The 130,276-nt window shown below is 38.8% G+C and overlaps 3 protein-coding genes across 7 annotated transcripts; 1 reads left to right on the top strand and 2 right to left on the bottom strand.

Moving 5' to 3' along the window:
- Positions 1–1,312: 1,312 nt before the first annotated feature.
- Positions 1,313–5,514, bottom strand: CDKN1B (cyclin dependent kinase inhibitor 1B). Of its 2 annotated transcripts, none has more exons than XM_037847293.1 (3): positions 4,383–5,514; positions 3,708–3,837; positions 1,313–1,602 (listed from the first exon to the last, which is right to left on the bottom strand). In XM_037847293.1, exons 1-2 carry the CDS (start codon positions 4,855–4,857, stop codon positions 3,716–3,718), a joined length of 597 nt encoding a protein of 198 aa, XP_037703221.1. In that variant the 5' UTR covers positions 4,858–5,514; the 3' UTR covers positions 1,313–1,602; positions 3,708–3,715. The 2 variants fall into 2 exon arrangements, with proteins under 2 accessions (XP_037703221.1, XP_037703222.1); XM_037847294.1 differs by having other exon boundaries at positions 1,313–1,573; positions 4,383–5,513.
- Positions 5,515–22,931: 17,417 nt separating this feature from the next.
- GPR19 (G protein-coupled receptor 19) lies at positions 22,932–77,185 on the top strand. Of its 4 annotated transcripts, XM_037848157.1 has the most exons (3): positions 22,932–23,428; positions 23,733–23,785; positions 75,882–77,185. In XM_037848157.1, the coding sequence occupies exon 3, from the start codon at positions 75,904–75,906 to the stop codon at positions 77,149–77,151; it is 1,248 nt and encodes a 415-aa protein (XP_037704085.1). In that variant the 5' UTR covers positions 22,932–23,428; positions 23,733–23,785; positions 75,882–75,903; the 3' UTR covers positions 77,152–77,185. The 4 variants fall into 4 exon arrangements, with proteins under 4 accessions (XP_037704085.1, XP_037704088.1, XP_037704086.1 ...); XM_037848160.1 differs by lacking the exons at positions 22,932–23,428; positions 23,733–23,785 and adding an exon at positions 27,099–27,443; XM_037848158.1 differs by lacking the exons at positions 22,932–23,428; positions 23,733–23,785 and adding an exon at positions 34,572–34,777.
- A 19,643-nt stretch (positions 77,186–96,828) lies between these two features.
- On the bottom strand, positions 96,829–121,322 carry CREBL2 (cAMP responsive element binding protein like 2). The gene is made up of 4 exons (XM_037846494.1): positions 121,018–121,322; positions 112,140–112,337; positions 104,689–104,833; positions 96,829–103,871 (listed from the first exon to the last, which is right to left on the bottom strand). The coding sequence occupies exons 1-4, from the start codon at positions 121,030–121,032 to the stop codon at positions 103,867–103,869; spliced, it is 363 nt and encodes a 120-aa protein (XP_037702422.1). The 5' UTR covers positions 121,033–121,322; the 3' UTR covers positions 96,829–103,866.
- Positions 121,323–130,276: the final 8,954 nt, after the last annotated feature.

The raw sequence follows: 130,276 nt of genomic DNA on the forward strand, positions 1-130,276 counted from the left end.
ATGGCTTTTCAACCCTTCAGCTTCAAACCCGAAAGCTTTGTCCAACCATACAGAGCTGAGTGGAAAATAATGACTACCACATTCGGACCCACATAAACATCTTCTGAGTTGTAGGCCTGAATTATCCAGATATTTGCAACTTACACTATACTTGTGTAAATATGACTAGAATGCCAGGTCATACAGCTCAAACTTAGAAAAGCACATTATAGTTTGCTATGGAAGTTTTCTTTATTGATTGCTTGATGTGTAACAATAATTGGCATCTTTTTCACACATTACAAAAAATTATACTTGGCTCAGTATGCAATCTTTTAAGCATAGCCGTATTATTTAACAAAAGAGAGAGAAAGAGAGAGAGAGAGAGAGAGAGAACCTATTCTACCCAATACAGCATTTACAAATGCACAAAACATGCCACTTTGGCTTGTATATTGTCTAGATTAAAAAAAAAAAAAATCTCTTTAACATAAATAAGTTAGTATAATTTTCAGTGTCTTTACAGAGTTATGTACACAGGTACATTTCCAATGGTTCTGTTTCATACACATACACAGGCAATGTAGAAATACTGTTTAAAGATGTAGTATCCATTTCACTTTTCCATTTGTGTGCTTTTCTCTACACACGGTCCTGTCAAAACACCACTTCTCTTGGAGCAAATTAAAAAATAGAATGAGAAGCTTTAAATTACAAATTATTTCATTATTTCTCATGTGAAATTACCTGCAGATTTTTAAAAACATCCGGGGAATGAGGTTTATTTTGACTGTGTCTACACAGCCCAAAGTATAAAGAAAATTAAGAAATTTTCTCAACCACAAATGTGATAAATGTAGATAGTCAATTCTGATCATTCAGAACTGCCCACCCTAAACCCCAGATTTTTGCCCAGAATTACCAGAAATTACTACCTAACTGCTGAATAATTAACTGATAAATTATAACTTTAAGGGGGCTTGGAAGGGCACTGAGGTGGTAGTCTCTTGTTTGGTGGTGGTAGTTTTTTTTTTTTTTTTTCCAAAGAAGACATTTGCTAAATAACGGAATTATCAGAGCTCCCAAATGAGGAAAAGCTTCACATAAAAATAAATAGCAATTATTTGTAGCCAATGTTCAAATTTTTATGATTTTAAAAATGAAGTATCAATTCCCACTGAAAGGGACATTACATCTTTAAAGAAAACAATTCAACCCTTCCCTCAAATTGCTTCTCTTCATGCAAGTCAAATATTTTTCTCCTTGCTCTAAATCAAAGCAAGCTCTTCAACCCCCACCCCATGCCAATTCCTTAGCCCCCCACCCTGCCCTCCCTTCCCCAAGGTTTATGTGCTACATAAAAGATAAAAACTATATACACAGGTAGTACAATGAAGCAAATAAGGAAAAACCTAATTGCACAATGCTACATCCAATGCTTTTAGAGGCAGATCATTTAAGAGTGCCTAAAATTTTAGTGTTATTGTGTTGTTGCTTTTCAGTGCTTATACAGGATGTCCATTCCATGGAGTCAACGATATGTATTTAAAATTTTTCATTTAAATCTTCCTTGCTTCATCAAGCCGTGTTGTATCTGATAAACAAGGAAACATATTCTTAATTCTGTTAAAAAAATAATAATAATAATAATTAAGGGGAAAGCACTTCAGTAACATACCAATAAAGTACAGAAATTATTTTGTCACTATCGTAATTGAGAAATAGCTGAGAGATGGAAAAGAAAAAAGTATGTACTGAAGTTAACTATGATACTCATTCCACCCAACATTCCCTAACACCCAACATTTGCCCTCCTCTGTGTTGTGTACTTTCATCTAGAGCAGTGGTTCTTAACAGTGGGCAATTTTGTCCCCCAGGGGACATTTGGCAATGTCTGGAGATATTTTGGGTTGTAACAACTGGGCAGGGGGAAGGGCACTACTGGCATCTAGTGGGTGGAGGCCAGGGATGCTGCCAAACATCCTACAATGCACAGGACAGCCTCCACAACAAAGAATTACTGGGCCTGAAATGCCAATAGCACAGAGGTTGAAATACCCTCGTATAGAGACTCTGGGTGCAAGATAGTGGGAAAGAAGAGAAAGGAAAATTAAAAATGGTAATACTTGAGAGAAGCAAATTTTTCTAAATTTGCAAAGTAATTAGAAATATAACTTATAAAGGCCCTCCAAAAGAAAATTCTACTAATATCTTTTTCAAAATTGAGGGCAAAATACCCTAATTTTTTACTCATATGCAGAATATGCACACGAATGTTTTTGAATAGGTCCTTCCTAACCATTTGTAGTATTCTTTGAACTGGCGATATTTACTAACAAACAACTCTGTGTGTCAGAGAGGGACCAGATCAAAACCCTGTAGATCTGACTTACTGTGGCTTTGATGAGCTAGGCTACAAGTCACAGACCAGGAAGAGTTTCAAGTATTAAGGAAATATTTTCCCAAATTTCCTCACTTCGTATAGAACTGTAATATAAAGGTTCTATAGTGCTGTTTTGTATAAGCTCTAAAAAATATCAGATGTATACGGGGAAATCATATATATCACATTTAAATGATTAAAAAATACAACAGACCTGATTCTCACTTTAATTCTTGTGTTCTTCAAATTATTTTAAAATTTTTTGAGAATTTAAAACATTAATATTAAAATACATTAAGATATTTTTACATGCTACGCTACAAGTGTGCGTTTTGGGGGAAAAAAACAGCTCAGAGTCCTCGTCCTTAAGAAGTCTGTAAACTGTTAGAATATCTGTAGTTTGATCATTATGGATAGCTATAATCAATGTAAATTTGGGGGCTGAATTATTCAAATTAGCTATCTGCCTCCATCAGATTTTTGTAAAGAGAGAATTCTCCACTTCCCCTGTGCTGGGTAAATCCACCCTCGGGCAGCCCTGGTATCTACTATCTATTTCCCCTACAATTATCCAAATCGTTCTGTTACAGCACGATTAGCATACACATGCTGACCAGGGTTCCTGGATTGCTTCTCTGGTAGAGTAAATTTAACTTCTGCTTTGCAACTTCAGTGTTATTACTGTAGGATACTTCAGTATTTTTTGAGCTTTCCAATTTGGATTTTTAAAAAAATATGCAGGTTCCTTCTCTCTCCATCAGAAAACAGGAAAATGACAAAAGATAAAAAGTGGCAACATACCACTCTATTCATACTTCTAATCACTGATTAACCAAACCATAAAAAATTAGGTGCTATTTGTACCTAACTTTTCCTTTAAAATTTAAATTTAATCGTTTGTTTGCCATTTTTTCCGTGTATGGCTTAGAATCTGCTATTGAACCCTCCTGAACCTCGGAAATGAATTCTCATGAAGTGAGACTGAGACGTACCCCAGTACCCCAGTTCTCATTCAGATAGGGAAAGAACCTATTGTTCTCAGCATGTTTTGGTGGGGCTGCCAGGGAAATGACCTTCCTAGCAGGAGCTGCTACAACTGCTTGCCTGCGACACGTGTTCTACTTTAGTGTATCAAGGGAAACTCTGAAGAATTACAGTATCCCCAGAGTGATTCCAAGCCTTCTCCATTCCTCCTTTTTTGACCTCACAATATTTAAACACAACAAAACCCCACTATCTCCTCATCTGTCAGCAACAAGTGAGATCAAGTATCATGGGGTTTGAAGTCCGTGGGTTCCTGCAGCCCTGTTCGGGTGTCAGTTATTTGTCTTAGTAATCAACCCACCAAATGATTTACGTTTGACGTCTTCTGAGGCCCGGCTTCTTGGGCGTTTGCTCCACTGAACCGGCGTTCGGGGAACCGTCTGAAACGTTTTCTTCTGTTCTGTTGGCTTTTTTGTTTTGAGGAGCAGAATCTAGGGGCAAGGAGGAATTTTATTAAAAACAAAACAAAACAAAACACAAACAATCTTTATTAGAAAAAGCAATGGCTTACAAAAGCTGGCCCTTTAGTCAGGGGATGAAAAACCCACCACCTCTACCCACAATCCTGGATCCATATCACCAGTGGCCTTTTAGTGCACAAAATAAAGTTGTTTTCACATAACAGAAAGTGCTTTCTATGCCCCAAATTTCTCTGCATAGAGAAGAGGGAGACCGTTGATAAACACCCACATAACTACGGCTGCCTAGCGGGGCGGGGGCGGGAACTGCGATGTTAAGTGAGAGAAGTGCTCAGATACTACAATCTCTAGCTTCTGATTTAAAAATCAAAAATAAACAAGCAGTCAGTCAGGTACCATTTAAAATCTAAGATTAATAAAGTTCGCTCTCAAAAGCTAAAACAAAGTACGCAGAAAAGAAAGCTTTTAAGGTTAAGAAGCGCCGCCCCCCCCCCCCGAACCAGGCAAAGCGGTGCCCCAGACAGACAGACATTTTATGTTTTTTAAAGGGTCATTACCGTCTGTTGCAGATCGTTTCCTTATCCCATTGCACTGCTCCGCTAACCCCGTCTGGCTGTCTGCTGTATCAGTTTTTTGGTCAACCAAATGTGTGTCCTCTGAGTTTGCTGGCGACCCAATTAAAGGCACCGCCTGGCGGTTCCCGCTGACATCCTGGCTCTCGGGCGCGGGCACCTTGCAGGCGCCTTTGGGTGGCCGTGGGGGTCTGTAGTAAAACTCGGGCAAGTTGCCCTTTTCCACCTCTTGCCACTCGTATTTCCCCTCCAAGGGCTTGTGATTCTGAAAATCAAAATTCCACTTGCGCTGGCTTGCCTCTTCCATGTCCCTGCAGTGCTTCTCCAAGTCCCGGGTTAACTCGTCGTGGTTCACGGGGCCGAAGAGGTTTCTGCAGGCGGAGGACTTGGGGTACTCTGCCTGCCTGGCGTCCATCCGCTCCAGGCTCGGGCTCCCGTTAGACACTCGCACGTTTGACATTTTCCTCCCGGGTCTTTACTACCGACTCTCTCGCGCTCTCAAAAAAACAAAACTGAACAAAACAAAACGCCCCAATCCAACCCAACCCCCTTTTATAAGCCCTGCGATTGCCCTCGGAGCCAAGAGCAACAAACACCAACAAGCAGCTGCCCGGGCTTCAGGAGCGCACTGGGTCTGGGGGAGGGGGGAAGGGGAAGCCCCGGAGAGGCAGCGCCGACAATCTCCGCAGATCAAGAGTGCGGGCGAGCCGGAGGGTGGGGAGCGGAGGGGAGGAGGCAGGAGGAGGAGATGGAAAAGCCAGTCCAAGTCCCGGCTGGTGCTAGCCCGCAGGTCCCGCGAACCAAGCCGCCTCCAAACCTTGCCGGCGTCAGAATCTCGGAGTGGCGAGAAAGTAGAGAGAGGGGAGGGGAAGAAAAACACCCCGAAAAAGACGAGCCCCCTTTTTTTAGTGGCCCAATATGGCGGTGGAAGGGAGGCTGACGAAGAAGAAAATGATTGACACCGCAAGTCTATTTAAACAGAGGAGGCGATCCATTGGTTGCAGCGCCGGGAGCCGCCCCGCCGAGGCTGGCGAGCGGGGCCTTAAGGTGGCCCGGGTGCGGTGCGCGCGCCTCTCCGCGTTCCCGACCGCGCCGACTCTGAGAGCGCAGCACGGAGATTGGCTGGTCGCGTGATTGCTGGCGGTGCACTGCTGCCAACAAACCTGCTCTGGCTGGCCCCGGAGAAATTAAAAATAAGACAAACAAACTAGCCAAACGGCCGGGAAGTTGGGGAGGGGCCTCGGCGGCGGGGCAGGCGGGGCTTGGGGTTCTGGTCTGGGCGCTGCGCACTCTGGCCCGCGGCCGCTGGTAAGCCCCGACCTCCAGCTCGTGGCTGTGAAGCGAAGGGGCTGGACCCAAATATCTCAGAGTGTTTGCAGCTCGTGTGGAGGCTCGAATGGCGATCTTGTTTTCCCCGCACTCGCCGAGCTGGAGTGCGGGCTGTTGAGGGGTGGAGGCAGAGAGGGGGGAGCGCTGGTCTCTGCTCGGCTGTCACCACTCGGCCCCCACTTGGCGAACTGCGGAGGATGCCGGCAAACATTTGCTGAGGGGCTGGGAGTACCACCCCACCCCCACCCCCTCCTGAATGCTTTAGCTGTGGGGTGGTGGGTGGCCAGTGTTTAGCTCAGCCTTAACTCAGAAGCCTCTGCTATCCGAGGGGAGGCAGGGGGGCTTAGGGTAGAGTCCAGGGCTGACGGCTTTCTATAAATTAGCCGGGAGTAGGGGCAGAGTTTATAATATATTCTGAACTCAAGCTTTCCCGCAATAAAAAAGAATCCCAAGATCAAAAGCTCGGCTGTCCTCCCAAGTCCCTTAATGAACTTTGTAGCCATCTCAGATACGTTTAGAGTTGAAAAGCGAGGTTATACCCCTGACCGAAGTTCTTGTTTCCCAAGTATGGTTAGGGGTACTGACATAAGACTGCGTGTGGGGACTCGTCTCCTTCTCTTCATACTTTTTAATTCTTTCCCGGAATGTAGCAGTTTCCTCTACCTGAGTCCAGCCGCCAAATACAACAGCTTCTTCCTTCCTCCACCTTTCCCACCAGATTCACTGCTCCATCCCACACAGAACATCAGTTAGATGAGAGTGAAGGCTATTAAGGTGTTGCAAGCTATTCAAAGGTGAAAATAATCCCCTAAGGATCAATGTCCATCTTGGGAAGTTATTTATAAAAGTACCACAACCATGTCCTCATGTCTGATGTTATTATTCGGGCATTTATTTCTCTTTTCCCCTTTGAAACTTGAAACTTATCATCAGTTTGGGCTTGAGGAGGTGGGGGAAGTTAAATCAGGATGGGTAGGGCTGTCATATCTTAGACATAATTCAATGGGTCTTTAACTGCCTCCTCCCCACCCCAGCTCCCAATACACACTATCTTGGTTTGGGCCAAAGTTAAGAAATTTACTGGAAATTTGTTCGGTGCTAATATTACACAGCAACAGTGTTTTCTCATGCACTATGCTATAGACGAGTTTCCTTTTTAACTTGCTTTCACAGCCACATATTGTTTGTCAACTTTATATGCCTTCCTCACCATATGCACTCCAGAATGGTGGAGCTAGAAGGGACTGTCAGGACCCCATGGTCTGACTCTTTCTTTTTTGCCAGTGAAGAAACTGAGACTCGGAGAGGTCTCCTGTCCAGGGACACACATGCAGTTGGTAGCAGAATCAGGACTAGATAGGGTCTCCTAACTCTCAGTGTGGTTCATTTTCTGTTCCTTTTCCTTCTTGATGATCCCAACTGGTTCAAGTTTCTGTCTGGATTCCCTTGTGCTGTAGTCTGCAGGTTCTCTTCTAATACAGGTGATTCAAAATGGCTTCTCCCCAGGCCCTGGAATGCCTGCAGATGTTTCCTTGATTGGTTTGTGATCGCTGATCTTTTAATGCAGCAGACACTGGCTTTTGGGAGCACTATCAACTACTTCAACTTAAGTGCCGATTCCAAAAGGACAGGGATACTGTGCAGACAGCAATGAGAAAGGCAGTGCCCAGAAGTGGTTTCAAAGTTAGGGCTTCCTACCTAACCAATAGAAAGAGTTCACCTGGGACCAAAGCAGGCGGTCTCATCCTCTTTGTTTTTCTACGTTTAATGGCCCACTTAATTTACTGGACTGGGGGGGGGGAGAGACAGGAAAGTTAGATATAGGCCTCACTACCATAATTTATATGTTACCCCTGAAGTTAGATCATTCTTGCCAAAATTTATAAATATTTCCCAGACTACACAGGAATTCTATATTATATGTGTGCATGTGTGTAAATATACACAAATACACAAATTACCACATGTATGTAAATGGAGAAATTCTAGAATATTACCTTGCCACAGAAGTTTGATGTTATTCCTGGAATTATACAAAATTCCACTTATATAAAAGTGGAAGAGTAATACTTTTATCCCCTACACACAGTTTTTCTTTGATTAATAGGTAGGAGCAACATTTTGTTGCTTTGTTAATCTTGAAAAATAAACAAATCACAGTCTCACCGCCTTAAGAAGTCTGGCTGCCAGGAGGAACGCCGTGCTTACATCGACCTTGCTACGATCTAAAGTGTTTTGTTTACAGTCAAGGCACCGGAGATCTGTACAGCAAATAATGAGAAGACAGGCGTCTGCTGTAGTAGCGACGAAGCGTGAAAAAAATACTCTGGAGTCCCCGAGGGAAGAGGGAACGTGGAGAGCAGAGCGCCATCCTCCTGCGGAAAGTAAGCGGCTGCAGGCGAGTAAGCCAGGGAGAAAAGGTTCAGATAAACAGTGCAAAGGCGGAGCCTGGGTAGAGGACAGAAAGTTCCACTCTCCGGGCGCTGCTCTAAAATGGGCTCTGCTTCCCCAAGACCCAGAACCTAGTCCTGTTGTTTTCACTCCTGGTGGTTTCGTACTTAGAGCTGAGCAGTGTCACGTAGGCCACCCCAGAGTTCTGTGTCTTTCGCAAGTAGCCAGAGGCAAAGACCAAACAACTTAAAAGCAGCACCTGTGTAGTAGACAAGACGCCGCGTGGTGTGGGCGGGCAGCGCCGGTGTTCGCAGACGCGGTCCCCTCACAGCGAAGCTATGCGGCCCCAAACCGTTCTTCCAAGGAACGCGTTTCCTTGCTCAGTAGCCTCTCCCGCCACAAATACACATTTTTTCACCCTTCCTCGAGGATGTTTTTAATGAGGCATCTTTCACTCAACCTTACCATTCCTCCAAACAGGCTTGTTTTTAAAAAGATTAGAATTTCACAGTCACCTTTTCTGGCATCTTTTGATTCGATTTAACAGATATTTATTAAGTACCTACTATATGCCAGGCATTACCCTGGGCTCTGTGGATACAGGAGTGAACAGATGCAAACTAGAATGAACCTAACCTTCTAGAGGTGGATGGGGAGATGCAAACAATGAGTAAAATACACACTGTGTAAGAAGGTGATACATACTATGAGGAGACATCAAGCAGGGGGCAGGAAAAGAGAGTGCTGTGAGGGTCTCAATGTAAACAGAGAGGTCGGGGAAGGCCTTACTGAGAAAATGTTCTTTGAAGGAAACCCTGAAGGATATGAGAAAACGAGTCATGCAGATTTGTGGGGAAAGAGCGTTCCAATAAAGGGAACAGCAATGTGGTGGGATCCTGTCTGGTGTATTTGAGGAACAGGAAGGAGGCCCATGTAGTGGAGGGGTTGAGCAGGGCAGGAGAGTAACAGGTGCATCAGATCACACAGGACTGTGAGGGCCTCTGTAGGGTTCTTATCACTTATCACTCTGAGCAATGGAATGATGTGATCTTACCATGTGTAAGATCTTTCCCAAGACATTACTCTCAGCAGTGTGGGGAGTGAAGGTGTGACTAAGTCACAATCCCCTGCCTTTAGGGAATATAGACCCTAGATGGGAAGACTGCCATGTGCACAGAAACTACAGAGGTAGAAAGCAATAGCTGGAAGAACCTGGTGCTGTGGAGTACAGAGGGAGAAAAGGGAAGGATTCATGAAGGAGGTGATACATGAGTCAGGTCTTGAAGAAAGAGAATGTTGAGAAGATATAAGGGTGTGTGGTGGGGTGTTGTGTGATGGTAGGGGTGGGATCAGACACCGGCAGGCCATGATGACATGCTAAAAAATCTGCTTTTTTTTTTAGTAAGCTATGTGAAACCGATAGAGCTTTTGGTGAAGAGAATGATATGATCACTGTTCAAACTTGCCTCCTGAACAAGAGCAAGCCTGGGCCCTGGGCCTGGGTTGGAGGCCTGGGGTTTGGATTCATGAGATGGGAGGGTGGTCTGAAGGGAGCAGAGATGAGGGTGAACAAAGAGTGTCTGGAGACAGAGCTAATTGAAAAGCTGGGCAGACAGTTCAACTAGGGTGGCTAATCCAAAGAGAGCTTGGAGATGGGCCAAGTACAGGTGTGAGGCAAGAGAATAGAAAAACAGGCCATGAGACCAGGATGAGGGCACTTGAAAAAGAGAGTAGGAGGCAATCTGGTGAAATCTGCTGGGGTGTAAAGGCAGAGCATCAGATGTTTTGTTTTGTTTTGCATTCAGTTTTATTGAGATATATTCACATACCATACAGTCATCCACAGTATACAATCAGTTGTTCACAGTACCATCATATAGTTGCATATCGATCACCACAATTTTTGAACATTTTCATTACTTCAAAAAATAAAAAATAAAAACAAAAATAAAAAAGAACACCTAAAGCATTCCATCCCCCCATCCCACCCTATTTTTCATTTAATTTTTGTCCCCATTTTTCTACTCATCTGTCCATATACTGGATAAAGGGAGTGTGAGCCACAGGATTTTCACAATCACACAATCATACCATGTAAGCTACATAGTTATACAATCGTCTTCAAGAATCAAGGTTGTTTTGTTTTTGCAGATTGTTTTGTTTGGTGCTTACAGCCCTAACTGTGAGTAGGGAGGTAGCCATTAAGGGGCCCAGGCTGTCTTGGACAACCAGATCTTTGTGATTAGAGTAGCATCTGACAGTAGACTAAAGCATGGATGTGATGAGCCTGGAGAGACTGTCTTAGGGAGGTAATTATGGAGGCTTTTGCTTTTGTTCAAGCAAGAAATATGAGACCACCTTAAGAGAGTACTGTGGAGGAGGGAATGGAAAGCAAGGAATGCATGTGGGATTGCTTAGGTAATTGGAACAGATATGGAGATTGAGGAGCGTTGGGGAAATGAAGCATGACTTTAAGGATACAAGCTGAGTATTTGAGAGAATAATAATGCCCTTAAGTACAGGAATTAACATAGAAGGAGGCTGTAGCAGAGACTTCTAGCTGTCTACCAAAATCCATTCTCACCTTCTTCTTTAGTATCGGAATTATATGCCCAGCTTAGTGTAGTGGGATAGCTTCCCAGCCGCCTTTGCAGCTATTATGGACTTGTGATTACATATTCACCAATGCAATATAAGCAAAAGCAATGTATGTCTTCAAGCCTACTGCATAAAACCTGCCACATGACCCCTCTACTCTCTGTCCTCCTTCCGTGGGTTGTAAAGATGAATGTTAGCATGACCTTGGAAGCCACATGTTGAAGACAGCAGAGCCACCCTAAACATGAGCTCCTTACCTGATCTGAGAGAAAAATAATTGCTATTTTACTGAACCATTTTGGGTACATTTGCTACAACATTTTATGATTAGTCAGAACTAATATGAGGAGAAAGTTTGGGAGATAAGCAGTAGGGAAGACTGAAAATTTGGTTTGACAGTCAGTCTGTGCAATGAAATTAATTGGGTCTCCAGGAAAAAGAAAGAATGAGAGGGGTCCTCCCTTAATAGGGCAACAGAAACAGTATTGGACACCTAAAGGAGAGAGGCCACAGTTGTTGGAGTTCTCTGAAACCCATCCATATTTACATTAATAATATCAACAGGCCAGATCCTGAGTAGGTTTAAGAGATAACGGCATGGGAATAAGGATGTATGTGGTGTTCTCAATTCCTCTACATCACACTTGAGATGGGTGGCACCCATTGTTTTTGCACTGTCCCACACTCCCTTCTCAGAGACTCTGCTTCCTTCACCTCTGCTGAGGAGCAGCAGATAATTTGACCCTGTTTCTACTCCCTTCCTGAAGTTGACTGGATAAGGGGTGTGCTGGTTTGAATGTATTATGTCCCCCAGAAAAAGCCATATTCTTTGATGCAGTCTTGTGGGGCAGACATATTAGTGGGGATTAAGTTGGAACGTTTTGGATTAGGTTGTTTGCATGCAAATATGCCCCACCCAACTGTGGGTGATAACTCTGATGAGATATTTCCATGGGGGTGTGGCCCCACCCATTCAGGGTGGGCCTTGATCAGTGGAGCCATATAAATGAGCTGACAAACAGAAGGAACCCAGTGCAGCTATGAGTGACATGTTGAAGAGGAGCTACAAGCCAAGAGGGACACTTTGAAGAAAGCACAGGGGCTGCAGATGAGAGACATTTGGAAGACGGCCGCTGAAAGCAGACTCTTACGCCAGAGAAGCTAAGAGAGGACAAATATCCCAAGTGCAACTAAGAGTGACATTTTTGAGGAACTGCAGCCTAGAGAGGAACATCCTGGGAGAAAGCCATTTTGAAACCAGAACTTTGGAGCAGACGCCAGCCACGTGCCTTCCCAGCTAACAGAGGTTTTCCAGACACCGGTCGCCATCCTCTAGTGAAGGTACCCGATTGCTGATGTGTTACCTTGGACACTTTATGGCCTTAAGGCTGTAACGTGTGACCAAATAAACCCCCTTTATAAAAGCCAATCCATCTCTGGCGTTTTGCATTCTGGCAGCATTAGCAAACCAGAACAAGGGGAGAGGAGGTGACTGTCTGACCTAAACATGGCCAATCCAAAATTCTCTCTCCTGAAAATTTGGAATCAGATCTCAGAAACTTTGATTAGTAAGTCATAGACTAAGGTAATGTAGACTTGGGATTAAAAGTGCAATTTTAAGAAAGCTATCTTTAGCGCATGTTTAATGGAGATGTAGATAAAGTTTGTAGAGTGTCAGAAGAAAGAAGAGAAGAAAAAGGGACATAGAAGAGAGACCAGGTAGTTTTAGAAAGACAGAGAGAGAGCCCACAGAATTCAATGATTCCCCAGTTCCTGGTCCCCATTTTCTACTCTTAAGTCCTACAAGACAGCCCTATGCCCGTGAAACAATTTCCCCCTCCCCTTTTGCTCCAAGATAGTTTTTTATGGATTTCCATTTGCTAAAACCAAGACATCCCTGATTAACACAATATTTTACATATTTGAAAGACATTTCTCTGGCGTCAGCTCATTTGATCCTCATAAGAACACATTTATAAAGCAAACGCTTTTCTCCTCTCTTGCAGATAGAGAGGCCTGAGAGTTCCAAAGCCACATAAGAAAGTAGAGAAGGCGCTAGGTCTAGTGTGCCTGCTCTTCTGAATCTGAGTGAATGAGGATCCATTCCCATATAGCCTGACAACTCTTGTAGAAGAAGCAATGACTCTGGTGTGTTTGCAAATTGTATTAGGGAGGCTTCACTGGCTTAATTTACTTACAGAGTACAATTCAGAAAACAACAAAGGTCTGGGAAAAATTGGATTCCAATTCCTGGAAAGAAAAAAATGGCATCTTTGAAAGAAACTGGATTCAAGAAGGGTTTAAAATTAATCTGGTGGAGTCAGGATATAAAGAAAAAAAATGCTTTAGACTATTTTATTTAGGGGAAAACCTTAATTTTCAAGTAAAATGTAGTAAGTAAATGCAAGTTTACCAGTATTGCTTGTGTGATAACAATAGGAAGTAAACAGCAAAACCTGGATTCATGACCACAGACATGGTTTAATTTCCATGACTGAAACATAAGTGGACAGCTTCTGTGACTAGAATGCAGAATTTGGAAAACTAAACATATTCACCACCAAGTCCCCATTTTTTAACTACATTCTATTGTTTTCATTTGAGAAGGCACAAAGGAGAAAACCTCTCTCTGTTCTGATTTTAGTCTTCAGTTTATGCAAACTTGCACCTAATAAAAACTGGAAGTTGTCCACTTTCTGCTTTTGACCACTCTCTGAACAATTGTTCAGATGAATATTTGTTAATTAGTTCATTTTTTTCCAACTCTTTAAATTGTAGTAACATATATACAGCTCAAAACTTTCTGTTTTAACCATTTTCAAGTGTACAATCAGTGCATTCTTTTAATTTTTGATGAGTACCTACCAGGTGCTAGACTCTCTGGGGACACAGCAAGGAAAAAAGATGCCAAAGTTCCTGCTTTCATGAAATGGAGCTTCCACTCAAGTGGGAAAGGCAGACAATACACAAATAAATGAGTCTAATATGTAGCATTGTTATATGTGCTAAGACAAATAAACTAGTTAAGGGTACAGAGAGTAATGAAAGCAGATTCTATATTAAGAGGGAAGGCCTCTTTGCTAAAGTAACATTTATGTAGAGACTTGAATGAAATGAGGCCATGGCTCATGTAATTTTCTGTGTTCCAGGCAAAGGAAAGAGTAAATTCAGACTCTGAGATAGGAAAGTACTTGGGATGCTTGAGGGGCAATGAGGGAGCTAGTGAGGCTGAAATAGAGTGAGGAAGGGGACGAGGGAGTGGTAGGAGACGAAATCAGAAAGGAAGTGTGAGCCCAGATCATGTAAACATTATAAGTCATGATAAAGATTTTGGATTTTATTCCAGTTGAGGTAAGCCATCTTTGAGCAGAGAGTTTTGATCTGACTTTGGCTAAATTTGATCTCTTTGACTGCTGACTGCTGAGTGGAAATAATTCAAGGAATCAAGAGAGAAGTAGGGAGATCAATTAGCAGGCTATTGCAATAATTCAGATAAGAGATGATAGTGGGTCAGACCAGAGTGGTTGATGGGAAGAAAGATAGAATTGATAAATTTGTTTTAAAAATACAACCATCAGGATTTGCTGAAGGACTATATTGAGTGTGTATGTGAGAGAGAGGAGTCCACAACGTCTCCAAGGCTTATTGGCCTAAGCAAATAAGGGTGTGGCCATTTCCTGACATGGGGTTGGCTGAGGGATGAACAAATTTTTCTTTGGACATGTTAAGTTTGAGATACCCATAGACATCCAAATGAAGATTTTGAGTAAGAAGTTGGATATATAAGCATAGCATTCAGCAGGGAGAGGTCTGTGCTGGAGATACAAATTTGGAAAGTTTCGGCGTTTAGATAATATTAAAGCCAAGCGACTGAGTAAGATCACCAAGTTTAGACAGAGAAAAGAAAAGGCCTGAGCAGTAAGCCTTAGGGCACTACAACTTTCAAAAGTCAAGAAGACAGGAAGCATCTTGCAAAGAAGACTGGAAAGGAGCAGCTGGTGGAGTGGAGGAAAGCTAAGAGAAAGGCAATCCAGAGAACAAGTAAAGAGAGTTTCAAGGAGGCAAGAGAAATGAAATGATTCAAATGCTGCCGGTAAGTCATGTAAGACGAGAACTGAAAATTGATCATTGGATTTGGTCATGGAGTTCATTGGAGATTTTCGTAAGAGTTATTTTGATAGAGTGGGGGATGTGAAAGCGCAACTGGACTGCACGAATAAAATATGCACACACATACCTAGTCTAAGCAGAGGGTAGGTTCTGAAACCAGGAAAGCAATCACAAAAGCAAGCAGACAGGGTCCAGAAAAGAGATCTGGGCAATGGTTGTTGGGAAGTAACCACATTAAAAAGGTGGCACACTTTGACTACCTTCCCCATCTGTTTCATTGTTGACTTTCACACTGCCTTTAACACTTCCTTCAGTATCTTTTAACTGTCAAAAAAATTGTCATGCTGACACATTACCTTAATCTTCTTTGAAAAGAATCACTTTTGGGGAATGCCCTGAAACAGGTATACTTCCTTCTTAGCTTTGCTTGAGCAAAGTCAGTTTCAACTGGCTAATATTCTACTTAGAAAGTCACTGTAGAAAACCCTCTTCTGTTCTCACTATAATAAACTGCCTTATTTGTCAAATAAACAGTGGAAGGTTTTATTATTGATTCTTAACATATTAAAAGGGCAGTAAGTTACATTTCTATTTATTCTTGATAAAAAGCCTTTGCCTACTCTGTAATGATGGTATTCTTTTCCAAACCTCAGTAATCTGCTTAGAATCTTCCTACATCACTACACTGATTATATCTCCAATATCAAGAATAATCAGAAATGTAATTTATTGCCTTTTTCCTTAACTCAGGATTAGATTTCCTGACCTAGAATATTTCAGAGCAGCTTCCTTCCCTTCCTTTTCTGTAGAAACAAACATTCCAGGATAGGTAGGCCCTCAGTGACCATATGAGGACAGAAGAGGTTTGCTAATAAGAAAGAAATCCCAGAGAATATTCATGAAGCAGGAATGTAATTGACCTGCTACACTTTTTAAACAGCACTGGAGGGCAGCACAAGGCCAGAACTGTCAGAGCTTTCTGCAAATATTCCAAACTGCAACCATAGCTATAATCTACTTTTCTAAATGCAATCACAAGAATTTTAATTTCCACTACAGTGAACTCTAAATTTGCATAGATTCTATCTATTAAACATTTTCAGATCATTTTCACACATTACCCACATAATAATCTGAATTTTAACATTTATTTTAACATCAGAATATTTTAACAATTGTCTGATTCCGTCAAGGTAAGTTTTATAACCCTTAAGTGAGGGTGTAGAAATAAAGATAAAAGGTGATTTATCTATGGTCACACACAATTAGTTGCAAAGTCAAGATAACAACCTAACCTTAATCCTTTTCCACTATACTTAGCTCTTTCAGAATGACACCTACCCACCCACAAATACACAAATAAACACATATACTGTCTCCCTGACATATTCACCTTGACTTCAGATGTAAATCCATAGCTTTTAACCTTTTTTCTATGCTCCAGTGAGGCCAATTCTGATTCTCTAAATAAAATAAATGCCAAGTAAGTAGCACTCAGTAGACATTGGCAAATACACATGATTCCAGTGAAGATCCCCGAGAAAACCCCCAGTGCATTCTACTAGGGTCCTAGACATGGGGTCAAGTCTACAGACCCTTTCTAGAGAAAGTTCCCCACCGCCAGGCCATGACATGGGCTTTCCAAGATGACCTGGTACAGACAGCTCTGCCGTAAAGAAGGAAGATGTTTATTAGCTAGCCAATGTTACACCCTTTCTCAAGGATTAGAACTTGGAAGTGCAGGAAGAATCAGAAGATCATAATGAGAAGGAAACAGATAGATGCAGATAGGTGACATGTTGGGACTGGCAGTTATATGCCCAGGGTGATGGGTCATGGACTTTCTTGACTAAGGTATCTACAGCTTCCAAGATTCCAAATGAACCTTTGATTCCTGTTTACATGTGGTCCTGTCAAGGCTCCATAGATTAGCTAACTCCTTAAGGACTTGGCAGTGTGCTAGGATTTCTGTCACACACATGCACACACACGCCACACATTACTTGAGGTAATGAGTGAGGCTGTTCCTTATAACCAAAAGACCTTCCCCAGCCACCTCCCACAGACATAGTGACAGGTTCCAATTATGCAACAGATAGTCTCTATATACAATATAAAGATATGTTTAACCTCCACTGAGCTCACATGGAACATGTGGTAGTTTGATCAAAGGTGTATCATGCATCTTTTGGGTGCCTACAATGTGTCAGGCTTTATGCTGGGTGCCAGAGTTACAGAGACAAAAAAAAACAAGCTCTCTGTGGTTGAGAGGTTCCCAGCTCAGTGGGAAAGTTGTAGGAACATCATATAAGAATGGAACAGATCATAAAAACTGTATGACACTATTACAAGGAGTTAATAATAGAGGGGTGTATGGGAAAAAATGTACCTATTGCAAACTATGGACTATAGTTAACACTAAGCATCCCTTACTAATTTCTTGTTTTGAGGTTTTAGCACGATGGAGAAGTAAAACAAAACATAAGGAGTTTAAAATAGAGAAGGAAAGGGAGAGGGCACTGAAGAGAGGGAGAAGAAGGAAGACCCAGAAAACCAGTCTTTTAAAATATGATTCATCACTATATGGATCCAGATTTATCACAGGTCCATCTTTACCACTGATTCAGTTAGTCACTTAAAATAATTTTTAAAAAAACCTACCGGTACATACTCTAACATGTTTGGTCTGGTTTTCTAACATTATTCTATGCAGAGAGTTCTGTTGTACTTTTTTAAAAGCATTAGAAATGTAAGTCAAATACCAACTTGTATTTGAAATTTTAGAAATATTCTACTATTTAAAGTCACTTTAGATTACAGGACGATTAAATGCAACAAATAATTATGTCTAATTTGTATGATTATAAGGTCATTCATCAAAGGAATTTTAAAAAGTGAATAAAACACAGTCACTGTTTTCAATGAGGGGAACTTTATTCTCTATATAAAGATTAAACAAACAGACAACAACATGACTACAAGGCCAAATATGTGTGCTATGAAAAGAAGGTTCAAGCAAAGTGCTATGAAAGTTCTACAGGAGAGATCAGGAAAGGCTTCACTAAGGAAGTGGCTTTTGAAATGAGTCTCAAGAACTCAGTGATTTTAGCTGGGAGAAGAGGTAATTACATAAATCAAATGGGATGATTTACTAAATGTTAACATGATGAGGGTCATCTTATTCCTTTGTTATTGTTCACTGACAATGTCCAAGAGACCCCCAAATTTATATCAATTCCTTCAATATATAGAATTGTAATTATCTCTCCCTTTTCCCTACTGGCAGTTCCATCTTCCACAATAAACGCTTTATATGCCAGAGGTAGTGATTAGTAGCTCATATACAATTGGTAAATGGGGAATTAATGCCAATATAATTCAGAATTACATTGGTTCATTCATGATTTTTTCCAGCACATTAATATTTTGAAGATATCAAAGGCAAGCTGTCTCACAATTAAATAGAAAACCCTAGCCATATAAGTATGTATGTATGTATGTATATATGTGTGTGTATGTATATATATGTGTATCTGTGTGTGTGTGTGTTTGTGTATTTATGACTTTAAGAAAAACCAGGAAACTCTGCAGGAATTCCTTCCTTTAGTGTGAACAAAGGCTTGTTTGGTGGCTTCAAGAATCTTTCAGCTTTTCACAACATTATGTGCTGAAACCACAAAGTGCAAATAAAGGTGCGGAAACATTTCCCCCTGAGAGGGGAGAACTGATTGATAAAGAGGCTAGATCAGATTTTTAATTTTTATGAAACTGATTTTAATTGGTAGCAAATGTCCTCAAGGACCTATATATCCAAGGTAGAAGCACAAACCCCAGGGTTAAAGGTTTTAAAGGAGCGCTGTCCTATAGAAATATAATGTGAGGCACATTCAATTTTTTTAATTAAATTCAGTTTTATTGAGATATGTTCATATACCATACAATCAACCATGGTGTACAATCAACTGTTCATAGTACCATCATATACAAAAGTACAAAAGAACATCCAAGTCATCCCCCTCATCCCACCCTATTTTTTATTTAGTTTTTGTCCCCATCTTTCTACTCATCCATCCATATACTGGATAAAGGGAGTGTGATCCACAAGGTTTTCACAATCACACTGCCACCTCTTGTAAACTACATTGCTATACAATCATCTTCAAGGCTACTGGTTGGAGTTTGATGATTTCAGATATTTACTTCTAGCTATCCCAATACATTAAAACCTAAAAAGGGTTATCTATATGGTGAGTAAGGATGTCTACCAGAGTGATCTCTCGGCTCCATTTGAAATCTCTCAGCCAGTGAAACTTTATTTTGTTTCATTTCGCATCCCTCTTTTGGTCTAGAAGATGTTTTCAATTCCACGATGCCAGGTCCAGATTCATCCCCAGGAGTCATATCCTGCGTTGCCAGGGAGATTTACACCCGTGGGAGTCAGATCCCATGTAGGTGGGAAGAGAAGTGAGTTCACCTGCCAAGTTGGCTTAGCTAGAGAGAGAGAGAAGGGTCACATCTGAGCAACAAAAAGGTACTCGGGGAGACTCTTAGGCACAATTATGTGCAGGTTTAGCCTCTCCTTTGCAGTAATGAGCTTCATAAGGGCGAGCTCCAAGATAGAGTGCTTGGCATACCAAACCGTCAGTCCTCAATGTCTGGAGGCACATTAAATGTTAAGTTTTCTAGTAGCCACAAAGTGAATGTACAAAGAAATAGGTGAAATTAATTTTAATAATACATTTTATTTAATCTATCTAAAATGTTTCAACATGCAATCAACATAAAATTATTAACAAGATATTTTACATTCTGTATTTTATGAAAAGTCTTTGTAATCTGGTGTATGTTTTATACTTACAGTACATATCAATTTTGGTTAGCCATGTTTCAAGTGCTCAGTAGGCACTTGTGGCTAGTGGCTACCATATTGGACAGCGCAGCTCTAAAGGACTGATTGTGATGTTAAGTACAAATGCCAGTGAAGATCTGTATTTTTTATTAGCATCGTAATTTTTATGGTTCTCAAGTAACAAAGCTTCATAGATTTTCAATGGTCAGCTCCTAACTCTATATTTTCCACAAGTCCTGTTATTTTTAGAGTGTCATTTTACAGACCATACTTGTTTTCCCTGTAATATGTTCCCAGCCACCCTTACTGCAAGGGATATTCATATGATATAGTTCTGGGTAATGAGATGTAAAGGGAAGTCTGCTGAAGTCATATGGGAAAGATTTTTCTTCCTCACAAGAAGAGGGAGGCTACAAGGAGAAAGCTTTTTTTGCCTGTACCCCTTCCTTTCCATTTGGCACATTTCATATGAAAACATGATGTTGGAGCTGTGGCAGCCATCTTGTGACAATAATAGAAGACTGTTCAGTACTCCTATGTGAGTCATTTGGCAGACCGAACGGGTAACCAATCCACCAGGATTTTCCTTTCAGTGAAGACAGATGATGTTTTATTTGACCAGTTATCAGTCTTACACTTCCATTTTCATCACAGGCAAATAAACTAGGAGCCTCAAAGGATTTGCAGTTCTTTATCAACTCTGAGGAAGACAGAACAGAAAGATAAATTTCTTTCCTCCTCAGTGGTGTGAATGGAGTGAGGAAGCCAGCTATGAGTTCCCTAGCAGATGAAAGAGTGCTTCCAAAGACGTTCCAAAGACGATGGGCATTGCTGGGATAGTCACACTCAAAGTTTACCCTCCTCTCTTTCTTCCATTTTTTCTTCCCTGCTGTCTACTGAAACATTCTTTAGATATGACAAGAATGCTGGAATTACCCCCAACACTTAAGAGAGTGCAGAACTAGAAGCAATAGGAACATTTCTTTGAAGTTTCTTTTTAATATTAAGGATTAATGCAAACAGTGCAATTTGGCTCAGTTTAACAATTTTTAAAAATGTATAACTATCTATCATGAAAAAAAATCTACCTCAACACTCAGTTAATAAAGATTCTTCAGTGTTGCTTCATCCCATTTTGGGTAATTAGGAATGCATACCAGATTCATTGTTTAGCAATTTCTTTTATTTGTCTTGAGGTCACATTTCAAGAATCCAGATTCACATAATATGTGGACACAAATGGAAGCAGTCTTTTCTCTGCTTTAGAATGTCAGGGTAGTCACAGGGGAGCATGTCTGAATGCTGCTAAAGAAATATATGATTAACTTTTTCAGCTACTGATTATGGAAATTTTGGTAAGTGTATTTCCTGAATCATCTGGCAGACCAAACAGGTAACCAATCCATGAAGATTTTTCTTTCAGCAAAGAAAGATGATGTTTTATCTGACCACTTAATAGTCTTACACTACCAATTTCATCACATGTAAATAAACTAGGAGTCTCAAAGGATTCGCAGTTCTTTATCAACCCTCTTTATCCAACTCCCATACTTAATTTTCTTTAGAGATATCTCACCATGTGCAATAAAAGTATTCAGTTTTGTTTTACAGTTGTTGATTGCCTTCACAAGTAAGCCATCTTTGTGAGTCAGTCCTTAATCGTTAAGGTGAACAAGGAATTCATTCCCCTTATCTACATTTCTTTCATTCATGAAGAAAATGTCACTTAACCCTGGCCTGGAAAACTGGTCATTGCTTCACCTCAACCAATCAGTGTACCTTTGTCTAATGGAGCGGGATTTAAAAGTCACTCCCCCTTTGTTACAAATTTGTCTGAACAGGTAAGTATCCAAGCTCCTAGATTTACTAAAATTTACTATCATATGGAACACAATAAGAAAATCCAGAAGGTAATATTTTTGAGATGAAGACTTCTCTGTGAATGATGCTGGAAGTTAGCAGAGTCTTCAAATTTGGGCCCCATCTGTGCACATTCCATATTATTTTCTCTACTTTATCTTCCTTGAAGAAAAATTTCTTCTGTTACAAATTAAGGTCTTCAAATTCATCATTTTAAGCATAACAAATGGAGTCCAATGAAAGAGCCACATTGTTATATCTATGCTTTCATCCAACGCTAAGACAAACATCCAGCTTTACCTCAATCTCCCAGTTGTTTTTGAGAACATTAAAATGCATCACTAGAAATCTTTCCCTAAAAAATCCCTTTTTTAAAATCAAATTGCCTACCTCGTTTTGTTTTCAAAACTGATCCAGTCATATTTGGACCACAAAGTTTCATCAGATCTCATTTTACAAGCATCGTGGCTTTCTAAAGCCATCTGAAACTGACTTTCAAGGGACCTTTAAACTATTTTTAAAATTCGCTCGTTGGCATGTGCTTTTCCGGCTATTGCTTCTAGAGCCATCTCTCTTTTTAGTTTCAAAATTTGCATGACTGCCTTTTTTACTTTGCTTCAAGAAACAGTTTTAATCACGCAGATATTGCTTGAGGTCTGCTTGAAACAAGATGGCCTTAGGTTAGGTTTACACAATAACAACAGTCCGTATTTTAAATAGGTTTCTAAGTACTACCTATGGTTTTGGTTTATTGTTGCTGCTTACCACCGCTTAGTTAGGATTACAGTGGTGCTATCACCTTCTTCATTAAGTTCCTTATAAAGGGATTCCATGACAGATGTGACGTGGCAACGATTTCTGAGTGTTCGGAGTTCTCAGCGTTCGCAGTTTCACCGGTTTCAAGCTTACACTTAAACTGTCCTGTTTTTAGCCCCGGTTCCTGGCTGAAAACATGATTTTCATTACGAATCACACTTGAAGGCCGAAAGTTAAGAAGCTGCGCACGGAGATAAGCAGGACCCAGCGGGTCGCCCTAGTTAGTAAACAAACCACCGCGCAGGCGCAATGGCCACAAGAGGTTAACAGGTTTGTTGCTAGCCAATGGGATTTTTTTTATATAGTTAAAAGAGGAAATACAAAACAAAACTGGGGTCCTAAGGTGATAAGCTGACTGGCTATTTTCTATTTTTACATTTGTTTTATTTTCGTTTCCGAAGAACTAGTTGTGCAGCCTCCGGGTCTGGCAAAGAAGTACTTCGTATTAAGTCCTCGGCCCTCAGAGAACTGCCGCTAGCGTGTCGTCTAGTTTTATTAGACTAATTTGTTCTCGCTGCAGAGTCTTGACCTTTTTTATTCTATTGCAGCAGTATTCCACTGCGGTCGCAACGAAAGAGAAAGTATCACAACACCACGTAAAACAGTTCTACGGTCTGATTTCTCCAAACAACGCGAGAGCTGCCTGAGCGAAAATCAGATTCACACCATCACGCCCCGCCCCCGCCAAATGTGCGTTTGCGCATGCGTTTGACTAATTTTTTTTTAGCGCGCAAAAATTTAGAAACTTTCTGCCGGGTACCAAATTTGACCCCCATGGAAGGTGCAGCACATTAGTTCGGTGGCTTCGAAGACACAACGCCACATTCCTCGAGATTTTGCAGTCAGAAAACTCCACATGCTTTTATCGTGGTCCCTTCGTTCCATTATTATTGGCCGTGAACTTTTATGTGTGAGAGGAGGAAGTTTCAACGAGTCAAGTAGTAAAAAGTGGGAGAGAGGGCGATGAGTTTTGTGTGTCTGGGCCGAGAACTCTGGGAGCGACTTAAAGGAATACATCTCAGGAGCCAAGGGAATTTCTTTTGCTGCAGACTAAAAGAGGATGTGAGTGTGAACTGAGGTAATGCATAGAGGAAAGTTTTCCTTAAAATAGTGTGAAGTAGTATAGAGGAAAGTTTTCCTTAAAATAGTGTGAACCTATGTGTGCTTGTAAACAGAAAGACAGAAATGCCACATGTTTAGTCTAAGATATATAAGGTGAAAATTGGGATGTGTCTCTGTGAGTGGAACAAGGAAAGGTCTAACAGCCATAAGCCTGAGCAAGGACCGAGGATTGGGATTGGGAAAATAGTCAAGAGAACATGAATCAGGAATTTGGGAGCTGTCTTGAGGGATCTGACTAATCTGAACTCTCTCTCCCTCAGGATACATGGGACACCTGCACAAGCATTGGCTTTTGCCCTGCAACATCTTAAAGGTACCACCCAACACCTAAAGAGTCCTCCTCCTTCCGTTGGAATTCCCTGGTCCCTACTACGTCCCACCAACCTCACCCCTTAGCCAGAATGAAATGCAGATTTCATGGAGTGAAGTGGTGAAATTGAGCCATCAACATGCTCAGGTGTGCCACGCACATACCTAAGTGTATACTTCTAGCTGCTATCCTTCCAGTTTACTAGGTATCGGAGTCCTTGCTGTTATTAGCAGCAGTCCTACATAGCTTAGCAGGTGTATTTAGATTCTTTGTGTACCACGTTGAGTACAAAGCAGAGGAATACTGATGGAATACAGAATTTTATTAGGCCCAGCAAAAGAAGGCTGATATGTAAACAGTGTTGCTTCATCTGTAAGAAGAGCTAAATATGGAAAGCCTGATGATTACTGTGATGGAGAAGGGATAAGGTATTAATATACAGAATGGAAGTACTTCAATAAAGAGCCAGACATGGTAGTCCCCTACCAAGAACTTCTCCCTGGGTCTCTTTGCTTCATTTTGGCAACCTAAGTGTATCCTGGCTGCTGAGCTGTATGTCTAGAGTTCATGGGAAATGCTGCAGAAAAAATCAATGGATGTCATAGAATAGGTTGTTGTGGGTTGAAGCCTGGGTATCTTGTTTTAGGGATTGGGATCATCCAGCTGTAAGAGGTGTGACATCTGAGTATGGTGTCATAGAAAGTGTGTGGACTTGGGAATCTGACCTGGGGTTTGACTCTTGGATCTGCTGATCACTCTATCTGATGTCTCTGAACCTCAGTTTCTCTATTTGTAAAATAAGGATAAGATAATCCTCCCAGGATTATTGTAAAGACTAAATGAGGTGCTGTTGAAAAGATTATGTAAATTACTAGCAAGGAATTTGGCATACAATTTTGATCAACAAATGAAAGTTTCTTCCCTGAGCCTTCCACCATGCATGCCACTTACCCATTGAATTGCGGGTGCTCAGTGGAGCACAGGACCATCTATACTTAGCCTTAAGACAGGTTCTCAACCTTGTCTGCACATTAAAATCACCTGAGGAGCTTTAAAAAATCCTAATGCCCAGTCGGCATCCTAAACCAATTAAATTTGAATCTCTGGGGGTGGAAATGGACATCAGTATATTCTGCAGTTGAGGTTGAGAAATGCTGCTTTATTTGTTCTCTCCAGAAGAAGGATAAAATAAATTAGAACTGTGGTTTAAGACTACCAGATCTGGATTTTAAAAATGTCTGGAGGAATAAACACTAGAGCTTGAGATGACAGATGAGTAGGGCATGGTGAGTCCTACTCCTGTAGACTGCCCATTATGATGAGAATGGGGTAAGCATCCTGTTGTGGGAAAGGTTAGTAATGAGGTCATTAATGTAAATCCCAGGTATATAGAGGATTTGCTGTAGAGATGGAGGACTTTGAATCTCCCAGGCTGGTCCTTCAATCTCGATAGGCAACACAGATGATGATGTCTTTATTGCTTTACCACATGATAAATCTTGAGCCATTAACAATGCTGACGGCAATGACGGGGAGGGGAAATCTTTTACAATCTGCTTTTCTTCCTTGGTTGGGAAGAGGTATCAAGGCATGACTGAAGGGTATCCATTTGGGTGTTCTCCAGTGTGTGTGTGGCGGCAGGAGGGTGGGGGTTGCTGGTGGGAATGCATGTGCAACATGCCTCTAATAATGAAGCCTTCTGCAAAGTCCTGTCAGAATTATTGTGGCTGCTCTGACCACACAAGTGGTTTTGTTGGCACTGACAGATGTGATAGGTGAGGTTCAAGCCCATCTTTGTATCCTTTAAGTGAATAGAGAATCACTTGGAATGGGAGGAATGGCATGTCTGGTCCAGGAATTTGAACTGTAAGAGACAGGGCACTTTCTAGTAGGACAACTCTAGTTTCTAGAGATATAAATAATTCAGAAGTTGAAACCACCATGATACTTTGGACACTGGTTGCCAAGACCCAATATAGTGGTAATGAACAGGAATATCTTTTGCCACATGGGTTAACCTGTCTTAAATTGGGTCTCATTTCTTGAGAAGCAGCGCACATGTGAGAGACTACATCACATAGCCCTTCTGGGAAAGGAAGATTCGATGATTGGTCTCTGTCTCAGGTGATTCTTATGAGTTAGGGTAAGCCAGGACTGTGGCCAATGACAAGTAATGCTTCAGGTTTGTGAAGGCTTTTTCAGCCACTGGAGGCCACTGGAACTTGTGCACAGAAAGCAAATCAAGAGGAGCTTGGGCCCAGCTGGAAAAAAACTCTAGTTAGGTTTTTTAACCCTTTGTGGGATGTCAAGTGATTGTTGAACCTCATTTAAAAACTTACATGTTGTACTGATATGGGGTTCTGTGCCTACATATAAGAATGTCCAGTCCATCTTCTTCCTGCTTTTTTTGGGGGGGATGTCAGAAATATAACTCTATATAATTGATATGAATTCAGTAATGAGACTGGCTTCCCTGGACCTCAGTGGTGTTCTCTTTTGTATGCAGTGTATATGACAGGTGTTTGGGGACAGGTGCTAGGAAGCTGGATGATACAGTATATCTTACAAAACTGTATCTGCCATTACTGTATTGCAGCCTTTTGAATACTGAATGGAGTATCAACCTGGGGGATGTGGTAAGTAGTCACAAAAAGTGAATAAAAGACTTTCCCAAGCTAGAGATATGGCTCAATTGAGATTAGATAATATGAATCTGTGGTAGATCCAATCAATGTAGGTTTGTGAGTTTCTCAAACAACATTCATAAGTCCAAGAACAGAAGTAGAGAGGGAGGTTATAAGAGTTACCAGGATTGGGGGTTGCTAAAGTGGGTACAGAGGAAGGACAAAGATATTAGTTTGTCTAGTCCATAGCAAGTGCACCAGTCAAATGGCTAAACATTATTGGCTAGTTAATGAGACAGAGGATTCAGACATTCTGCAGAGTTCAGGTAACTTGAGGTTTTGAAGTGCATGAGAGCAGATTATGTAGAAGTAAGGTGTGGAATGGGGTAGAAGGATAAGAGATTCAGGGAGTGAGGAGGGAAGCAGGTGAAAAGTTAGAAGTAGAAAAACCCAAAGTGGTAACAGTTTAGTTAAACAATTATAAAAGGATGTTAAGATAGGAGTACTGTCTGAGGTCCTCTAACAAGAGAGATGACTCTTTAGGACTTGTGAAAAATATAGCAGGGTAAGAAGTATTTAGACTACTCTTGAACTCTCACACAAATGAAAGGCATAAAAGAGTAAGAGTGAAGACTGGGAAAGTCAAGAGTGAAGTGTGGGAAAGGTTGAAGAACATATTTCAATAGAGTTATTGAAGTGCTGTGTGTATTTCAGTTACTAAGGTGAAAGAGAAGGAGCCTTGCCCTTCACCTAAAGACTAGGGAAATGAGTCTAGTTTGGGGGGACAAAATGCTCTATTGTCTGTCTTCCTCCTGAAAAACCTAAAAGGTTGATGCGAGGTTGCTGCTTTGTTGGGATGGGCCTATATTCCTGGAGTTTGCCAGGGCAAAGAAGGCAAGAATGTTTTCTGCAAGCCAGATGTGGATCACTCAGAAGAGAGCCAGGAAGAGGTCATCCTGGACCTGAGCAAGATGACCACCAAAATGGATAAACAGACTTCAGCAAAGAAAAGCTAAAGGTCTTGCTGGATTGCTATGGTAAGTGACCAGCTGGACTAGAGATGCAATGGTGAAAGTTACTCTGTTGAGAAATTGCCAGGAATGGAGATTTGTGCAGAAAACCCTACAAAAGTGCCCATGAGAGGAGTCAGCTTTTAGTACCTGTGAGGTGCAGAGAATGTGATGACAGCTCGTAACAGGACCAATGAAAGATCTATTCCTCATCCCATTCTCTATCCTTGGAGAGGCCAGAAACAGGTTAGCAAGATCCGAGTGTTCCACATACAAGGAAGGGAATGAGAGAAGTGAACATACTCTTTCCCTAAATACAGGCTTCCCTATCTACAGTAGGCACAAACTGAGAGGAGGGAGAAAAGCCTTAACTTTAAGTCAGGTTCCAAATTTCAACTATTATGCATGACTAAGATATTTTAATTCCTAACTGGAGGACCTTCTCTTAACTAAGAGTGACCAGAAATAAGATGAAATTGTCCAAGTTTTCATCCAGGGACAGGAGAAGAACCAGCCTCTACAGAGTGTTTCAAAGGACAGTGGAAAAATAAAAATTAAGGAGCTTTGGGTAATGCCAAAAGGAATGCTTGTTCAACATGCTGGGACACTATCACTGAGCACCTACTTTGCACAAAGGTGAACTTGATGACGTTCCTCCCTACAAGTATCTACAAACACAATGCAGTATGATATATGCAATAATAGAAGTAATACATGTAAAAATTAAAGAACTACTATAGTAAAAAGAAAGATGTGAGTAACTTTTTTTTCGAGGAGTGGGGGAGGACATAGACTCTCAGGGAAGGTGAAACCCAGCAGAATTTGAAAGAAGGATAGATGTTCACTAGGTGGACAAGGCAGAGGAAACTGTGTCAAATCTAAGCCATGTAGGCATGAAACAACATGGTGTACATGTGGGAGAACTATATGCAATGTGCAGGGCCGCAGATTCAGCTGGGTGATTAAAATGGAGGTGAAGTAGAGGTCATAGGTATTTAGAAGGTTGGACTGGGGCTCTAAGCAGGCTCATCAGTATAGCATTAAAGACATTTAAAAATTGGATATACACACTAAGATGCCAGTTATTTCCCCCATCAATCATTTTCTCCCTCTCCTTATCCTTCCCTTTTGTGAAATTTGCCAGCAGCCCCTTTTTGTAGAGTCCTGTGATGTAGTAAGGGAACACTTCTCCACCCCAGTGCCCATAGCTGATGGGACCAGGCTCTACATCTATTGTGAGCTGGGTCAAACAGACTTTCTCTCCTGAGAATTTAGAATTGGAACATTGAGGGACCAGGTCATTTAGATAGGAGTGTTGAACTTTAAAGGACAGGTACATTTCACAGGCAAGGCTACCATTTGGACGTGGCCACTTTGGAGCCTGTAAGGCAATGGAGGCAAAGCAGAACTAGCTGATCTTTAAAGAGAATCAGGGGAATGTAGCTAATACACAGAGAGAGAATTGAGAACAATAGGTCATGTGACTGGGTTGGCTCTGACAGCTTTTTGGTCCCCTTAGGTCTGGTTGCCACTTTCTCATTCTTGAGTTCCCTCATTTCCTTTGAGTCTTTGTAATAAATTCATCTCCATTTAAGTGCTTTCTTTTTATCCTTAGACAATATTGTAATGTGCCTACATGTGTTCTTTCCTTCTTGATGTTCTTGTCCTAATAAAACCCCAAACCTTCCACATCAGGAACACACACATGTGTAGCAAGAACACTTACTTAAATCTCCTTTGGATAAAAATGTTTCATCTTTCATATTGCCTCCCAAGAAGGCCCTGTCCTCTTCTCTCTCTGTGTAGGGGGAGGGATAACTTATTCATCCTTAAGGCATTGGTGTGAGAGAGGGTGGCCCCTGGCTTCATTACGGACCTAGAGGAACTGGCTGGTGCCTTCAGTTATCTGCCTGATTGCTGGGTAACTGGCTGGCCTGTGATGCTGAAGCCCTCAGTGGTGAACTCATGATCCATTCTTTGGCTCCTGGCAAATCTCCCAGAGAGTATTGGCCCCCTTCCCCTTGCAAACTCTGTTGCCCTTTGGTCCCTGCTATGGATTCTCCTTGCCTGTCCGTGGCTGGCCTACTGGCTGTCAGTTCAGCATCAGTGCTTCAATGGAAAGGAAGAAGGCTTGGGATTGTCAACCGCTCGCTCTCTGACCATGCTACTAGGGGCTTGCCAGTGGCCCAAACAGCCACCGAAAGTGTAGGGAATGAGGTAAGCACAGTGGTCCTAAAGGGGGAGCAAAGGCACAGCTCCCTTGTCCTGAGTGCTCCTCATTGTGGAGGTAACTCATTGTGGTAGACAGAAGAATGGCCCTCCAAAGATGTCCACATCCTAATCCCTGGAACCTGTGGATATGTTAATCTTAACATGGTATTCTGGTTTGCTAATGCTGCTGGAATGCAAAACACCAGAAATGGATTGGCTTTAATAAAAGGGGGTTTATTTGGTTACACAGTTACAGTCTTAAGACCATAAAGTAATGCATCAATAATCAGGTACCTTCACTGGAGGATGGCCATTGGCGTCCAGAAAACCTCTGTTAGGTGGGAAGGCACATGGCTGGCATCTGCTCCGGAGTTCTGTTTTCAAAATGGCTTTCTCCCAGGATGTTCCTCTCTAGGCTTCAGCTTCTTTCCAAAATGTCACTCTCAGTTGCTCTTGGGGCATTTGTCCTCTCTTAGCTTCTCCGGAGCAAAAGTCTGTTTTCAATGGCTGTCTTCAAACTGTCTTTCATCTGCAGCCAGCAGTGAGCTCCTTCTGTCTGAGCTTATATAGTGCTCTAGTAAACTAATCAAGGCCCACACCGAATGGGCAGGGCCACACCTTCATGGAAATTATCCAATCAGAGTTATCACCTACAGTTGGGTGGGTCACATCTCCATGGAAACAATCAAAGAATTACAATCTAATCAACACTAATACGTCTGCCCACACAAGACTGCATCAAAGATAATGGCATTTGGGAGACATACTACATTCAAACTAGCAGCACACATGGCAAAATGGACTTTGCAGATATGATTAAATTAAGGACCTTGAAACGGGGAGATTATCCCAGATTATTCAGATGTCCCACTCTAATCACAGGGTTCTTTAAAAGAAATTTTGCAAGCTAAGTCAGAGGGAGATGTGAATAGGGAAGAATGATCACAGGGATGCAAGTTATTGGTTTTGAAGATGGAGGGTCTCTATTGAAAAGGAAAACGTTTCCCTTTGCAGTTTGCAAATAATCTACCAACATCCTGCGCCCCAACAGATTTTCATCTAATGATTTGAATACTCACTGTGATCTTTGTCTGATACAACTAGTTCATTGAGGGCTGCAAAAATGGTGGTTTTTAACTATAATAGTCTGCATTTATTAGCTGGCACTCTTCTGTAAAGAAGAGCTTTCTTTTAAGAAAGTTATTTTAATGAATCTCTCAGAGGAAAGTTTGATGGTGGTTTGCTTTCAGTTTTACTTAAAACAATTAGAAAGCTCCTGATTTTTAAAAGGATTTGTTACCCAATTATTAGAGCCATTCACTTTCCCAGTACCATCACTAATATTTCCAGTTGTCCCTTTGTTTGGCCCCCAGAAAGTTTTTAAATCCAGGCATTGAACCACTGTAGGATTTGACGTAAAGGTGGGTGAGAGGTCTACCATTCTGTGGTAAAATGGGAGAAAAATTACTAATTGGAAACTGAGAAGTAGTATATTGACATCTCGAGTACACCAATTCTTAGGAAGATTAGTTTTAAGAAACATGCTTATGGACGGTGAGGATCTAGAAATCAGTTCCCATAAAATTGTCTTCATGTTCTGGGATGCCTTGGAAAGTTTTTGCGTGCCCCAGTCTGTAAATGTTTCACAGCACAGAACACTCTGAGCAAAGTGGGGTTGCTTTATGGCAAGCTTACAGGCAGGAATAAAGGACATTAGAGAATGGCTTTCAAACCAATAGCCTGGTTTTCAAGCTGTCTTGCTGTACAATCTTATTTTCAATTTCAGAAGCTGAATATTCTTTTTCTTGTCCCATTCCTTTTATGACTTTAAAGACAGTGCCACACATCCCATCCCCAGGGCAAATGGAACCCCCAGGCAGAGAAGAAAAAATACCACAGTAATCATTTTCAAAATATTACCTCAGTTACACAAGTGTTATGGGGGTTTATGGGATTAGATAGAAGACACCTGTCTATTTATCTTCTTCCAAATGGCCAGGAATAAGTTTAGTGACAATATACTTAAACTTAACATTTTTTAAAGAACAGAATTAGTATATTATATGTTTCATAGCCTTCCTTAATAATATTCTAGGTTATGACTCCCTGTAAATTTATTTTATCATTAAGCCATGATGTATACATTCAGTCATCATAACATGATTGAGGAATTTGATCTACTTTTTTGGTCTCAAATAATTTAAATCAATCTTTGTGGTTTCTCCTGTCTGAAAGTCCAAAGTAGTGAATCACATCACATTATTCCTTTAATAAATCTTTAATATTTACATACATATATGTATCCTGTCAGTTCTGTTTCTCTGCTGAACCCTGACTAATACAGCATTTGTTCTTCTCTTCCCCAGAGGGATCTTTAGAATCTCCAACAAACTCCCAGCCCTACCTGAGGGGTCCTCCCCTGCTAAGATGGTATCTTCCCCCTCAAAGACCTGGATAATGAATTAGGGTGGGGGACATTCTTATTAAGAGTATGGCCCTGGCTTACTAAACATTTTCAGAAATGACTTGAAAGAAGCTTAAACAGTAGAAATATTTTGATGTTTAAATGACACCTAGCTCTTAATAATATATGTTTAACATTTGTTATAAATAATATAAAAATATTTGTTGAATTAAATGTTTTAGGTAGAATCAAATTGAATTCAAGTGATTAAATACTTTTAGGTGAAGTTGGTCCAAATTATGAGTAGAGGGAAGATGAGATACAGACTTATTTTAATTTAGTCCATTATTCATGAAGCGGAATACTATGGTATAGTGTGTGGCTCTAAAGTCAGATTAAATGGTTCCAAATCTTAGTCCCACACTAACTAGCTGTGCAGCCTTGGGCACATCATTTATCCTCTCTGAGCCTTAGTTTCCTCATCTGTAAAACAGGGAAGTTAATAATAATACCCTATCTCATTGGGTTGATAGGAATAAATGACATCATGTATGTAAATACTTGGCACATATTAAGTGCTTAGTAAATGTTAGTTGTTGCTGTTGTTATCCCTAAGAGAAGAGAAGATAGCCATCACCAGCCTGCTGTTCTTGAAGAATTTCTTCAAACATATCCAGCTTTCCTGATAAATGACTTTCCTGAAAGTAGCAAGTGTTAGAATTAACAAAGTTGAATGTTTTTGTGAGCCTTATATAGAAAAACTAGAATTAACCTGACCCTGTTCCTAAAATAAAAGTAGAAAGTATATCTTAAGCTGTGGATGTCTGATTAGGAAGCAGCTTTGATTTCTTGAAATTATACTCTAGCTCCCCTTTGCTGCCTCTTTTCTTACAGAATTTGCGTTTCTGTACATTGCAAGTCAGCATTTCTTACTCCCCAAAATAAATATTCATAATGTCCTTGGTTAAGATTCTGAATCAGAATCAATCAGTTATATGCCAACCTTAATGAGACAGATGTATACTGGTCTAGATTCTTGATTTGGGATAGAACAAATGCTATCCAAGGTACTGACTTTATTAAGAAAATTTATAATTACTTAAAATAATTACCAACTCATGTTAAAAAATATTTATCTTTTCTCCCATAAAATATTAAAGCATTCACAAATTCTTCCTAGTGTCAATAGTTAGGTGTGGTTCTAAAATATTTCCCACTTAGGGCTGTTTGGACTTGGCTGAAAGGCTTCCCAAAAGTTAGTGTGTCCCAATGTGAGGAGAAATAACTTTCTTATGTTCTTACCACAGAACTCTGGGACAGAACTCCACAGTCACTCTGTGAAGCTGGCATTTTCATTTACTTGTACCCAAATAGATTCTTAAGGGAAGAAGTAGTGGAGGATGGGGGAGAGCTACCATTGCAGTGTCCATACTAATTCATAGACTCCTTTCAAGATTTGGGGTCAGCAACAATCCTGTAATGAAAGGGCCCATTAGGTACATTTGACTCTGAAAATGCTAATTGAAAATCCTCCTCAGCAATTCAGTCCTTTTCCTTCTTCCTTTCTTTAGTCAGCAGGGTCCCATGGTGACCAGTTTTGAAAGAAATCATCCCCTTCAGCAGTTACCTAGCACCATGGCAACCAGGACGTCAGCAGAGCAGGATAGACCCTGCACAAAACAGCTCCAACCAGGCTCCCTCCCTCCCTCTCTAATTCAGCCCTGCCCAAAGAATAGGGATGAGGCTAAAGATTTCTAAATGTAAACACCCAGGAATTCCTATGGATTTCTTTGGTTTTGCCTGTGAGCATAGATATGTGGAATTATATTAAATTATGTTATGCGAATTCACCCCCCCCCCAAAAAAAAAAAAAAAAACCCAGCATATTTAAAGGGTGGCGATGGAGGGGTTTTATAAAATATAAAAATCATGTTTGTGTCAATAAGGCAGCAGTAAGTTTATAGTAGGGGAATTCAAAATCCTAAAAATATGGCCTGATTTATATTTAGCCCCCAAACCTCAGGGAAATATGTTTAAATATTTTTATTTACCTGAGAATAAAATAAACAAATGGCTTGAACCAGCACTGAAGGAGATGTAGTGCTGTCCGTGGTGCTGAACCCTCTATTGTCCCAGATGTGCCAAAGGGGATCCAGAGAGGGTTAAGGATCACCTTGCCATGCCAGGGTACTGACGATAAGAAAGAAAGAGCGGCCTGGGAAGAAAGCATTGTTCCCCTTCCATACCAAGCAAATCTGAATGCCCAGGATAAAACCTTCAGATGGAAAAACAGAAAAGAATGTGCAGAGGGCTGGAGGTTTGGGTGGTTGAATCGTCCCCTTTTCATATGGAGATTTTTGGTCAGAGCCAATCAGGTCAGAGATTTCTGCTGCTTTGTTCCTGAAGGGAAAAGTGGGGAAGGGAGAGAGAAAGATGGCCATATTCTCCCCTTGAGCCACATGATCCATTTCCCATGTGACACATTCCAGAGCCTTGGAAAAGAGAAGGGAGGGGCACCAAGAGAGTGGGGTTGGGGGCGGAAGATGGTTTAATAGTCAACCGTGCACAGCGTCATCTTGTCTTCCTACCAGGAAGCAGTCTGTGAGCATAGGAAGGCAAAGAACAGATATGAATGTATTCTCAAGCTTTCCTGGTGGTTTATGGCATTCTTTAAACTCCTGTGTAAGAGCTACTGCTGACCAAGAAGACCCAAGGAGGCCGTCTCTGAAATAATGTCCAGATGAAGGTATGTGACAGAGAACCAATGGGATCGTGGCTGAAATTTAGCTCAGAGAACATACCTTCTTTTTTTCCAGGCAATCTGGAGATTTTTTCCTGGCTTAGATGCTGGTTAGGGGCATTAGATTTGTTACAAGTTCAGAAAAGATGCCTAAGTAGTTCCGTAAAATGAATAATTTACCAGAGTAAGTGCCTGATGAAGAAAAATTGGATGGAAATTGTGTATAGTGTTAATGAATAAGACAAAGCACTCATTGATGAAAACGATAATTTTTCCTTCCTTTGAATTCAGGAAAGAGAAAAGAGAATATTACTGAAACCAGAAACCAGCTAGATTTCCTTTTCATTGCAATAAAATCCTGTTTCATCCCATTTCAACTGCTTATTCTTTGCCCATGTTTCCAGAGATTATTGGCAGTGCCGTAGGAAGCCTGGGTGGGCAGTCATGCTGTTCCTTTGTGCTATGTGATCATCTTCCTTCTGATGTTCCTTGTACCAGGAGTGCTTGTGATTGCTCCCACCTCTGATTCAAGACAGTAGAGACAGGTACAGAATTCCAAATCTTATAGAATTGCTTCCAAGAAGGTTCCCAGGAAGTTCTCAAAGGAATCTACCAAAGTTACAGGCTAAAATAATCTGTGATGCCCTAAAATCTTGGCATATTTTACTATTTCTACCCAACGCAAAGATGGGAGCTAGCATATTAAAATTTTATTTCATCTTTATTTAACAAATATTTGATAGAGTTCTTGCTGTGTGCAAGGTACCATTTTAAGTACAAATTATTAGTCATTTAATCCTTAAAACAACCCTATGGGGTAGGTACTATTACCCACATTTTACAGATGAATTAACTGAGGCACAGGGAAGTCAGGGAACTTTCTCAAGGTCACACAGCTAGGAAATAGTAGAGTAAGGATTTGACCCAAGAAGCTGGATCCAGAGTCCATGGTCTTTAATACACTGAGCAATGCTGCCTCCCTACTCAGGTTATTTCAAATGATATTTGAGATTTAATAGTCAATTTGGCTACCTCAGAAATTTCACTCAGCTGATCTTATGGAAGATTGAATCAGCTTGCTCTGCTAAATCAGATCCCTAGTGAAATATCAATTTGATCTTGAATTATCCCAATAGTTACATTTTGTATCCCCAGATAACTCAATAAGTAATCACCTGCTCTTTCTTCTCTTGTACTGTATAGATATCTGACAATAAAACACTGTAACTATGATGACCAAATGATGTCTAAAGGGAAAAAGAATCTAAAATTACATGTTTGATTCTTTTTTAATTGAACCTAGAAACATCTTTGCATCCTTAGAACCTAGTACCAAGACTAGTTAAGCATATTTTCTTTAAAGGCACTTACCTTGTTCTCAAAATAAAACAAATAGGTAATTAACAGCACTGAATTATATATTTGAATGTGGTAAAAAGGGGAAATTTTAAGTTGTATATATGTTACTAGAGTAAAAATTAAAAAAAAAATCCATGGAACAGTACGACACAAACAGTGAACCCTAAGTTAAACCATGGACTATAGTTAATGGTACAATTATAAAAATGTGCTTTCATCAATTGTAACAATTGAACCACACTAATGTAAGTAGTATAATAGGGTGGTATACGAGAACCCTGTATTTGATGATGATTTTTCTGTAATCCTGCAATTTCTCTAATAAAAATAAATATAAAAATCTTCTAAAATTATGCATAGAAACTATGATATCAAATCTACTAGTTTTATTGTTTTAAAATAATATTTATTATCATTCTTTAAAATAAGGGAATAGATCTCTCTTTGCACACTATTTTAGGTTTTTAAGAGAAATGTTTGTTAGGATATTTTTTTAAACTGCTAGAAATTTCTGAGAGATGAATATTTCCTCCCTTTGGTTTGTGTAGATTCCCTTCTGGCCCTTGGCAATAAAAGATGACTTCTCATTCCTATATGCCACAGGAAAACTAAGAGAAGTTACTAGGTCCAAGATACTAGGAGGAAGAATCTCAAATTTGTGAACTTCTTCACTAAATGATGTGCTTCCCTTCAGTGTTTCATTACAGAGTTGATTCTGAGGAGTGATTATGTCTTCTAAAATATTGAACTTTAGTTCTTTAATTAAATCTGTGTTTCCTGCTGAAATCTAAATTTTCCTGGGATACCTAACAGTTTTACACTATTATGGTCACCTGAAGTGAGCTTGAGAGAAGGGACCGTATCCTTCCATCTTCAGATTTCTAGCACTTAGCACCACCCCAGGTTTATGGTAAGTACTTAATGTCCACTTGGAGATGAAGATAAAATTCTGACAGTATTCTGCTGAGCCAAGTTTAGGGGCCCTGCATGAGGGAGGATAGGGACGAAGCAAATGTATTGTAAGAGATGTGCCTGAAGTTTATATATATTAGTCATGCTGGCCCTGGAGAAATAGCAAACTAGGGTTCAGGAAGTATTTACAAATTTTTTCCTGGGATCATCAATCTCCCTGACATTTGTACTTACATCTAGATTGAAGTTCTCCTGAAAATTTTTTCATGTCTAGTTGGAGTTATCCCTGTTAGTCTCATTTTGCTCTGCAGTTTTGCCTGGCACCATCTCCCAATGCTGAAATGTTTCACCTGAACATTGAGAGTGTGGCCAATTTCTGCCCCAGACATCCATCTCCTAATCCAGGCTGGTTCCCAGTCCCCAGAACACTCCGCAGAGACTCTTTTGGGATCCATGGATCTTCAGTATCAGCATTGATTGGGCTCAGACTCCCCTTCCCAAACCAAGGCAGAAAGGACCTGAATGTAGAGGGTTGTCCCAGGGCATGCTGAGAGCTTGCTTAGGATTTGAATTCAAGTTAGCAGTCTAACTAGGCTTAAAATAGCTACTAATTCTGATATTATATTCTGTTCTTTTCAATCTAATTAAGTCATTAAGGGAGGGGCAGTTTGGGGTTCTGAAGAAGGAGTGGGTCCTTGAATCCTACCTACCACTCACCCACCTTACTTCCAGTGTTACCTGCTGAGTGAGCTGCACAAAAGAAACATCAGCACTACTAGGAGCATAGAGCAGCTGGGTGAGTGTTGCATGCCCACCACACACACATGCAGGGCTGCTCTGAGAAGCAGGGCAAGTGCACACAAGAGGCTTAGATCTGGAAGCCTAGCTGGGCTTCCTACTCATCCCTCTAGAATATAAAATGTGGCCACCTCCTAAGCCAGCTGAATGGGAGAAGATAAAACAGAGAGAGAATGTGGAGAGTCATCCCCTTGAGGATAGTCCTTGCAAAATATGCTTTCAACTTGGAGGCTAGAAGTGAAAGAAGTAGGAAGAAGGCCATGAGCATGGGTGAAAGATTGAGAAGGTTCTGCTTTTCAGACACAGTAGCTTGGCCTGCTGGTAAACCTTGCCCAATGAAAGTCAGACCTTGCCAATAGGATTATCAGATCCTTTCCCAGGATGTATATGTAGGGAGAGGAAGGAATAGAGAGAAGGACCAGAAATGTAGATGCAGTTTCACTTCTGTGGACCAAGGCAAACCATGGGAGAGATGTCCCTTCTCCAAGAGGATATCCAGGAGTATAGTTTAAAAAAGTAAAAGGGAAGTTGCCATCATGAGTCCCTGTTTGTAGAGTCATTTTTCCTTGGTTAAACCTTGAAAGCCGTCACCTCCTGGAGCCTTTCATTTAGCACACTCTCTTAGGCACTGACGAATGTCATTTTTAATCCTCATAGCAATTCTGTATGATAGACATTATTAGCCCCAATTTCATTTGAGGAATCTGAAGATGAGGGAGATTACTAACCTGCCCAGAGTCAAACACAGCAAGTAGAACCAAGAACTGAATCCAGGTATTTCTAATTCTATGCTTTTTATCACTATATCATAAGTAAAGTTCTTTCCTCTGCATTCTTTAACATATATATACATATATCTTTGGGATACTAGATTAAAACAAATATAGTTGTAGAAAATTTAGAAAATATAGAGGAGTGTAAAAGTATAATGAAAAAAGTAAAAAGTCAGTCATCATCTTGCTACCTAGAAATAACCACTGTCAAAGTTTGTTGTATTTCTTTCCAGGCTTTTTTGGTATGTATAATAACAAAAACAAACATTTGTTGGGTGCTTGCTTTGTTCCAGACAATGGTCTTAGCTCCTTTCTCACGTAACTCATGCTATTCTCACAACAAATTTATGTTGTTATCCTAATTTTACAGATGAAGACACTCAAAGAGCACAAAGATGTTAAGTAACTTGTCAAAGTCTCCACAGATAGTGAGTAATTTGAAACCCAGGCAGCCTGTTTCTTTGAACAGGGTTTTTCAACCAACACTACTGTCATTTTGAGCCAGATAATTTTTTGTGGTGGGGGCTGTCCTGTGCATTGTAAGATGTTTAACAGCATCCCTGGCCCTACCCACTAAATGCCAAGTAACATCACCACCACTCTGAATTGTAATAAACAAAAATGTCTCCAGATATTGCCATATGTCCCCTGGGGAGCAAAATTATCCTCATTTGAGAACCACTGCTCTAGAGCCCATGCTCCAAACCACTGTATTATATAGGCTTTTCATATTTGCAATTCAAAAAGAGTTATTTTCTTCTACATCTAGGCAGGGAAGTACATCAAGTTTCGGTACAGGCTATGAAATCTTGCTGGAATGTCAATGGCTTTATAGATTCTAGGTGGATTAGTTGCTTCCAGAAAAATGCTCATTAGTAGACTCTAATAACAGAGGGCTGGTTTATAGTATCCCAAAGTTGTCCAGTGGGAAGAATAACACAGTTTTTCTCTCTCATTACCTTTTCCCTTGTTCTCTGTGCCAGGCACCCTTAGCCTTCAAGAATTCAGATTTCAGGTATATGCTTACGATAGAGCAGGGCAGTGCTTATCAACCAAGGTGTCACAATGTATTGTTGTGTCCCAAACAAAGGAGGTCTGTTGCAAATAATTGCTTGCTAATAAAGTACCAAAGTTTGCCAATTTTTTATCTAAAAAATTTTTATTTTTAAAAATTAATTAGAATATATACAAGGTTATCTAAATAATATTTTTCTTTTCAACATGATTTCTTAGGTGAAAATTTAAGGGATGAAGTTAGAGGTCAAGATCCTAGAGATGTACATAATTCTGGATTTATTTCTGGGGTTGTGTTACACATTTGCCATGTGTGTCCCTGAAGAATAAGGGTTGAAAATTCCTGATGTAGGTGATTTGGGTCAACCATTGCTGTAGGAAGAGAGGATTAAAAATATAAGAAGCACTGAGAAATTATAGTAATAGCATTTTAACTTATAAAATGTCTAAAAATAGTTGGCTGTAAAATATGTGAACCATGTGAAATGTATGCAAATATAATTTCAACCGTATTTTAAATGACATTGATTATTACATAGAGTTGCATAATTTGACTATGAAAAACATATAATACATGTTAAATGCAAATTCAAATCTAACTTCTGCTTCATGAACTTTAAGGTAGCTTTTATGGAAAATGCCAATTGAAAACAGTGGTACAGATAGAAATTTACCAGTGTGTTGATGTGAATTTGATATGAGATAGAATGTAAATGCTTCTGAAAAACTGAGTTAGCAATTCCTTATTCTATCTATAATTAGTTCTTAGAGAATCCTTTACCTTCATTTCAAATAGCTGTAAATCGCTTCTACTGTAACAACTCTTTGCTTTGAGTGTAATGAGCCTGGTCTTTGCCTCCCCACCTCTTTCACATTTAAGACACACTACTAGAGATAGTGAAATCAGAGCTTGGAAATGAAACTGAACTTGTACCTCCAGAACAACTGGTTGCCTCTACTTTAACTCAATGAGCACACACAGGTGTTCAAAAAATGCTTGTTACAATGAATTAAATTGGATTTGATGAGGCGCAAATTCCTCTGCCAACCCTGGGAAATTATATTCTTCAGAATTGGAAAGACCCCATACTGAGAAGAGAGGTGTGGAAAATTGATAGAGAGCAGGCAGACAGTCCAGGAAGTCTTTAACCCTCGGAAGTTTGGTATTAGATGAAATGGAAAGCAAATGCAGGTGGTGGTTCTTCTTTGACCAGCCCACTTCATGTAAAGAATCTTCAGTAGGAAATTGTTGGCACATCCAGGGTAATTGTTGAAGAGGGCAGGGATGGTCCCTAAGTAAAATGCATCCCTCCTTTGGAGACCCAAACTACCGATCCTGGATATCAAAGGATCCAAGTGCTGGGCCTCAGCAGCCCTCAACAACTTCCCTCTCCTCCCATCACAATGCCTTCTCAGGATGTGCTCTCCACTAGGTGACTGAGGTGAGTTATAAGTTAAATGAGTGTGTGTTGCTCATCCCAGATAACAATGTCTACCTATCAGTTTTAGTTCATGGAGCTAAAGTGACCTTAGAAATCATCTGCGCCGAATCATTCATCATGTAGACATGGAAACAGAGCTTCAGAGAAACTGATTTATTTAAGGTCCTTATGCTGGTATAAAAGATAAAACCTGGGAATCTTGACTTCCTATTCATTGTTTATAATCAGTTAAAACCCAGGTTTCTTAAACCCTAGTCTAATGTTCAAGGTAAAGTAGAAAGCACTACACTCTATTAACTTTTCGGAGATTCTCATATCATTCCAGATGCTGGTGGGGTCATGGAAGGTGATAGAATGGCTGATATGAATTTCAGCCCTCACACTCAATAATATAAGAAATGCTGCACTGAATTAGTTTTCTATTGCTGCTGTAACAAATTACCACAAATTTAGTGACTTAAGATAATACCTATTCATTGGCTCACAGCTCTGTAGGTTTGAAGTCCAGGTGGGTTTGGCTGGTTTCCCTGCTTAGAGTCTTACAAGGCTGAAATCAAGGTGTTAGTAGGGCTCTGTTCCTTTCAACAGACTCTGAGAAGAGATCCCCTTCCAAGTTCATTTAGGTCATTGGCAGAATCCAATTTCTGTGGTTGTAAGGCTGAGGTCCCTATTTCCTTGGTGGGTGTCAGTTGGGTGCCTCTCTCTGGTCCTTGTATGTGGGCCCCTGCATCTTACAGCCAGCAATGGCATGCCAGATCCTTCTCATGCTTCAAATCTCTCTCTCACTTCTGCTACTTCTCCCTCTCTTTGCCAACAGCCAGAGAAAGTTCTCTGCTTCTAAAGGCTCATGTGATTAGACTGAACCTTTCTGGAAACCCCGTAGCAGGGTTTCTGGGATAATCTCTCCATTTTAAGGTCCATAAACTTAATTACATCTGCAAAGTCTCTTTTGCTATGAAACATAAAATATTCACAGTTTCCAGGAATTAGGGTATGGGCATCTTTGGGAGGCCATTCTGCCAACTGCACACGTTAAATAATGACAAGTCTTCATCCTATCAAGCTACTGGAAAATTCAGTGACAAACATTACTGGGACTCCTTTCCTCTTCTTAGGTCCTGTGGTTCTTACTCAGAGCAAAATACTTGTGGTGGTCCTCTAGCCTTGGCTCCCCATTGATTATAGCAGAGATGTAATTTGGGCCTGAACTGATATACATCCTTGAAGGCTGGTGGATCTGCTGCTTTGGGACCCTTGGGGCAGTGGACTCTTCTTTGGCTAGGAATTCTGTGCATTGGGTCCACCTCCCTGGCTGTACTCCTCCATTCCTGCCTGTCACTTAGACTGGAGCACAGTGAAGAGATGAGGCAAGGGTTCCATGGCTACCTTTTTAAAAAAAAAATTTTAAGCACCTTTATTGAGGTATAATTTACATACCATAAAATTCATTCATTACAAGTTACAACTCAATGATTTTTGTTAAATTTACAGAGATGTGCAAAAACCATCACCACAATCCAATTTTACATTTCTGTCTCCTAAACAGATACCCTTGCCCATCCAGGCCTACCTTTTGCATGACTCCATTGGTCCCCAGTCACATCTGGCTCAGAGAGCCTCACTTCTCCCTCCTCCCCTCTAGGAAAGTCCCCTCAGAGAATTCAGCTTCCAGAAAACAAGTGCCAAGGAAACAAGTTTGTCTCAGACCCAGTGATACAGCTCTCTTCTAAGGTGGGAGAGGATTTAGGGTCTGAATTCATTCTCACAATGGGAGAGGGAAAAAGGAAAAAAACAAAACAAAACAAAACAGCACACATCAATATCTTGATGTTTTATCCTGCCTCAGTAGGATGGGATGGAGTCTTCAAATTGCACCTAATGAGCAACCATTGACTCCAGTGAGGAAAGGGACACTGCTGTGTTGGATGTTGTATGGCCAATTCTCAGCACAGTAAATTCTGGCACAGAATGTGATCTTAATATGTATTAATGGAATGATGAATGAATGAAAAACCAAATACCCTCTCTTCTGTATATTTTGTCTTCTTAGTTATGCTTACCCATATTTTTGGTTACTTTAGGGGTCTACTACCTATTGGTCTCTGCTTACTATTTCTTTCTGGTCTTGAGGCTTCTACTCCTGATGCTCTCTTCCCATATGCTGAGAGAGACAGAGGATCTGATTGTTCCACATCATCCCCACTTGGATAGGTGACCTCACAGACCATTGGTCAGTTTATGAATTGCTCCCCCATGGAAAGATACCCACCCCTTATCCAATGGACTAGTACCATGGGCTCAAGTACTATAGAACATAGCTCCTGGTACTTAAGAAGGTACATGTTACTTTCTTAGCAAAGAACCCCTAAGAACAGGCTGCAGGCATAGCAGTGTTTTAACTTTTTTTTTTTTAATTAAATTCAGTTTTATTGAAATACATTCACACACCATATAATCATCCATGGTATACAATCCACTGTCCACAGTATGATAACTTAGTTATGCGTTCATCGCCACAATCTATCTCTGAACATTTTCCTTACATCAGAAAGACCCAGAACAAGAATAAAAAATAAAAGTGAAAAAAGAACACCCAAATCATCCCCCCATCCCACCCCATTTGTCCTTTAGTTTTTTGTTTTTTTCTTTTTAATCTTCATTTTATTGAGATATATTCACATACCACGTAGTCATACAAAACAAATCGTACATTCGATTGTTCACAGTACCATTACATAGTTGTACATTCATCACCTAAATCAATCCCTGACACCTTCATTAGCACACACCCAAAAATAACAAGAATAATAATTGAAGTGAAAAAGAGCAATTGAAGTAAAAAAGAACACTGGATACCTTTGTCTGTTTGTTTGTTTGTTTCCTTCCCCTATTTTTCTACTCATCCATCCATAAACTAGACAAAGTGGAGTGTGGTCCTTATGGCTTTCCCAATCCCATTGTCACCCCTCATAAGCTACATTTTTATACAGTTGTCTTTGAGATTCATGGGTTCTGGGTTGTAGTTTGATAGTTTCAGGTATCCACCACCAGCTACCCCAATTCTTTAGAACCTAAAAAGGGTTGTCTAAAGTGTGCGTAAGAGTGCCCACCAGAGTGACCTCTCGGCTCCTTTTGGAATCTCTCTGCCACCGAAGCTTATTTCATTTCCTTTCACATCCCCCTTTTGGTCAAGAAGGTGTTCTCCGTCCCACGATGCCAGGTCTACATTCCTCCCCGGGAGTCATATTCCACGTTGCCAGGGAGATTCACTCCCCTGGGTGTCTGATCCCACGTAGCGGGGAGGGCAGTGATTTCACCTTTCAAGTTGGCTTAGCTAGAGAGAGAGGGCCACATCTGAGCAACAAAGAGGCATTCGGGAGGAGGCTCTTAGGCACAATTATAGGGAGGCCTAGCCTCTCCTTTGCAGCAACCGTCTTCCCAAGGGTAAAACCTACGGTAGAGGGCTCAACCCATCAAACCACCAGTTCCCTATGTCTGTGGTCATGTTAGCAACCACTGAGGTGGGGTAGGCCCATACCCCTGCATTCTCCACAGGCTTCTCAAAGGGGCACTACATATTTTTTTCCTTTTTTTTTTTTTTTCTTTTTTTTTTTTTTTACCCTTTTTTCTTTTTTAAATCAACTGTATGGAAAAAAAAATAAAGAAACAAAAAAAACAAAAAAGAAAAACATACAATAAAAGAACATTTCAAAGAGACCATAACAAGGGAGTAAGAAAAAGACAACTAACCTAAGATAACTGCTTTACTTCCAACCTGTTCCTACTTTACCCCAAGAAAGTTACATAATATAGCAACATTTCTGTGAACTTGTTCCTACTATATCCATCAGAAATTAACAGACCATAGTCATTCCTGGGCATCCCCAGAACGTTAAATAGTGTATCTGTTCTTCTTGGATTACTGTTCCCCCTTCCTTAATTGCTCTCTATTGCTAGTTCCCCTACATTCTACATTATAAACCATTCGTTTTACATTTTTCAAAGTTCACATTAGTGGTAGCATATAATATTTCTCTTTCTGTGCCTGGCTTATTTCGCTCAGCATTATGTCTTCAAGGTTCATCCATGTTGTCATATGTTTCACGAGTTCGTTCCTTCTTACTGCCGTGTAGTATTCCATCGTGTGTATATACCACATTTTGTTTATCCACTGATCTGTTGAAGGACATTTGGGTTGTTTCCATTTCTTGGCAATTGTGAATAATGCTGCTATGAACATTGGCGTGCAGATATCTGTTCGTGTCACTGCTTTCCGATCTTCCGGGTATATACCGAGAAGTGCAATCGCTGGATCGAATGGTAACTCTATTTCTAGTTTTCTAAGGAACTGCCAGACTGACTTCCAGTGTGGCTGAACCATTATACAGTCCCACCAACAATGAATAAGAGTTCCAATTTCTCCACATCCCCTCCAGCATTTGTAGTTTCCTGTTTGTTTAATGGCAGCCATTCTAATAGGTGTTAGATGGTATCTCATTGTGGTCTTAATTTGCATCTCTCTAATAGCTAGTGAAGCTGAACATTTTTTCATGTGTTTCTTGGCCATTTGTATTTCCTCTTCAGAGAACTGTCTTTTCATATCTTTTGCCCATTTTATAATTGGGCTGTCTGTACTATTGTCATTGAGTTGTAGGATTTCTTTATATATGCAAGATATCAGTCTTTTGTCAGACACATGGTTTCCAAAAATTCTTTCCCATTGAGTTGGCTGCCTCTTTACCTTTTTGAGAAATTCCTTTGAGGTGCAGAAACTTCTAAGCTTGAGGAGTTCCCATTTATCTATTTTCTCTTTTGTTGCTTGTGCTTTGGGTGTAAAGTCTAGGAAGTGGCCGCCTATTACAAGGTCTTGAAGATGTTTCCCTACATTATCTTCTAGGAGTTTTATGGTACTTTCTTTTATATTGAGATCTTTCATCCATTTTGAGTTAATTTTTGTGTAGGGTGTGAGGTAGGGGTCCTCTTTCATTCTTTTGGATATGGATATCCAACTCTCCCAGCCCCATTTGTTGAAAAGACCATTATGACTCAGTTCAGTGACTTTGGGGGCCTTATCAAAGATCAGTCGGCCATAGATCTGAGGGTCTATCTCCGAATTCTCAATTCGATTCCATTGATCTATATGTCTATCTTTGTGCCAGTACCATGCTGTTTTGACAACTGTGGCTTTATAATAAGCTTCAAAGTCAGGGAGTGTAAGTCCTCCCACTTCGTTTTTCTTTTTTAGAGTGTCTTTAGCAATTCGAGGCATCTTCCCTTTCCAAATAAATTTGATAACTAGCTTTTCCAAGTCTGCAAAGTAGGTTGTTGGAATTTTGATTGGGATTGCATTGAATCTGTAGATGAGTTTGGGTAGAATTGACATCTTAATGACATTTAGTCTTCCTATCCATGAACATGGAATATTTTTCCATCTTTTAAGGTCCCCTTCTATTTCTTTTAGTAGAGTTATGTAGTTTTCTTTGTATAGGTCTTTTACATCTTTGGTTAAGTTTATTCCTAGGTACTTGATTTTTTTAGTTGCTATTGAAAATGGTATCTTTTTCTTGAGTGTCTCTTCAGTTTGTTCATTTCTAGCATATAGAAACATTACTGACTTATGTGCATTAACCTTGTATCCCGCTACTTTGCTAAATTTGTTTATTAGCTCTAGTAGCTGTATCGTCGATTTCTCAGGGTTTTCCAGATATAAGATCATATCATCTGCAAACAATGACAGTTTTACTTCTTCTTTTCCAATTTGGATGCCTTTTATTTCTTTGTCTTGCCGGATTGCCCTGGCTAGCACTTCCAGCACAATGTTGAATAACAGTGGTGACAGCGGGCATCCTTGTCTTGTTCCTGATCTTAGAGGGAAGGCTTTCAGTCTCTCACCATTGAGTACTATGCTGGCTGTGGGTTTTTCATATATGCTCTTTATCATGTTGAGGAAGTTTCCTTCAATTCCTACCTTTTGAAGTGTTTTTATCAAAAAGGGATGTTGGATTTTGTCAAATGCTTTTTCAGCGTCTATTGAGATGATCAATTGATTTTTCCCTTTTGAATTGTTAATGTGTTGTAATACATTGATTGATTTTCTTATGTTGAACCATCCTTGCATGCCTGGAATGAACCCCACTTGGTCATGGTGTATGATTTTTTTAATGTGTCTTTGGATTCGATTTGCAAGTATTTTGTTGAGGATTTTTGCATCTATATTCATTAGGGAGATTGGCCGGTAGTTTTCCTTTTTTGTAGCATCTTTGCCTGGTTTTAGTATTAGATTGATGTTAGCTTCATAAAATGAGTTAGGTAGTGTTCCATTTTCTTCAATGTTTTGAAAGAGTTTGAGTAAGATTGGTGTCAGTTCTTTCTGGAAAGTTTGGTAGAATTTCCCTGTGAAGCCATCTGGCCCTGGGCATTTATTTGTGGGAAGATTTTTGATGACTGATTGGATCTCTTTGCTTGTGATGGGTTGGTTGAGGTCTTCTATTTATTCTCTGGTCAGTCTAGGTTGTTCATATATTTCCAGGAAATTGTCCATTTCCTCTACATTATCCAGTTTGTTGCCATACAGTTGTTCATAGTATCCTCTTATACTTTTTTTAATTTCTTCAGGATCTGCAGTTATGTCACCTTTTTCATTCATTATTTTGTTTATATGGGTCTTCTCTCTTTTTGATTTTGTCAGTCTAGCTAGGGGCTTGTCAATCTTGTTGCTCTTCTCAAAGAACCAACTTTCGGTGATATTTATCCTCTCTATTGTTTTTTTGTTCTCTATGTCATTTATTTCTGCTTTAATCCTTGTTATTTCTTTTCTTCTACTTGGTTTAGGATTGGTTTGCTGTTCATTTTCTAGCTTCTTCAGTTGATCCATTAGTTCTTTGATTTTGGCTCTTTCTTCCTTTTTAATATATGCATTTAGTGCTATAAATTTCCCTCTCAGTACTGCTTTTGCTGCATCCCATAGGTTTTGGTATGTTGTGTTCTCATTTTCATTCGTCTCTATATATTTAGCAATTTCTCTTGCTATTTCTTCTTTAACCCACTGATTGTTTAGGAGTGTGTTGTTTAACCTCCAGGTGTTTGTGAATTTTCTAAGTCTCTGATGGTTATTGACTTCTAATTGTATTCCATTGTGGTCAGAGAATGTGCTTTGAATAATTTCAATCTTTTTAAATTTACTGAGGCTTGTTTTATGTCCCAGCATATGATCTATTCTGGAGAAAGTTCCATGAGCACTAGAAAAGTATGTGTATCCTGGTGATTTGGGATGTAATGTCCTGTATATGTCTGTTAAATCTAATTCATTTATCAGATTGTTTAGGTTTTCAATTTCCTTATTGGTCTTCTGTCTGGTTGATCTATCTATAGGAGAGAGTGATGTGTTGAAGTCTCCCATAATTATTGTGGAAACATCAATTGCTTCCTTTAGTTTTGCCAGTGTTTGTCTCATGTATTTTGTGGCACCTTGATTGGGTGCATAGACATTTACGATTGTTATTTCTTCTTGTTGAATTGCCCCTTTTATTAGTATGTAGTGGCCTTCTTTGTCTCTCAGAACATCCCTGCATTTAAAGTCTATTTTATCTGAGATTAATATTGCTATACCTGCTTTCTTTTGGCTGTAGCTTGCACGAAATATTTTTTTCCATCCTTTCACTTTTGATTTCTTTGTGTCCCTGTGTCTAAGATGAGTCTCTTGTATGCAACATATTGATGGTTCATTTTTTTTAGTCCGTTCTGCGAATCTATATCTTTTAATTGGGGAGTTTAATCCATTTACATTCGACGTTATAACCGTGAAGGCATTTCTTGAATCAGCCATCTTATCCTTTGGTTTATGTTTGTCATATATATTTTTCCCCTCTCTCTATTAATATCCTTTATTGTACCCATACCGAATCTCTTTAGTACTGAACCTTTCTCGAAGTCTCTCTGTCCTTTCTTTGTTTCTCTGTCTGTAGGGCTCCGTTTAGTATCTCCAGTAGGGCAGGTCTCTTGTTGGCAAATTCTCTCAGCATTTGTTTGTCTGTGAAAAATTTAAGCTCTCCCTCAAATTTGAAGGAGAGCTTTGCTGGATAAAGTATTCTTGGTTGGAAATTTTTCTCTCTCAGAATTTTAAATATATCGTGCCACTGCCTTCTTGCCTTCATGGTGGCTGCTGAGTAGTCACTACTTAGTCTTATGCTGTTTCCTTTGTATGTGGTGAATTGCTTTTCTCTTGCTGGTTTCAGAACTTGCTCCTTCTCTTCCGTGTTTGACAGTGTGATCAGAATATGTCTCGGAGTGGGTTTATTTGGATTTATTCTATTTGGAGTTCGCTGAGCATTTATGATTTGTGTATTTATGTTGTTTAGAAGATTTGGGAAGTTTTCCCCAACAATTTCTTTGAATACTCTTCCTAGACCTTTACCCTTTTCTTCCCCTTCTGGAACACCAATGAGTCTTATATTAGGACGTTTTATATGATCTATCATATCCCTGAGGTCCGTTTCGATTTTTTCAATTTTTTTCCCCATTCTTTCTTTTATGCTTTCATTTTCCATTCTGTCATCTTCCAGGTCACTGATTCGTTGTTCAACTTCCTCTAGTCTTGTACTATGAGTGTCCAGAATCTTTTTAATTTGGTCGACAGTTTCTTTAATTTCCATAAGATCATCTATTTTTTTATTTAGTCTTGCAATGTCTTCTTTATGCTCTTCTAGGGTCTTCTTGATTTCTTTTGTATTCTGTACTATGGTCTCATTGTTCATCTTTAGTTCTTTGAGTAGCTGCTCTAAGTGCTGTGTCTCTTCTGATCTGTTGATTTGGGTGCTTGGGCTTGGGTTATCCATATCGTCTGGTTTTCTCATATGCTTTATAATTTTCTGTTGTTTTTGGCCTCGTGGCATTTGCTGAACTTGATAGGGTTCTTTTAGGATGTGTAGACCAATTGAAGTCCTTATCTCTAATTTATCAGATCTACAGCTTCGTGGAGTACACTTTCTCTAACTAACCAGCAGGTGGCGTCCACGAGCCACCTGTTCTCCACAAGCCAGTTCTCCCCTGCATTGCCTTTGTGGTGAGTGGGGGAGTGAGTCTTGTGGGGTCCAATTGGTGTACCAAGCTTGCGTGTGTAGTTGGTGTTGCCCGCCCTGTATATGGGGCGTGTTTCTGGGCAGTCAGGGAGTGGGTGTGGGTCTAACAATCAAATCTCCCTGGTGATCCTGGAGTTTTAAAGCTGCTGCAATAGTCTAATCCTTCAGTTCAGTCCTGCCACAGTTTGTCTCTGCCACTGACCCACAAATCCTTGGTATTGGTGTATGGCTCCTGAGACTTGCAAGTGGGTCCCTCTTCCAGGCCGTGCACCCCTGGTCCTCTGTTGAGGGATGACTGTGCTATGTCACAGGTGAGTGCTGTCCCCCCAGGGCAGTTCTGGGCTGCTGGGCTGTGTAGGGAGGCTCCCAGTCTGCTGAAATGATGGCTGAATGGGGCTTTGTTAATTCACACTGCTCCACCTTCCCAACTCTGGGACAATCAGCTGAGGTTGCAGGGAAGGCTAATGTCCACGCCCAGTTTTGAGGAGTGTGCCCGTTATTTGAAGCACTTCTGTCACACTGGGTTGTGTGGGGCAGCTCTGGGCTATGGGGCTGGGGATGGGCAGGAATGTTTCCTGTCCACCAGGATGATGGTTGTGAGCGGACACCCACCTTTTCTTGGGAAGTTGTGGTGTTTAGTGAAATTTCTCAGCCACTGGATTATTGCCTTTTGTCTCAGAACTCTCTTAGTTCTGCTCTTGTCTTGACCTGCCCAAATTGCAAGTCTTTGAAGCTTTCTATATTGGGCTTCTTAGAGTAATTGTTTTAGAAAAAGAAAAAAGGACTAAAAAAAAAAAAAAAAAAAAGGGCCCTCCTCACAGATCTAATGGGTTATTGAAATGCTAAGAGACAAAGCAATTAGGGCCATTAAGGAAAGTTCCACAGGGCAGAGAGATCAGCTTTTCTTCGGGATTTGCATATGAGCCTGAGGGCCTGAGCTCTGCCCTTCCCCTTTCTATGTTCACCAGAACTCCAAAAATCCTCCGCTTTTATTTTGGAGTTTTTCGTGCTGTTTTTTTCTGTGTCTGTCTCCACTCTGCTGGGCTGGCTGCTCTCAGATTCTCTGGTGTCTGGTCTCAGTCTATCTATGGTTGGAGTTTGGATCAGTAGAATGGTTTTCCGATAAGGGCTGCGACTGCAGTTCTCCCTTCTCCTTCCCGGAGCTGACAGCCCCTCCTCCCACGGGACTGAGCCTGGCAGGGAGGGGCGCGGGTCCCCTGGCCGCAAAAACTTACAGATTTCGCTGATCTCAGCAGTTCCACGTTTTCATGAGTGTTGTATGAAGTATGCCCAAAGTCAGATTGCTCTGTGGTGTCCAGTCCACGCAGTTCCTGGCTTTCTACCTACTTTCCTGGAGGAGTAACTAAAACATACAGCTCACCAGTCCGCCATCTTGCCCCGCCTCCCCATAGCAGTGTTTTAAAGTCTGGTTTTGAAACTTTCTTCCTCTCTTTTCCCTCTCTCTTCCTCTCATCCTTACCAGTGATCACTCTTCTTCCAAAGTTTACTGCTTCAAAGTTTTTTAATTCTAAAGCCTATTAGAGGTTTTCTTTACTATCCCATTATATACACACATGTGCATGTGCACCCCATCCTAAAACTGTAACTCGCTGAAAAGTGCTGCATGTGAGAAAAAAAAAAATGGAAACAAACTAAATGGCCAATTAGTGGGGAATAATTGAATAAATATGGCAGATCTGTGTGCTGGAATTTGATGCAGCCAATTTTGAAGATGTGATAGAGATTTATGGTATTAACTTTAAAATATATCCTTTGTATATCACTAGGGAAAAAAGCAAGTTTGGATCAAAACATATAGCATGGCTTCACTTTTAAAATGTGTATGTATAAGTGTTTATTAATGTATAAATTAGGAATAACTTGCCAAGGATACAACCTAAACTTTTAACACAGTTTATATCTGGAGAGTAAGACTCAATAGATGGAAAAGGGGTTACTTTAACTTCTTATATTGTATTTTTTTCCCCAGTTGGGAGATACATCTGATTTTTTATTTTTCCATTGCATTTTTCAAATAAAATATTTTATATATAAGTAACAAATGAAAACCATCTAACTGTAAGAGATTCAAACAACACATAAGTTCTTCAGCCAAACTGAAATCTCCACCCCAACTACTGAAGAAATTTAGTTGTTATACAGTTTTTGCTATTACAAACAATGCTGCAAAGAGTTCTTATAATATACTTTTGTACTTATTGTGAATATTAAAAAAATAGAGTCCTAGAAATTGTATTGCTGTTTAGTCTCTCTTTAAATTCATGGCCTCAAATCTCACATGAGCATTCAACAATGCCTAAAAATCCTACTCTGTTTTCTTGGTCAATTTGCTTTCCTGATTCCTGCAAGATTGTTTTGCATCTTCTTGTATCTCCTCAAACCTTCAGCATCCTGTCCCTCCATTTCTTCTCAGCTGATGATCTCAACTCATGATTCACTGATAAAATAGAACTTTGCTCATTTCCACCCTCTAATCTACCAGCCTACCTGTAATTATGCCCATATTCTTTGTCTTCCCTTCTGCTACAACAGAAGAGTCCCTCACATCAAAAGCCAGGCTTTCTCCTTGTGCTTTGGATCCTGTTCTCTTTTTTTCTTCTCAAGGACTTCAGTTCTACAATTATCCTCTTTTTCTTACATCTGCATTTTCTCCCTCTCTTCTTGGTTGTTCCCAACAGCATTCTAACATGCTCCAGTTAGTATTTCTCATTCTTATATACACTCTCTCTTGACTCCATACTCCTCTGTCAACCTCTCCATTTCTCTGCTTTCATAATAAAATAATGAAACTCTCCAACCACCCTATTTAGTCTTTTGTCCCCTCTCCTCACTAAAACGCAACTGTTCTTTCAAGGTCTCCATTGATGTCCTCTTTGCCAAATTCAGTGGTTAATTCTCATTCCTCTTGTCATTCACCCTCTCAGCAGCATTAAACCTGGTTAGCTATTCTCTGCTTTGGTGATACTGTGTCTTCAATTTCTTCCCAATCTTTTTATCTGTACCTTCTCAGTCTCCTTTTCTGACTTTTCCTCTGCTTAAGCAGAAGAAAACTATTGAATTTATTGGGTCCCTCTTATTTTCTAACAACACTCATTCCCTAAGGAAGCTCATCCAGACACATGACTTTAAATGCTGTCTAAATTTTTATGGATTCCAAATTAAATCTCCAGCCCTAACCTACTTCTTCCACAAACTCCAATCTTATATATTCAACTGCCAACTGACAGTTCTACTTGGTTATCTAATAGAAATTTTACTTATTCAAAATAGAATTATTGATTTCTAACTCTGCAAACCTTTTCTTCCCCTAACACAGACTGTCAAATCTAGGAGTCATCCCTATCCCCTAGCCCTATCACACATCAGCAAATCTTGTTGGCTCTTTCTCCAAAATATTTTCAATATCCATCTAGTTTTTCCCACCTACAGTGCTGCCACCCAAGTCTAACCCACCATCAGCACTTACCTAGAATACTGTAATAGCCTCCTAACTGGTCTCCCCACTTCTACTCCTGGCCACCTAGGAGCTAAAGTTGTATTTTTAAGGCATAAATCAGGTCATACTCACTCATATCACTCCTTTGCTTAAAGCCAAAAGTGTCTTATTTAATAAGTCTAGAGGTTGGTATTCTGGCAGTACCACAATGTCAGGGAACTGGATGGTGTCTCTGTGAGTCTCAGGACTTCCCCTGATCTCATAAGATACTACCTAGTAGCCTGATATTTTCACATGACAGTTGACAAAGGGAAGAAGCAGAGCAGTATCCAGGCCTGCAAGAGAGAACACTCCTCACATGCCTCTTTCCTTTTTTTTTTTTTTTTAAATCATATTGTAGAATATAACATATAAACATAGAAGTCATAGCTTTCCAAGTGCAATTTAAGAAGCAGTTAGAGAGCAAATTTCAAAGAATGTTATGGGTTACAGTTCCATGTTTCAGTTATTTCCTTATTGTGAAATACAACGTATATGCAAAAAAATAATATCTTTCAAAGTGTGACTTAACAAGTAGTTATATAGGCAATTTCAAAAAATATTATGAGTACCATAGTTTCATTTATTTCCTTATTGTGAAATATAGCAAATATACAAAAAGGCAATAATTTTAAAATTACAATTTAACAAGTAGCTATAGAACAATTTCAAGGATGCTTTGCGTTACAATTCCATCATTTCAATTCTTTCCTTCTAGCTATTCTAATACCCTAGCAACTAAGAAGAAGAAAATTATATAGAGATTCAGTATTCGTAATCCTTTGTTAAATTCTGTCTTGTCTGTTGCTACCCTTCCTCTAATCACTGTCCCGATCTTTAGGGATGTCTAAGCAGTGACCACCCTAACTTGTTCATGTTGAAAAGGGGTGTCAACATTATGGGGAAGGGGACACATCTGAGAGGCTGTTGCTTCTGGGTTTGGGGACTTAGCTGGCATAGGAGTTCTCTGGAGGATTTAAGTTTCTGAAGAATAAACAGTGAGTAAAACTTTACAGTCTCAGATAGGGATCCAGGTATTCTTTAGGGTTTTGAGGACTACTGTTGATTTGGGCTTATCATACTGTGGCCATTTGGCATATCTAGCTGAAGCTTGCATCGGAATAACCTCCAGGACCACCTCTTGACTCTATTTGAATTCTCTTAGTCACTGAAACCTTATTTTATTGCCTTTCTTTTTCCCTTTTTGGTCAAAAAGGCATCCTCAACCCCTTGATGCCAGGGTCAATCTCATTCCTGGAATCTGTCCCATGTTGCCAGGGAAACTCATTCAACTTGGGGGTCCTGTCCCATGTCCGGGGGAGGGTGATTAATTTATTTGCAGAGTTGGACTTAGAGAGAGAAAGTCCACATTTGAGCAGCAAAAGAGGTTCTCTGGAAGTGACTTCTAGGCATAATTAAAGGTGGGCTTAGCCTCCCCTTTATAACCATAAGTTTCACCAGAGCAAGCCTCAAGATCAAAGGTTTGACGTATAAAATAGGGGGTTCCTAAGTTCATATAGTATATGTTATGTCCACGATAATCCATCCATATTTCACATTATCATCACTTAGTTGTACAATCCTCATCACTCTCCATTTTAAACGATTCTCATGACCCAAAACACCTCATAGCTCTTTTCAGCCCTTAATTATTTGTCCCTATTATTTGTGTGGTACTAGTATGGTATTCCTATTAATCATGGTCCCTAGTACGCAATAGGTAGATTTTTCCCATATACCATTCTGTTGTCAACTCTCTGTACTAGTGTCATACCTTAGAAACATATCATACAAACACCTATCTATATTTGTAGTGCTGATGTGGGATACATGCCATTAAACAACCCCTTTCAATCCTATTCACCTTCCATATAGTTCTGATACTTATAATGCCATTAACAAACAATCATCACCCCTATCCATCCCCATACCTTTGAATTCACCATCATTAACATTTCACAACATACTAGATTATCATTCCCCCTCACTAGCTTCTGTGTATCACTAAGTCCCCAATATTCTACATTATAAGACATTGATTTTATATTGTTCAGGGAGTTCATAGAAGTGGTAATATACGATATCTCTCCTTTTGTGTCTGACTTATTTCACTCAGCATTATATCTTCAGGGTTAATCCATGTTGCCATATGTTTCAGGACCTTGTTCCTTCTTACTGCCTCTTTCCTTTTATCAAGGAAGAAAAAATTTCTCAAGAGCTCCCAGCATGCCGCTAGAAGACTTTCTCTTTTCTCAGAGGCCAGAAGCATATGAATTGATGTGATCATCCTTAGCTGCAGTGGTTGGTGGGAGGTGATTATCTTGCCTTTTCAGCCTCTGGAGTGAGAGACAGGCAAGAGAGGAGTTAGGAGTGGCCATTGAATAACCAACAAATCATCTGCCATCCCATCCCCTACCAATTCTTGGTCCCTCTTTTTGCTTTATTTTTCTCCATAGCACCAGTCATTTGTGAAATATTTATATATATTTTTGCTTAACTGTGTATTATATGTTTCCCCTACTAGAGATAAGCTCCATAAAAGAAGGGACCTTATCTGTCTTGTTAATTTCTGTATCCCCGGCAGTTAGCCCAATCTGGTTCATACTAAGTGATCATAAAATATTGGACAAATGTTTGAGTGAAGATTATATTGCATATACCATCATAATGAAATAGTGATTTCTTAGCATGCTATAGTTTTCTTTTTCTTTCCCATTTTATCTTACTTTACAGACTTTGGTGAACAGTAAGGAGACAAGGTAGTTCAAGAAAGGTGAGAGTGTTTATCTGATCCAACTAAACTGGGATGGATATCTTTTAGAAAGAACATGTTTTATCCTATACTATAAACCTGGAGCTGCATCCCTTTTACTTTACTAAGTGGCATAGGACTGAGAAATATTGGATAGCATCCTTAATAGATCTGTGGGGTGATCACCCACAAAGAGGTGCTGACATGACCTAACATTTTGTCCTGCAACATGGTTTGCAAAGAATTATGAGAGGACTTTGCCCACGGTCAATATAACCCTTCATATGGGCTTACGCTCAGGCTCTTTTCCTGCACACTCCTTTGTAGATGTGTAGGATATTTATCCCAGTCAATTAGGTGCAGTTTATCTTCTCTGCCTTCAGCCATGATCTCTTCACTCACTGCTTCCCTTAATGGCACCCCATCTTCATCCTTGCAGTTACCAGTTGTCCTCATGGCTTTTTTTTCAGTCTCTGTTTTCATTTTTAGTAAGATCATAGATCCCAGAGATGGAAGGAGGCTCAGAGATCACTATTCCATTGATAAAGTGGAAAAATGTTTACTCCTTAAAAAGCATTTATATTTTAACAGGGACCTCAAATGATCTCTAATTGTGACAAAAGTGGGGGGATAGAAGCCTTCTTGGCTTCCTGAAATCTTGAAAAAGATGCTGACCCCATTAATTGCTGATATTTTTAGAATTCATTGAAGGACATGGAAAGAGGTGGAGGTAATGGAAGAGTCATAGTTCCTTAAATCCAGCTATTTAGAATTCCTCATCCAAGAATTTTCATTGGGTGTTAATGGGCTATTTTGTGAGGTTGGAGGACAGTTTCCTACTTGGGGTAGGAAATACCACTTATCAAACTTTTTCCTCAGTTCGAGTCACACTGAAGTCTAGAGTCCTGCTTTCCTTCTGGGTTTAAAAAGAAATAGTAACAAATGTCCCACCAGTGTTAGGTGTGTTAATAATAGGGTGGGGTTTGGTAATCCTGTATTTTATGCATGATTGTTCTATAAACCCACAACTTCTCTAATAAAGGAAAAAAATAAAAATTAAAACCAAAAACAAAATGGCAACAGATGAATGGGAAAAAAAGCAAGTTAATCATCTGTCATATTCTTTATTCTGAAGAAAGGTTGTATCTCCAGAACAACATATCTACTTGAGCCTCCATAGGATATGGTGGGAGTAATCTTTTTTTCTCCCCAAATGTTCACTGTCACATGTTTCTGAGCTAGGATATTGAATACATATAACTGTGGACGGGCAAGAGGGCTGTGGGGGAATAGCTGTATATTCCTATGCTTGACTGTACCCATGTATAGAGACTATGACCCTGGGAGCTCACTTTCTGGCCTTTGTGGCCTCACTGGGCATGAGACCCAGACAGTGCTTAAGAGCATGGGCTTTGGAGTGAGGCAACTTGGGGGTGAACGCGTTCCAACTGTACAAACTTGGGGAAGAACTTTGGTTTTTTCATTTTTAAAATAAGTCTAATAATACTACCTACCTAGAAGGTTTATGAATAAAAAGTACCTAGGACATAGCAAGCACAAAATAAGTATCAGCTATTGTGGGTATTAATGTTATAACTACATTGTCATTGTAATTAATCTTATGAGTCATGAGTAAATGGCCTTATATAACTGCTTGGGTACAGCTGATACTTCCCATTCTACAAAAACAGTTTCTGTTTTTTCCTCAGGCAAATCATGTGAAAATTCAATATTATAAAAATTCTAGTTTAACACTGACTTTATGAGCAAATCACAGAAATAAAATGAATCTCCCTACATTGAAAGAATTTCTTGACTCTTTATGATTTCATGAGGGAAAAAATCCAATTAGAGATTTTTGAGTCTAGAAAAAATGTTGCCAGCTGTTGATATACTTAGCCAGTAATAGCCTTTGACAGAGCTATAAAGTAAGCAACGTTTGTCCTCTGAGTCCCTGTATTCCTCTTTGTGGCTCTCCTTTCCCGCTCATTAGCTTCCAGTCATTCACGCATTCATCCATCCATCAAAGTATGATTTTCAAAAAGTTAAAATCATGACTCATACAAAAATAGAATGAATGTATGTCAAAGGAACCAATGAGATGATAAAGCAGGTTTCAAGAGGATTTGAGGACATGGGTATTTATAGGCATTAAGAAAAAAAAAGTAAGATTGCTAGGTAGACACAAAACTAATGTCCTCCAGGGCAATAAAACTCTAAATTTTGGATCAGAAATCTGCAAGTTAATATGTAAATTCATAGTGCCTGGGCTCTAATAAAATAGTAGAAAAAATCAAACACAGGTACAGTCTCCCAGAGAATTAAATAATCCCTGGGGAGGCCCATTTAACAATGCCCCAGTGTGACATTAAAAGGATATGTCATACTCTCTTTTGCATTACTTCCAAGAATAGAATAATTTTTCTTAATATATCCATCCATTTATTTATTGAGTAAATCTTTATTAAAATCTATATGCTCCAAGGATGTTGAGATAAGGACACAGTTTCCGTCCCTAAGGAACTCATAATCTAATCGGGGAGACAAACATGCAGAACAAAAATTACCACACAAAATAATAAATTATGTACCTCTCAGGGTTCCCAGGACACTATCACTACAGAGACCCACCCTGTCAGTATTCTCTGGGTAAGAACCTCCAATTCTATATCATTTCAACCCATCCACTATTTTTCCCACTCATATATTAAGCATTCCTCTTAGAGCCTGTGTGGATGACAAGTAGATAATCTGATAAATGAATGATTCCTCTCTTAGATATTTTATAGATAGTATTATAGAGATATATTTTAATTTGGGTCTTCAATACCTCAAACCAAAAGTAGTATGTCACATGGCAGTTTCCAAAACTGGGAGAAGAGAGAGGTTGAGCAAAAAAGGGATAAAGAAGTCTTTTCCTGTCACTCCTCAAATTACCACATATGGATGGCTCTGGGCATAGTTAAGTAGCTCTTGTATTTCAGAGACACTCCCTTGGAGACAATTATTTCCAGATTAAACAAAGCAGGAGAGTCCTTTCTGAAATTGTACTTTGGGACCCCAGAATTGAGTTACAATATATAATTTTTTTTTTTCCGGGAGGGGTGCAGAAGTCTGTCTAAGGACACCTAACCTTCCTTCACTCCCTTAGATCAGAGTTCCATTTCATGTGGCAGTTGACCTGGTGACTTCCGTTTCACCTGCTCTGCTCTTCTCAGAGGTCTTGCTTTCCTCTATCACTAGGAGTCACCAATGTTTCAACTCCCTGAGAATACACAATGATTTTCTATCTACATTTAATTCTCCTAACATAGCTGTCCTAGTGGATTCAATTCAGTAAATATTTAATGAGCAACTTTTTAATGTAAAGAACGTCAGTTAAAAGATTAACTCCTCCCAAGACCCCATAGTATATTGGGGAGACAGAAACATGCAATTAAATCTAAAGCAGTGATTCTTAACCTTGGCTGCACATTAAGGATCACTTGGGGAGTTTGAAACATCCTGATGCCCAGGCTGCACTCCAGACCAATTAAATTAGAATCCCTGGGGGTGGGACCCAGCATCAGTATTTTTTAAAGCTCCCTGGGAGATCCTACCCCCCTACTAAGCTAGAGAATCATTGCTCTGAAGTGAAATAAACTTGGAAAATGCTGCAGTAAAGGATTAACAAAGTGCTGTTTGAACAAAGGTACCACACCCATTCTGGATATGCTTATATTCTTTTTTTTTTTTTTTTTTTATTAAATTCAGTTTTATTGAAATGCATTCACACACCATACAATCATCCATGATATACAATCCACTGTCCACAGTATGATAACATAGTTATGCGTTCATCACCACAGTCTATCTCTGAACATTTTCCTTACATCAGAAAGAACCAGAACAAGAATAAAAAATAAAAGTGAAAAAAAAACACCCAAATCATCCCCCCATCCCACCCCATTTGTCCTTTAGTTTTTATCCCCATTCCTCCACTCATCCATACACTAGATAAAGGGTGTGTGATCCACAAGGTCTTCACAATCACACTGTCACCCCTTATAATCTACATTATTGTTTAATTGTCTTCAGGAGTCCAGACTGCTAGGTTGGAGTTTGGTAGTTTCAGCTATTTACTTAAAGCTATTCCAATACATTAAAGCCTAAGAGGTGTTATCTATATAGTGCACAAGAATGTCCACCAGAGTGACCTCTCGACTCCATTTGGAATATCTCAGCCACTGAAACCATTTCGTCTCATTTTGCATCCCCCTTTTGGTCAAGAAGATACTCTCAGTCCCACGATGCCGGGTCCACATTCATTCGCGGAAGTCATACTCTGCGTTGCCAGGGAGATTTACACCCCTGGGAGTCGGGTCCCACGTAGGGGGGAGGGCAGCGAGTTCACCTGTCGAGATGGCTCAGTTAGAGAGAGAGAGGGCCACATCTGAGCAACAAAGAGGTACTCAGGGGGAGACTCTTAGGCACCATTACATACAACTTTAGACTCTCCTTTGTGGTAATGAGCTTCATAAGGGCAAGTCCCATGCTCGAGGGCTCAGCACATCAAACCGCCAGTCCCAATGTTTGTGACAACATGCGGTAGGGGATCAGCATCTCAGAGTTTAGAGACAGGCCTTACAATTCAGGGATAGAGTTAACTGCTGTAAGAGCTTACAATCTAGGGACTATTACAATTACTGTGTCCACATTAGGCTATGTTCTAAGATTCAATTCTGAGTTTATACATTGTAGTTAGTTCATATTGGTGAGGCATCATCCCTCTCACCATGTTTTCTCCAACACTTTTACTCCTATATATATATTTTCCTACAATTTTATAGAGTTATATTCACATACCATACATTTATCCACAGTGTACAATCAGTTGTTCATGGTATCATCATAAAGTTGTACATTTATCACCACAATCAGCATTTGAACATACTGATTACTACAAGAAAAATTGTTTTTTTTTTTTAGCAATAAGAAAAAATGATAAAAAGAAAAATAACATGTCATACAATACAATATACTACTAAGGACAGCAAATAACACCACTACCAAGAATCCCATATTACTCCCCTATATCCCCTTCTCATATACATTTAGTGTTGGCGTATTGCCTTTGTTACATTTAATGGAGGTATATTATAATGTTACTGTTGACCATAAACTCTGGTTTGCTTTGATTATGTTTTTTCCTGTATACCATCCCTTTTTCAAATTTCTACATGGTTGACATTCATTTGCTTTCCCACATGCAAAAGCATTTTTATATTTGTATATTTAGTAACAGTCATTGGCCACTCCAGTTTTTGCCATGTTATACAGTCCCAGTCTTTATCATCTATCTTTACCTCTGGTGTCATACATTCTCCTATCCCACCTCTTTGAGCTTTACTCACAGACATCTTTGTTCAGTGTACTTACAATACCATGCTACCATCACACAGTATTATGCTATCTATTTCTGGATCTATGCAATCAATCCTAAACATTCTGTACTCCTTCAGCATCAGATGGCTGATCTCTGCCCTCTTTCTATCTCTTGGTCGCCTGTGTTGTCAGCTTTTAACTCCCAAAGTTTGTTCATTAATGTCTGTTCATATTAGTGAGACCATACAGAATCTGTCCTTTTGTTTCTGGCTAACTTCACTCAACATAATGTCCTCAAGGTTCATCCACATTATTACATGATCCATGTCTTTGTTCTGTCTTACAGCTGCATAATATTCCATCATGTGTATATACCACAGTTTGTTTATCCACTCGTCCTTTGATGGGCATTTGGGCTGTTTCCATCTCTTGGCAATTGTGAATAATGCTGCAATAAACATTGGTTTACAAATGTCTGTTTGTGTCTTAAGTTTCAGTTCCTCTGAGTGTATACCCAGCAATGGAATAGCTGGGTCATATGGCAAATCTATATTTAGCTTCCTGAGGAACCTCCATACTGTCTTCCAGAGTGGCTGTACCAATCTACATTCCCACCAACAATGAATAAGTGTGCCTCTTTCTCCACATCCTCTCCAGCACTTGTCATTTTCTGTTTTTTGGATAATGGCCATTCTGGTAGGTGTGAGATGATATCTCATTGTGGTTTTGATTTGCATTTCCTTAATAGCCAGTGAAGTTGAGCATTTTTTCATATGCTTTTGAGCCATTTGTATTTCTTCTTCAGAAAAATGTCTGTTCATGTCTTTTGCCCATTTTTTAATTGGATTGTTTGTCTTCCTGGTATTGAGATGCAGGATTCCTTTATATATTCGGGATATTAAACCCTTATCTGATATGTGGTTTCCAAATATCATCTCCCATTGTGTAGGTTGCCTTTTGACTTTTCTGACAAAGTCCTTTGATGTACAAAAGTGTTTAATTTTGAGGAGATCCCATTTGTCTATTTGTTCTTTGGTTGCTCGTGCCTTGGGTGTGAGGTCTAGGAAACCACCTCCTTTCACAAGATCTTTAAGATATTGCCCTACATTTTCTTCTAAGAGTTTTATGGTCTTGGTGCTAATGTTTAGGTCTTTGATCCACTTTGAATTAATTTTGGTATAAGGTGTGAGATGGACATCCTCTTTCATTCTTTTGGAAATGGATATCCAGTTCTCCAAACACCATTTATTGAACAGGCTGCTCTTTCCCAGTTGCTTCGGCTTCACTGCCTTATCAAAGATCAGTTGTCCATAGATGTGAGGGTCTACTTCTGAACACTCAATTCGATTCCATTGATCAGTATATCTGTCCTTATGCCAGTACCATGCTGTTTTGAGCACTGTAGCTTTGTAATATGCTTCAAAGTCAGGTAGTGTGAGACCTCCCACTTCACTCCTCTTTCTCAAGACATTTTTGGCTATTCGGGGCACCTTACCCTTCCAAATAAATTTAGTTATTGGTTTTTCTATTTCTGTAAAGTAAGTTGTTGGGATATGAATTGGTATTGCATTGAATCTGTAAATCAGTTTAGGTAAAATTGCCATCTTAACTATATTTAGTCTTCCAATCCATGAACATGGTATGTTCTTCCATTTTTTCAGGTCTTGTTCAATTTTTTTTAGTAGTTTCTTATAGTTTTCTATGTAAAGGTCTTTTGTGTCCTTGGTTAAGTTTATTCCTAAATACTTGATTCTTTTGGTTGCTATTGTAAATGGGATTTTTTTCTTGATTTCTTCCTCTTGTTGCACATTACTTGTGTATAGGAACACTACAGATTTTTGCGTGTTGATCTTGTAGCCTGCTACTTTGCTGTATTCATTGACTAGTTCTAGTAGCTTTGCTGTAGATTTTTCTGGATTTCCTACATATAGAATCATGTCTTCTGCAAATAGTGAAAGTTTTACTTCTTCCTCTCCAATTTGGATGCCTTTTATTTCTTTTTCTTGCCTAATTGCTCTAGCTAGAACTTCCAGCACAATGTTGAATAGCAATGGTGATAGTGGGCATCCCTGTCTTGTTCCTGATCTTAGAGGAAAAGCTTTCAGTCTCTCCCCATTGAGTGTGATGTTAGCTATGGGTTTTTCATATATCACCTTTATCATATTGAAAAAGTTCCCTTCTATTCCTATCTTTTGAAGTGTTTTCATCAGGAAAGGATGTTGAATTTTGTCAAATGCCTTTTCTGCATCAATCAAGATGATCATGTGGTTCTTCTGCTTTGATTTATTGATGTGGTGTATTACATTAATTGATTTTCTTGTGTTGAACCAGCCTTGCATACCTGGAATAAATCCCGCCTGGTCGTGGTGTATAATTCTTTTAATATGCTGCTGGATTCGATTTGCGAGTATTTTGTTGAGGATTTTTGCATCTATATTCATTAAAGAAATTGGTCTATAATTTTCTTTTTTTGTAGTATCTTTGCCTGGTTTTGGTATTAGGGTGATGATGGCTTCATAGAAAGAGTCAGGTAGCTTTCCCTCTACTTCAATTTTTTTGAAGAGATTGAGCAGGATTGGTACTAATTCGTTCTTGAATGCTTGGTAGAATTCACATGTGAAACCATCTGGTCCTGGGCTTTTCCTTTTTGGGAGCTTTTTGATGACTGACTCAATCTCTTTACTTGTGATTGGTTTGTTGAGGTCATCTATTTCTTCTTGAGTTAATGTTGGTTGTTTATGCTTTTCTAGGAAGTTGTCCATTTCATCTAAGTTGTCTAGTTTATTAGCATATAGTTGCTCATAGTATCTTCTCATTATCTCCTTAATTTCTGCAGGGTTGGTAGTTATATTTCCTTTCCCATTTCTGATTGCATTTATTTGCATCTGCTCTCTCTTTTTTTTTGTTAGCCTAGCCAGTGGTCCATCGATTTTATTGATTTTCTCAAAGAACCAACTTCTGGTTTTGTTGATTCTCTCTATTGTTTTCCTGTTCTCAATTGCATTTATTTCTGCTCTAATCTTTGTTATTTCTTCCCTTCTGCTTGCTTTGGGGTTAGTTTGCTGTTCTTTCTCTAATTCCTCCAGGTGAGCAGTTAACTCTTCAATTTTTGCTCTCTCTTCTCTTTTAATATAGGCATTTAGGGCAATAAATTTCCCTCTCAGCACCGCCTTTGCTGCATCCCATAAGTTTTGATAAGTTGTGTTTTCATTGTCATTTGCCTCGAGGTATTTACTAATTTCTCTTGTACTTTCTTCCTTTACCCACTGGTTTTCTAAGAGGGTGTTGTTTAGCCTCCATATGTTTGTGAATTTTATGACCTCCTGCCTTTTATTTATTTCCAACTTCATTCCATTGTGGTCTGAGAAAGTGTTTTGTATAATATCAATATTTTTAAATTTGTTGAGACTTGCTTTGTGACCCAACACGTGGTCTATCCTAGAGAATGTTCCATGAGCACTTGAGAAAAAAGTGTATCCTGCTGTTGTTGGATGTAGTGTTCTATAAATGTCTGTCAAGTCTAGTTCATTTATCATAGAATTCAACATCTCTGTTTCTTTAGTGATCCTCTGTCTAGATGTTCTATCCATTGATGAGAGTGGTGTATTGAAGTCTCCAACTATTATTGTAGAGGTATCTATTTCTCCTTTCAGTGATCGCAGTGTTTGCCTCATGAATTTTGGGGCATTGTGGCTTGGTGCATAAATATTTATGACTGTTATGTTTTCTTGATGAATTGACCCTTTTATTAATATATAGTGTCCTTCTTTGTCTCTTTTAATTGTTTTTCTTTTGAAGTCTAACTTGTCTGATATTAATATAGCTACTCCCGCTTTTTTCTGGTTGTTGTTTGCATGAAATATCTTTTTCCAACCTTTCACTTTCAGTCTATGTTTGTCCTTGTGTCTAAAGTGAGTTTCTTGTAGACAGCATATAGATGGGTCCTGTTTTTTAATCCATTCTGCCAGTCTGTGTCTTTTTATTGGGGAGTTTAATCCATTTACATTTAGTGTTATTACTGTAAGGGCAGTACTTTCTACTACCATTTTGTTTTTTGGAATTTATATGTCATATCTTATTTTTTCCTCTCCTTTTACCTTTCCTGATAATCTTCATTTGTGCACTCTTCTCCAACTCTCTCTCTCCTGTCTTTTCCTATCAGCCTGTAGCACTCCCTTTAGTATTTCTTGTAGTGCCGGTCTCTTATTCACAAACTCTCTCAGTGTCTGTTTGTCTGAAAATGTTTTAATCTCTCCCTCATTTTTGAAGGAAAGTTTTGCTGGATATAGAATTCTTGGTTGGCAGTTTTTCTCTTTCAGTATCTTAAATATATCATGCCACTGTCTTCTTGCCTCCATGGTTTCTGCAGAGAAATCTGTACATTGTCTTATTGACTTTCCCTTGTATGTGATGGATTGCTTTTCTCTTGCTGCTTTCAGAATCCTCTCTTTGTCTTTGACATTGGACAATCTGACCAGTAAGTGTCTTGGAGTAGGTCTATTGGGATCTATTCTATTTGGGGTACGTTGTACTTCTTGAATCTCTAATTTTCTGTCTTTTATAAGAGTTGGGAAATTTTCAGTGAATATGTCTTCTATTACTCTTTCTGCCCCTTTTCCCTCTCTTCTCCTTCTGGGATACCCATAACATGTATATTTGTGCGTTTCATGTTGTCACTCAGCTCCCTAAGACCCTGCTCATATTTTTCCATTTTTTTCACCATCTGTTCTTTTGTGTGTATGAATTCGAATGACCTGTCTTCCAGTTCACTGATCCTTTCTTCTGCCTGTTCAGATCTACTGTTGTGTCCCTCCATTGTGTTTTTCATCTCCTCCATTGTGGCCTTCATTCCCACGAGTTCTGCCATTTGTTTTTTAAGTTTATGAATTCTTCTTTATGGTCAGCCAGTGTCTTCTTTATATCCTTCAGCTCTTTTGCTATCTCTTCCTTCATTTCATCAAATTTATTTAGCATTAGTTGCCTCCACTCCTGTGTCTCAGCTGAGCTATTAGTTTGTTCCTTTGGCTGGTCCATGTTTTCGTGTTTCCTGGTATGGCTTGTTATCTTAAGTTGTCTAGGCATCTGATTTTCTTGATTAGTTTATTTTGGAGCTTGTTTTCTGTCTTTTACCTAGTGGTTTTCTTGTTGGTTGGCTTTGTTTTCTGGCCTCTGTTATTCAGTTCAACTTATTCTAGACCTCTAACTTAGGTTCTATTTAGTTGATCGGAATTTTTCCCCTCTTGTTTTTTCTGTTTCTTGCTCTGCCTCTATGTAACCTTTTTGTGAGTGGGTCTCCTCAGATATGGTCGACCCTAGTCAGATTTTCCCAGTCTAGTGAGGCCCAGGTCTCATTGGGAGGGTATGGAGTTTTCCTGAGAATGAGACCCTCCTATGAGGCCTTTAGAATTGGTGCTTTTCCTCTCCTGTCCAGCAGGTGGCGCTGGCCAGTCCGCAGCTCCCCCACCAGTGTAAGGAGGTATGGAGCCTTTAGTTCTCCTGGTGACTCTGATCCTGTCAGGGGCGTGGCTGCCTGAAGCCGGAATCTGAATTCCAGCCCCTGGGGTCTGAATTCCCAGAAGGAGGACTGCCAGTTGAGCTGGGCTTCCCTCCACTCTCCCAATCCTCAGAACTCCAGTTGTCTCTCAGGGGCACTATTCCCTTCTCCTCTCTCCTCTTTGAGGCCTCTCCAGGTAGATTCCTTGGTCAGCCTGAGTTGCCAATTAAAGACGGGGGTGGAGGCCTTCAGTAGTGAATACGGAATTCAAAGACACTGTGGGTACTCTGTCTCCTCTCAAGCCCAGCCTAGTCCCTCAACCTGGGCTTTCCGATAGAAAATAACCACATATATTACTTTTATATTAAAAAAAAAAAAAAAAAAAAAAAGAAAAATCAAGAAAAAGAAAGAAGGAAAAAAAAAGAGAAAAAAGAGTTTCTTTTAAACGTCTTTCCCCAGCCTGGAAATTTTGTCAGTGTCAGAATAGAGCATTTAAAGGTATGCTTTGGGCTATTGTCTGATAATTACTCTCCAACTGCTTCAGTTCCACCCCTGCCGGGGGCTATTGAAATGCAAAAAGATAAGGGATCAGTGAGAAGCCAGAAGGGAGGAAATGTAAGGGAAAAAAAATGGCTTTTTTGGAGTCTGGGAATGGGTGCCCTCTTTTACGTGCCCCCACTTCTTGGATCCCAGCCCTTCTTTAGCACCCCAGCTCCCAAAGTTAGTCAATTAATTTGTTAATTAATTCTGCAGTTGAGGCTGGGTTGAGCCTCCCTTCTTGCCCTCAGCAGATTGCTGTTTTTTGGTGTTTTTTTTTTTCCCCTCCTTTCAGGGAGCCGGCAGCAAGACAGCCTGTGAGGTCTGGGTGGGGAGGGGCGCCAGACCCCTGGTCCGGGGAACTTACAGTGTTCGCTGCGATCTCAGCTTTTCCTCCAATTCCAAACTTGTGTCCAATGTGTGACTGGTTACTGGAGACCCCGAAAACACTGTTTCATATAGTTCTTGGGTAATTGCCAGCTGCTCTAGGGGAGAGACGAAATTCTGCTCCTCACTACTCCGCCATCTTGCCCCGCCTCCTTATGCTTATATTCTTATCTGCTGTCTGACCACATTTTAGCTGAAGAATGTGGAACATATAAACTCTCATTGTAACCACAGGAAAGATTTATCTCAATCTCATTGTAGGACATTTAGAGACTATATGCTCTGGGAGTTATCATCTGGAGGAAACTATGTCTGTAAAGGGGAAAGGGTCAAAAATGATCAGCCTGGAAAGATGACCCCCAAATTCATTCCACATGCTCTCTGTCTCCCCTGGAATGTCTTTTTTTTTTTTTTTTAAACTCCTCTGTCTTCCTGAAGAACTATTTAACCTCTAAGCCCTCAGCTCCAACCTCCCCTTTTTTGTGAAGCCTTTTCTTACTTCTGTACCCTCCAGGCAGATTTGGGTCCCTATTTTTCTGTGCTTCTTAGCTCCTTGTATATTTATATCTGCTTTTAGCACTTAATTATAATTATTAAAACTGCTTATTAGTATATTTACCTTTATTATGGGACTTACTTATCATTGTTTCCCTAGTAACTAGAGCACTTTTTTGCTTTATTGAATAAGTAAACAGCTGCAGCAATTTTAGGTAGTCAGAAAAGTTGTACTGTAATCAGGACAGACCTGGACTCGTGAATTCCTTGGGCTCCCTTGTACCGTTTCTGAGCATCTTGACCCTCTCCTTCTGAGTGGTGCTGCTGGAGAAATTGGCAGATGCACCCATTGGTGTAAGTAGCTGGAGGAAATGGTGAAAGAAGGCCTCACGGGGTTAATTGCAGTGGTGAGCTTGGGTTTCATTTGCAGTTTTGTTATGAGAGGAAAATAGAGGGAAGTTTATGGGTTTTAAAGTATGTGCATTGACTAAGGAAACATGCCTGCACCAATGATTCCTATTTTATTTAGGACACAGTCATGAAATGTAATGATACTAGTTTGGACTCATAATGTATAAATATGTAATTTGTGACAAGATCTACATAAAGGTGGGGTGATTTGCCTTTTAGATCCTGTAGGAAGTAAAGAGAGTTACAAATCAAAAATACAATAGTACTGTTATTTATATCTACCCATATCTACTCGAGATCTTTATTTCTTCATGTGGCTTCAGTAATTGTCTAGTATCCTTTTCCTTTCAACTTGTAACACTCCCTTTAGCATCCCTTGTAGGACTGGTCTAGTGGTGATGAAGTCCCTCAGCTTTAGTTTATCTGGGAATGTCTTCATTACACCCTCGTTTTTTTTTGTTTGTTTGTTTTGTTTGTTTTTTGCTTCAGATTTTTTTTTAAATTCAGTTTTATTGAGATATATTCACATACCATACAATCATCCATGGTGTACAATCAACTGTTCACAGTACCATCTTATAGTTATGCATTCATCACCCCAATCTATTTTTGAACATCTTCCTTACACCAGAAAGAATCAGAATCAGAATAAAAAATAGAAAAAAAAAAAAGAACAACAAAATCACCCCCTCCCTTCCCACCCTAAATTTCATTTAGGTTTTGTCCCCATTTTTCTACTCATCCATCCATACACTGGATAAAGGGAGTGTGAGCCACAGGGTTTTCACAATCACACTGTTACCCCTTGTAAGCTACTTTGTTATACAATCGTCTTCAAGAGTCAAGGCTACTGGGTTGGAGTTTGGTAGTTTCAGGTATTTACTTCTAGCTATTCCAATATATTAAAACCTAAAAAGTGTTATCTATATAGTACGTAAGAATGTCCACCAGATTGACCTCTCTACTCCATTTGAAATCTCTCAGCCACTGAAGCTTTATTTCATTTCATTTCACATCCCCCTTTTGGTCAAGAAGATGTTCTCAATCCCACAATGTGGGGTCCAGATTCATCCCTGGGAGTCATATCCTGTGTTGCCAGGGAGATTTACACACCTGGGAGTCAGGTCCCACATAAGGGGGAGGGCAGTGAGATTATCCGCCAAGGTGGCTTAGTTAGAGAGAGAGAGCCACATCTGAGCAACAAAGAGGCACTCAGGGGGAGACTCTTAGGCACAATTGTAAGCAGGTTTAGCTTCTTGCAGCAACAAGCTTCATAGGGGCCAGGCCAAAGACAGAGGGCTCAGCACATCAAGCCGTCAGTCCCCAATGTTTGTGAGAATATCAGCGATAATCCAGGTGAGGAAGTCCAACACCTCTGCATCCTCCCCCAGCTCTTCAGGGGGGCCCCGAATATATATTTTTATTCTCCACCCAAATTACTTTAGGATGTGTTGCTATTTCATTCTAAGCTATACAGACCTACCATAGCTCACTTCCTATTAAAGTTCCATGTAATTGTAGTGTTTGAACAAACTGTAGAAGTTATATTGTTTAGAAAATATAGATCCTACACCAAATAAACATCTCTTCTCTTGGTCTCACATGGAAGTTGAAGTTTTAATGCACAGTCAGTTTCACCCTTTACCCTTTGACCCGATTTGCTCTAGTCTTAACCAGATCTGCTTTATTCATATCTCTAATTGAAGTCTGGGCTCTATTTCAGTTTGTTTTTTTTTTTTTTAACAGTTGCTGTCTGCGTTAATACTGATATTCATTTCTGCCAAGCTCTAGCTCTGAGTTTTAGGTTTAACACAGATACCCAATGTTCCAGAGATCAATCAGGTTATACATTAAGGGATCAACATCTCAGAGTTTGGAGATAGCCGTTACAATTCAGGAATAGATTTGACTACTGTAAGAGCTTACAATCTAGGGACCATTACAATGATCATTTCTCTGTTAGGCCGTGCTCTAAGATTTCAATTCTGAGTTTACACATTGTAGTTAGTCCATATTGGTGAGGCATTATAGTGTTTGCCTTGGTTTCTGGCATACTTCACTCAATATGCTGTCTACAGGATCCATTCACCTCGTAGCGTGTCTCACAGCTTCGCTCCTTGTAGTTGCTCAATATTCCATTGTATGCATACACCAGAGTTCACCATTCTGTTCCTCAGTCAGTGTACCCTTAGGCCACCTCCACCCACTGCAAATCATGAATATTGCCTCCATAAACACCAGTGTGCAAATGTCCATTCATGTCTCTGCTCTCAGATGTTCCAAATACATACCCCATAATGAGGTTGTAGGACCTTATGGCCCCACATACTTAGCTTCTTGTGGAGCCACCACAGTGTCCTCTCTCATTTTTGATAGACAGTTTTGCCGGATATAAAATTCTTGACTGATGACTTTTTTTTTCCTTTTTAAAGTACTTTTTTTTTAAAATTCAGTTTTATTGAAATATATTCACATACCATACAGTCATCCATGGTATACAATCAACTGTTCACAGTACGATCATAAGTTATGCATTCATCACCACAGTCTATTTTTGAACATTTTCCTTACATCAGAAAGAATCAGAATAAGAATAAAAAATAAAAGTGAAAAAAGAACACCCAAACCATCCCCCCATCCCACCCTATTTGTCATTTAGTTTTATCCCCATTTTTCTACTCATCCATCCATACACTAGATAAAGGGAGTGTGATCCACAAGATTTTCACAATCACACTTGACTGATGACTTTTTGCTTTCAGCACTTTAACTGTGTCTTCCCGCTCCCTTCTTGCCTTCATGGTTTCTGATGAGAAATTAGTATTTAATCTATTGAGGCTCCCTTGTATGTGACAAATTGCTTTTCTCTTTCAGAATTTTCTCTTTATCTTTGGCATTCAGCAGTTTAATTATAACAAGGCACAGCGTGAGTCTATTTGGGTTTATCCTGTTTGGAGTTTGTTGAGCATCTTGGATATATATATTCGTGTCTTTCATTAAATTTGGGAAGTTTTCAGCTATTATTTCTTTGAATATTCTCTGCTCTTTTCTCTCTTCTCCTACTGGGAATACCATAATGCACATATTGTTGTTAGGCTTAATGGTGTCCCACCGGTTCCTCAGGCTATGTTCACTTTTTTCTTTCCTTTCTGCTCCTCAGACTAGATGATTTCAATTGTCTTATCTTCAAGTTCACTGATTCTTTCTCCTGCCATTTCCAATATACTGTTGAACTCCACTAAGGAATTTTTAATTTCTGTTACCATGGTCTTCAACTCTGTTTGTTGTTTTTTCCCCATGATTTCTATCTCTATATTGATATTCTCTTTGAATTCATCTATCATTTTCCTGATTTCTTTAGTTACTTGTCCATATTTTCCTTTAGCTCTTTGAGCTTTTTTGAGACCATTTTTTACAAGTCTTTGTCTGGAATAGCCCATGTCTGATCCTCCTCTTTGATGATTTCTAAAGCTTTAATATTCTCCTTACCTGGCCGTCACTTCCTGTTTCTTTATCTGTTCTGTAATATTTTGTTGAAACATGGACATTTTGATATTTTAAGGTTTTGTCACTGGAATTTAGACTCTGAGATGTCTGTTTCTTAAGCCTCTATCCAGCTATTGTTATGACAGAGCTTTCCTGGCATGCCAGGAGCTACCAAAATAAAATAAATTAATAAATAAATAAATAAAAGAAGGAAAAAAAGAAAACACCTTTCCTAGTCTTTGCAGATTGACCTGTGTGAGTGCTCTCTTCCAGGGCTTATCCATACAATGAGTTTAAAGAATACCTCCAGGCCAAAGCATAGAGACCTCATTGGTCCTTTCCTCACATGTGTCTAGTCTTGGGCATGCACAGTCTGTTGACACAATTCCAAATATCCCCATTTCCCTGGGAAATAGGTTCCTTATGTTCCAGGCATTGCACTGTATGTCTAAGAGCTAGCAATCCTTTGCCCCAGGCATCCATTTGACTACTCTGCTACAGCGGTCTGTATATGAGCTCTGTGAGCCACCCTCCACACTTACAGGGCAAGTTCTGGGATGGTGAACCCCCTCAAGGCCACCCCAGACAGATTGGGCCAGTATGTGCATGAGGGTTTTTCTACTACCTCCAGAATTGGGACAGAGTTCTCCACTGGGAGTGCACCAAGCTATGCACTGAGCTAGTGAGGCACTGGGGAGGGGCCAACAAGCATGCCATGAAATCCTACCACTATTAAGTAGCCCTTTTCTTGATTTAGTGCTTGCTCTGTTAATGCAGACCTTTAACTTTTTTTCTGGCACTTTAAGATGTTCTGCCTGTTCTTGCTGGTTGTTCAAATCTTCTTTGGGGGCACAGAGCCCTGACACTTCTCACTCTGCCATCTTGAATAGGGCTTGGCCTAGAACAGTTCTTCTGCTGGAAAAATTGCTTTTCTGTTTTATTTTTAAACTTAAAATTTTAAACAAATTTTTATTTTTTTTTAAATAGGATTTTGTAGATTTTATGTATATTTTGGTGAAAAGACTTTCAGTTTTTAGAAGTTTACATTTCAATTTTATAAATATGAGGACTATACATTCCAGGTTTTCTAGAATGGTTTCAGATCTCATGTTGCGTTTTCAAACTGATTTGTTATACGGAAAATATAGTTGCTAATCTTAAAAATGACTATCAATTGGATAGCCATGCTTGAAAGGTCTTTTTTTTTCCATGATAGATATACAACCTAAAATTTCCCATTTTATACAGTTCCAGATATACAATTCGGTGGTGTTAATAACATTCACAGTGTTGTGCCACCGTTACCACCATCCGTTACCAAAACTTTCGCATCATACCGATAGAAACTCTGTACCAATTAAACATTAACTCCCCATTCCCTACGCCCACTCGGCCCCCGGTAAGCAGTACAGGCATACCTCATTTTATTACACCTCACTTTATTGCGCTTCGCAGATACTGCATTTTTTACAAATGGAAGATTTGTGACAACCCTGTATCAAGCAAATCTATCAGTGTCATTTTTCCAACAGCTTGTGCTCACTTCATGTCTCGGTGTCACATTTTAATTAAGATATGCACATAATTTTTTTTTACATATAATGCTATTGCACACTTAATAGACTACAGTATAGTGTAAACATAAATTTTATATGCACTGGGAGACCAAAAAATTCATATAACTCGCCTTATTGTGATACTCACTTTATTGTAGTGATCTGGAACCAAACCTGCAATATCTCCAAATTATGCCTGTATTCTAGTTTCTGACTCTTAAAGGCCTTTTATGAATTATAATATCTAATTATCTTACATTTTCTTTGAAAGTTTAAGTACGGCTGTGTCATGGACAAAAAATCCTGAAGGTGACATATGGAACTGGTATTTAGCATGTTGTCCTGAGCTCCAGGCTTTTGTAGTATCAGGTTTCTCATGAGGATAATATATATTAGCCCTCTTCTCCCTACCAAAAATTAATGCAAAAATCCTTCAAGGAAAAATGAGTCTTTATGAACTCTTCTTTAATTCCATTTCTTAATTTCAGAACCTTTCTTTGTGAGATGTTGTCCCAGGAGCCCACTCAGAGGGAAACTAGTCTCCCTATGAGAGCTTGCTGCTGGAGGACACCCCACAGGACAGATTCCATCTGTTGGAATCCAAACGATATGGTGGCTGTTACTCACATGGACTTTTTACTTTTCATGGGTAAAATTTTGAAAACATCTGTTTATCCTTAGCTCTTACCTTAATAACCATAAAATTGCTATGCTTCTTTTTCTGCTTACTATTCAGACCAAATTAAACCCTAACAAATAGGCTGTGACCAAAATCACCTTGGTTTCAATTTAGTAGCCAACAATTATGCAATATTTTTACCTATTAAAAAGTATAACTTTTTTTCTTACTGAATAACACAAAAAAGGATAAAATAAAGACTATATAATATTTTATATCTAAGGATCATAGCATTTTAAAAAGTTGAGTAAAGTTCACAATTATATTTGTTGTTTTTGATAGTCTGCCTGCCGGAGGGTCTCTAGTAAACTGGTAACATCCTTTAGAGGTCATCTGATTTGTTTTCCATTCTATGTTTTTTATGAAACAGTAACAACAGAGTAGCATCAAAACAGATATTATTGATAGGTGGGCAAGCTGTTAGTATATGAACTACATAATCTTTTGGAAAAAGCTACTTTTGGCTCATATAGCAGTGTTACGATTGTTCTGTGTGTTACCATAATGGAAATTCTGGATGGAAATTCTGCAATAATTGTCAGTCTGTATTCACAGACTCCAGTTAGCTATTTCCATCGCTGGCATCTGTGTATTTCCATTTGCCCAAGTTTTCCTCTCTTGCAGACTTATTGCTTCAGCATTACAACATTCAGGAACTTCTCACACACTTGCCCAGAATTCTAATAGTTCTTTGTTTGGTGGTAACACCTTTATCATGAGCTAGATTTGCTCTCCCTAAGCCTCTGTGATCCCCAATGAATGAAAGGAATGAGGATATGTTTAGGAGTTAAGCTGGATATAAGGTCTACCACATTTGACTAACGGTTCTTTAAAGAGAGTGAGGCCAGAGAAAGCCTGAGCTAGGATCAGCTAAAATAGCTCCTAAAATGAAAGGGAAATGGGGTCCAGAGCTTTTTCTGGACAGAGGTCATAAGATGTAGTCATGTTTATTAGCCATTGCACAAGTCCTACTCATTGACAAATGACAACCAAAGTGTCAAATAAGAGCATTAGTCTTAGGAATCAATCTATATAACACCATTTTAACAGGAGGCCTCATTCTTCTTTTCTTATCCAGAGCTAAGAGGAAAAAAGTGAATATGGTTTTTGCTCACAGAATGGATAACAGCAAGCCTTCTTTGGTTATTCCTACACTTCTGATACCCTTCCAAAACCACAGTTGCACTGAGACAGCCATACCTCTGCCAAGCCATGACCTGATGGAATCCTATGAGGAGCATAGTTGGCAGAGCAACAGAACAGACCTGCAATATGGACTGAAACCTGGGGAAGTGGCCACAGCCAGCATTTTCTTTGGGACCCTGTGGTTGTTCTCTATCTTTGGCAATTCCCTGGTTTGTTTGGTCATCCATAGAAGCAGGAGAACTCAATCCACCACCAATTACTTTGTGGTCTCCATGGCATGTGCTGACCTTCTCATCAGCGTTGCCAGCACGCCTTTTGTCCTGCTTCAGTTCACTGCTGGAAGGTGGACACTAGGTAGTGTAATGTGCAAGGTTGTGCGATATTTTCAGTACCTCACCCCTGGTGTCCAGATCTATGTTCTCCTCTCCATCTGCATTGACCGGTTCTACACCATTGTCTATCCTCTGAGCTTCAAGGTGTCCAGAGAAAAGGCCAAGAAAATGATTGCAGCATCGTGGATCTTTGATGCAGCCTTCGTGACCCCTGTGTTCTTTTTCTACGGCTCCAATTGGGACAGTCATTGTAATTATTTCTTCCCTTCCTCTTGGGAAGGAACTGCCTATACTGTCATCCACTTTTTGGTGGGCTTTGTAATTCCATCTGTCCTCATAATTTTATTTTACCAAAAGGTCATAAAGTATATTTGGAGAATAGGCACTGATGGCCGAACAGTGAGGAGGACAATGAACATTGTACCAAGGACAAAAGTGAAAACCGTCAAGATGTTCCTCATTTTAAATCTATTGTTTTTGCTCTCCTGGCTGCCTTTTCATGTTGCTCAGCTGTGGCACCCCCATGAGCAAGACTATAGGAAAAGTTCCCTTGTTTTCACAGCAATCACGTGGATATCCTTTAGTTCTTCGGCTTCTAAACCTACTCTGTACTCAATTTATAATGCCAATTTTAGGAGAGGAATGAAAGAGACTTTTTGCATGTCCTCAATGAAATGTTACAGAAGCAATGCCTATACAATTACAACCAGCTCAAGGATGGCCAAAAAAAATTATGTTGGCATTTCAGAAATCCCTCCTACAGCCAGAACGATAACCAAAGACTCAATCTATGATTCATTTGACAGAGAAGCCAAGGAAAAAAAGCTTGCCTGGCCCATTAACTCAAATCCACCAAATACTTTTGTCTAATTTCTCAGAATTCTTTCAATTATTGTTATGTGCCAGAGATTAAAAAGCTTTAATTATAAAAACAGAGGCTATTTATGTATTTTTTTCACTCAACTTTCTGAGGGAAATGTTTTATTTTGTAAAATGCATTCATTTGTTGATTATAGTTTTGTGGTTTTTATTTTAGTTGCTTCTTGTTTTAGAGGAAGCATTTGCTTTAAACTGTAGTTGATAGTCCTTTTAATATATTAGTTACATGTATTATAAAGAAGATGCTTTCCTTCTTTTTATTTACCATTAGGCCTCAAAAGTATAAACCATGCACGTCGTCTTTGATTAATGATTCCACCTAATTTTATTCTTTTTTTTTCTCCCCATTATTGAATTTTTGTAACTATGAGCTTCTGTTACAAAGGAAATCCCAAATGTCACACATTTCAGAGCCTTGTATTTCTCTACTAAGCAACATTTGGGAAAGGGTAATATTTTATATGTTTTACATAATCTTGCAAGTGACCAACCAGTGTTCAGATCTGCTATGGAAAGCACTCCGTATTTTAGAATCTGATGAGCAGTCTGGATTCCTAGGGAAAGAAAGCTTAATTCTTTCCTCCCTCCCTCCCTCCCTCTCTCCCTTACTTTTTTCTTTCCTTCCTTCCTTCCTCCCTCCCTTCTTTTCTTCCTTCCTTCTTTCCTTCCTCTCTCCCTCCCTCCCTCTTGCCGCATCTCACTCTCCCTTCCCCCTTTCATTCTTTATCCCCTTCCTTCCTGCCACCCCCTTTCTCTCTCTCTCTCTGTTTTCATCCTTCTTTGACCTAAGCTGCCTGTGAGACTTTGAAAATTTTGAGGTCAATGTGATGTTTTCCTCATATCTGTGTCCCAAGTAGGCTATGTCTAGGGTAAGCAAATGAGCAGGTACCCTTGCTAGGCATACCCAGAAAATGCCAAAGGGAGAAATGATGGCTGGCATTTCTCTGTGCTCTGCAATTCAGAGACGTTTGGCTGCCCAGCCCTGTCCCTCTTTACTGGGACGGCAAGGATAAGGTCCACCTCCTTCTGTATCCTGGAGACTCAGACGTGAGGACACTTCTCTAGCCAGAGCCTCCTCCTCCTCCTCTCTCCCAGCCAAACTCAAACTCTTCTTTGACTGTGATAACTTGGAATTCTTTCCTCTGGTTCCCTGGTCACCGCTAGTTTAACTCTAGGACCAGCACATTTTTAAAATGTTTTCATTTAAACAATAAAGGGCTTACAGACAAGACTAGTGTGCATTTTTAAAAATCATTTATTATAAAACATTTCATACACACAAAGAGTATATATCATGTAGATGTACTATGGAAAGAGCAGTAATTAAATAAACCCCATTGCACCCAACTTTAAAAAATACATCATTAATGGCGTCTTTATTGAGTTCCTCCCCCAAATTATCCCTTTCCCAATTTCCCCATGTTGACTATGATTGTGAATTTCAGGCTAATTATTAATCTGTTTTCTTTATTATATTTAGCACTCACATGGTATGCATTTTTATATCCTAGTTTTTATATTCTAGTTAGCTTCAAATAACTGATTATTCAATAATTTTACATGCATTATCTCATTTTGCCATCTTAACAATTCTGTGATGTAGTTACTATCATCCCTGTTTTATAGATGAGGAAACTGGGGCTCAAGAATTATGACTTGCTGAAGATCTTTCAGTTGGAATGTGATAGAGCTGGCATACACACTCAGTTCCTCTAACTGCAAGTCTCTTGCTCTTTTCTTGACGTTGCAGATGAACACATGAGTGGCCAAATCCATCCAGCCTTGACGGGCCTCCTGGCCTTTGCTTTGATGGAAGTCTAAGGTCCAAGAGAATCTGGCCATTCCTAAAAGGAGTGTCTAGATAAAATTTAATGAACTGGCCTTCACCTTTTACTTGGCTGTTAGTGAGTTAACTGGACTTGTGGTCCTAAATATCTGAGATATAGAAAGAAGCCTGTAGATTCCCACCTCTAGACATGGAAACAAAATAGCATTGAGTTTGATATCTGGGGCAAAGAACAACAAAATATTCCATGTACAAAACATCTGCATGTTTTTGAGATACTTGTTTCAATCAAATTCAAAAGATAAAAAGAATGTCTCATATTATCCTTCCCTTCCTTTCCTCCTTCTCCCCACATGCTTACTTATTCTATCAGCAAATGGCACTTGAAAACAAAACAATGAACAAGATACTTACCTTTCTTGGCCCTTGAGTTTTATGACTCAGACTTGTTAAATATAGACAAGACCCCAACAATACCTTTTTTGTCCTTTTAAGTAGAATATTTTTTAAGTTAGATTATAAAAAGTGAAATGTAATTCATTTTTATTTTATATTTATATGTTTTCAGGCCTAAACATAGGTTTAAACTAAAAGGTTTAGACTAGGTGATTTCTAAGGTCCATTTTGTCTTTAATGTTCTATGAGAGTACCTGGAAATTAAGTAAGACAACCTCATAGAAGCTCTTGGTATAGAAAATTTTTTAAAGCCATAAATAATTACAAGAGTGTTAGTCAAATCACAAGTAAGAGAGCCCCAAAGACTCATGACCTATGTTAATTCAGCTATATTCTCTGAGGGTGTTGGTAATTCACTGTTTTTCTTTTTGTTTTTTCTAATATTCAGGATTCTTGTTGTCTCACTTGATTCTGAAATTGGAGTAAACAGGGTGTAATGCACAGGTTGATGAAAATTTGCATAACTCCTGGGAACACAACATTCACCTCACCTCACATTTATCTGGCAAGAACCAGGATTCAGGGAGGCAGGCTATTAGAGGGGATAGGGAAATGACTCCCCTTTCCGTATCCTGATTCATGTAGTCTCCAAACAGGAGTTTGAGAAAGGCAGCAGTGGGGAGCAAGCTTCAGAGTAGAGACCGTTCCCCAGTGTGGCTCCAGGTTCTCATGTACCCTCAGGGGAAGGGCAAGGCCCAGACTTTGAGGTGGAATTTGAATTCTCCTTTTCTTCTAATCTTCAGTGAAAGCTTTAGTCCTAGCAGCCTGATGCTGGTGTCAGTGAATACAGGTGTGCTTGAATGTTCCATTGCCTGAGAACTTTCCATCCCAGTTACATCCAGGGTAGCTGCAGCAGATTCCCTGGGTCAGACCTCAGTCAGGAAGGACAGTTTTACCTAGGCTTTCCTCCACCAGACATGTGGGAAGCAAAATCATTTGCCAGATAAAGTTGGCAAGTCTGCCTCTCCCGCTGGGCACAGTGGGTTCAGTCCCTCCTCTCGCCCCTTCAGCCTTGCTGCCACTTTTTGAACTTGCTTTCAAAGCAGCATAACCAGGATCTGTTGGAGCTGCTAGGCCAGTGATCAGCTTCCAGGTTATGCTCCTCTGTATGAATCACATGTAAAGAGGGCAAAGAATCAGAGACTTTTAGAGCAGGAAGGGACGTTGGGAGACCTAGTCCAAGCCCCTCACTGTTTAGAAAAAGTAAATTGTGACCAAGAGAGGTGAAGTTGGAGGCAAAGTAAAACCATGTTCTGCCTCTCAGTCCAATATTCTTTCACCGTTGCCATTCTGCTTGCCCGTGGCATGACTCATTTATTACTCAAAACAAAACAAAACAAAACAAAAACCTCATTGTGTGCAGAAGAACATGAAAAGAACAATCAACTCCCCATTGTTCACTTAATCTTTTAATTCATCTGGAAAAGAGAAAATGTTACAGTGTCCTAGTTAGAGAACTTAGTGGAAACACAAACTGACTTTCTCCTACAGTTTTGCAGAATGACCACTTGATGGCACTGTGGCCAGTGTGCAGAGCCACCGCTCCTTCACAATGCGCATCTCACTGGAGATTTCAGAGAAGTACCCGGCTCATAGCAACAAGACTGAAAATTGCAGAGCACCCGGGAGCAGCTGTAGATTAACTCATCAATCAGTGTGTTCAAAACACAAAGGATCTACACATTGGAGGAAATTCCGAAATAATTAATACCCTTTACAGACTTGAAGTCACTAGTCAAAATATTGCTTTAAACCCACATTACAAATGGTATCATTTTCAAAAAGCCCCTTCAGACCACCAAATGGGTGGCACTGCCACCCACATGTACCAGGGCCTGCCTCTCTCTTTTCTGTTTCTTCAGTCATTTGACTAAGAGAATTCAAGGACTTGTTCATAGCAATGTAATTGAGTTTACCTACAAGTAAATATTCCCTATGCTGCTGTGAAGTAGGCAGTTAAATTTATTTTAGGTTAAATTTATTTTAGGCCTCTGTCTCAGTTCCCTCAGACCTACTTTAATTTTTGGAGCCCCTACGATCTGGCCCATTCTGAACTTTTGCTCAACTGAACACTTCTTTTTCAAGAGCTCTTCACATTTTTTTTTTTCAGAAGAAACCTCTTTAAAAGTATTGCTTTATCCACTCAGTCAGTTCTAATTGAGTTATACAATTAGGGCTATGCAATTTGGATTCACTTACAATCTTAAGAATGTGTGACTTGAGTTCTGCAGGAGAATTTTGTCCAACAAGTGGTGGGTGCTGCAGTGACTGATGCATGCATATCTGGTTTCAGGATTATAATGCAGGTCTGGAGGTTTGAGAATATAATCTGGTTTTCAACAGGCAGATAGTCAACAAGCCAGTTCCAGCTGTTTGCCCACAGCTAGATAAAGGGGATTAAAATTCTTTAGGGGAATTTTGAATGAATCCTCTTCATTCTGCTTCCCTGCTATATCTTCCAAAGGCCAATTTCTTTACATTCAGTTTGCACTACTAGTACGGTGTGGTAAGTAAGGCCATGGCATAGATATCTGGAAGGCAAAATAGTAGAAGATGTGAAGAATTGTTTGGTAGGGAGGATGGGCAGCACAATAACTGAGAAAAACAAATTTATACTCTCTTCATCAGTAGAGATTCATTTAAACTTCCAGCCTACCTAGTTCTCCAGGTACATACACTGCTCTTGAATGTCCCTTTACAAACTGGTTTATTAGGTACAAAACCCAAGTGATATATGCAGCCAGTGCAGTTTTCCTTAATTGCAGAATGGAATGATGGTTGCTTTCAAGGGCTCTGGAGTCTAAATTTCTTTGTCCGAGTTCAAATTTTTCCACTTACGAGCTATTTGGAAGTGGCAAATTCTCAAACCACAGCTTCTCGATTTTTAAAATGGAGACAATAACTCTACTCTTCTTATAAAATTATTGTAGAAATAAAATCAGCTAAATCCATGTAACTACTCAGTGCATTACCAGGCATGTGTAAATGCTCAATAAAGGTTATCTTTTATTGTTATTGCTAATCCAATGGATTTTGCATCAGTTGCATTATTTCACACCATGCTGACATGTGCTAACTCTAGAAGAAACAGATTTTTAATACTTACCCTCAAATTATAGCATTACATTTTCTGTCTTTAGTTGCTTTTCCAGTTCTGCTAGATTCTGCAGACTCAAAGTGGAAGAAACAATTGGGAACAGCAACTTGAATGGAAGGGAGGTAGGTGGTAGAGCTGCTCTATTCACCACTCATCCCGATTAGACTTTCCTTTTCCTCCTTTAAATATTTCTTCAGAAGGGTTGGTCTAAGTCAGGATACAAGAAATACCTCTGGAAGTTGGCTTTTATCAGTATCAGTATTATCAGTCTTTGGGATTTTTACTAATTCAACAGAGAATACTGATGGGAGAAAAGATCAGTTTCAACTGATAATTCAATTACTCATTCCAGTAGAATATGAAAAATCAATGAAATATGATTTAAGTAGATAGCTCTTGGCTATAGTTAATTGTAGGCAACTAGGAAGCTAAAAACAAGTAATGATTATATATTTTCTGTTAAACCATGGTGAATTATGCTCTCAATTCAATTATTCATTCCAGTAGAATATGAAAAGCCAATGAAATGTGACTTAAGTAGCTCTTGGCTATAATTAATTGTAGGCAACTATGAAGCTAAAAACAAGTAATGATTATATATTTTCTTTTAAACCATAAGTGAATTATGCTGTAACTAAAAACAAATGTGAATGGAATCAAGGAAACAAATCAGGGTGTGAAAAAAAGCTATGTGGTAAATTGGAGTGGAAGGGAGAAAAACACAATGAAAAAGCAAAAGAAAGGCTCTAACTTATGAACACGAATCTTGTAAGGAACTTTTAAGTTTATTTTCATGAAAAATTTGTAAGTAATAGACTGGCTTATGTCTTTTTTTTTTTTAGAGTATATTTATGAGCATACCATTTGGGGGACCTAGGGGAAAAACACACTTATGTTTAAGAAGATTATGGGTTTTGTAGTTTAAAGAAACCCTGAACTAAAAACGGCCATACATTAGACTCAATTTAACTTAATAGACTAGGTAGAGATCTGTAATAGTCTCAGCTTTTTAGTTTATATAAGCTATTACAACTTGTGGAAAATAAGACAGAGGACCCCCTTCCTCTCCACACACAACTGAGATTGCAAGGCAGGATGGAGGGGGGGGCGGGCGGGCGGGTATTTATCACGAAGCCTCAGAGTACTGCTGATGATCTTGGTGGGGTTATCCCAAACTGGCCTCACCTGTTACAGAGTAGTTCCGCTACACCAACATTAACTGTCCTCTCCCTAGTCATCTTCGCAGAACACTGAAGTTTATTAACCAGAGGACCAGTGTATTGATTTACAGGGAGATACATTCCTTTCCAATAACCAGAATGTTTAGATGACTAGATGACTTAACCAGGGTGCACTCTTTCCAGTTTTGGAATTGTTGGGGACCTGGAAATATAATCTGGAAGTTGCTTTGTGAATATGGAATCAGAAAAAAAAGAACGTGGGCCATTATTGCTTTTGTTATTTTAACGGGTATTTTAAACTAGTTTATTTTTAATTGCATGTGAAATATATATTTAATGGGAAAAATTAAACCCAAATATATTATTTATATATTGCTGCATGGCAAATTACACTAAAATTTGGCAGCTTTAAACAACACGCTTATTATGGCATAGTCTCTGTGAGGAATCCAAGCATAGCTTAACTGGGTCCTCTACTTCACAAGACTACAAGGTGTTGGGCATGGCTAGGGTCTCATCTGAAGACTCAGCTGAGGCAATATCTGCTTCCAAGCTCACATGGTTGTTGGCACAGTTCAGTTTGTCAAGGGCTGTTGAATTGAGGGCCTCTGTTCCTTGCTGGTAGTTGGCTGAAGGCCACCTTCAGTTCATTCCCAGTGACATGGGCCTTTCTAGCCTGGCAGCTGGCTTCTCAGAGCCAGCAAGGTGCAGTCTGCTAGCCAGACAGAAGTCACTATCTTATGTAGCCCAATCATGGAAGTGGCATCCCCTCATCTTTACTATATTCTTTTCATCAGAAGCAAGTTACAGATCCTGCCCACTCTCAAGGGGAGGGGATTGATTAAAAAGGTTGTGATATCAGGAGGTGGAGATCATTGGGGCCATATTAGAAGCTGCCTATCACCACAACAAATACTTGTGGTGAAAAATAGAAAGCTCTCTTATCCTAAATTCCTTGTCTCTGAGCCTCCCTCTCCAGAGGTAAAGGTTGTTTAGATTTTAAAAAAACGAAGTCCTTATAAATCCCAAAAGTCTATACATATAAAAGCAGGTATGTGAATATTATTATATTCACCAAACCTTTTTTAAAAACTTTGCATTTTGAAATAATCTCAAACTTACAGAACAGAGAATTCCACCCACCCTAGATACCTAGATCCACCAATTTTAACATTTTCCCACCTTTTTCATATAATTCTTCCTATCTATCTATTTTATGAACACTTGAGAGCAGTTTGCATACATCATAATCCTTGAACTCATAATACTTCTATATACATTTCCTACAAGCAAGGATATTCCCTTATGTAATCACCTTATGTACAGTTATCATGTTTTAAATTCAACATTGATATAGAGCTTACATTCTATATTCCAATTTTTTCTTATGTCCTAATAATGTCCTTTCAGCCTTTTCTCCTCCATTCCTAGATCCCATCCAGTATCATGTAGTATATTTCATTGTCATTATCTCTTTAGTTTATCTTTCTTTTTTTAAAATTGTGGAAACATATATACATCATAAATATTTCCATCCCAATCCCTCCCAAATATACCATTCATTGGGGTTGTAGTATCCTCACCACCATTCATTACTAGAACTTTGCCTTCACCCCACACAGAAACCCTACACTCATTTTGCTTTAATTCCCCATTGCTCCTTCCCTTCATCTCTGGTAACCTAACCTGTACTCTTTCTGTCTCTATGAGTTTGCATATTCTCTGAAATTTTCTTTGTGGTTACTATGGGGCTTAAATTTAACATCGAAAATCCATAACAGTCTCATTTGCTTTGATTCCAACTTAACTTCAGTAGCATAAATGAACTATGTTCATATACCCTTTTGTCCCCCCCACCTTCATGTAGTTCTTGTCATAAATTACATATTTATACATTATGAGTCCCAACTATTGATTTATCATTTCATTTCATGCATTTGTCATTTAGATCTTGTAGGAAGTAAAGAGCAGAGTTACAAATCAAAACTACAATAGTACTGGTATTTATATATACCAATGTCATTATCTCTGCTCGAGATCTTTATTTCTTCAGGTGGTTTCAGGCAATTGTCTGGTATCCTTTCCTTTCAACTTGCAGCACTCTCTTTAGCATCCTTTGTAGGACTGGTCTAGTGGTGATGGAGATCCTCAGCTTTGGTTTATCTGGGAATGTCTTCATTCCTCCCTCATTTTTGAAAGACAGTTTTGCCGGATATAAAATTCTTGTTTGGTGACTTTTTGCTTTTAGCTCTTTAAATATGTCTTTCAACTGCCTTCTTGCCTCTATGGTTTTCAATGAAAACTGGCACTTAATCTTATTGAGACTCCCTTGTATGTGACACATTGCTTTTCTCTTTAGAATTCTCTCTTTATCTTTGGCATTCAATAGTTTGCTTATAACTAGGCACAGTGTGGGTCTATTTGAGTTTATTCTGTTTGGAGTTTGTTGAGCATCTTGGATAGATATATTCATGTCTTTCTTTCATTAAATTTGGGAAGTTTTCAGCCATTATTTCTTTGAATATTCTCACTACTTCTTTTTCTTTTTCTGGGATTCTCACAATGAATATATTGGTGTGTTTGATTGTGTCCCACAGGTTCCTCAGCCTATGTTCACTTTTTCTTTATTCTTTCCTCTTTCTGCTCCTCAGACTGGATGTTTTCTGTTGTCTTATCTTCAAGTTCACTGATTCTTTCTCCTGCCAGTTCCAGAATGCTGTTGAACCCCTCTAAGGAATTTTTAGTTTCTGTTTCTGTGGTCTTTAGCTCTGTTTGATTCCTTTTCATAATTTCCATGTCTCTATTGATATTCTCTTTGAATTCATCTATCATTTTCCTGATTTCCTGTAGTTGTTTGTCCATATTTTCCTTTAACTCTTTGAGCATATTTAGGACCAATTTTGAAAAGTCTTTGTCTGGAATGGCCCATGTCTGATCCTCCTCACTGATGGTTTCTAAAGCTTTAATTTTCTTTGCCTGGCCATCACTTCATGTTCCTTTTTATGTTTTATAATCCTTTATTGAAACCTGGGCATTTTGATATTTTAAAGTGTTATAGCTAGAATTTAGCTTCTCAGGCATCTCTTACTTAAGCATGTATCCAGCAAATGTTATGACAGAGCTTTTCTTGAATGCCAGGAGCTAACTAACTAACTAAATAAATACATAAATAAAAGAAGGAGAAAAAGAAAACACTTTTCCTAGTCTTTGCAGATTGACCTATGTTAGTGCTATTCTTCAGAGCTTATCCATACAATGCATTTAGAGAATAGCTCCAGGCCAAAGCATAGAGCCTCCCTGGTCCTTTCTGTGCATGTATCTTGTCTTGGGCATATGTGTGGCGACCTAGGAATTACCCTGTTTACATGGTTCCAAATATCACCTCTTTCCTGGGAAACGGTATCCTTATGGTCTTGAGAACTGTTAACATCACTTGCCCCAGGCAGCATGACTTGACTGCTCTCCAACAGCATTCTGCAGGAGAGCTTTGTGAGCTACCTTCTATACACAGGGCAAGGTCTTGGATGGTGAATCCTCAGGCCATCAGCAGACAGACTGGGCCACATTTACATGCTCCCAGTGTGTGCACTAGGGTTACTCTGCTCCCTCTGGATTGGATTAGGGATCCTCTTTGGGAGTGCAGGTCAGTTTCGCCACAAGCTGGTGAGGGGTTGAGTCAGGGCCAGCCAGAGCACCATGAAATCCCACTTCTAAAAAGCCTTGTTCCTGATTTGGCACTCTCTCTCTTACTGTAGTTCTTTAACTGTTTACTGGAGCTTTGAGAAAGATGTTTCTGCCATTCTTGCTGATTGTTCAAAGCTTCTGTTGAGGGACAGAGCCCTGAAGCTTCTCATTTCACCATCTTGATTGGGGCAGGGCCCACCACACCCTTTTAAAAATGTAATTAGGGACATAATACAAACTATTTACTTTTCTTTTTTAATTTGCTATATCTTAAAGATAATTCCATATCAGCATTTTCTTTTTAATGACTGCATAATATTCCATTGTAGAGTGTAATGTAATTTATTTAACCAGTTCCTTATTGCTCTATGACAGGTAGTCATAGAGCAATTTAAGTTGTTCCCAGGCTTTTGCTCTTACAGAACATGGTACAGTAAATATCCTGTACATGTATCTTTGCACACAAGGGCTAATATTTCTAATGGCTGAATCTCTAAAAGTGGAGTTGCTGGGTCAAAGTGTATGTGTGTTTGCATTTTTATTTGTTTATTTTATTAAGATGAAATTCATGTAACATAAAATTAACCAATTTTAAGTGAACAATTCAGTAGTATTCAGTGTATTCACTATATTGTGCAACCACCACCTTTATCTAGTCCCAGAATATTTTCATCACTCTATAAAGAAAGCCATACCCCTTAAGCATTTACTCCCCATTTCTTCTTCTTCCACAACAACCAGTTTACTTTTTGTTTTTACGGAATTTGCCTATTCTAGATGTTTCATATAAATGGAGTCATATATGTGGGCTCTTGTGTCTGGCTTCTTTTACTTAGCATGTTTTTGAAGTTCATCCATGTTGTAACATGTATCAGAACTTTATTCCTTTTTATGGTTGACTAGTATTCCATTGTATGCATATACCAGAATTTGTTTATCAATCCATCTGTTGATGGACAATGGGGTTGTTTCCATCATTTGGCTATCTTGAATAGTGCTGATATGAACATTCACATACAAGTATTTGAGTACCCATTTTCAGTTCTTTGGGGTATATAACCAGTAGTGGAATTGCTGTGCCATATGGTAATTCTATGTTTAACTTTCTGAGGAACTGCCAAACTGTTTTCCACGGCAGCTGAATCATTTTACATCTCCATCAGTAATGTGCAAGTGTTCCAGTTTCTCCACATCCTTCCCAATAATTGTTATTTTCCATGTTTTTTTAAAAAATTATAGCCATCTTAGTGAGTGTGAAATGGTCCAACTCATTTTAAAATATACTCTGTTAAGGTATAATGTTCATATAATAAAATACACCTGTTTTAAAGTGTACATACAGTTTGATGAGTTTTGACAAAAGTATACATCGATGTAACCACTACCCCAAATGTATACACCCATGTAACCGCTACCCCAATCAAGATATAGAACATTTCACTCCAAAAAGATCTCTTGTGCCTCTTAGCAGTCAGTCTCCCTCCCATACTCAGCCCCCCTCCCATACTCAGCCTCAGGCAACCACTGATCCACATTGTCACTGTAGATTCTGTTTCCTTTTACTAGAATTTCATATAAATGGAATCATTAAGTACATAGTTTTTGTATCTGACTTCCTTCACTTAGCATAATATTTTTGAGATTCATCCATGTTGTCGTGTGTATTCACTGTTTTTTTTAACACTTTTAATTGTGAAATATAACATATATACAGAAAAGTGATAAATTTTAAAATACAGTCTAACAGGTAGTCATAGAGCAAATTTCAAAGTATGGTATTGGTTACAGTTCCACAATTTCAAGTATTTCCTTCTGGCTGTTCAATACACTAGAAACTAAAGAGAAATGTCTATATAATGATTCACTAGTCATAATCATTTGTTAAATCCTAACTTCTCTGTTACAACTCCTCCCTCTCATTTGATCATTTTCTCAGTCTTCAGGAATATTTGGGCAGTGACCATTCTAACTTCGTCATGTTGAAAAGTGGTGTTGATGTTATGGAGTGGGGGAATGCAGCTGGTTGATGTTCTGGGAGATACTGTTACCTCTAAGTTTCAGGGTTTATCTGGCATAGGAACAATCTAGTGGTTTTAAGTTTCTGGAAAATAAGCTTGGTATGTAAAACTTTTATAGAGTTTTAGATAGAGCCCTAGGTTTTCTTTTAGATTTTCAGGAATACTGCTGGTTGGGGTTTGACATACTATAGCAATTTGGAATATCTAGCTGATGCTTACATAAGAATAACCTCCAGAGTGACCTCTTGACTCTATTTGAAATCTTTTAGCCACCAAAACCTTCTTTTGTTACTTTCCATTCCCTATTTTAGTCAAGAAGGCATTGCCAATCCCTCAGTGCCAGGACCAGGCTCATCCCTGAGAGTCTTACAGCATGTTGCCAGGGCAACTTACATCATTCACTGTTTTTTACCTTTTCATTGCTGAATAGTATTTTACTGTATTTTTATACCAGACCTTGTTTACCCATTCAACAGTTGATGGGCATTTGGGTTGTTTCCAGTTTTTGGCTATCACAAATAAAGTTGCTGTGAATATTTGTGTACAAGACTTTGTGTGAACATATATATTTATTTCTCTTGGGTAAATACCAAAGTGTGGAATGGATGGATCATATGGTCGGTGTATGTTTAATTTTGAAGAAGCTGTCAAAACATTTTACATGCCCACTAGCAATGTAGGAGGGTTCCAGTTGCTCCTCATCCTTGACATCAGTTTGTATGAACAGGTTTTTGGTTTTGTTATTTTTTTTAAATCTTAGTTATTATAATGGTATGTAATGGTATCTTATTGTGGGTTTAATGTTCATTTTTCTGATGACTAATGATTTTAAGTATTTGTATTTTAATAGATGTTGTCAAATTACACTCCAAAATGTTGTACCTCCAGAATGGCAGCTGAATTCATATTCCCACCAACAGCATATGAGCATAACTTTTCCCATAATTACCAATTCAACCTTTATTAACTTGACTTTGCCAATCAGATAGCTATAAGGCATCTTATTGTTTCAATATACATTTCTTTTATTATGAGTGAAGTTGAACAACTTTTTATATGTTTAAAAGCAATTAATTATTTTTTAAATTCAGTTTTATTGAGATATATTCACATACCATATAATCATCCACAGTGTACAATCAGTTGTTCATAGTACCATCATATAGTTGTGCATTAATCACCACAATTTCTAAACATTTTCATTGCTCAAAAAAAGATAAAAATAAGAATAAAAATAAAAGTATAAAAGAACGCCCAAAACATTCCATCCCCTATCCTACCCTATTTTTCATTTAACTTTTGTCTCCATTTTTCTATTCTTCTGTCCATACATTGGATAAAGAAAGTGTGAGCCACAAGGTTTTCGCAATCACATAGTCACACTGTGTAAGCCACGTAGCTATACAGTCGTCTTCAAGAATCAAGGTTACTGGGTTGCAGTTCGACAGTTTCAGGTATTTCCTTCTAGCTATTCCAATACAGTAAAGACTAAAAAGGGATATCTATATAGCGCATAAAAATACCCTTCAGAGTGACTTCTAGACTCCATTTGAAATCTCTCAGCCACTGAAACTTTATTTTGTTTCATTTTGCTTCCCCCTTTTAGTCGAGAAGATTTTCCCAATCCCACAATGCCAAGTTCAGGCTTATCCCCGGGAGTCATGTCCCACATTGCCAAGGAGATGTACACCCTTGGGAGTCATGTCCCACATATGAGAGAGGGTAGTGTGTTTACCTGCCAAATGGGCCTAGGGAGAGAGAGAGGGCCACATCTGAGCAACAAAGAGGTTCTCTTGGGGAGACTCATAGGCACAATTATAGGTAGGCTTAGCCTCTCCTTTGCAGTAACAAGCTTCATAAAGGCAAGCCCCAAGATTGAAGGCTCAGCCTACCATTAAAGGCAACTATTTTTTAATGTCTTTGCTTGCTTTAGTACTGAGTAGTATATCAGCTAGGTCACCTTTGATCTTAAGTGACAGAATGGCATAAGAAATTGGCTTAAGATAAAAAGGAATGAATGGGCTCCCATAACTGAGAATCATGAAGTTAGAGCTTTGGGCATGACTGGGTTTGAGACTCAGACAGCTTAGCTTTAACGGAAGTAAATGGGAGCAGCAACTGTGGCCCTACAGCCTTTCATATTTGAAGTCCAGCAAGAAAAAGCAAATTTGCTTCCCAGAGAACTCATGAAAATCATACAATTGAGTCTCAGTCTCTGTTTCTCTTTAAAATTAATTTATTTTTCCCCAAACACTTCTTCCCCTTTCCTCCGTCCCCCTAGTAACCTCTAATCTACTTTCTAACTCCATGAATTTGCTGTTTCTAATAATCTCTTGTGAGTCATACAATATTTGTTCTTATTTGCTTTGCTTATTTCACTGAGCATAATATTTTCAAGGCTCTTTCATGTTGCAGCATGTCTCATAACTTCATTCTTTCTTGTGGCTAAATAATATTCCATTGTGTTTATATGCTACATTCTGTTTATACATTAATTTGTTGATGAACACTTGGGTCGTTTCCACTGAGTTGAGTCTCTTTGATTCTGAATGGCATAACTTGGGTCATGGTCTCCCTAAACCAGTCACTTTCACCTGGAACACATAATGCTCTGTTTAAGAAAATTAGCCCTTAGTCTAGCTTTTCCAATTCATTAGAATCTAAAAGGGGTTGTCTATATTGTGCATAAGAGTGTCCACCAGAGTGACCTCTCGGCTCCTTTTAGACTCTCTCAGCCACTGAAAACTTTTTTCATTTCCTTTCACATCACCCTTTTGATCAAGAAGATGTTCTCCATCCCACGATGTCGGATCTAGATTCCTCCCCAGGAGTCATATTCCACATTGCCAGGGAGATTCACTCCCCTAGGTGTCTAAGATGCCATGTAGTGGGGGAGGACAGTGATTTCACCTGCCAAGTTGGCGTAGCTAGAGAGAGAGGGCCACATCTGAGCAACAAACAGGCATTTGGGAGGAGGCTCTTAGGCACAATTATAGGCAGGCCTAGCCTCTCCTTCTTGCCAATGGCAAGTCCTGTGGTAGAGGGCTCAGACCATTAAACCACCAGTCCCGTATGTGTGTGAGCACATCAGTAATCATCAAGGTGGGGAAGCCCAACACCTCTGAATTCTCCACCAGCTCCTCAGGGGGGCTCTGCATATTTTTTCATTTTTTTTATTAACTCTTTTTTTTTTTTAATTAACTATATCAAAAATAAAAATAAAAAAAAACATACAGTAAAAAAACATTTCAAACAAACCATAACAAGGGAGTAAGAAAAAGACACCTAACCTGAAATAACTACTTTACTTCCAACATGTTCCTACTCTACCCCAAGAAAATAAACTAATATAGCAAGATTTCTGTGAACTTGTTCCTACCATAACCATCATAAATTAACAAACCATAGTCATTTCTGGGCATTCCCAGAACATTAAATTTACCCATGATAGCTTATCTGTTCTTACTGAGTTATCATTCTCCCTCCATTAATTGCTCTTTATCGCTAGTTCCCCTACATTCTACATTATAAACCATTTATTTTACTTTTTTCAATGTTCATGTTAGTGGTAGCATATAATATTTCTCTTTTTGTGCCTGGCTTATTTCACTCAGCATTATGTCTTCAAGGTTCATCCATGTTGTCATATGTTTCACGACATCATTCCTTCTTACGCCGTGTAGTATTCCCTCGTGTGTATATACCACATTTTATTTATCCACTTATCTGTTGAAGGGCATTTGGGTTGTTTCCACTTCTTGGCAATTGTGAATAATGCTGCTATGAACATTGGCATGCAGATACCTGTTTGTGTCACTGCTTTCAGATCTTCTGGATATATATCGAGAAGTGCAATCGCTGGATCGAATGGTAACTCTATATCTAGTTTTCTAATGAACTGCCAGACTGACTTCCAGAGTGGCTGAACCATTATACAGTCCCACCAACAATGAATAAGAGTTCCAATTTCTCTACATCCTCTCCAGCATTTGTAGTTTCCTGTTTATTTAATGGCAGCCATTCTAGTTGGTGTGATGGTATCTCATTGTGGTCTTAATTTGCATCTCTCTAACAGCTAGTGAAGCTGAACATTTTTTCATGTGTTTCTTGGCCATTTGTATTTCCTCTTCAGAGAACTGTCTTTTCTTATCTTTTGCCCATTTTATAACTGGGCTGTCTGTACCACTGTCATTGAATTATAGGATTTCTTTATATGTGCAAGGTATCAGTCTTTTGTCAGATACGTGGTTTCCAAAATTTTTTCCCACTGAGTTGGCTGCCTCTTCACCTTTTTGACAAATTTCTTTGAGGTACAGAAACTTCTAAGCTTGAGGAGTTCCCACTTACCTATTTTTTCTTTTGTTGCTTGTGCTTTAAGTGTCATGTCTAGGAAGTGGCTGCCTAATACAAGGTCTTGAAGATGTTTCCCTACATTATCTTCTAGGAGTTTTATGGTACTGTCTTTTTTATTGAGATCTTTGATCCACTTTGAGTTAATTTTTGTGTAGGGTGTGAGATAGGGGTCCTCTTTCATTCTTTTGGATATGGATATCCAACTCTCCCAGCCCCATTTGTTGAAAGACAGTTATGTCCCAGTTCAGTGGCTTTGGGGGCCTTATCAAAGATCAGTCAGCCATAGATCTGGGGATCTATCTCCAAATTCTCAATTTGATTCCATTGATCTATATGTCTATCTTTGTGCCAGTACCATGCTGTTTTGACTACTGTGGCTTTATAATAAGCTTCAAAGTCAGGGACTGTAAGTCCTCCCACTTTGTTTTTCTTTTTTAGAGTGTTTTTAGCAATTCGAGGCATCTTCCCTTTCCAAATAAATTTGATAACTAGCTTTTCCAAGTCTGCAAAGTAGGTTGTTGGAATTTTGATTGGGATTGCATTGAATCTGTAGATGAGCTTGGGTAGAAATGACATAATGACATTTAGACTTCCTATTGATGAACATGGAATATTTTTCCATCTTTTAAGGTCCCCTTCTATTTCTTTGAGTAGAGTTATGCAGTTTTCTTTGTATAGGTCTTTTACATCTTTGGTTAAGTTTATTCCTAGGTACTTGTTTTTTTAGTTGCTACTGAAAATGGTGTCTTTTCCTTGAGTGTCTCTTTACTTTGTTCATTTCTAGCATACAGAAACATTACTGACTTAGGTGCATTAATCTTGTATCCTGCTACTTTGCTAAATTTGTTTATTAGTTCCAGTAGCTGTATCTTCGATTTCTCAGGGTTTTCCAGATATAAGATCGTATCATCTGCAAATAATGACAGTTTTACTTCTTCCTTTCCGATTTGGATGCCTTTTATTTCTTTGTCTTGCCAGATTGCCCTGGCTAGCACTTCTAGCACAATGTTGAATAATAGTGGTGACAACGGGCTGCCCTGGCTAGCACTTCTAGCACAATGTTGAATAATAGTGGTGACAGCGGGCATCCTTGTCTCATTCCTGATCTTAGAGGGAAGGCTTTCAGTCTCTCACCATTGAGTACTGTGCTGGCTGTGGGTTTTTCATATATGCTCCTTACCATATGAGGAAGTTTCCTTCAATTCCTACCTTTTGAAGTGTTTTTATCAAAAAGGGATGTTGGGTTTTGTCAAATGCTTTTTCAGCATCTATTGAGATGATCGTTTGATTTTTCTCTTTTGATTTGTTAATGTGCTGTAATACATTGATTGATTTTCTTATGTTGAACCATCCTTACATGCCTGGAATGAACCCCGCTTGGTTGTGGTGTATGATTTTTTTAATGTGTCTTTGGATTCAATTTGAAAGTATTTTGTTGAGAATTTTTGCATCTATATTCATTAGGGAGATTGGCCTGTAGTTTTCCTTTTTTGTAGCATCTTTGCCTGGTTTTGGTATTAGACTGATGTTAGCTTCATAAAATGTGTTAGGCAGTGTTCCATTTTTGTCGATGTTTTGAAAGAGTTTAAGTAAGATTGGTGTCAGTTCTTTTTGGAAAGTTTGGTAGAATTCCCCTGTGAAGCCATCTGTCCCTGTGCATTTATTTGTGGGAAGCTTTTTGGTGACTGATTGGATCTGTTTGCTTGTGATTGGTTGGTTGAGGTCTTCTAGTTCTTCTCTGGTCAGTCTAGCTTGTTCATATATTTCCAGGAAATTGTCCATTTCCTCTACATTATCCAGTTTGTTGGCATACAGTTGTTCATAGTATCCTCTTATAATTTTTTTTAATTTCTTTGGGACCTGCAGTAATGTCACCTTTCTCATTCATTATTTTGTTTATATGGGTCTTCTTTCTTTTTGATTTTGTCAGTCTAGCTAGGGGCTTGTTAATCTTGTTGATCTTCTCAAAGAACCAACTTTTGGTGTTATTTATTGTCTCTATTGTTTTTTTGTTCTCTATGTCATTTATTTCATCTTTAATCCTTGTTATTTCTTTTCCTCTACTTGGTTTAGGATTGGTTTGCTGTTCATTTTCTAGCTTCATCAGTTGCTCCATTAGTTCTTTGGTTTTAGCTCTTTCTTGCTTTTTGATGTATGCATTTAGTGCTATAAATTTCCCCCTCAGTACCACTTTTGCAGCATCCCATAGGTTTTGATATGCTGTGTTCTCATTTTCATTCATCTCTATATATTCAGCAATTTCTCTTGCTAGTTCTTCTTTAACCCACTGATTGTTTAGGAGTATGTTGTTTAGCCTCCAGGTATTTGTGAATTTTCTAAGTCTCTGATGGTTATTGACTTCTACTTGTATTCCATTGTGGTCAGAGAATGTGCTTTGAATAATTTCATTTTTTTTTAAATTTATTGAGGCTTGTTTTATGTCCCAGCCTATGGTCTATTCTGGAGAAAGTTCCATGATCACTAGAGAAGAATGTGTATCCTGGTGATTTGGGATGTAATGTTCTATATATGGCTGTTAAATCCAATTCATTTATCAGATTGTTTAGGTTATGAATTTTCTTATTGGTCTTCTGTCTGGTTGATCTATCTATAGGAAAGAGAGATGTGTTGAAGTCTCCCACAATTATTGTGGAAACATCAGTTGCTTCCTTTAGTTTTGCCAGTGTTTGTCTCATGTATTTTGTGGCACCTTGATTGGGTGCATAAACATTTATGATTGTTATTTCTTCTTGTTGAATTGCCCCTTTTGTTAGTATGTAGTGGCCTTCTTTGTCTCTCATAACATCCTTGCATTTAAAGTCTATTTTATCTGAGATTAATATTGCTACACCTGCTTTCTTTTGGCTGTAGCTTGCATGAAATATTTTTTTCCATCCTTTCAGTTTTGATTTCTTTGTGTCCCTTTGTCTAAGATGAGTCTCTTGTATGCAACATATTGATGGTTCATAATTTTTTATCCATTCTGCCAATCTGTATCTTATAATTGGGGAGTTTAATCCATTTACATTCAATGTTATTACTGTGAAGGCATTTCTTGAATCAGCCGTCCTATCCTTTGGTTTATGTTTGTCAGATATATTTTTTTTTCTCTCTCTTAATGAGTGTTTTTTTTTTTTTTTAATGTTTAAATATTTGGTCATATAGAATTAGTTTTGTCAAAGGAAAAAAGTATTTTTTTAAAAATGTGAGATAGAGTTTATTTTTTCCAGTTGGCCCAACATTTAAAAAGTAATAAATCTTTTATCCACTGATTTAAATGCCCTTACTCATATAGTAAGTTCCTCAGTGTATTTACAGCAATTTGTGGACTTTTTGTTTCTTTGATCCATCTATTCATGTACCAATACCTAACTCCTTTAATTACTAAGGTTTTGCAATGTTTTATTATCTGGTAGGGTTAATTCTTCCTCATTATTTTTCTTTTTTAGGATTTGTTGGGCTATTCTTGCAAGTTTATGTTTCCTTTTAAACTTCAGAATCATCCTCTATGGTACTGAAGTATTTTGAAATATATTTCATCCAGGCCACAGTAGGACCTAATTAAACATCCCTGCCCCACATTTGCCTGTAGCTCCCTGACAAGTAGATTTTTGTCCACCATATTCAGTTCTCTCCTGAACAGTGCTGAATAAACACTGCCACCTTCTGACTCTTTGGGCTTCCATTTTCTGTATTCTGATTATTATCTAGTCATGTATTCTCCAAATAGGGATATTTTAATAATTGGTTTTTGCTTAATAAATTATATCACATTCAGGTCTGCTTTCTTGAGATTCCACCAAAATCACCTTGATTGGAATTGAGGGAGTTCCTCCAAAGCTCAGTCATTTGTTTACTGATTACTTCTTGGCTTATTCCTGTGGATGGTTAGCCACATCAATTTATTGTGGAAGGCATTGTTGGCTGACTTCCTAACAGCCATCCCCCCTCCTTCCTTGCTAAGAGAACACTGATTTTGTTCAGGTCTGGGGTGGCAATGAAGGCAGGTAAAGTGGGCCCCTCCATACTTTTAGGCGCTAAACCATGTTTGGTCTGAGTCAATCATGGTGATTCCATTCTCCCTTGTCAGTGATTGGTTTGTGATAGACATATGACTCAGTTCTGGCCAATGAGATATAAAGAGAAGTCTCCTAAGGGGACTCTTGGAAAGGTTTTCCTCCCTGATAAAATGAGATGTGCAAGAAAACACTTTCTTCTGCCTAGGTCATGGGTGTGAGTGAAGCCTGGAGCTGTGGCAGTCATTTTACAATTATGAGAGGATAAGCTGAGGGTAAATGCCAACATACTGGGGATGGCAGAGCAGAAGGAAGGAAAGATCCTGGGTCCTTAATATTGTTGAGCCACTGTGCCAATGCTGGAACTGCCTGCCTTCAGACTCATTATGTGAGATAATACATGTCCTTACTGGTTATGCCAATTTTAGTCAGGCATTCTTTACTTGCTGCTGAATACCTCCTAACTGATACCCCATTCTCATACCATATAGGTTATCCAGTGGTGTGCTGAAGTCAGCTCATAAAGGCTTGCAAGAGTCAATTCTGAAATTTTCAGAACTGGCTGACAATACGGTAGCTTGAAATTGACCACAGAAATTGGCAAACACTACAAATCAGGCCTCCCCCACCAAGAGTCAGTTGTTAAACATCTACTAGCACACCACTGGTTATCTCTTTTCACTCAACAAAACTGTTTCTAAAATGCCATGCTTATTCAAAATGCCACTGGCACATATTATATTTATAGAGAGACTCTGTTTTTCTCTTTACCTGATAAATGGATGAGCACATTTCATCTTGATGTTTTTCTTTCACCTCCAGGCACATAATGATGTGTGTTAATGATCTGTAAACCATTAAGTTTCATTAAAGGAGTGCTTATTTAAAGGAACCCTGTGGTGAGTCCTTTGTGTCTGGAACAACCTTTCCCTATTTGATACTTGTATGTCTAACTGGGTGGCCCTTTATGGTCTAAATGAGTCATCTCCTAAGCCCAGGCTTGTGGTTTATTTCTTACCCCAGTTTGTGTGCTTCTGATGTGTAGCTCTCAGCTTCCAAAGATACTCAATGCTCCTTTCTCCCCACAAGGAAAAGGGTTTTTCCAGATTTCATCTTCTGTTTGACCACTATGTGAGCTCTCTTCCTCCTTTTGGAAGAGGGCCTGGCCATCTTTCGTTGCCTTGTTTTTTTCCTTACTGTTTTGATGCCCTTCTTTCTCCATATGTGGCAGCTGGGGCCCAGGGTTATTCTGGCCTGAGAGGACTGGAGCAGCTTTGGGAGGATTATTTATTTATTTACTTATTTAGACACTATTTAGTACTGGCTTACTGATCGATTGACATAAATCTACTTTCTTTTCTTCTGCAGGCAGGCCTGGTCTTTATTCCGTTGAAGTAGTAAAATCGAAAACTTAGTTTAGGCATTGGGATTTTGGTGTTATTTGGTTCTGGGCTACTCAAGCCTACCTAGTTTAGGCATATGAATTCTCATGTCCAGCCTGCTGAATCAAATTCCATGTTGGGTTTGGGGTTGTAAAGTACTTGCCAGATATATCTTCTCTCACAGGCAGGCGATACTGAGAGGAAGGGCAGGATTTGACTAGGTTCTGTTGGATCACAGTTAATTTTTCCTGCTCCAGATATTTATCTTACTGCAGAGTCACAGCTGTTCAACTCCAGTCCACCCTCAGCCAAGAAGCATTTGGGGCACTTTTCACAACATGATAGATGAATTTGTTATGTCAATTCTGACCACAGAGCTTGCTCTAACAATTGAGCTGATACACTGCTAGTCATTTCTAGAGATGGACTGGGAATTCTCCTACTATCCATAATAGTTTCTGAGTCACAGCTCTGTCTTGTGAACTAATGGGTATTTGATATGGACATCTTCAAGCAGCCTACAGCCTTATAGACTCATTCATCTCCTTCAATCATATACTCTTTGGGCCTCAGTTCTGCCTGCTTTGGTCAGGGCCCTGATAGCCTACACTGGGCCGTTTTTCAATGTGGTGTTGGAAACCTGCTATCTGGGAAAAAAAAAAAAAAATCCCTGATTTGTAGCATTTACTGATTTCTGTGGTATAAATACTCCCACTTACCAATTAAAAGCTACCAATGTGATGCCACTAGAGCCAGCATAAGCCAGCTACAGCCTTTAAAAAGGCCCTGTTCTGGGTGGAGGAATTAAGAAAGATACCCCCCTGGGGCAGACAAATTAGAAAAAAGGCACATCTCTGGGCTGACCCACACCTCATGTGCATCTTGATGAACAGATAGCAGGCGCCCCTCCCTTCACATATGGCATGTTGAGGGGAATGTGACCAAGATTTTAGGCCCATTCACCTCCTCATCCAGGTGACTTTGTGCAGTACACAATTGGCACAATTTTCCACAGAAGTTCTGGTTCTGATTCATGACTATCCTGTAGTTAAGTAAAATGGATGGAATAAAGGAAGAAGAGAACCAAGTTACCCAGCAGCCTAAAAATGCTGCTTTATGTGGATAATTATAGGATGGCATGGCCAGATAGAATATTAATTGTTCTTAAAACTATCCTAATTAATCGAAGGCTATTATTACTAAAAAGACTATCCAATGATACCATTCCAGAGATAGATTTAATATAGTTAAAAAGACTTGAGTGATGTGATACCTACAGCACTGCATATTTAGATTCCAGCTTATTAAATAAATGTATGTCTGTAGTGACTTTTAACCCTAATAACACCAGAATAATATGACTATTTAGAATTTTAATGTAATTCTTTACTATAAGAAGCACTTTCTCATAATTCCTATTCAGTTTAACAATAGCTCTATGAAAGTTATCCTTCCCTTTTTTTATAGATGAGGAGATAAGCTGAGATTAAATAATTATAATTATAAGGTCACTTAGAAAATGGACCCAAGACCACTTCTTTTGCCTAAAACCTATACCTTTTTACTATGCTGTGTATATACATGCATATTTCAGTACTATAAAACAGACCATTTAGATATATATTTTTATTTTTCATAAAAATATAATTGTACAATGTTCTTCAGAGAAGGAAAAATGCCTCCAGTGCCCCAAATACCATGTGGTTTAACAGTAATCTTTCTCTTTTAAAACTAAATACATAATTGATAATATGCAAATGATTTCTTAAGAAATATAGCATTTATGTTTTTACATTTTCTTTGCCTTTATATCAACCAAAGGTAAGTTCAGTTTAAACCTGTACTTTTTGCAGTGAGCCAAATCAGGTAGATCATAATTCAAAGATGACAAAATAAAATGCTAAATGGTGATGCTGATAAATAATGTCAGTTAGCTGGTTAACAGTGATATGAATTTGCCAAAGTAAGAGAGATTCTTATTTAGATATAATGGAAAGATATTTTTAAAGAACTTAGACTATATCCTTTCTTCATATTATATTCAGTTGCTCTCTGATGCAGCTGGTCTATGCTAAGTTAATGACAGAATATGAGTGGTCTAAAACACAAATGAATTTTCCCCTTATCTTTCTTTATTTGGGAAAAAAGAAAAAGAACCAATTACTTTGTTTACTCAGAAAGAAAGAAAGAAAGGAGAACAGCACTGTTCCAGAGGGACTGAGCTCACTGACTCACTTTCTTCCGTTCTCTCAGCCAATTTATTACCATTACCAGTAGGTGAGGTATGCCAGAATTTCAGTATGTTGCTTCTTACCTAGAATGGGGAAGGAAATGCTCTAGGTGTTTTAATTAGTGACATTTATCACCGTGCTTCAAAGTGGCCAAAAGCTTGCAGCCAGCACAATACCCAAAGCAATCATATAATTCCTTTTTAAGACCAAGGAACTTTGTCTTGGTTTGGTATATTCCCAAAGACCAAATAGATATAAGAATAAACTCAAATAAAGTATAATTTACTTATTAAGTTTCTCCCGAAATTATACATCCTCTACCTGAGGGCATACATAGTCACTGTTCTTATAAAGTTTACTCCAAAAAAAGGAAGAAAAAGAGAAAGCTCAAATAACCTTGTAATTTAGAATTACAACCAGAGAAGAAACCCTTCAAGCACAATGGAGACATTCTTTTGAAGAGCCGCATTCATTTTGGAATGTTTGCTTTGAAAACAACTCTTCTAAGGAATTCGAAAAGTACTGAACAAAGCAACATAAAGTTAGTCTTGGGATGTTTTGCAAAATAAAAATAGACAATTGAGTAGACCAGATGGCAAAAACATACCCACTACAATCTGAACACTATATTTAAAACACTTAAATTCTAAAGGCCTGGAATATCAACAATCCTTAATCTGTGTTTACAATCCTAAAAAGACATTAAATACTCTTAAATCCCCAGTCCTCCAAAACACAGAGAGACCCAGCAGGCTGGGCTAGTGGTATATCAGTAGTCACACACAACCAGACTGGAGATCTGAGTTTGCAACCTAAGTGCAAGAGGTCTTTAGGAACTCAGGTTAAGGGGAGGCACTTTATTCAAATTCATGGCCTGAGTGAAGGGGAAAAATGCCTTATAATCTTAAACTATATGGTCCATCTCATGTTCCACCTCACAGACAGTCTAAAGTATGATGCATCCTCTTAAGCTGCCAGTTTATAACAGAACATTCTGTTTGGAAGCCAAATAAATATTGCTTCATTAGAGTGAAGAACAATTATAATTTAGCAGCACCAGAGGACACAACTCCTGATTTAACTATGGGAAAGAGTTAGTGTTTTACTGGGACAATCAAGATTCTTGGGTCTATTTGAGTGTATAATATTATGAGCTTGATTCCTCAAGCTTCACTCCATATGGTAGTCAGGAATAAATGTAGCTGTGATGGGGACTGTAAAGAACTGCTTTGCTCTTCTGCCCTCCTGCCAGGTCCACAAGTGCAGTGCCCAACCCCGGCACCGGTGCATCACTCCACAGTGGAGGCATGGCCAGGGCTGAACCAGATGCACACCCACAGCATCTTTCTTTCTGGCTCAGAACACTTTCATGAGGAAACTCACGTCAGGAAAGGAACTAAGTGTTCTGGTGACAGCTACAGCCATTAGATTAGATCTAGTACCAATTTGTCCCTCATTTTATTCCAGATATCTTGAGGCAGAAACTCAATCTCAGCAGCTAGTTTTATCCTATTTTCTTCAGAAAAGTTCTCCAGGTTAGTTGAGTACACAAGAAAACGTGTGTGAACATTCACTCCTGCCTTCCCCCCATACATACATAGACATCCAAAAGAAGTACATACATACAAACCTACATAGCTACCTACCTACCTACCTACCTACATACATACATATTCTGGGTTGTCAAGATCATGTATGCTGTTGAAATGTCCGAAAGGTTGCTTCTCACTTAACAATAAAATGTGACTGACTAATTCTCCAAGTATGGATGAGGCCACAGCAAACTTTCATAAATCGTATAAATACAGTTTGAGAAGACAGCAGCAAAGGTTTTAAATAGAGGCTGTCTTGAGGGCTTTCCTGATGATTTTGCTAATGTGTTCATCATTTAAAACAGGTATACTATTAAGGATTATAAAAATATAAATGTATATATTGGTTAATACATATTCACAGCTTATGCTGGAATGGCTCACAGAGAAATCATGGGTCATGCAGAAAATATACATTACTCAAGTAAATACAATGAAATAAGATTAGGTCCATAAAGGCTAAGAACTTATAGTAAGTAATTAGCCCATTTGGTTTCTCTTTGTAGGGCAATCAAAAACATGAAAGGAGGTGACACCAAAACACACACATACAATTACAAGGAAAGAACATAAATAACCAATAAAGCAATGTGGAGTTATGGTGCAAAAATACAATCTTCAACCCATTTTCCTCTACTCCTGTGTTTTCAAGCATCACAATATGTTAAATGCTATGGCTGGCAATACCAACCAGAACAGGTCTGAATGTCTGTAAATTTTCTAAGTGTTGAATGTTAAAGCAATACCTTTTGAGATCTAAGATCACATTTTGGTAGAAATTGCAGATTTACAGAGATGACTACTGAGCAGTAGGTAGTAAACGGAGCCAAGAAGTGCAATGTTGCCCATTCATCCTCCCTGGAAATTAGAATATTGGCTTCGGTCACTGAATCATTATTTTATATGATCTTCACCCTGAAAAATAAATCAAAGTTACCAATGTTGTTAAAGTCAATGAAGTTTAGTTAATCTGTTTTAGAACACATGAATTATTTTTCAGTTTAGTATCAACAGGAAGATTATTTTTTTAAACTCAGACTGAAATAACAAGCTGATTTGGATTTTTCCTTTAATTCAATTTCTATTAAGGCAAATGTTGCCTTATCTAATAAAAATTATCAATTCCTTCAATTGTATCAAAATTTTCAAAAAGATTAAAAGTTTATAACTTTCTCTCATCATTATTTCAAGTGTTCCCAAAGCAATCACAATGACGAGGGAATCAATGCACAACACCTTCATTCTAAAACCCTTACAGTGATGGGCTAATGTACTAGAATGAACCTGGACTGGGTGAGGACAGGTTCCACTACTACAGCTGTGTGACCCTGGGCTCCTCACTCAGCCCCTCTTCTATGTCTTCATCTATAAAATAGATAGTATAACTCCTTAACACAATTGTTGGTTGAAACAATTAAGATAAATGTAAGTGAAAGTACTTTGTAAGGTGTAAATCAAAACACAGATAACAAACATTATTATAAACAATAACTAGAATAATTCACTCCCATTTAAGGACTAAGTCTATGCAATAAAAAAGTTTCCATAATCTATCAGTTGCTCTTTATAGACTCCATATAAAATACATTTCAGTAATTAGAAGCTAATCCCATATATACCAAAGGACACCAACATTTCATTTTATTTAAAGACCTACTGAGGAAAGTGGTCAACAGAAACTCTACCTTCAGTCATGCCTCTAAATATAAATTCCCCTGTAGACTGTACTCACAGGAATTGTTATTAGTTTCTGTCTTCCCAGCCTTTGTGTGCCTGCTTGAGTTCTGCTGAGATTTATTCTGCTCTTCACCAGTGAGCAGGGCCTTTATTTCAGAAGGGATTTTTCCTTGGTCCATTGCCATGCACCACTGCTTGTACTGAAATACATAAAATATATTTCAAGTAAAATTTTACCAGTCAGAGTTCAGGAACCACAGGTAGAAATCCTAGATATAAGAACCTTTATACTACAGATCAAATTGGCTGCTAGGAATCCCACCCCTCTACTCTACATCCTATTTATATCCTAGGATATGTATGCGGTGTGCCACCTCTCAGAAGAGGGTGCAAAACTGCTGTGAATCTTCTTATGATTCTTATTGGAGTGCTGCTCTGATTAAGAAGGCTAGAGACTATCTCCCATAGTGTGCCATTAGAGATTTATTATTAATAAATTGTTTTAAAATGCAAATACTCACAAATGGCTAAGCCTTTCAGGTATTTACACCTCAGGGAAAAGCACTTTAAAACAAACAAACAAAAAACTCTCTTAGCTAAGGGTAAAATTAAAAGAGTGCAATTAAAAAAACCTCAAAACCCTAGAGTCAAGAGTGGCAAATTTGAAAGTCAAAAGACATGGGGGGTTTAAAGAGAAAAAGGATCAAGATGTAAAAAGGACCAAACCTAAAACAAACCCTACAATTTTGCCTAGAGCCTTGATTATCCAAGAGTTGGGCTGCACTCTTGACTGGGGCCACTGCTGGCCATCCAGCTAGTGCCACAGGTATTTATGTAACAGCCACCCTCTTTCAGACTTCTTAATCCACCAATCAGAGCTTGACAATGTCAAAGACAGGATTCAGATCTAGGGGAAGCTCAGGAAACTAAAAGTCCTCTCTGGTGGTATCCTTCCTCTCATTAACCTACTATCAGATTACACTAAATTATTTTGGTACTTATTTATATTTCTGTGTGTTACCACATGCCTCTAGATAGTAAGCCAAAAATAATCTGGGCAACTCTACCCAAAATGGCCAAATGAATAGACACATTTCAGCTCATAAGACAGAAGTCTTATAGATATCTGTTCATAAACATATGGAGGGCATGATTTTATAATAAGGTACAAGTAGTTTATATTAATATTTATTAGAGGCATTTCAAATGATCCAAAAGATTTTAAAACATAAGCAAATAGTGATGCTCTGTAATATTTGTTATTATATAGCACAACTAAGGTAATTAGAAATCTAGAGATTAAATATTAAGAAAGGTAGTTAATTTGAAGAACTATAATATAAATGTGCATTATCACTGTACACATATTTAAAATGGCATAAAAATTTAAAATGAGAAAACTGAAATCAGATTCCAGGACTGCAATTCCACAGTACCACCCCTACTTTAGATGGCTAGTACAAAAATGTAATGTACTTTAGGTCTTTCATATTTGTTAACTATTAAACTCACTATTAGATTAGCAAGGCTTTAAAAAAAAAAAAACAACAAAATCTATTTTAGGCCTCTAATTCAATTTCTCTTCTTTAAGTCAGTTGGACCCAGTCCCCTAGAAATAAGTAACAATCAGTTGGAAATTCTGAAGTTCCCCTTTCCCTCAACAATGAGATATTTTGGACCTTGGCATCTGAAATAATGCTATAACTCTATATATGTAAGAAATGATTTATCTTCTAAGCTTTAGACCAGGAGTTGGCAAACTATGGCAAAACTGTGGGCCACACCTTACCTGCCACCTAAGAATGTTTTTTACTTTTTTCAATGGTTGAAAAGAACAAAAAAGAACAATTTTCCATTATATGAAAATTATTTGAAATTTCAGTCCATAAAGTTTTATTAGAACACAGACATACTCAATTGTTCATATACTGTCTATGGCTGCTTCTGCACTACAACAGCTGAGTTGAATAGATGCAATAGAGAATGTGTGGCCTGCAAAACCTAAAATATTTTCCATATGAACCTTTACAGAAAAAAAGTTTGCCAAACCCTCCTCTAGACTCATCTATCTACTTATCACTGAATCTCTCCTCTTGGATCTTCCACCCCCACCTCAAATTAAACATGTCCAAAATCTGAACTTATATCTTTCTCAACCTAACCCACTCTGCATCATCTACATTCCCTCTCTCAATGTACCAGACCATCATTCATCTACCCACACACTGTTATCCTCAAGTCACTCCTCTCTCACCTTCTAACTTCTGTTTACACCCCTTACAAGAACTCCTGTATTTGTCTGCTTCTCTGTACCGTCACTGCAGTGCAGGCCAATTAACGTAGCTTTCTAAAGATTCTCTCTGCCTCTAACTACTCTCATCTACCCATCCTACCTATTCTCCACACTGTAGTCACTGTGATTATCTTTAAACAAATCTGACCAAATCATTCTCCAGCTTAAAAGCCTTCATATACAATAAGGATGAAATTCTTAGTCCTCTTCATCGTTCGTAAGGCCTGTCTGTGCCTACCCTGCCAGCATCAAACTTTCATCATCCTCATCATCTCTCTCTAAAAATCAATCATATTAATCTACTCACAGTTCCCAGAATTTGCCATAGTTTCTTACCACTAGACCTGAGTCTACAGCTACATATGTCTGTAATACCCTGGTCAACTCTCACGCATCCTTCAGGAATCCTCCCTTCCCCCAATACAGCTTATCTTAAGTGTCCTTTCTAACAGCATTACTACCCTAGCACCTGCGCTTATCCATACCAGAGCACATATTATATTATACCATTAATTGTAGATTTCTCCATCTTACCAACTAGACTATAAGCTATAGGATAGCAGGGGTATTCTTATACATAGTTGTAATTCTACAGCTGGGCATAGTACAAGGCACATAACTTATGATCACTAAGTATTTGTTGATTTAATTAATATATATAATATTTTATATTATATGTATTTGTAAATATGCATATATAAAAACATTATCTCAATATAAGGTTTTACATATAAGGAATCCAATTCTGAATTGAGAACTTGAAATAATATAGTCTATTAATTCATAACATAATCATTATGAATGTGTAACATAAATAACTTTAAGTTTTAAAAAACAATAAATGGTAATGTTTTTAATAAGAATTAAATTAACAATCATATTACCTTTTTACAAGAGCTATCTTAAAAATTTACCTTAAAATAATATGGAAAGTAGGTAAGGATATATGTGTATTTACAAGGATGTTTACTGAAGCATAATTTGTAATGTTAAAAAATTAAAGAAAATTGGACTTCCTTTTTTGGCCACATTGGAGTAATGGTACTGAACATGTCCTCTCAGTGTACACAACTAGAAAACTAAACAAAATGTATGAAACAGCTCTTTGCAGACATTCAGCCAATGGCAGTACAAGAATATGACACCAAAAATAAGGGAAACAAATGAATTGAGCCCTAAAATTACCTAGCCTTCTTTGTGCAAGAACTGTGGCACAGGGAGGGATTTAAGTATAGCTAGTCAGTCTCTCTGAGTTGAGAAAACAAGAGACTGAAGTTTGGAAAGGATGAGGTGGCTGAAATTTGCAAGTAATATTAGTGGTGAGGAGGGAGCTATGCAGAAAAAGAACTCCAGAAATCTGCATGGGGTCTTAATCTGTTAAAGAGTACTAAACTATGTATGTATAGAGTTAAATTCCACAAGGCTAGGGAAAGGACAACCAGAAAACTATAAGCTGAATAACTCCCAGAGTTTACACAATAAGACTGGGAAACGAGTTCCATCCAGTCAGAGTGCAGAGACCTTATGGAACACTTAAGGCACTGAGTAGAGACCTCAGAAGGATCACACTTTAGTATTAAGGTTAACCTAGTCCTAAATTAAATAATACTATAGACCTGCCCAAACAAAGTTTATAACAGCCCCAAAAGGATTAAACTGATCAACATATCACTTCGTTTCCTGCCAAAATTAAATTCAATGCCTTTTAAATGAAGACAACAAAATCCAGAAACTCAACAATGTAGCATTCATAATGTAAAACACCCAATAAAAATCACTCAACATACAAAGAAACAGAAAAATGTGACCCATAACCAGGAGAAAAATCAGTTGATAGAACAGATCCAGAAATGACCCAGAGATGATGGAATTACTAAATGATATTAAAGTAGTTATTATAAATATGCTCAAGGATTTAAAGGAAAATATAATGACCCAAATGAAACTTCTAGAAATGAAAAACACAGTATCTGATATGAAAAATACATTAGATGGGATTAACAATAGTTTAGACACTTATAGAAGAAAAACAATGAACTTGAAGACATGGCAAAAGAAACTATCTCAATTGAAGCTCAAAGGAAAAAAAACTGAGGAAAAATGAACCTGTGAGACAACATCAAATGATCTCACATATGTGAAATTATAATTCCAGAAACAGAGGGGAAAAAAGCAAAAAAAAATTTTGAAGAAATAATGGTTTAAATATTCTAAAATGTGATGAAACCCAAACCCCACATATCCAAGAAGCTCAGTAAATCCCAAACAGAATAAACAAAATGAAAATAACATCAAGGCACATCATAAATAAAGTGTTGAAAACAAGTGATAAAAAGAAAATCTTAAAAGTTTCCTGAGTAAAAAGACACATTGCATATGGGGAAATAAAGATAAAAATAATCACTGACTTCTTGTCAGAAACTATGCAAGCCAGAAGATAATGGATGGACATCTTTAAAATTCTGAAAGTAAAAAACTGTTAACACAGAATTCTATATGAATGAAAATAAATACTTATCAACCAAAAAAATGCTAGAGAACTCATCATCAGCATATGCTTATTACAAGAGATGTTAAAGGAAGTATTTTAAGTTGAAAAAATATAATATCAAATGGACACTCAGAGCCACACAAAGGAATAGAAAGCTAGAAATGGTTAGTATATAGTTAAACTAAAATTACTTTTTTTCTCAGTTTTTAATTTCTTCAGAAGATAATTGTAGGGGGGGTTATAGCATGTGGAAGTAAAATGTATTACAACAGCAGCAGAAAGGATAAGAGAGGGAAATGGAAATATACTATTGTAAGGTTCTTAAATTATTTATGAAGTGGTATAATATCCTATGAAGGCAAATTCTAATAAGAGATCCATACTGTAAACCCTAGAGAAGAGATCAGCAAACTTTTTTCTATAAAGGGTCAAATAGTAAATATTTTAGGCTTTGCAGGCCTTAGTACTTAACTCTACTACTATAGTGCAAAAGCTTCCATAGACAATAAGTAAACAAATGAGCATGACTGTGTTCCAATAAAACTTTATTTATTGTTTTGAGTTTCATATGATTTCCACATGCCACAAATTATGGTCTTCTTTTGATTTTTCTTCAAACATTTAAAAATGGTTGCAGGCTGGGCAAAAACAGGTGGTGGGCCAGATTTGACTTGCAGGCTCTAATTTGCCAACCCCTGCCCTATAGTAACTGCTAAAAAAAGAGAACAGAGGTATAGCTAATAAGCCAATAGTGGAGATAAAATGGAATCATTTTTAAATGATAAAACGGAATCACTCAATTAGTCTAAAAGAAGACAGGAAAAAGGGACACAAGGGACAGAGAGCAGATGGGACAAATAGAAAATAAATAGCAAGATGGTTGAATTAAACCCAACCATAACTATTATTTCATAAATTTAAATGGTCCCAAAACTTAAATTAAATGGCAGAGATAGACTAGATAAACAGCAAGACTCAGCAACATGCGTGCAAAAACACCAGACTTTAAAAAGACACAGATAGTTTCAAATAAAAGGATGGAGAAAATATACTAATGTAAACACTAATCATAAGAAAGAGAAGCATTTCATAATAACCAATAACTGGATACAACTGAAATGTAGATAAATGAACAAATTGTGGTATAACCATACATTGAAATATTACTCAATGGTAAAAGGGAGCAAACTAAAAATGCATTTGACAAAATTCACTACCCATTCATGAAAAAACTCTCAGAAAATTAGGGGAAAAAGGGAACTTCTTCAACCTGATAAAAGGGTGTTTATGAAAAACCTATAGCTACCATCATAGTTAATGGTGAAAGACTGGATTGCTTTCTTCTGAAGATCAAAACAAGGCAAAGATGTCTTCTCTCACTACTACTCAGCATTGTGCTGGAGGTCCTTGCCAGTCCAATAAGGAAAGAAAATGAAATAGCTGTTATTCAAAGACTGTAAAAAAATTGTGGTATGACCAAGGAATACTTCATAGCTGTTAAAAGATTGAAGTAGATTTATATTTACGGACAGATAAGGGTGTCCATGATATACATGTACCATTGGCAAAAAAAAGCAAGTTGAAAAATATGTAGACTCTGAACCCATTTTTGTGTAAGAAACAAAGAGAGAAATGAAAAAATGTGTATATTTGTAGATGAACAGGAAAACATCTAGAAAGTTACACACCAAACTTGGAAGTGGAATGGGTGGGAGGTAAGAGGGACATTTAAAAATAATTATCTTGTGGGGCCTAAATAACTTTCACATTCTAAAATGTAATTTTGAAATGGTCCAAAGTTTAAACCTAAAAAATATTTATTATTAGGAATTTTCTTTCTCCTTTTCACAAACATTCACTAAATTTCTCCTATATACCAGAGTGTGTACTATGAGCTTTGGGGTATACAAAGTTGAATCAGACCAAGGACTCTGCCCCAAGAGGCTTATCTTGCAGAAGGCAAGAAATAATTTATAGTGTAAATCAAATTCAACATATTAAAGAAACAATCTACTGAATAGTGTATATGTGAACTCTCCTCATGTCCCAACCTTATTTCTTACCTTCTAAAAACCTGAGGTAACCTGTCAGTTTTTTAACTCTCATGGTAAGAGTACCTTTCTCTTCTCCTACCTCTCACCTCCTCCCTAACTCACAGCAACAGGATTTTTAGTCTCTTTCTTTTACCTACCCTCCTTTACATTTCATAGCCACTATCCAAAATCTAAATGAATTAAATAATAATAAATGAATGAATGAACATGTTAAATAAATACATATGTTTAATAACAAATGGGATCATACTATACATAGTTATATTGCTTTTTCCACTTGCAATATATTGTGAACATCTTTCTACAGCAGTAAATATATATGTGAATTGTAATTTTTATTGGCTGCGAAGCAGTATAATAAAAGAATGCAATGTAATTTATTTAACTACTTTTAACTTGTTAACACATTTGAGTGTTGCACGTTTGAGTTATTTTCCATTTTTTTCTATCATAAACAGTACTTCAATGAATTAGCCATGTACACTCTGCTCCCACCAGCAGCAAATGGAAATCCTTATTTGCACACATCTTGGCTAACAGATTAATATTCTTTCCAGTGTTTGCCAACTGGATAGGTGAAAACTGGTATCTTCATGTTTTAATGTACATTCTTTTGACTACTAAGTTGAGGTTGATTTTTTCATATGTTTATGGGCAGATTTTCTTACCATTTCCAGTTCCTCTCTGAGAGCACATATGGCTCTTTCCCGACTAGATACCAATTCTTCCAAATACTGATATCTCAGCTTTTTTCTGGCCCGGCATTCTCTTGCACTCTGTCGGCTCCTCTCAAGTTTTGCCTTCAAGTCGATTTTGGCTGGTTTCCGACCACGTTTACCAGGCTTCTTTACTTTGCCCCCAACCATCTTCAGAAAGAGAGAGAAGGAATTATTTTTTCTCTAGTTCTGTGCCCAGGAAAGCAACTAGTGCTGCATATTAGAAAAGAGAATATTAACAAATAATAAATAAATGAGGCCTATGGAACTAAGAAAGCATGATTCCATCAAATGCCTTGTGGCTTTATGCCTCATAATTTTTTTTGATACTTTTGATACCATGAAGATGAGAGAAGAAATAATTTCAGTTTTTATTAGGTGACAATAAAAAACTAAAAAGTCACTACTAAATATTCTGTATATAAAGAATTTTTATTGACTTGAGAAAATAATTATAAGTAAAATAATCAATATTCAAAATTATGAGTTCAGTATGACTGCAACACTATAAAACAATACATAGAAGAAAGGAGGTTAACAAAAGGTGAAGGAGGATTTCACTGTTAGATGTGATTATAGTTTTTTCTCATCTGCATTTTTTATGATTTTTCAATGTTTACAGTTAGAAGCAATATAAAATATAAAATCGTTAGTCCTAATACACATGTATTCTAAGCAATTTGGCTATGAATTTCTCCTTCAAATCTGTACAGCCCTAAGAAGCCCATAGGATGTTCCTGAAATCTTTAGGATAACCCTCTCCTGCCTATAGAAGCTGATAATTAAAACCCTTGATTGTCTCAGTAGATTTCTACCTGCTCCCACTGGTGTTATAGCACAGCCTCTCAATATCCCTGTGATCATTTACCTCCCTAGGCACAATTTTTAGGTGAGGGGCAAAGTAATTTTATCATCTTCACTGTTTAACTGTGAGACCTCCTCAAATTTTTAGACAAGAAATAATTATGATTTAAAGATAATGAATTTTTAAATACATCAACCAGAACTTAAATTCCAAACAAATGTCCTTTTAAAGCAGACCCTTGAAAGGGATACATTTATTCCAATAATGCCATTGTTCAAAACTTTTTTTGAAGTGCTTTTGGAGCCGATTTTTACAAGCCACAATACAATACACCTTGTTACTTTAGAGCCGGTACATTATTTTTTAAATTCCTAAAGGGTCTGATTATCCACCCTGTTTATCTGACATGGCTCTGAATAATGTCTAGGTCTTTCTGAAAATCAGCTTCATAGAATAAAAATGTTATACCTTCTGTATAGTGACAGTAATATTGCTGAAGCTTTAAAGGCAATTCAGAAAGAAAAGATGCAAAACTCAAACCCTGACAAATCATTATACAAATGGAGGGAGGTATATTAGATGCATTAACAACTCTGAACTTTGTATATTTCATTAGCCATAAAGATTGGAGGAAAGATAAGGGAAGCTAATTATAAACCAGGAAAAAGGAACTAAAAGCTGAAATGAACCTCACAAATTCCTTAAGTATCTCTAGACCAAAAAAAAACACATTTTTACCAATTCATAAAATACTCAAAAATTCAATGATAACCACATTGTCCCTCTGCTATCCCCTCCTATTTCTCCTGTGAGGAAGCGCAAATGTGCTTAAGTAAAAGCACTAAGTTTTTACGTCCCAACACAAACTCCACAAAGAAAACTACAAAAATAACCCAAAAATTTAACTTTTTTTTCCTGTTCCAACTTTATTTATAGCGGCATGGAGCTGATATCACACTGTATTTATATGTTATGTTATATTGTTTTTTAGTAGTCTCACATTTAAGTTTTATCTCCCCCAAGTAGTGTGAGCTCCTCAGGCATAGAGGCTGCCTTCTGCTTCTTCTGCAACCCTAACAGTATCCAGCACAGAGCTAGGCACTTAGGACGAATTTATTAAAAGACTAGTAATTGAGTGAATACATGAAAAGACAAAAATGGTTAATATTTTGAAAGTGCTTTAATTGATATCACTACCAACACCACCAATTTACAGAAGTTGTGAAGAAATGCTCCTTGGTAAGGGATATAAACTCTGAAAAACAAGGACTCTTATTGTTTTACCAACCTTTTGCACTTATTTACTTCCTTATGTTTCAACTCTTAAGGCAACTCATAGAAGTTTCAAGTTGTTACATCTAAGAGAATTATTGTATTTGCATGAAGTGATACCAGCAGCCTCAGCTAAAATGGAAAACAGCAGGAGGGCTTGTTTTACTTTTCTTTTAAAAACATAAAGTGAAAAGTTATCTCTCATTGATTACAGAAAAACAAGATAGATATGAATGTGCCCAGCCACTGCTCTTTACCACTTTAAAGAAAAACTGACAAAAACCAAGCAGCTGCATTTTCATTTGGTGTGAAGGCACCCATAACTTCCTTCACAGCTGTGGGCTAGACTTTCTTTCTTCTTTTATTTACCAGATTTGCAGAAACTGAGAAAGTCTAATCTCATCTTCCTGCTGCTAACCTTTCAGCCAGTATTTCCAGTCAACAGGACAAAGGAGAGTTGGGCAGCTCTGAAGTGCGAGTTAACTCGTCTCTCCTTTCTGTGCCTTTTCCCTCAAAACAGCAGTTATTTTTTGAAGCTAGAAATAAATATAACTTCATCTAAAGATAATACACACACACACACACAGGCAAAGCCTGAAACTATTACAAAATGATTTGGTAAGAACGGTCTATATTATTGTCTTTGCTTCTTTCCTACCCACCTCTTCCTCAACCACTACATTCCGGCTTCTACCCCATCACTCCATTGAAACTGCTCTTGCTAGGTTTATAAACAATCTCCTGTTTTCCAAGTCCAGTGGCTACTTTTTCACTACTTAATTGATTTGAGTTTTTTTGTTTTTTTTTTTTTGTAGTACCTCATATTTTAGACTGGTTCCCTTTTTAAAATTCTCTCCTTTCGATTGATGGCACAGCAGCCCTTTCTTCCAATTCTCCTACATCTGTGACCTTTACTTTTCCAAGTATTTTGACAAATCCTGTTCCTCAAACCTCTTCTGTACATTTTAGAGTTTCCCGGGGGGTCACTCTCTCTAGCTCTTTCTTCTCTCCACATTCTTCAACCACAACCTACATGCAATAGTCTTCAGTGCTGGCCTTTCTTCTGAGCAATCTAATTGGGCTACTGAGGATACAGCAAGGACTAGCATTTATTGAAAACCTATTATGTACTAAGTTCTGTCGGCCTCACATATATATTACATTTAATTCTCACAATAACTCAATCAGTTAACACACCAAATCTGTAAGTGAAGAAATTAAGTTCTAAAGAGATTAAATAATTTGTCCAAAATCATTATTGCTTGAAAGTGGTAGAACTGAGATTTTAACTCAGGTCATATGCTGAAACCCATGTTCTTTCCTAACTGGACCACCTGTCTCTCATCTTGTCACATCTTTACCCTAGTCCATTTTCCACATATCCATTGGCTTTTCCTTCTCAGAAACACAAATCTGATCCTGTTATCTGTTTTAAGATCCTTCAACAGTTCCCCAGTATCTGTCACCTTGGTTTCAAACTTCAATAAGCACTGAAGCCACTACCACTTAAATTCCCAGATCCCATCGCCAGATTCTGATTTAGCAGGTCTCTTCTTTATTACACACTTTGAAAAACACTGACCTAAATTTCTTAGCCTAGCTTGTCAAGCATATCATGATCTGGCCCCTGATTATCTTCCCATCCTTATCTCCAACCACACCGCTACTTGTGCCTTATGCTGTAATTCAGGGGTCAGCAAACTACAGCTTAGATGGTAAGCCAAATCTAGTCTGCCACCTGTTTCTGTCAATGATGTTTTACTGGAACACAGCCCTGCCCATTCATTATATACCGCCTATGGTTGCTTTAATGGCAGAATTGAGTAATTGCAACAGAGATCACATGGCCTACAATCTGACTCTTTACAGAAAAGTTTGCAAATCTCTGCTCTAGCTGTACCAAAACACTTATTTCCTTTGCAATATCCTTTAGTACAAGCTATTCCCTCTTTCCTTCCTATTTTTTATTTGTGTGTGTGTGACTCCTATTCATTCTTACAGATTTACTCCTACTCTCTGAACTCACCTCTGACATCTCCAACTAGGCATCCAGTCTTAGTACCCCAAAAGAATTTTGCTTCTATTTGTACTTATTTATTATTTCACTGTATTAAAATTATTTTTTCTGTATGTCCACCCACCCCGCTGAAATAGTAGCTCCTTGAAAACAGTTTCACACTAGTATTCATCTTTGTATTTTTGCTTCTTAGCACCATGCCCAGTACATTTTAGGTGCCAACAAATATTTGATGAATTAATGAATAAATAAAAGAAACAAACTTTTCTGAAACTCTCGGTGTTGTGCTTTGGAACTATGTACCCCAGAAGAATATATTCTTAAACTTAATCTATTCCTGTGGGTATGAACTCTTGTAAATAGGACTTTTTGATGTGGTTACTTCAGTTAAGGTGTGGCCCAGCTGAACCAAGATGGGTCTTAATCCTATGACTGAAGGCCTTATAGGGAAGGCCACAGGGAGAAAACTAGAGGGAGCAGCCAGAAATTGAAAAACATCATAACCCAGTAAAAAAGGGAGGCTACCACGTGCATTGCCATATGATAGAAAAGCCAAGGACCAAGGATTAATGGCAGCAAGCCCCAGAATGCTACAGTCTTCTGGGAGAAAGCATCACCTTGATGACACCTTGATTTTGTTCTTCTAGCCTCAAAACCATAAGCCCATAAATTCCCGTTTTGTAAGCTAACCTACTGCATGGTATTTGGTTTAGCAGCCAGGGAACTAAAACACTTAATAAACCAAACATTCTGAATCAGGTTATTTAAACTTAGATTTCAATTGGTTTCTGTAGTATTAAAATTACTTCTTAGGATTAAGCTATCTATAGAGATACTCTAGTTAAAGTGTACATGAATCTGGACTGGAAAGGAAGCACATTAATATCTGCTATCAGAGATTTGTTTAGTAGATTAGCTGGCTGTTCTGTCTTGGTCCTGTGAAAAGTGTTGATGGAGGAGGAGGACAGAAAATGCAGAAAATGTCTGGGCTGTGAGGCATTGTCCAAGGAAGGTAGCTCCAACTGTAGCAGACAATGGCTAAGGTGCCAATATGAGGCCAAAGGATAGATGTGAGAATATCAAAGAGATTTTTTGGCCCAGTTAAAATTTTAGTGAGAATCAGCACTACTCAGAACAAATGAATTCAACAGAAGACTTTGGAGAAGGGACAAGGGAGGTGAAAGAAACTTAATTCCCAGATAATCATGTGTAGCACAAGGTAAAAAGGAATATGGAGGGGAATAGGGGCCCACATTAGCAGACTGTGGCCAGTGGCTGGCCCACTCCCTTATCACTCCCCCAAGTGGGACATGATACCTTCAACTGTCAGGTTGGGCAATACAGGGTGGTAGTCTTTTACCAGCTTATAGCCTGTGGCAGGAAGATATCTGGTCTAGGATAGTTCAGTGTATTCATTTGTTTATCCAATAAACATAAAAGTCAAATATAAAATAAGAAACTAAGAAGCTTTTGCTATGATCATTCAATTTTCATTGCAATTGAATACAGCAGGTCAGGGAGAAGGGGCTTTCATCAAAACAAGAACTTTTTCCTAGTAGTGAACACGCAGGTAGGCTCAGGAGACTACAGATAGAATCCAACAGGTAAGGGCAGAGTTTAAGTTCATTCATGTCTCACCCGACTGCCCCTGTCCCAATTTGGGGCCTAGTTGAGAGTAAAAGGAGTGTGCATATAAGCACAGATGCAGGTGTTATACAACAGCATACACTTAAGAACTTACTAAAATGAGCATCTCAGTGCCTATCTCACCATGCTAAGTACCAAGGAAGTCACTGCTAGGGAATTAATAATGATGACTTTTTTTCTGAATGCCTACTATGTGTTAGATTCTGTACTCAATGCTTTATATGCATCTCTAATCCTCACCAAAGTCTTGTGAGGAAGATACTACTCTCATTTAATAGATAGGGAAATGGAAGCTCAGAAAGGTTAAGTAATTTAGCCAAGATTTTTTTCCTTCCCAATTAGCCTAGTAAGAGCTCCATCCTGTCATATTCGAGCTCTGCTACTTAGCACTTTCCCAAGTCCCCACTATTAGATACTTAATCTCTCTCTTGCTTTATGGTTCTCATTCACTACTGTCTGGGATTGCCGGGTTTGTATTCTCTGACTGGTTTGCTCAATTGTAGCACACTGCTAATTAATAGGTATGTCAGGGAAATGTCCTAACATCACTCTGTTCCAATTCAATTCGATCACTATTAACTAGTACCTTATGCTGGGCTACATGGTTTTTAAGCCAAGGTGTACCCTCATTCCAGTCTATCCTGTTCTTACTCCAAGAGGCTGATGACAGAGTGTGGAGAGCTCCTGGCAAACTCACTCATGCCATAGTTGAAAACAATTCAGAACCCAGAATCTTTATAAAAGGAGGTCCTCATATCATCATTGTCTGCTTGCTTCCTGACTAGCTCATTCAAGCACTACCTCTCTATAATTGCTCCTGCTCTTTTCACCCTCTTCCTGTTGCCCTGGCCTGGCTGTCAGCCAGTTTGTCATCCTGTATGCTTGCACGGGTCCAGCCACCATACTTCCAAGCCGCCCCCCTCACCTTCCCTTATGCAGGGGAAAGTGGAACCAGAGTCTCCATGACCCATTCGCAGTGTGAGGAAAGAGTGTGTTTTGTGGTTGAATATGTATGTGTATACTGTTAGAAGGAACAATTTTGACAGTTTTGCTATATGATAACAACTAGAGCACAGAGAAAGGCAGGGACTGGGAGCTGCCAAAGCCTTATTTCAGAGCTGTTTCACACGTTCTGACTGCTGCAGTAGTCCAGTCTTGTGTATGTGGTATTTAAATATTATTCATCCACAACTAAAACATACATTCAAAGTGAAAGCAATATACTCTCAGAGGCAGTAATTTATCTAGAGACATTTGAAGTGGATTTTTACAGTAATCATTAAAGATTTAAGAAACTGCTGGTTTCTAAATATCTCATAAAAACAATGGTAATAAAGAATGAAAACTGAATTCATTTTGTATGCCTATATATCCTATAGGATGTAAGTTATGGATAGCTTTCCTCCAGAAATTTAACTTCATGCTTTTTTGCAAAATAATGAAATGTCATCACCTCCACTATAGTTTCTTACTTTTAGAAATAACCCTTATATGATTTTACAGGTAAGTAAAATAACCAAAATTCCTATGCATTTTTCTTGGACTTCTTTTGAGGTTATTGAAAACTTTGAGAAAGTTCTTAAATGTTTCAAAGATCTCAAAAGTAAACAACTAAAAATTAGGTACAATATACTGTGAGTCCCAAATTAAGGAATTGAAAGAATATGTTATTTTAGCATTCTTAAACAGTTATCACAGTAATATAATTTTCTGGGAAAGGTTATGGGTACAATATTCAGATTTAACTTCAAAATTGACACTGAAAGATCAATTTAGCAAAGACTTTTAGGGAAAATTATTTTCTGCTTTTCTGGAAAACTTTCAGATCTCCTTCTATCTTGGAAATACTACTTCCTATCAGAAGGGATCTGCTACTTCACAAGCATATCTGTTCCTCTAGGAGGATCCCAATTCCAGCGTTGGGCTTTCCCTTTTGTCTGCCACTTTTCTCAGAGCCTTTTGCAAGAACAGAAAAAGGAGATAATGGTGGAATAAACTAAGCAGCACAGAGAAGCTTGGAGTTTTTCCATCTCTCTGAGAATGGATGAAACAACAACAATTTGGCAGTAGGAAAGTTTTACAAGTTAGGTGGAGGAACAAAAGGGGACCCAAGCAAAGGAGAGAGCTATAATGAGGGGCATGCCAGAGAATGTGGATAATAAGACCTCTGAAAAGTATAGGAAAGCACTGATTTCCACTTCAAAAGGTGGCAAATTTTAGAAGTCTGATTCTATAACATTTTTAAAAAGAGTCCACTTTCCTAAATAACCTAAAACATCAATAATTTAATCCCTGACTGTCCCTATCTTCATGCAGTAAAACTAGATAACACTAATGTGGATAGAAAGTCATAAAGAACAAGTTATACATAAACTTTATGAACTGACCAATAATAAATATTGCCTATTATCTTACAATCATAGGGATCAGTGATCTGGGTAGGGAAAGGGGGATAGTGATGGGGTAACAACAAAGGTTAACAAGAAGAAATTCACTACTTTCCTTAGAGACGGCTTTCAAGAGGAGCTTAGATTCCAGAATTGGGCTGAAGAGTAACATGAGCTTAGCAGAGTGTTCCAACCAACCACAGGAAAATAGCTCTAAGGGGAAGTGAACTGACTATATGAATGGGGCATTGAGTTAGGGAGCCTGAGAGAAGAAAGGGGAATCATCAAGGGGGAATAGAGCTAGTTCATGGTGCACTAGTTAACGTCTCCGACGGGAGAAAGGCGGGGTGTGGGCCGGGGCCGGGAGGACAAAAAAGAAAAAGCACAGTAGTTTCTTCGCTTATCTCGATGGGCAGGTCAAGGACCAGGATTTACACTACCTGGAAAAGCTGGTAAACAGGCTTGCCCTTTGACTGAAAAATTTCCAGAGAGGACCGTTTCTGGAGAAACGCTGCCTCGGTGTTCCCTGAATTCCCGGCTGGGTACCATCGGGCAATAACTGGAGAGGTGTGAGGATGTCTAGCGCAGGTGTATCTTGGGTGCTGGCATACACTACCCAGCTAAGGCTCAGCGGCGGGACTAGCACTTGGCGACAAGCAGGCGGAGGCGGCGGAAGCTGAGCGTGCAAATCACAGGACTTACCTTACTGTCATCCATCTCAGCAGTCAGGCCGGCTCGGCCCGGCGCTCCCTCCCCCGGCCCTCCCCCGGCCCAGCCCGCCTGGCCCGACCCGGCACCCGCCCCGAGAGAAGAAGGAGATATGGTTTTGACTGCCCTCTTCTCTCGCCTAATAGCTCGCTTCACTGATGCCACAATCACAGGGACGAGGGACCAGTTTAGGAATGGCAGAGCGGACCCCAGAGGCGGCCCAAAATGCCTCCTTTCGCCGCCGCCGCGTCCTCCTCCCCCTCCATGACAGTCTCTTAAGTGTGTTTACAGACGCTCTGGGAGAGGCGGGGACCGGGTGAGTGGGCGGGGCGCTGCGCACAAACTGGCCCCTTCGGCTGCCGTAGCGTCCCGGTTTTCTGGGGATTGTAGTTTTCTTTACAGCAGTCTCTGCGAGGCTTTCTGGAAAGAGAACTACAGTATCCACATACGCCAAGCAAGTGGCGTCTGTTTTCCTCTTACCTACCAGCTCCTAGGAGGAGGGGCCTGCGGGAGGAGGAAACTACGTTTCCCAGTGTGCGCTGGGATGTGTCCGCCCCAGAGGGCCGACGGCCTGGCCAGGAAGGGCGGGAGACGCGGGCGGGGCGGAGTTTGGCCTGAGGAGGCTTGGCTCCGGATCTGTCTCTGGCTCCGGACGCTGAGGAAATCCTGGTAGTTCTTTATTAAAAACAACAGCAACCCAAACAAAACAAAACAGAAAACCCTAAGAATGTAAAATAGTGCAGCCGCTTTGGGAGACAGTTAGGAAGTTCTTCAAAATGTTAAAGATAGTCCTACCATATGGCCAGCACTTCTTTTCCTAGGTATATACCAAACAGAAATGAAAACATGTCCACATATCAACTTGTACATGAACATTCATAGCAGCTTTATTCGTAATAACCCAGAAGTGGAAACAACCCAAATGACCATCAACAGTTGAATGGATAAACAACATGTGTTATATCCATACACTGGAATATTATTCAGCCATAAAAAGAAATGAAGTTCTGATACATGCAAAATATGAATGAACTTTACAAACATTATGCTAAGTGAAATAAGCCAGACACAAAAAGACAAATATTGTATGATTCCATTTGTATGAAATGGCCAGAATAGGCACATTTATTAAAAATAGAGAAAATTGATTGTGGGGATGGTTACACAATTCTGTGACTATACTAAAAACTATTGAATTGCACACTTTAAATGGATGAGTTTTATGGTATGTGAATCATATCTCAATAAAGCTGTTAAGAAAGTAAGATTGTCTTTGGTCCTCCTGAATTAATAAAGTTGGTTAGCTTGCTTTTTGTTGTTGTTTTAACCTATCTCAGGCCTTTGAGAACTTGAGAAAGATTGTGTGTTTATTAACGTTATTCCTGGGGAGTCCTCTAACTCACACCTTTTCAACAAATGTGCTTTGCTTGATTGCTTTGGGTTTCTTTGCTAACCCCTTCCAAAATTCAGTTGAGGTAGGTCTCCCTGATTTAGCAATAAAAATACAGGTCATGCAGTTACATTTGAATTTCTAATAAACATTGAATAGCTCTTTAGTATCAGTATGGGTCCCATGCAATATTTGGGACATACTTTTACTAAAAAACTATTCGTTGTTTATCTGAAATTCAAATTTCACCAGTTTATCTGGCAACCCTAAGTTGAGGAGGAGTAATATTAGGAGAGTTTAATCTTAATTGTAATGCTGAACTGAAGTAGGTCAGCTCCTCCAAGAAAATGCTGCTTAGGTCATTGGTTGCTAAGGATCAGACACGCTGGGGTTGCGGTGGTCGGCCCTAGCCAGGGGCTTATCAATAACCCCAAACTGCATTCCTAGCAGCCTGAGAGACCCTAGCCCCGTACTCTCTGACCCAGAGCCTGTGCTAGTCCAAGCTCTTTCTCACCTAATATCCCTTTTGTTCCACCCTCCCACAGATGCTTTCCACCTCCAGGCACCCCCCCTTTTTCCTTTGGCCAGGAAGCCTCAGTTGGCCTCCCTGGCCAAAGAACTGTTCTTTGGAGAGGAACTGCCTTCCCTCAGGGTCAGTCCTCTGCCACTCTCCCTTCCAGCCTCCCAGCTGCAGTACAGAAAGTGTCTTCACTGACAAAAATGCCCCGGCCCTTTTTAATGACACTGATCCCTCCTGTTCTTTCTGCCTTCAGGAATCACAGGGATGACCATGTGTGAGCAGCTCTCAGTCCCCTCAGGAGGGCAGACTGAGATCTTTTGACCCATATAGGAGAAATAAAACATGCTAAGGAAGTATGCACACCAGCTTCAGGAGAGTGGTTATCGATAGGGATGAAGGGAATGGGATGGGGCAGGAGTTGGTAGGTTAATTGTGTATGTACTTTTTATTTCTAAAGAATCGAAGCAAATATGTTAAATTTGGTGGTGGTAGATACAGAGTGTGTTGTATTATTTTCTTTATATTTCAGAACATATGAAATATTACATAATTAAAATAGGAATTTAAAAACTAAAAACAAAACTGTAAGTAAACATGCTCACTTTAGAAAGTGTGGATATACTTTGTTATAAAATAAAATTTTTAAATTATAAAAATAAATCTTAATCATGTCATAAAATAAGACCCTGTGGAGGGAAGAAAATCTTATGAAGTATTGTATAGTCATATGTTACACATTTACTGAGAAGTACCCAGAATTGATAAAAAAAATTTAAAAAGGGGAATATTAATATTAGCTTTTATAAGTATAAATCCTCAAGGATTTTATAATTCAGGAGGGGGAGATACACACATACATGAGACTAAGACCAATCACAAAGCAAGATATCTGGTAAAAAAACAGTACGATTAAGTTCAGTGTCTATGTGCTGCTAAAGTTAAAGAGGTGTTCAGAGTGGGTAGGGAGAGACAAGCATCAGAATGACTGGAGGAAAAGGAAAAGTGAGCATAGTAAAAAGATTTTTTATTTTTTAAGGCAGTGGGGGTTCAAAGAAGAATATACACTCAGGATCCTGGGCATATCCTATATCCTGAGTTCTCCATCTTTTCTTCCTGACCCTTCCTTCTCAAAAGGAACTCCAAAGCATGCAATTCCTTTTAATAAGGTACATAGTTTTTCTCCCCCCCATCCTCTCCATCCCTCCCCCAACACACACGAACACATTTCATAATACTCTCAGACACCCCACACAGAGGCACTGTTGGCCTGTGATGCATCAGGCCTCTGGCTGCTTTGGAGTTGCTCATAGTGAGCTCCTGAGCATCATGGCACAAGCCCACTCCCCCCAGGTCTGCAGCAGTTGCTCTACTCATCTCTCTCTCCTTTTCCGCTTATTGCTAGGCTAAAAGAGCACAGATGTCAAAACAGAGCCAAGATGCTCATGTTACTCTCTGGGCCCCATGGGTTTTCTTGGGTGCAGATCCCTGGAGAAACATCAGAGAAAAAAGGAATCATTAAAATAGTTTATTAGGCTCCAGCTGACTTTCCATTAAATTTGACATATGTGACTCCGAGAATTTAAAAATTATCCAGTCTTCTGCTGGACATGAAAAGTGTTTCATTCAATTGTGGCATGGACATTTTTGCTAGATCCATCTCCAATACAATCTAGAAATAACAATAATTAAAAACAAGGCCTAACAAGAAAGAGACAAAGGTGTCCAGGAAATCTACTATGTTAGCTTCTGAGCCATAATAACCCTCACCACACACTTGGGGAAGATGGTATCCCAGCTCAACCCAGAAGTGACAATTCATTACTTCTCCCTGAAAGTTGGTCATCTATGGCTGAGTGATAAAGATTAAAAAAAAAAAAAAAAAACAGCATTGTTTGTACAGTGAATTTGCAGATAGCTTAAATCACAACTACAGAGACAGAGAAAAGAAAGAAGGAGAACTATCCAAAGAAAAACACAAACCACTGATTGAAGAGAGGTAGGGGGTGGCATGAGGTTAAGTGAGGAGGGTAAGGGAACAAAAATTAACCTTATAATAGAAACCACAAACAAGGCAGAACAGTACAGTATTCTGCATTCAGGAATGCCATGGCTACGTTGATATGTAAATCTAGAACTTGAACAACAGAGTATTATTGCTGCTGATACGGTAATCTTCAGAGGTACAGAGAAAAAGTGGGTGGGTCATGTGAAATTCATGAAATGCTTGAGGTGAACTCACTGTTGAAGTATTAGTCATGTTTTGTTTTGCATGTGGTTTTTTTTTTCAATTTATTTTATAGATGACTACTCCTCTGTACTTCTTGTTTTCTAAAAATTTAGCTTATTTTCATGAGGCTATAAAATATTCCATCTCAAAAGTTTGTTTTTGTTCTAAAGGCATTTTGCAACATGCCTCTCTCTTTTTGCCCACACAGACAAATATGCTTACATTTGCGTACAGCAAAGTACCTATTGCTCTCTGCATTAGCTAAAAAGCTCAGAGGCAAGGGCCTAAAGGAACATTTTCAGAGTGAGCACATAATTCAGACTCCAACTTTTCAGCAGAAGCAGAATAAATAAATACATAAATAAAGAAAGCCAAGAAGACTGAAATGGTCTGTTGAGAGGGAAAGAAAAAGAGACTCAATCAGCATTAAATGGAAGGAAGAGAAAAAGAAGCTCAAGGAACCCAAAATCTTCCACGTTTAAACTTCCCTTACCTCTCCTCTTCACCAACAAACTTAATGCTTCTCCTCAAACTCAACAACAGGTGTTTTTGTGTTGTCTGAACTACCGCTTTCTACTTAAAATACTGCTGCTATTCCTATCATACCCTATCCGGTAGAAAAGGGTACAATGTGCCCTTAGTTGAGAAAGTAATAGGAAATTTATTTATTTGCCCAACAAGTAACTGTTTTTTTTTGTTTTTTTTTGTTTTTTTTTTTTTTATCAAGAATATTTATTTGACGGTAATTTTATGAATACCACAAATATTTTATACTGCTGAATATAAAAGCATCTATAATCAATAAAATGACATATAATAATTTATAAAATAAAGTTCACTAGTATAGGACAAATTCTTTGAATTGTGGAGCAACAAGATTCTGTACCTTTTTTTTTTTTTTTTTTTTTATCATCATTTTATTGAGATATATTCACATACCACGCAGTCATACAAGACAAATTGTACTTTCGATTGTTTACAGTACCATTACATAGTTGTACATTCATCACCTAAATCAATCCCTGACACCTTCATTAGCACACACACAAAAATAACAAGAATAATAATTAGAGTGAAAAAAAGCAATTGAAGTAAAAAAGAACACTGGGTACCTTTGTCTGTTTGTTTGCTTCCCCTACTTTTCTACACATCGATCCATAAACTAGACAAAGTGGAGTTTGGTCCTTATGGCATTCCCAATCCCACTGTCACCCCTCATAAGCTACATTTTTATACAACTGTCTTCGAGATTCATGGGTTCTGGGTTGTAGTTTAATAGTTTCAGGTATCCACCACCAGCTACCCCAATTCTTTAGAACCTAAAAAAGGTTGTCTAAAGTGTGCGTAAGAGTGCCCACCAGAGTGATCTCTCGGCTCGTTTTGGAATCTCTCTGCCACTGAAGCTTATTTCATTTCCTTTCACATCCCCCTTTTGGTCAAGAAGATGTTCTCCATCCCACGATGCCGGGTCTACATTCCTCCCCGGGAGTCATATTCCACGTTGCCAGGGAGATTCACTTCCCTGGGTGTCTGATCCCACGTAGGGGGGAGGGCAGTGATTTCACCTTTCAAGTTGTCTTAGCCAGAGAGAGAGGGCCACATCTGAGCAACAAAGAGGCATTCAGGAGGAGACTCTTAGGCACAAATACAGGGAGGCCTAGCCTCTCCTTTGCAGCAACCGTCTTCCCAAGGGTAAAACTTATGGTAGAGGGCTCAACCCATCAAACCACCAGTCCCCTATGTCTGTGGTCATGTTAGCAACCATGGAGGTGGGGTAGGCGAATACCCCTGCATTCTCCACAGGCTCCTCAAGGGGGCACTACATCTTTTTTTTTTTTTTTTTTTCCTTGTTTGTCTTTTTTCTTTTTTTTTTTTTTTTTTTTTTAACTTTCCCTTCTTTTTTCAAATCAACTGTATGAAAAAAAAAGTTAAAAAGAAAACAAACATACAATACAAGAACATTTCAAAGAGACCATAGCAAGGGAGTAAGAAAAAGACAACTAACCTAAGATAACTGCTTAACTTCCAACATGTTCCTACTTTACCCCAAGAAAGTTACATACTATAGCAACATTTCAGTGAACTTGTTCCTACTACATCCATCAGAAATTAACAGACCATAGTCATTTCTGGGCATCCCCAGAACGTTAAATAGCTTATCTGTTCTTCTTGGATTATTGTTCCCCCTTCCTTAATTGCTCTCTACTGCTAGTTCCCCTACATTCTACATTATAAACCATTTGTTTTACATTTTTCAAAGTTCACATTAGTGGTAGCATATAATATTTCTCTTTTTGTGCCTGGCTTATTTCGCTCAGCATTATGTCTTCAAGGTTCATCCATGTTGTCATATGTTTCACCAGATCGTTCCTTCTTACTGCCGCGTAGTATTCCATCGTGTGTATATACCACATTTTATTTATCCACTCATCTGTTGAAGGACATTTAGGTTGTTTCCATCTCTTGGCAATTGTGAATAATGCTGCTATGAACATTGGCGTGCAGATATCTGTTCGTGTCACTGCTTTCCGATCTTCCGGGTATATACCGAGAAGTGCAATCGCTGGATCGAATGGTAGCTCTATCTCTAGTTTTCTAAGGAACTGCCAGACTGACTTCCAGAGTGGCTGAACCATTATACAGTCCCACCAACAATGAATAAGAGTTCCAATTTCTCCACATCCCCTCCAGCATTTGTAGTTTCCTGTTTGTTTAATGGCAGCCATTCTAACCGGTGTTAGATGGTATCTCATTGTGGTCTTAATTTGCATCTCTCTAATAGCTAGTGAAGCTGAACATTTTTTCATGTGTTTCTTGGCCATTTGTATTTCCTCTTCAGAGAACTGTCTTTTCATATCTTTTGCCCATTTTATAATTGGGCTGTCTGTACTATTGTCATTGAGTTGTAGGATTTCTTTGTATATGCAAGATATCAGTCTTTTGTCAGATACATGGTTTCCAAAAATTTTTTCCCATTGAGTTGGCTGCCTCTTTACCTTTTTGAGAAATTCCTTTGAGGTGCAGAAACTTCTAAGCTTGAGGAGTTCCCATTTATCTATTTTCTCTTTTGTTGCTTGTGCTTTGGGTGTAAAGTCTAGGAAGTGGCCTCCTAATACAAGGTCTTGAAGATGTTTTCCTACATTATCTTCTAGGAGTTTAATGGTACTTTCTTTTATATTGAGATCTTTGGTCCATTTTGAGTTAATTTTTGTGTAGGGGGTGAGGTAGGGGTCCTCTTTCATTCTTTTGGATATGGATATCCAACTCTCCCAGCCCCATTTGTTGAAAAGACCATTATGGCTCAGTTCGGTGACTTTGGGGGCCTTATCAAAGATCAGTCGGCCATAGATCTGAGGGTCTATCTCTGAATTCTCAATTCGATTCCATTGATCTATATGTCTATCTTTGTGCCAGTACCATGCTGTTTTGGCAACTGTGGCTTTATAATAAGCTTCAAAGTCAGGGAGTGTAAGTCCTCCCACTTCGTTTTTCTTTTTTAGAGTGTCTTTAGCAATTCGAGGCATCTTCCCTTTCCAAATAAATTTGATAACTAGCTTTTCCAAGTCTGCAAAGTAGGTTGTTGGAATTTTGATTGGGATTGCATTGAATCTGTAGATGAGTTTGGGTAGAATTGACATCTTAATGACATTTAGCCTTCCTATCCATGAACATGGAATATTTTTCCATCTTTTAAGGTCCCCTTCTATTTCTTTTAGTAGAGTTATGTAGTTTTCTTTGTATAGGTCTTTTACATCTTTGGTTAAGTTTATTCCTAGGTACTTGATTTTTTTAGTTGCTATTGAAAATGGTATCTTTTTCTTGAGTGTCTCTTCAGTTTGTTCATTTCTAGCATATAGAAACATTACTGACTTATGTGCATTAATCTTGTATCCCGCTACTTTGCTAAATTTGTTGATTAGCTCTAGTAGGTGTATCGTTGATTTCTCAGGGTTTTCTAGATATAAGATCATATCATCTGCAAACAATGACAGTTTTACTTCTTCTTTTCCAATTTGGATGCCTTTTATTTCTTTGTCTTGCCGGATTGCCCTGGCTAGCACTTCCAGCACAATGTTGAATAACAGTGGTGACAGCGGGCATCCTTGTCTTGTTCCTGATCTTAGAGGGAAGGCTTTCAGTCTCTCACCATTGAGTACTATGCTGGCTGTGGGTTTTTCATATATGCTCTTTATCATGTTGAGGAAGTTTCCTTCAATTCCTACCTTTTGAAGTGTTTTTATCAAAAACGGATGTTGGATTTTGTCAAATGCTTTTTCAGCATCTATTGAGATGATCAATTGATTTTTCCCTTTCGAGTTTTTAATGTGTTGTAATACATTGATTGTTTTTCTTATGTTGAACCATCCTTGCATGCCTGGAATGAACCCCACTTGGTCATGGTGTATGATTTTTTTAATGTGTCTTTGGATTCGATTTGCAAGTATTTTGTTGAGGATTTTTGCATCTATATTCATTAGGGAGATTGGCCGGTAGTTTTCCTTTTTTGTAGCATCTTTGCCTGGTTTTGGTATTAGATTGATGTTAGCTTCATAAAATGAGTTAGGTAGTGTTCCATTTTTTTCAATGTTTTGAAAGAGTTTGAGTAAGATTGGTGTCAGTTCTTTCTGGAAAGTTTGGTAGAATTCCCCTGTGAAGCCATCTGGCCCTGGGCATTTATTTGTGGGAAGATTTTTGATGACTGATTGGATCTCTTTGCTTGTGATGGGTTGGTTGAGGTCTTCTATTTCTTCTCTGGTCAGTCTAGGTTGTTCATATGTTTCCAGGAAATTGTCCATTTCTTCTACATTATCCAGTTTGTTGCCATACAGTTGTTCATAATATCCTCTTATAATTTTTTTAATTTCTTCAGGATCTGCAGTTATGTCACCTTTTTCATTCATTATTTTGTTTATATGGGTCTTCTCTCTTTTTGATTTTGTCAGTCTAGCTAGGGGCTTGTCAATCTTGTTGATCTTCTCAAAGAACCAACTTTTGGTGATATTTATCCTTTCTATTGTTTTTTTGTTCTCTATGTCATTTATTTCTGCTTTAATCCTTGTTATTTCTTTTCTTGTACTTGGTTTAGGATTGGTTTGCTGTTCATTTTCTAGCTTCT

The sequence above is a fragment of the Choloepus didactylus genome, chromosome 8 (genome assembly GCF_015220235.1).
Source record: "Choloepus didactylus isolate mChoDid1 chromosome 8, mChoDid1.pri, whole genome shotgun sequence".
NCBI classification, from domain to species: domain Eukaryota; kingdom Metazoa; phylum Chordata; class Mammalia; order Pilosa; family Megalonychidae; genus Choloepus; species Choloepus didactylus.

Coding starts and splice junctions, on each gene's coding strand:
- GPR19 (XM_037848157.1), top strand. CDS start 75,904: ATGGTTTTTGCTCACAGAATGGATAACAGCAAGCCTTCTTTGGTTATT.
- CREBL2 (XM_037846494.1), bottom strand. Junction 104,834..112,139: donor TCAGAGAGGAACTGGAAATG/GTAAGAAAATCT, acceptor TATGTATTTCAG/TACAAGCAGTGGTGCATGGC.
- CDKN1B (XM_037847293.1), bottom strand. CDS start 4,857: ATGTCAAACGTGCGAGTGTCTAACGGGAGCCCGAGCCTGGAGCGGATG. Junction 3,838..4,382: donor GAAACGATCTGCAACAGACG/GTAATGACCCTT, acceptor CCTTGCCCCTAG/ATTCTGCTCCTCAAAACAAA.